At 44.4% G+C, this 144,179-nt stretch overlaps 9 protein-coding genes across 9 annotated transcripts in view; 5 read left to right on the forward strand and 4 right to left on the reverse strand.

Moving 5' to 3' along the window:
• The window catches only part of LOC311314998 (arf-GAP with coiled-coil, ANK repeat and PH domain-containing protein 3-like), a 58,388-nt gene extending 49,421 nt beyond the window's left edge, over nucleotides 1–8,967 (reverse strand). The window contains exon 1 of the mRNA XM_084445564.1: nucleotides 8,821–8,967. Within this exon, the coding sequence (XP_084301690.1) occupies nucleotides 8,821–8,867 (47 nt within the window). The 5' untranslated portion in view covers nucleotides 8,868–8,967. The remainder of the gene's footprint in view (nucleotides 1–8,820) is intronic.
• Nucleotides 8,968–20,428: 11,461 nt separating this feature from the next.
• Nucleotides 20,429–21,382, forward strand: LOC311315467 (lysophosphatidic acid receptor 6; the record flags this gene model as incomplete). The annotated part of the gene is made up of 1 exon (XM_084446137.1): nucleotides 20,429–21,382. The coding sequence occupies one exon, from the start codon at nucleotides 20,429–20,431 to the stop codon at nucleotides 21,380–21,382; it is 954 nt and encodes a 317-aa protein (XP_084302263.1).
• Nucleotides 21,383–22,786: 1,404 nt separating this feature from the next.
• On the reverse strand, nucleotides 22,787–29,637 carry ints11 (integrator complex subunit 11; the record flags this gene model as incomplete). Its single annotated transcript, XM_084445563.1, has 17 exons — nucleotides 29,501–29,637; nucleotides 29,186–29,283; nucleotides 28,933–29,006; nucleotides 28,564–28,792; nucleotides 28,349–28,447; nucleotides 28,227–28,261; nucleotides 27,990–28,128; nucleotides 27,832–27,896; nucleotides 27,526–27,715; nucleotides 27,337–27,420; nucleotides 27,137–27,226; nucleotides 26,504–26,666; nucleotides 26,234–26,344; nucleotides 26,084–26,145; nucleotides 25,805–25,947; nucleotides 24,903–25,032; nucleotides 22,787–22,852 (listed from the first exon to the last, which is right to left on the reverse strand). Exons 1-17 carry the CDS (start codon nucleotides 29,526–29,528, stop codon nucleotides 22,787–22,789), a joined length of 1,806 nt encoding a protein of 601 aa, XP_084301689.1. The 5' UTR covers nucleotides 29,529–29,637.
• A 10,119-nt stretch (nucleotides 29,638–39,756) lies between these two features.
• cptp (ceramide-1-phosphate transfer protein) lies at nucleotides 39,757–41,228 on the forward strand (the record flags this gene model as incomplete). The annotated part of the gene is made up of 2 exons (XM_084446004.1): nucleotides 39,757–39,890; nucleotides 40,193–41,228. The coding sequence occupies 2 exons, from the start codon at nucleotides 39,757–39,759 to the stop codon at nucleotides 40,713–40,715; spliced, it is 657 nt and encodes a 218-aa protein (XP_084302130.1). The 3' UTR covers nucleotides 40,716–41,228.
• An 837-nt stretch (nucleotides 41,229–42,065) lies between these two features.
• On the forward strand, nucleotides 42,066–42,848 carry ubxn10 (UBX domain protein 10; the record flags this gene model as incomplete). Its single annotated transcript, XM_084446138.1, has 1 exon — nucleotides 42,066–42,848. One exon carries the CDS (start codon nucleotides 42,066–42,068, stop codon nucleotides 42,846–42,848), a length of 783 nt encoding a protein of 260 aa, XP_084302264.1.
• A 1,008-nt stretch (nucleotides 42,849–43,856) lies between these two features.
• On the reverse strand, nucleotides 43,857–55,970 carry ddx19a (DEAD-box helicase 19a; the record flags this gene model as incomplete). Its single annotated transcript, XM_084446139.1, has 8 exons — nucleotides 55,837–55,970; nucleotides 46,773–46,865; nucleotides 46,338–46,440; nucleotides 45,959–46,073; nucleotides 45,586–45,763; nucleotides 45,116–45,353; nucleotides 44,856–45,018; nucleotides 43,857–44,056 (listed from the first exon to the last, which is right to left on the reverse strand). Exons 2-8 carry the CDS (start codon nucleotides 46,832–46,834, stop codon nucleotides 43,857–43,859), a joined length of 1,059 nt encoding a protein of 352 aa, XP_084302265.1. The 5' UTR covers nucleotides 46,835–46,865; nucleotides 55,837–55,970.
• A 4,300-nt stretch (nucleotides 55,971–60,270) lies between these two features.
• On the forward strand, nucleotides 60,271–90,213 carry vwa5b1 (von Willebrand factor A domain containing 5B1; the record flags this gene model as incomplete). The annotated part of the gene is made up of 21 exons (XM_084446257.1): nucleotides 60,271–60,409; nucleotides 60,677–60,838; nucleotides 61,022–61,241; nucleotides 61,451–61,605; nucleotides 61,813–61,944; nucleotides 62,898–63,022; nucleotides 67,543–67,719; nucleotides 68,995–69,105; nucleotides 69,250–69,452; nucleotides 73,245–73,359; nucleotides 73,746–73,931; nucleotides 77,343–77,544; nucleotides 77,682–77,881; nucleotides 82,537–82,750; nucleotides 83,302–83,595; nucleotides 83,740–83,877; nucleotides 84,447–84,581; nucleotides 84,906–84,977; nucleotides 85,380–85,449; nucleotides 88,873–88,996; nucleotides 89,524–90,213. 21 exons carry the CDS (start codon nucleotides 60,271–60,273, stop codon nucleotides 90,211–90,213), a joined length of 3,864 nt encoding a protein of 1,287 aa, XP_084302383.1.
• Nucleotides 90,214–105,792: 15,579 nt separating this feature from the next.
• Nucleotides 105,793–107,324, reverse strand: mul1 (mitochondrial E3 ubiquitin protein ligase 1). The gene is made up of 4 exons (XM_084445309.1): nucleotides 107,196–107,324; nucleotides 106,986–107,073; nucleotides 106,758–106,878; nucleotides 105,793–106,623 (listed from the first exon to the last, which is right to left on the reverse strand). Exons 1-4 carry the CDS (start codon nucleotides 107,313–107,315, stop codon nucleotides 105,894–105,896), a joined length of 1,059 nt encoding a protein of 352 aa, XP_084301435.1. The 5' UTR covers nucleotides 107,316–107,324; the 3' UTR covers nucleotides 105,793–105,893.
• A 9,730-nt stretch (nucleotides 107,325–117,054) lies between these two features.
• On the forward strand, nucleotides 117,055–118,300 carry fam43b (family with sequence similarity 43 member B; the record flags this gene model as incomplete). Its single annotated transcript, XM_084446140.1, has 1 exon — nucleotides 117,055–118,300. The coding sequence occupies exon 1, from the start codon at nucleotides 117,233–117,235 to the stop codon at nucleotides 118,298–118,300; it is 1,068 nt and encodes a 355-aa protein (XP_084302266.1). The 5' UTR covers nucleotides 117,055–117,232.
• Between the last annotated feature and the right edge of the window lie 25,879 nt (nucleotides 118,301–144,179).

A 144,179-nucleotide genomic window follows, 5' to 3' on the forward strand; every position in this document is an offset into this window, starting at 1 on the left:
AGTAGGCTGCAGGAAATTTGAAATGTTTCCAATTCTCTTTTTGCGAAGCATGGTTGGCGAAATACAGGGTGGGATACTGCACATGTAGCCCATACGCTTCGGCACGCCCATGGTGGGATTAGAACCCGGGTGTCCTGCTCGGGAGGCGGACGCGCTGACAGTTGCGCCAATAGGGGCGTCCCTCTTGGAGGGACTGTCAGCGCTCCTTTGAGGGGTGAGTTTCACCAGCTACTCCACATCTCACTTGGTTACACACAGTCATCATGTGGAACCATAATGAAATAATGTGGCGAAGCACATGTGATGTACTGTGTCCATGGAGAACACAGCACAGAACATGGAGTACACAGCACAGAACATGGAGTACACAGCACAGAACATGGAGTACACAGCACAGAACATGGAGTACACAGCACAGAACATGGAGTACACAGCACAGAACATGGAGTACACAGCACAGAACATGGAGTACACAGCACAGAACATGGAGTACACAGCACAGAACACTGTCAGAGAGTGACAGGACAACACAGGATGGTGTTCTGTCCTACCCATTAGACTTATATTTATATATATTATTATATAAATATAAACTATGCATAGTTTAGTAGTGCCCAACGCTACACTCTCCTAAATCACCAAGCGTGATTAGTAAGTGGTTAATCCACTACGGGCATTAGTCAAAAAGATCGCCCATTTGAACGGTGCGGCCAGCCATGACTGGAGTCACGTTGCAGCGCAGGCTTATCTCCCTCTGGGCAGGGTCTGGCTGGGATGCTGGGGTCATCACAGATATTCACTACTAATCCTGATGCACATCACTCCAGAAACCGGTCCTCTCCATTAGCAAAATAGGTTTGCTTCTGTGCTGCTCACTGCACAGCCCCCTCCCTTTGTCATCATACTAAGATGCTGATCATTTTAGATGTGTATCATGTCATTTTTAATATTATATGGTTACATACTGTAGTAACGGTACTGTCTCTGAAGGACATGTTGCTGTGCGGCACCTCAACTCTCCCATGGAGAAGCACATGACCGGGTCCGTCTCTCAGGGTGAAATTGGAGCCCTTCTGATACAGATCAAGGGAAAAGTGGATTTTCTCCTCCGACAATATGGGAAATCTGATATCTACCACGAATTGAGATCAGATGTTGGGAAGGGGGGGGCGGTCAGATTAACAAAATCCAATCTGGTAGGAAAAACAAATGCTGAGTCATAGTTAATGTTTGGAAGCACACTGTAAGAAAAAACGACCAAGGGAGCAAACTAACTGAGCCTAAACAGAGCAAGGGGGGAAAAATGGCTCTTTTCCATGATTCATACATGTGATCCACGCTACTCTGAATCGGTCCGGCTCTATTGCCGTCTCCAGTTCCTTCCTGTCTGCCTGTCCAGACATTAGTCATCATTGCTGTCAGTGAGGGTGGGCTGCGGTGTGGGGGGATTACTAATCACTGTCCATCTCATCCATGGTTTGGGGTTGTGGGTGCGACCGTAGCCGCTGGTTCAAAGACTTAAGACACAGCATGCGCCGCCCGGCCCGTGGCAACACCGGAAGGTCGATTTGAGAGAGAGACACGGAGGAAGAGAGAAGGAGAGCGCCGGTCAAGACGGTCGGGCAAATTCGATTTTCCCTGCACTTAATAAACTGTTCACACTCTCTCCGGTTGTGCGGCGGGTCTCAGAGGGAGCCGTCGACACAGCGGGTCCGGGTTTGCGCCGGAGCTAATCCTCCCCTCTTTGTCACCTCTCAGGGCGTCCTATAAAAGCCGATAAGCGTCCCTGTTCAGAATGCAGCGCCACCGCCGCCTTTTGTGTCCCGGTGTGTGAAACGTCTTGCTATTCGCCAGAATGAAACAAGGGGGGTGGCCAAGACTCATGCGGTGCCCCTTACAACGACGCACAAAAGCAAGATGACATCATTGCTGTGTCTCCAGCCACTCATGCAGCCTTCAGTAACTGAAACTCACCCTTGAATTAGCTGTTTACAAAAGATATTTCACCAATACCTCATAGTGCAGGAATAAGCATGAAGCAGCCAACTGTTTTATGACATCCCCTGATTCACTGCTTTGGGGCAGAATCAAATATAACTTAGTTTATGCACACAAAAAAGGTCCAAGGCAACTCTTATTATTAAAAAGCCTTTAATATATGGCTACATGTTTCGGCCACATAGTTCTACAGTACAGTTGGCCTTCTTCAGGGTGTAACTTAGTTTATATGTGGAGGTGCAGTATCAGCATCTCGAATCCCCCCACAAGGCTAGTGCTGTCTCCCGCAGAGAACGGCCCTGTGTGGGCATACCTGCTCCTCTGCACATCCTTCAAACAGTCCAGTAAGCAAACTGAGCGGGATCTTCTACATGGCCTGATAGAGCGGGATCTTCTACATGGCCTGATAGAGCGGGATCTTCTACATGGTCTGATAGAGCGGAATCTTCTACATGGCCTGATAGAGCGGGATCTTCTACATGGCCTGATAGAGCGGGATCTTCTACATGGCCTGATAGAGCGGGATCTTCTACATGGCCTGATAGAGCGGGATCTTCTACATGGCCTGATAGAGAGAGAGGGAGCGCCCTGGTGAGCAGTGAGCTGAGAACGGGCAGCTCTTCATCTCAGATCAACTGTGGAGGATGAAAGACTTTCCTTTTGCCAGAGATGACAACAGTGCTGCTGTATGCTGAGGCAGGGACCTACTGTACACTATATCTGTAGATAGATTTGAGATTCACACCCCCGCCCAGACACACACAAGCACAACCCCCCCCCCCCCACCCCCCTCCTAGGGTGACATTAGCAGGATGTTGTATTTGTGACACGTACTGGGATTAAACAGAGAGGGATGTAGCATAATCCCTGATCAGGACACATTTTCAAACTGCTGACTTAATCCCAATCACTTTCATTACCTTGAGTTATCTTGAGTGCACAGACTCTGTGGCACTCTTAAACAGGGTGGTGGATATGCCATAGGCCAGCCCTCTTCATTAAATGAAGGCATGGAGAATGATGAAAGTTAAAATAGCTGAAATGAATTTTGCAGGGGTGGGAGGGTACCCAACCCAAACCAGGGATGGGATCTCGCCTGATGGCGAGTTTACATAAGCAGTGACACAAAACAGACAAGACCACATGTTCTTAGCCATTAGACAAACATACTCCAGGAGCTTGCTCTATCGCCTTGTTGAGAGGGGTCAGAGAAGAATTTTTACAGCTCACTTTTCTGGCCCCCGAGTGATACTGTTTTTTTTGCTTCCCTCTGGAATATGTAGGGGTGGGACGTATGCCCACCTCCCTTGTTCTCTGTAAAGCCCATTGTGTTGCCTCTGGGTATGAAATGCGTTATACAAATAAAGCTTTGATTGATTGATTGATTGACATAATCTCTGGCATGTTCCATGTCTCAGACCATCAGGCACTGAAAATATTTTTTAGGCTTCCAATTCAACAAGTTGTCTGTGTCAGACACTGTGGCTGTTACTGTAGTACCAATTGCAGTCTTTACGCCAGCTCGATGTCAAAACTTCTACCTCAGTTAGAATAATGGGTTCCCCCCCCAGCCCTCTTGCCAAAGTCACAGGGTTGGCGGAACAGAAGGGCGTCCGACACAGATTCAAGCTGGAAGGAGGTCAGTATGAAATAGAGCAGAAGCAACCTGACCTCACAGTACAAGGCCCTTCCAGCTCGGAGCAGCTGGAGCTGCAGATCTTCAAGGAGGACGTCCAGAAAACAAAAAGTAAGGCCTGATCAGACCACCTGCATGTTACTGCCGAGACCAAATCCTGGGAAGGCCAACTTCAACATGAGGGACCCAGTTTACATAAGGAGAGACCTCAATTGCTCTCCAAAAAGAATACTGTAGTGAGTTCCGACAATACTGTACTGTTCGATATCTATCTCATCAGAGAGACAACTCATCGCTTCCAGGCTAGCCTAGGGGACCTTTACTGGGCAACTAGTGTATTACACATGAGGTAGTCTAATCTGCACTTTGGTCAGCCAGTAGAAGTGCCAGAGGAATATTCTACATCCTCTAATGACACACATGTATGCCAATTCCCCATGAAGATATAGGCTAATGTCGGCCAAAGAAAAAAATCCAGATCACAATCCACATGAAATTGTACTGAAATCCTATTCACACAGGATACGTTTTATACAGGGAGGTCCTGCAATGTAATTCCTGCGGATCATTCGCATGGAAGAAGAATCCCTGCTATTTTCACCCCAAGTTACTGACCGTGTCCTGGATGTGAATGCACATGGATTAGAGTGGAACTGGATTCGGAGTTCATGTTTACAGAGTCAAACTCAAGCCTTGATTGTTCAGACAGAATTTACCCTAGCAGATGGAATTTACCCTCACAGCTAGCAGGTAGCACATCAGAATCAGATTTATTTATTTATCTATTACTAGGAATTTTCTGGTCAGTTGGTGCATACTGTAACACTGATGGATGGATAAGTTGTGTACAGTATTGTAGTTTTAAATTACTGAAATGTGTCTATTTGCACAGGACTAGTATTATCAGAGAAGCCTAAAGTTTGCCAAAAAAACTGTACATCTTTCCATCCAGAGTTATTACTCTGCTGTTCTGTAAAAATTATCCGACATGGTACATTAAAATTACAGATGTTGTGATTTGTGCACATAATTACAAAACCTTATCTGTCCAGTAAAACTAAACCTGCTTGTGCAAATAAGGATTGAGTCCACAAATGGACACTAAAGCCTGTGATTATTCCTGTGATTTTGCTATTATCGTCTTCTCCACATTGAATGCAAACTAACCAAGGAAATCATCCTCTTAATTCCTCTTTTGGCCAGCCAAGTCAGTGAACTCTATTTTATGGTATTACATGATGCACATGGTTGATATTTTATAGCATATAGTTACGCAATGCTTAAACTAAACTAAAAAATCATTCATTGGGATCAGTTGAATGTACCATTTGTGTGGGAGAGTGTATCCTGAGGGCAAAGCTATCTGTCACAGAGCAGGAGGTTGTGCCACATACCCAGCATTCCTGTGTAGCAGGCATGTCCTGGAATCTGACACGCTTCCCATCGTAGCCATCTGACTCTGGGTCATGCATCCAGTCACGGTCTCACCGACAGGGACGCACAAGCGCTGGGGGAGGTCAGGGGTCATATGACCTTGGACTGCCTGGTGGAGGTCTGTCCTCCATCAGGCCTCCTAAGCGTGGGTCATGGTGCGAAGGCAGCCTCACATCCCTCCCGGCGGACATGGAGGAGGGAGGATCCGGACTGCTCTCTGCCTCCAGCCACTCTGCCTCAATGAAGAGTCTGTATCTATGGGGGAGCATGATGCTCTCCAGCCACGACAATGCTCCATTGACAAATCCTACTGTAGGACTGAAGAAGATCCACTCCAGCAGATCATCACTGTCTAGGGCTGGAGGTTTCGTCAGCTAGCAGGTGGCAAACAGATTATTCTCTCCAGCCACTCGTCTCATCTTAATAAATACCCTGTCCACACAGACAGGCAGCATTCATTACTGTGTTATAAAGGGAAAACTATAGAGAAGCTCACAGGAAAACGAGTCAGTCAGAGGGTTGTAGACCATTCGGTAACGCTTTCTATGAAGGTCATGTTTCTAAAGCATCATAAGCACATCCATAACACGTTATAATGCACTTATCAGGCTTTATAAATATAGATTTATAAATCTTTATAAATGTGAATAGTCATGCATGACACCTTATGACAATATTTATAAATTATAGGCTAGCCTAACTTTTATAATGAGTTTTATGAAGCCTTATAAGTGCAATATAATGTGTTATGAATGTGATGATGCTTTATAAACATGACCTTCATAGAAAGTATTACCAATGATTCTAATGGACAATAAACATTATATTAGCCTATTACTTAGTATTACATTTCATTATTTGGTTACTCACGGATTATAGGCATTGCAGTAACTCAGTTCACTATAATTTCACAAATCCCTATGACTTAATCTGCTGAAGCCTTTCACAAAACATGCTTTACCAGCATGTGAGTGTGACCTCAAATTAACATGTCGACGGGGAGACAACAGCACAAACGTAGCATGCTGCCAATGTTGTGCTGCAGCAAACACAAACACACACATTCCTGTGGCTGTGTGACCATTATGGACCTTTTCCTCGAACCAGATGTGGAGTGCTGCACCACCATGGTTGAAATCTCACATCTGTCTACCGCCATGCCAGTATCCATAGAGACAAAACAGAGGGTACACAGTTATAGAGAGTGGGTTCTCGGCCATTTGGGCTATGAGGTGGTCATTCAATGCAGCACACCATATCATTTGCAACCATCTAGGATTCCAGATTCTAAGACACTCGGTAGCAAACCCGAGGACAACTTTCACCGTATTGTTTACAGTTAAATACGCATTGAAGGATTAGATCAATCTAACCAAATGAGTAGATCTTGCATTGCCTGTGCTTTACCTAGGCAATTCCTCTATGCAATCTATGCATTGCCTATGTGTGTTGTATCAGACTGAAGAGGCAACAGCGAACCCAATGTGCCTTGTCAGCTGGTACCGAGCAGTGTATCGTGCCATGTGCGAGTGCAGCCGTGCAGAAAGCGATGGCCTGCATGTTTACACATGCGTAGGAAGTGTGGTGACACTCGAATGATATCAAATGTGAAAAGGCCTCAGTCGTTCCCTCTGTTCTGGGCTCGCTTCCAGTCATCCACCTCTCCTCCAGGGCGGGTTGTTACGCAATACCTCTACCGCTTTGAGCTCCACAAAAGGAGCCGTTTGAACATGGACTCAGTACCCTCTGTTGCAGGCTTCAGCGGGTGGAAGAATATGCTTTTACGCGCTCTCTCTTTTTTGGTGTCTGGTTCTGGTCATTTCAGGTTACTTCCATTTATCTTCATTGGATAATAGCATTTTGATTCAGTTTCCAACATTAACGGTTCCCTGAAGTACACACAAAATAGCTTCCTCTGAATGGCTGCTCAGTGCACGTTTGATCTTCTTTAGCTGTTGAGACAGCTCTTGCCAACTATTGCATGTGAGGACTGAGGAGTCCCCCCCCCCCGTCCCCCCCTCTCTCCATTCACAGAAAGAGACGACGGTTTATCTCTTTTCGTTCCACTCAGAGCAGAGTGGGGCTCTGGTGCGTCGAGGGACAGGAACGCGGGGGTCGTAGAGACGGGGGTCGAGGGTCATCATCCAGGCCACACGGCCCCTTCAGCTCCACTCTGGTCGCTATAGTCTTGCTCTTTAGCACATAAACACGGGAGAGAATGTTTTTTTTTGTAAAGCACTTCCTGAGACCTGCCTCCCTTCCACAGATGGCAGCCATTAAGGTGCTGTTGCCAAGTCTGGAAGTCTTTGATTTGGAGCAGAGATTCTATCTGTGGGAGCTTTGCGGCCGTGCGCTCACATACATGTAAAAGGAACCGGCCAGTCATGCAGGCAGGCAGGGGCTGAGTCACAGCACAGTGCCTGACAGGCCCTGGGTTCCACACAGGCAGCGTCAGAGAGAGGGAGAGAGGGGAAGGAGAGCCAGAGCTGGGCCTGGGGAAGGGATGTGGCTGAAGAGGAATGCCTGTGTTATTTATCTGACCTCTGGTGATGTGTGTGTGTGTGTGTGTGTGTGTGTGTGTGTGTGTGTGTGTGTGTGTGTGTGTGTGTGTGTGTGTGTGTGTGTGTGTGTGTGCACCGTAGCCAGAGCACAAGGCTGTGATACTCCCGTTACCTCTCTGATCTACTGAATGGTGGTTAGTGATGATGTGTTGATGCTTCCTTTGGGAGTGTGAAGCTCTCTGAGGAGATCAGTTCATGAAAAAGATCTGACTCTGAAGGTACAGACAGTAGAGTTCCTTGGAGCCAGTTAGTTGTAACATCCCTTTACTCAGGGAGGGAGTGTTTGGTCATAAGACCATTTGATCATGTTTTCCCAGATGGTCACCTACAATCGATATCTGCTTGATAGTGAAGTTCAAGAGGGTTGTGCTTAGGCCAAGGTTGCCTGTGTACAGTAGATAGTCTGGACTTTTCTCCAAGCCTCTGCCACTAAATAGCCTAAATAGCCTACTAGCTCTACAAACTCTGCAGTAAGTGGTAGGATACATACACCGATAGTTCCTAAGAGAGATTATTTTATGAAGATGTTACTGTAGCGCTAGCACATACAGTAGTAGGCTACTTGCCTACAGTGTGAGTACAGTGTGATTCACACACACAATAAGCTCAGGATCATGCATGCATCACGAAGGCTTGAAAAAGCCGCCTGTGCTACAGCAACCGCCTGCCATGGATGTGAAATCAATCTGAAAACAAAACGAGGTTGGCATAGCCTACCTCGTGTGAAAACGAATATGCTACCAATGTATTGTCATATTTCAGCTTTTTCAATGGAGCCGGATTCATTCCGCAAAAAGGACCGTCAAACGGTTATTCACTTGTTAATACACACCACTGTGCCAATTCCCCCACCGTTGCCCCGTGATAAGCAGAATTGGGATAGATAGTTAGTCTACTGTACTGTGTGTGACGGGAACATAATAGGAGCGCCTTTTCAATTCAAAAGCGGTGGATTCCACATAGCCTAGGCTATAGCCTATAACAGAAGGGATTCGTGGGAAATGCCAAATTTAACGCTATCAGGCTACACCTCTAGCCCACCGTAGCCTACGTGATCAAAAAAAAAAAAACTTTGATCTAATTACTCCTTCAACACATTGTTGATAAACACTCTCATTTATCTCTCTTTGCTGGGGCGTTCAACAAGCAAATCAGCAGTTAACATTTCCAACTGTAGTAACAGCCTCTTACCTGAACCTGGGCGAATCTTTAACACATTCTTCAAAATCCACCGTCATCTTTGGCTAGTTAAGTCTTCAAGCTTAATGTATAACTTTCATTTCCCGAAATGAATGGCAGAAGAATAGTGTGAATGTATTCCGATGTGCCGCGGTCTTCTCCCCGCGCAGTCACTGTAGCCCAGGCTGGAACAGTGTGTCTCTGAACCAGAGACCAGACCAGACCCGACCCTACCGCTCGCACGCGGGTTGTCATGCTGTGGCGCGCGCGCAACAGCATGGTGGGCATGGCATTTTGTGCTGGACCGATCAATGCAATAGCAGGCTACACAGCAATAGTCGTTGATAAAAAGTTGTTCATGACACGTAAACAGTCAACTTTGTTTTAAGTTACTTTGATTTTTTTCTCATTGTATCTCGTAGGCCTATTTGCACTGTCCTGGCTTTGCACTAGCTGTTCCGTCTTGTCCTTGCACCCTGTCGTCTCCATCAGTGTTATGCACCAATTGACCAAAGCAAATCCCTAGCCTGTGTAAAAACTACCTGGCCAATAAAACTGATAGCCTAGTGTTCACAGCAACGTTCTTGATCAACGTTTGCCAGCCTGCAGATGAAGTAGTAGGCTACTGTAAATTATTACCCTATTTTCCCCAGTGCGAATCGGAGGTCATGAGGCCCAGAATAAATCCATAGTTTTTCACAAAAAAACATATTTCTGACGGATTTGGCATCTTAATTTGTTAACTGATGCAGATGCAACATCTGTGATGGCTCAGGTTCAAGAAGGAGTTGAGAAAATGTCCAAACTGTCAAACAGATTGCTTGTGAACAGAAATCTGGGATGCTAACATGGAATTTAATCTGCTCTCCTCCCACTCCTATCCATTCACCTCTTCTTTCCTCTCCATGTTTATCTAATCTAAATACAAGTAGCCTAGCATAATGCCTTAATCAACTTGAAGAAACTTAACACAAACACAAAGATTTTCATTGGCAATTTGCATGGAACTAGCCTACCTGCTGTTCAATGAACAACATTTTAAATTGGGTATTTTTTCAAGTGCATCCATGTCCTTGGTATGATTCCCAAAATAGAGGATATTATTAATTCACAGGAAATGGGAACGCCTGGGGGATAGAGTGCCAGGGATTTCACTGGAGGCGTTTATAGAAGTCTATTGTTCCTTCCTACCGCTGCGTGGTTTAAGAGGCTGTGGCTCTGAATAGGGATGATCTCACCCTCTCAGCTGTGGGCGAGATTTCTTGAGTGCGCTGCTGCTGGTCAAGTCACGGCTAACAGCGCTGTCGTGGACAGAGGGGCATGAAGTCATAAGCACTGAATGGTTCGCCTTTTTGTCTGGTTGCTATGAAGAAGCACTGTACATCCATATCACGTTATAAACCACCGAATTGGCATAATCAATTTGGTGTCAACAACACATTTCCATTGTTCCTATTCTGGAGTAGGCTAGGCATAATTCATTGTTTAAACTCACTCCGCAGGCTATAATACCGCCCCCAAAAATGCAGTTTCCCCCAGGGATCAATAAAGTAAGTAGGCCCTACAGTCTCGTGTGTCAAGACCAAACCCACAAAGGGGAAAGTGAGGGTGGAAGCAATACTTATGAGCAATGCAGTGACACCGGATACACAAGGATTACAGATCTCAATGTGTGAAAGTAAAGTAAATCAAATCAAACTTTATTTGTATAGCGCAAAGTACTGTATCATAGGAGTGTCGTTAATAAAGCTTCGCAAAATATAAACCATTCAATATTGAAATTTGGATATTGGATCTTTAAACCTACAGAGCCACCAGCTGTTCAACTTATATGTCATCACTTCACATAGCCTACATGTGCGTCTCATAAAATTATAATATTGTGGAAAAAGTCCATTATTTTCCGTAATTTAATTCAAACAGTGAAACTTTCATTTATTATAAATCCATTACACAAAGTGAAATATTTCAAGCCTTTTTTTGTTTTAATTTGTAATGACTGTACAGTATGTTCAGTATGTTAATTTATAAACTCAATAGGCTACTTAGTGGGGGCTCCTTTTGCACAAATTAGGCTACGGCATCAACGTGGGGCATGGCAAGGAGGCAATCAGCCTTTAAATATTTCACTACATGTGTAATCTATAATATATTAAAGTTTCACTTTTGAATAATTAACTTTCCACAATATTCTAATTTTCTGAGATGCACCTGTATCATGTAAAGTTGACCTCCCTTACTATTAATGTGTTGATGTGAAATACTATGTGCAATGCTATCAGTAGGTATTTTGATTTTGATTCATTTACAAAGATGTTCTGTTTATGTCACGGGCCCATAATGCCATGCTATTTAGCTATAGCCGCCTTAGGACAGGAATACTGCTCCCTGGGAGCAGGTGTTATGGAGTTTGTTAGTCTCTACCTGTAGCATCTTCCCCACCTCCCAACAGTTCACTTATACAGGATAAAGGCCCTACATTGCATTAGGGGCTAAAATTAGACCCTCAGAAATCGAGACATATGCTGCAGTCTATCGCCTCTCCCTCCTCTTCCCTTCATCTAAGATCAAAGCTCCTGTGAGAACAGTTGAGTCAGCAGACTGAGCTGAACTATCTCGGGGACTTGAGGAAACTTGTGAGCAAGAGTGGAATAAAAAATGTAATTCTTGTTCTGGCAGCAAATAACAGTATAGTATGTATAATCCTTATTTTCATTTTCACTTGTTCTCATTCACAACATTCTCTGAGCCATGCAGGTATAAAGGCATGTATAATGTTGGCCTTCACCATCAAAGGGGCATCAAATGAGTATATGGTCATACAGAAGTATTAATATTATATGAGATTATAGATGAGAGTCTCCCTCTCTCCTCCTCCCTCATGGTCTCCCTCTCTCCTCCTCCTGGTCTCCCTCTCTCCTCCCCCCGGTCTCCCTCTCTCCTCCCCCCGGTCTACCTCTCTCCTCCTCCCGGTCTCCCTCTCTCCTCCTCCTGGTCTCCCTCTCCTCTCCTCCTGGTCTCCCTCTCTCCTCCTCCTGGTCTCCCTCTCTCCTCCCCCCGGTCTCCCTCTCTCCTCCTCCTGGTCTTCCTCTCTCCTCCCCCCGGTCTACCTCTCTCCTCCTCCTGGTCTACCTGTGAGTAAAAGGAAAGGGAGGTGACCAAGAACCCGATGGTCACTCTCACAGAGCTCCAGCATTCCCTTGTGGAGATGGGAGAACCTTCCAGAAGGACAACCATCTCTGCAGTACTCCACCAATCAGGTCTTTATGGTAGAGTGAGCAGACGGAAGCCTCTCCTCAGTGAAAGGCACATGAGAGCCCGCTTGGAGTTTGCCAAAGGGCACTTAAAGGACTCTCAGACCATGAGAAACAAGATTCTCTGGTCTGCTGAAACCAAGATTGAACTCTTTGGCCTGAATGCCAAGTGTCACGTCTGGAGGAAACCAGGCACTGCTCATCACCTGGCCAGTACCATCCCTACAATGAAGCATGGTAGTGGCAGCATCATGATGTGGGGATGTTTTTCAGCAGCAGGAACTGAGAAACTAGTCAGGATAGAGGGAAAGATGAAAGGACCAAAGTACAGAGAGATCCTTGATGAAAACCTGCTCCAGAGCGCTCAGGACCTCAGACTGAGGCAAAGATTTGCCTTCCAACAGGACGACTCTAAGCATACAGCCAAGACAACGAAGGAGTGGCTTCGGGACAAGTCTGTGAATGTCCTTGAGTGGCTCAGCCAGAGCGGCTCAGCCAGAGCCCAGACTTGAACCCGATTTAACATCTCTGGAAAAACCTGAAAAAAGACCTGAAAATATGCAATGACGCTCCCCACATAACCTGACAGAACTTGAGAGGATCTGCAGAGAAGAATGGGAGAAATACCCCAGATACTGTATAGGTGTGCCAAGCTTGTAGCATCATACCCAAGAAGACTTGAGGCTGTAATCATTGCCAAATGTGCATCAACAACCCAGATAGCAAGCGGATGTGTAATGATTCTGGGCCATATGGGCCGGAACTAAGCCACAAGGGCCAGATCTGGTCTGTATATGGCCCAGATCCACTTGCTATCTGGGAAAGTACTGAGTAAAGGGTCTGAATAAGTATGTACGTGTGATGTTTCAGTCTTTTTATTTTTAAAACATTTCTAAAAAACTTTGTCATTATGGGGTATTCTGTGTAAAAAAAATATTTTAATTAATTTTGGAATAAGGCTGTAACATAACAAAATGGAAACAAAGTGGAAAAAAATGAAGAGGTGTGTGTGTGAGTACTTTCTGGAGACAATGTACCCATCATCATTCCTTATTGCTCTCAAAAGGCTACACTGAATGGTTTTTGACCCATGATGCTTTCCCAAGGATCTGCTAGAGGCACTTACCGTTAGCAAACATGCTCGTAGCAATGATCAACTAGCCTACTCTGTTCTTTGGGCAGCTGAGAGTCTTCGCTAGTTGCTCCCAGGCGTGGCCACATGTCCACAGTATCAGCTTTACAGTAGCAACTCAACTAAGAGCCAAGACATGATGTTACTATCATCAGGGAGTGACTAAACCATTAGGCTGGATGATTTTACTCCAGATAGGTTATAAAGATTTGCCTCTGGGTTCTTTGTGAGAATCAGTTTTTATATTGTAAGATGCTCATTAAGTTACATTAGGCACATCGTATTCACACAGCATACAAATGGCATGCATATTGTATAGCACAATTACAATTCATCGCTGCTATATTATATAGATATTTCCACTCTGTACAATAATATGAACTATTCAATTTCAACAAGTTAATGTAACATTGAGGAAAGTATTAACAGGTATTGTAAGAGTCATTAAAAGTTCTGACCTTGGCTCCATTGTATGTTAATCATGTTAGAGTAAGCCTAATTGCTTAAGGAGCCTGAAGCTGACAGCCAAAGACCTTTGGTTCGGACAAGGTCTCTGTACACAGAAAAACTGTTTCAAAGCCAATAGCAGCCTAAGTGCCGTCACTGTCAATTAAGTTTAGAGGCAAGAAGACAGTATCCTTCTTCTTCACTGTTTGTGTGTCCAGAGTCAATGCATAAACAGCTGACATGAACAGCACTTACAAAGCAAAGTAATGCCAACTATCAAAAACGACAACTGTCCTTGTCCTGAACAACTAAAATGTATTATTTAATATACAAAATGATGGAAAGATGTATTCTCTCCCAGCAGCCATACATTAGCCTGGTACCGCTGCTTGCACCGCTACTACCACAGTCAGAGATGTTGATTAGAGTTGACCTCAGCGATGATATAAAGCTGCTAACCATTTAGTTAGCACTTGGCGCCCCCCAGTGGTGAATAAGGTATCCAGAGCTGCAACCCCGTTTCACTGATGGAAACCATTAAAACTAGAAATGATGCTCAGAGAGCACAGACCTCCGCCCGTGAATGCATTTTGTGGCTCTGTGGGTGCGAGCAAAGATGGTTGGTATTGCTGATTGTTTTTCTGAATACTTCTTGTAGTTGTTATTGTTCTACCCACTTTTCTCCTCTGAAACTATGTAAGCTCAATAGCCTAAACTAGTTTAAGAGGAGATAGGAGCCAAAAGGGTTATCACCATATAATTGTTTTTGACTCAACTCAATGGGACTCTATGGGATACAATGGCCTTAAACAGTGATAAATGGCGGGAGCCTTGCCCACATATTGCATGAGAACTGTCAAAGAATTGTAGTTTCACCACCTCCCCCAACCTTTCACATAGCTGTGCTAATCTCATTTATGACAGGATGACCTCCAGGAGGTCAACACACCTAGATGTTGTCTGCTCCAGAATAACCATCCTTTGTCCCATTGTCCCTGCAAGAATTACCGCCTTTTCTCATGTCACGTGTCTATATTCTCGACCACTGTTGATGATGCCTGCCATTTAATATGACGTGTACAATGGGTTAGCCAATCACATCCTGGAAGCGCCATACCTGTGTATTGCTTGAATATAAGGCCGTGCAAGACCAGACTGCGGCACTTCACTTGGATAAACCACTCATGTGCGTTGTCCTGAAGTCCTTGCGCTCGTATGTTTTCTCAACAAACCAAACTTAACCTTTTTGAGCGAATCTTGGCAAATCCTTTTTGACTAGATCAGTTAAAAATCTTCTACAGAACTAAACTCAATCGGTCTTTGAGAGATGCTCTTTCAGTCATAGCAATTATAGTAGTTTTTATATTCTTTTTATATTTTATAGTACTAGCCATAGTTGTATTAGTAATTTTAGTAGTAGTACTGTAGTAGTATTGGAGAGGAGAGACCCTATCATCACAAGCATCGATGCAGACTAAAGGACTCAGGCAAAGGAAGAATGGCATTCTGTGTTAGAATTAAGCAACATAGAGCTGTAAGGAAATTTCTAGTTCACTAGTTTAGAAAAAATGCTTACATTTAGACCAAACAATTATGATGGGCCCGCATGTCAACTCTATAGATAAATCTAAACTACTGTAGAAAAGTAGCCGCGAGACCATCCTGATCTCGCAAGCTCACATTCTGTTTCCCACTGCAGATCAGTCTTGCCTTCCCCCTATGTAGACCGATTTCAGGGAGTGGGAGTGCTTGACAGACACTCCTTCAGCCAATCAGCGGTACAAATCGCTTGCCAAATCCAGTCAGAAGAACGGTGAAAATGTATTTTCTGTCGAGAAACTCCGCTAGTGCATTCTCTTGTTCTTGTCTAATTGTTATTATTCACTGTATTTCTGCATCTGCAATAACTGCACTTATTGGTGTGTCCATTTTACTAACATTAACATTGCCACTTGTTGCTTCAGGAGACTCCTTTAAATTACAGGACCCGAGGGGTCTTTATTTGGCCACCTGTGACATACACATTGCACTCAGTGAGTGGCGACAAGGCAAGCAGCACACACATTTTGGGGAATCGCCGGTGGAAATTGTTCCCTGCATTTCTCCCATCCAAGCTGTCCTCCAGGGGCAGCCAGGAGCTGCCAACAGCCTGTCATCAACTATTTGGGGAACCAGTCGGGGGCTGGATCCCCACTAGGGGGCAGAACAGCAGTTAGGATGCAGTCCCTGATTGGCCCGGCTGCTAATGCGACCTCTGGAAATCGTTTTAGATAGGGAGAAGTCCAGATCTGCGGATAGAAACAGAATGTGAGCTCTTGAGATCAGGATGGTCTCATGAGGTTAGTATAAAAGGCCACTTACTAGGGATGTGCCGAGACGTCATTATCTGTATCTGTTCAATCAACACAATTATCTGTATTCGTATTTGTATTCGGTTAGAAACTGGAAGTGGGCGTGGTTTATACCGTTGCGTTAAATCGTATTTTCTACTAACGTAATATTCATTGGAAATGCAATTTTTGAGCATTCAAAGCATCAAATTGATTTAATATTGCCATATAATTAGTTCTGAAATATATTTCCACATTCGAGTCCGCCCACTAAAAGTTTGTTGATTCTAAATTCTCAATGGAGTGCAAAAAGTTGACAATTCTGTCTGATATCAAGATAACTCAACTGGGATGTGATGGAAAACAACTGTCAAATACATCAGTAGATGGCACTGTGCTACCAATTCAGAAGCAAGCTGTTACATGACTAGCAACGTTCACTCTGAGTTAAGACAACATGAAGTGATCAGAATGGATCAAGTGTGCTGCTAAATGTGCACACAAACACTGTTTTAAAACTTAGCAGCTGTAATACGAAAATGCAGGCAGCAGTACCACATATGTAGTAAACTTCCACAAGCCACATTTAATCTCAGACTGAGTGTAGCCTATTTTTTTTAAGTTATTGTCTAGTTGATAATAACGTTACGTCATGGCTTAAGCCATGTTTTTTCCCCATAACGTTACTGCAAAGGATATAAAGTCTGCCTGTGGAACTCGGTTTCAAATCCATACCTACCAATATGTAATGACCAGCTAACATTAGCTGAATTAAGAAACTTGCTGCTTGACCTTCCAACTTTATCTGACAACAGGTGAGTGAAAATGTGTCCTCTCTTACCGCCTCGCTGCATTGCCAGTGGTCTCATCAGATTAGCGCCGTCTCCTGTGATTCACTCATCAACAATAGGCTAATGCAGCTGATGCCGCTTTTTCCCCTCCGAATAATAACGAATAACCTCGGATTGAAAAAAAAAATGTTTCCAAGGCATTATCTGTGCCTTTCCGAATAACTGTAATAACTAGAAAGTACATTTCCTGGAGAAAATGTGAGGTGGGCTAGCTGCTGCAGCTGTAAGTAACAGTTACTGCTAGTACTACTACGGACCGGGCAATCTCCATGCACCCACCGGCGAAGACCATGCGTCTCTAGCCCACTCAGGGGCTGAATTGTGGGGTCCGTGGCGTGGACAGTGGCGTGGTGGCAAGACTTCGCCCCCTCAGGTCAGAGCTGGTCGGGGACAGTGTACTCCTCTCCGGGCCACCTATCTGACTCCACCAGTAGAGGCCGTGTGTCTCTAGCCCACTCAGGGGCTGAGTTGTGGGGCCCATGGCGTGGATAGTGGTGTGCAGGTTAGGTTACGCCCTCTTGGGTCACAGCTAGTCGGGGACAGTACAGTGACCTCCGGGCAATTTCCATGAATCCACCATTGAAGACTGTGTGTCTCTAGCCCACTCAACTGAAAAGTGGGTTCTGTGGCATGAATAGTGGCGTGGTTGAAAGGCTCCGCCCCTTTTGGTCATAGCCAGTCAGTACTCTTCTCCGGGCTACCCACCGGCCCCCACCAGTGAAGATCATGTGTCTCTATTCCACTTTGGCTGAGTTCTGTGCTACCACATTAGTTATAAAAGGGTGCCTGTACCTTTAAGAGAGGCTGCACTATGAATGAGTGGTCGATTCGAGCTGGTTTCAAACAGAGACAATAGATTTACTCTGATGATACGTTTTGCAAAGCGGTCTCTGAAAACAGGAAGTGTTTCCGATCATTCAGAGTACTGAAACTCAGTCGTGCAGAATCTTTTATAGGATGGTATAGAGGAAGTGAGTGATATTACAGACCAAATGGTCTTTCTAAACAGAGAGATTCTCTGGGAACGGATGAAAAGGAAGTTTCACAGAGGTTGTAAAACAATAGAAACTCAGAGAACATCAATCAAGTAGGAAAACAGAAAGAAACAAATTGGGGTAACACATTGGTGAGACTTGAATTTCATTAACAGCACATGCACACAAATTCAAAAAAGCAACAGCTGCCACCACTCTAATCCCAACTGACACTCTGATCCTAGACATGGTCCGCTTCAGACAGCTCTATCACGAAAACTATAAATGTTACAGCATATTGACACCATAGGAATCCTGAGAACTTGCTGAACATTTATTTGTATAATATGTCCGTATAGCTTAAACACTGTAGGCATGGCGACAAGTTAGAAAAAGGGTAAAAATGCAAAATTAGCAGCTCAAAAATTAGTGCGGCACCATATGTTTCAATGGGGAGTGCAGTTGCCGAACAAATCGTCATACCTCAAAAATGGTAAGTCACACAGCTTAGATACTTACATTGTACGAATCAGCACAGTTGTGTGAACATTTCAATATATAATATGTGTATGAGCTGTTAAAACTGTAGGCATGGCGACAAGTTATAAAAAAGGTAAAAATGCAAAATTAGCAGCTCAAATGTTAGAGTGCGGCACCATACGTTTAAATGGGGAGCGCAGTTGCCAAACAAATTGTCATACCGTGAAAACTATAAGTCAAACAGCTTAGATACTTACATTGTATGAATCAGCACAGTTGTGTGAATGTTTTGATGTATACTATGTGTGTGAGCTTTCAAAACTGTAGGAGTGCCAGCAGTTTACAATAATGATACTGAACATTCCACCAGCAGTTTCAATGGCACAAAAATTACTATTAAAAGTTAAATTACTAAAAAACTATTAAAACTATTAAAAAAAATCTGAAAACATCCAGGAAAGAGCTAAAGACGATGAACATTTGAAAGTTTGAATCAAGTTTCTAGCACAAAGTATGAAGAAGTAGTTAAGGGCCAAAAAACTGTGGAGAACTATAATAAGTAAGAAAGAAATAGTGGGAATATTACAAGTTGGGCTAGCTTCTACAAGCTAGCCCACCTAATAATCTGTATTCGGGCACACTCCTACCACTTACACAGTCAACAACTGTAGGGCCTGCATGTTGACGACTTCATGGGTTGGGGGACGACAGGTTCACTGTGTAGCCTACTAATTTGTCTATGCATCTAAACAAATTAGCATTTACAAGAAGATAAAGGATAAGAAAATGAGCCAGAGTAGGTGAAGTATAATCTCACTGAAGTAAACCAAGGCTAGTCTGCATGGAAAATGTCTGCTTGACATGCACATACCGAGCCCCGAAACAGCACATGCCCTTCTACTCATTTCCTGTAGATGTACAGTACAACACCTACTCACATACCTAGCGATACACAAAGAGATTAGTTACAGTTTCCAAACCCATGTTGATAGGAAATGGTGTCAGGGTATGGGTATTTGATGAGGGATCGTATAGAGTAACACCAAGTTATAATCATTTTTTACTTTTTGCTGAGTCCTTCTGGAACTTTGTAAGTAACTTTCTGATATTGTTCAATGTCACATGATTGGAGTATTAACATGTAGCCTACATAGTCTAATGTTGTTAATCCAGGGTATAGTTTCCTCTGGTTTTTGGAAAGGTACATTATTTTATTGTGTGTGTACAGCATGTGAATGAGACAGAGAAAAATATGAGATGAGACAGAGAGGGTCTACAGCTCAATTTAGACATCTTTCACCAGTTCCTCCAGACCTGGTCCCTGAAAGTGACACTCAGACCAAAACCATGGTTCTCCAAAAGAGATCGAAATCTCAGAACCCAACGCAAATTCATATTAGTGTACATGAGTGCGAAATCTGGAATCACCATAGAAGTGAGAAAACATACTGCTCAAAAATGCACAGACGAGGAGAAATTGACCAAAAGGAGACAAGTGTCTGTGAGATTAATGTTTGTTTGAAGTAGTCTCAGCATTCTGGCAAGCCATACCAGCAGTGTGAAAACAGAGGCAAGCTTCAGATACATGAGTAGATCCATTTGGACTTTTCAGTTCAGCTGTGCTTGATCACGTGTCATTATCTAGTATGACAGTAGACTGATATTTCTCTCAAAAGGTCCTATAGGATTCCAGTTGAAACATCCAATTAAAAATCCTGTAAGATTTGGAACCAGTCATATTGGACTCCTGACAGATTTTTTTTCTTATTGTATTTATATCCTATGGGAATTTATCTAATTGGATTGGTTCCAAAATCGTACAGGATTTTTAATTGGATTTTTCTTTTGGAATCCTATCTGACTTTGAGTCATGCAACACAAAAATCGCAGGTCATTGGTGATATGGACACTCGAGAATCTTTAAGTACTAACGATCTCTGCTGCTGCCAAAATGCACAAACCAATATTATAGACACCTCACCCCTGTCTCATATTTCAATCCAAAACAAAAAACGAATGAACATAATGATACCCTGACAGCATGAGTGCAGTATTGAACTATTTTTTGCAAATGTTCTTTTGTTATAGGTTTGATCAGCAACTCATAGAGATCCTCTTGATTATTGAAATACGCTCATTTTTATATCCTAAAATGATAACAGCTGCTGGTAACTGCAGTGCCCCATCAGAAGACTACCAGTACTACCTCTATCCAACAGTGTACAGTCTGGTGCTGGCTCTGGGCCTGCCGGGGAACCTAGGGGCCCTCTATGTCTTCATCTTCAAGATCACCCCACGCACCTCCTCCAACGTGTACATCATCAACCTGGCCCTGGCCGACACCGCCATTCTCTGCACCCTTCCTCTCCGCATCCACTACCACCTGCACGGCAACGATTGGGCATTTGGCGACGTGGCCTGCCGCATCACGGGGACCTTGTTCCACGCCAACATCTACATGAGCATCTTGTTCATGTCCTGCATCTGTGTGGAACGCTACATAGCCACCGTCTACCCACACACCTACCTGAGGCTTCGTGACTCCTGCTGTACCGTCCTGGTGAGCGTGACGGCCTGGGTGGTCTCAGGGGCGGCCATGTTGTGCTTCATGCTGGCGGGACCGTTGAGCAGCAAACCTGAGCTAAAGCGGCGCAGCTGCTTTGAGAACTTCACAGAGCAGGAATTGGACAGGCGAGTGGCCCGGTACAGCATCCTGGCCCTGATCTGCTCCGTGCTGTCCTCTGCGGTCATCCTGGTGTGCTACCCGTTCGTGGCCAAGCGCATCGCCCTCATCCGGACCAACACGGCCCGCGGGGCGCTACGGATCATCTACACCATCTTCGCCATCACCCTGCTCTGCTTCCTGCCCTTTCACCTGATCCATTTCCTGCACCTGTTGTACCGCCTGGGGGTCATCCAGCACTGCCCCAGCGCCAACGTCATATACCATGGCAGGCGAGTGACCATGGCCCTGGTGAGCCTCAACTCCTGCCTGGACCCCCTGCTGTACTATGTCATCACAAGCCACTGCAAATGGGACTTTAGTAAGGTGAAAGACATACTGGTTCGAAGGACCAGGGGGGTTTACACCATCAATGTTAGCTAGGTGGGGGAGGAGGAGGGGTCTGTACAGCAGCTAAGCTACAGTATTGAAGAGGCTACTGTATGGGGGGTGGACTGTGGGGTGGCTGGGTCTACAAATACAGCGCCTATGAAAGGTAGTCAAAGGTGTTCACCCCCATGGACTTTTCCCCCCATTTCATTGTTACAACATGGAATAAAAACGTGATTTAATTAAATTTTTTGTCACTGAAACACAAAGTACTGTAATTTAAAAGAAAAATGACATTTTAATTCATTTCAATCGTTAATTAATTAATCAGAAAAAAAAACAGTAAGGGACAGGGGCTTTGAGAAGATTAATCTTCCAGCAAGACAATGAATGACCCAACACATGCAGCCAAATCCACACTCCAGTGGTTTACATACAAAAACATTGATATTCTGGAGTGGCCCAGTCAAAGCCCAGACCTCAACCCAACTGAGAATCAGTGGCAAGCAATTGCTGTTCACTAACAGCACCCATCCAACTTGATGGAGCTTGAGCAATTTTGCAAAGAAGGTGTGACAACTGCTGCATCCAAATGTGCAAATCTGACTGATTTACCCAAACACTCACAGCTGTAATTGCTGGCAAATGTGCTTTTACCAAGTATTAATTGGGGGAGGGGGGGTCCACTTCACTTTGTACTCGGTACTTTGTTTGTTTATTAGTGACAAAAATGTTAATAAAATCTATTTGGATTCCATGTTGTAATACAATCAAATGTGAAAGTCCAAGGGACGTGAGGTCAGGCTTTTAATGGCTCCTAGAGCAGGACTAAGAGGCCTGGGGAGGCAGCCTTCAGTTCTTATGCCCCCAGCCTTCAGAACACCCTGCCAGAGGACCTGAGAATGTCTGAGACGTGGTCATTTTTAAGAGAGATCTTAAAATATACCTTTTCAATATTGCTTTTATCACATAGCTTTACTTGTGTTAATATCTTAAAGTGTTCTTGATTTGTATTCTGTTTTTATACTTTTTATTCTATTTTATATCTTTTTTACTCTTTTACATTTGTTTCTTTTAAATCTGTTCTCACTGTGCTTACATGATTATGTTTTTATCTCTTTATCTAAAGCACTGTGTGCTACATTGATTTGTATGAATGGTTCTATCGAAATAAAATTACATTTGACATTCTTTTTACACTATCTTCTGTAAATTTTTTATTGTTCTGATACTACGTACTATTGCTACTGTATAGAAATTTCTGGATAAGTAAATATTGCATTTTGTGCAGAGACACACATCATCCACCAGTTCTGCTATGCTTGCAAATCATCTATCTTTTATGTTTACTGTCATAATCACGTCAACAGTGACAATAAAAAAGCTGGCCTCTTTCTCAAATCAACTTTATACAAACTAAACTTGACAATAAACCAAACTTACAAACAGATATTTGATTCAGCACAGTCCTGTTGGAATGCCTTTCTTTAACAGAGTGGAAAGGAAGCTCCCCAAATCTTCATCCTATAAAGAGACATTTAGAAGAGGTTTAGAATTTAGAGGAGAGTAGGCTATTCAAATGAGCCAAAAAGGATCTGATAAGTTCAGAATTACAATCATGTGACAATCGTGACATTGACGCCGGGTTCACACCAGAAGCGTCAGCGCAGCCCGTTTCCTTTCGGTGCCCATGTTAACCAACGTGACTGTTCACACCGGCAGCGTGTGAACGCAAGAAAATTTGAAAACGTCGGACAGGGGAAAAGGGCAGGGGAAAAGGGCATTTTTCCCCCCAAATAAAACCTATTTCTACAAGGCGTCCAGTTTGTATATAATGTAGACACAAACATACATTTGTCCATTTATCAAGTAGGTAGCAATTAAGAATAGGCTTTCAAACTGTGATTTCCAACTCTATCTTTTTTCTGTTAAGTAAAGATTTGATTTCAGTAGCCAAAATCTGTAATTGTATACTAGCCTACATATTCGTTGTTTAGGATTCCCACTTGCTTTGACAACGTAGCCTGTAAGCTTTCGATGACAATAAAGCACCTTTGAATTTAAATGAGAGAGAGGAGCTGGGGGTGGGGGCGGGGTTGGGGCGACCAAACACATGATAGTGAGACAGAAACTAACCCCAACTACACTAGTTACATTTTTGAAGATGATCGACGACATCAAGTTAATCCTCGAAGTGGAAAAATACAGGGAGTTGTATGATCCCCAGCACATGCTCTACAAAGACACCAACAAAAAAATGAAGCTTTGGAATGTCATTGCGAAGGCCATTGGAGAGCCAGGTATATTCTATTCCTATCCACTGTCAACAAGTCGCAACACAAGTTCAGTTCAAAATCTCTGACGAGCGTGGAGAAATGCGCTTCTGGTGTGAACAACAACGCTCGTGTGTGGGCGTGAATGCTTTGCACTTGCGCTGCACTTCGGAAAGCCTGTGTGAACATAGATTAAATCCCCAAACGCACTGGAAGAGTTTCAAGCTTCATTTGACTCGCCTCATTCGACGCTCCTATGGCGCACTGCAGGCGTCAGCTTTGATAGGGAGCTGATTTAATTTAGACTGATTAGTCCCCATTTGACGCTCCAAAATGTAAACAAGTTCGGAGTAGAAGCGTCAAGGCAGTTTGACTCGCCTCAAAATGCTTTTGGTGCGTGATCGGCCATTTAACAATTGGTGTACTTCAAAACGCTAGCGTCAGACTCTTCCAGTGCGTCTGGGGCTTAAGCCAAACCACAAGTCTCTCCATGGTGCGCTACACTCCCACAGAGCACAGCAGTGGTCCAAGAACACCACATTTCCCCTCTCCTCCCCCAGGCCAGCACACCCCCTCTCTCCTCCCTCTCCTCCCCCAGGCCAGCACACCCCTCTCTCCTCCCCCAGGCCAGCACACCCCCCTCCCTCCCCTCCCCCAGGCCAGCACACCCCCTCCCTCTCCTCCCCCAGACCAGCACCCCCCCTCCCTCTCCTCCCCCAGACAAGCACCCCCCCCCTCTCCTCCCCCAGACCAGAACCCCCCCCTCTCTCCTCCCCCAGGCCAGCACACCCCCTCCCTCTCCTCCCTCTCCTAACCCAGGCCAGCACACCCCCCTCTCTCCTCCCCCAAGACCAGCACACCCCTCTCTCCTCCTTCTCCTCCCCCAGGCCAGCACACCCCCTCCCTCTCCTCCCTCTCCTCCATCTCCTCCCCCAGGCCAGCACACCCCCCTCCCTCTCCTCCCCCAGGCCAGCACACCCCCCTCTCTCCTCCCCCAAGACCAGCACACCCCTCTCTCCTCCTTCTCCTCCCCCAGGCCAGCACACCCCCTCCCTCTCCTCCCCCAGGCCAGCACACCCCCCTCCCTCCTCCCTCTCCTCCCCAAGGCCAGCACACCCCTCTCTCCTCCCTCTCCTCCCCCAGGCCAGCACAACCCCTCCCTCTCCTCCCCCAGGCCAGCACACCCCCTCCCTCTCCTCCCCCAGGCCAGCACACCCCTCTCTCCTCCCTCTCCTCCCCCAGGCCAGCACAACCCCTCCCTCTCCTCCCCCAGGCCAGCACACCCCCCTCCCTGTCCTCACCTGGTAGCTCCAGGACAGCAGCAGCACCTTGGTGTTGGGGTCCTCAGGTGAGGACGACACCTTAATGACGATGGACTCCACCATCACTGTGCCGTCCGGTAAGTGCTGGACTGTGTAACCTTTCAGAACACTGGGAAAAAAGACAGAAAACAGAAGAGGAATATTATATAAATAATACTGTGTGTGTGTGTGAGTGCATATATATATATATATATATATATATATATATATATATATATATTTATATTACAGATTCCATAGTGGAAGCATTGAATTTATGTTTAATGCATCAAGTTCAAAGTCCTCTGCTATTCTCATCATGAATGAAGGAAATAAATAGCAAATAAGAGTAGGCTAAAGCACAGCTGCATCGATTATATTAAGATCAAATCAATAAACATCAGATCATAGACATGGGCAAAATGTTTGGTCTGATAAACTTGGAAATAGCAAATGACCTGGACGACCACAGAGACCAGACATTGGCATAATGGTTGTTTATAAGTTTCATCATCACTGTAAGTTTTAAGGCTGCCTACAATCATGACGCCGTTCTATAACCGTACCTGGTCTAGGCGCTCTCGCATAGGCTATGGTTTTGTTATTTCTCGTAGGCCATCATTCCAAGCATGTGAAGACGCAATAGTGTAGGCTATATGCATTAGAGTGGGGTCTGCACGAAAATACAACGCATAAAATCACATAAAACCCCCGCATATTCCATTGCATAATCAAGGATTTTTGCCTGCATAATCAAGGATTTTTGCCCGCGTTTTTCTGGAGGGACTGGTATTAGTACAGTAGATACCTCATAGACAGTAGAGGACAGTGTAGAATTACAGTATTTCTCTATCGTACTCCTATGGGGTGCATGTCTGTCTTGTCCGACCGGGTCCTCTCACCTCCTGAGGTGGGTGTAGATCCTGTGGAGGGTGTCGCTGTCGCTGTGGGGGTCCTGCAGCTGCACGCGGCAGGTGAATCGGAGCTGGTGCTCGTTGAGGCCCAGCTCTTTCAGAGCCTGCTCTGGAGAGACCAGCCGAAGACTCTGCGCTCAGAGGTAGCGACGACGCATTATTAGTCGTTTCGTTCATCGGTTACTCATCCAGCTGAGCCCCGTGAAACAGTGTAAGATATCACATGGTACTATTCTGTATGCGCGTCAAGTGTAATGCGGAACCTACGTTTTCCTTGATGATCAAGGTCCCGTGCATGGTGCGTGGCTTCTTTGGGTCAGGTAAGGTCCCTGGGAAAAGTTATACAGTATGGATCACAAAAACATACACACTAACAGGGAGAAGAGAGATAGAGAGAAGAGAGACAAGCAAACATACCTCCGAGAGCCATCTCCCTTTTGAGCAGGTTGAGCGAGATGTCCACTGGCACGCAGGGGTTAGTCGTCACTGTGGTCGTCTCTCCATTGGCTGGCATGTAGCAGTTGATACCTGTCGGGCACACGTGGATGACCATGACTCCTGACAAAACCCTCACGTGTGTGACACTGGCGGTCTGCATTGTTCTTTGGGAGTGGGGGGGTGGGGGGGGGGGCGGCGCCCGCAGGTAAGGTTTCAGTCAGACAGAAGGAGGATTCTGGTTGAACTCACTGAACTCCTGCTCGATCTTGCCCTTCAGGAACTCCATCTTGGCCGCCTCCCCATGCACCAGGAGCACGTTGCGCGGCTCGGCCATGCGGATCAGCTGCATGATGCCCTTGGCGTCCGCGTGGGCGCTGAAGGACATGTACTCCACCTGCAGCTTCACATCCAACTGTAGGGGCAGAGAGAGAGAGAGAGAGAGAGAGAGAGAGAGAGAGAGAACAGAGAGAGAGAGAGAACAGAGAGTCAGCAGGTGCACTTCATACATGTGCCAGCAGCTCTATCGCTCTGGGGCGGCTGTGGCTCAGGAGGTAGAGCGGGTTGTCCGATGATCGTAGGGTTGGCGGTTCGAATCCCGCCTCCTCCTCCTGTCCACGTCGGAATGTCCTTGGGCAAGACACTGAACCCCAGATTGCTCCCAATGAGCAGGTTAGCACCTTGCATGGCAGCTGCTGTCATTGGTGTGTATGTGTGTATGAATGGGTGAACGAGACGCCACTGTAAAGCGCTTTGGATAAAAGTGCAGTCCATTTTACCATGGTAATGTCACAATCATACAGGCTGCATTAGATCAACTGCGCTTCCTCACCCATGAGGTCTGCTACACGAAATACAGTGACATGACATCTCTTTTCACTTTACCGTTGCTCTTCCCTCTATCTCCAGTTTCCTTTGACCATTCAGGATTTTGTGACCAATCGTGCCTTGTACACAATACCCAGGCATGATCACCTGGAAAGAAAAAAAAAAAAAAATTTTTCTAAACAAACCAAATGTGTCGTCCATGCACTAATCCAACTTCAGAATTGGCGTAGATTCTAAGTAACTATGTATTCACTCACCATGTTCTTATCATTGCTGGCCCATTTCTTGAAGATTTGTAGGGACAGACCAGCATGCAGCATGCCAGGGGTGGCAAACACCACCTAAAAGAACACACTTTTATGTTCAGTTAACACAGTGCATTATGTTATTATTATTATGTGTAAACAATATCATGATCTAGCATGTAACAGGATGACTCTTCGCACCATTGGTCCAGGGTTGTCAATGTAGGAGTGATTGAAGGCCTTGATGTGCTTGAACTCAAACATGTTTCTCTGTACAAAGGTTTTGCGAATCTTCTGGTTGGTCCACGTGATGAAGAGTTTGTAGTAGTGATTGGCTTTCTCTGTGAGCCCCGTGGAGAAGTAGATGGGGGCCTTCAGGTTCATCCTCTCCCTACATGGAATGAGGGGGCAGTTTTTTAGTTCCGGCATTCTCTGATCAACAAGCTAGCTACTTGATCCCATGGTCTAACATGTTTGTCACATCTTTTATGAGTGTCCGAACCGTACCAGAATGTTTCCAATAGGATACACAGTTCCTGGGCTCTTCCGAGTGCAAAGACAGGAATGAGGACCTGACAACAGAACATTTCCCCATCAGTACATGATAGGAGGAGAAGGGAGACAGAAGGAGGAGAAAGCTGGATCTCTGTGCTGACGGCCCTCACCTTTCCTCCTCGTTCTACGGTCTCGTGCACCTTCTTCAGGAAGTCCCTCTCTCGGCATCTCTTGGAGTCGCGGATGGTGGTGGCGTAGGTGGACTCTGAGATCAGCATGTCTGGGCGACACTTGTCTATCCACGCAGCCCTGGGAGGAAATAGAACACAAAAGGAATAAGATGTCGTTCACAGGTTTTAGGTGTGTCGATCATACAATAAGTACAGCACAAAATGAAATCCACTCACCCCAAATGTCTGTCGGGTGTCATGTTATAATCGCCCTACAAATGATATAATTGGGTCATTATTCCTACTATATCGATCGACATTCTTAGATCAGTACTAAGCCCAGAATTCATAATACTCACTGTGTAGACCACCGACTCTGCCCCAACTTTGATCTGCACCATTGCAGCCCCAAGAACATGGCCTGCATAATAAGCCTTGATCTCCAGTTCATCGTCCACCTATGAAACAAACAGAATAATACATAGTTTTATGTCAAGAAATACACTCTTTCACGTCAAGGAAAGCCAGAAGGTGTGACGATTCTGTTTGAATCAAAGGTACTGTGATGCTCCACCTGGACAGTTTGATGAAGGTTCAGAGGCACCACTTTCTTCATGCAATCCTTGATCATCTGAGATGTGAAGAAGTTTGTCTCCCCCTTCTTGTCCACGGTAATCTTTCTGAAGTCCTCAAGCAGAATGGGGCAGATGGCCTTGGTGGGATGGGTCATGTAGATGGGCCCGTCATAGCCCACCATCTCACTCATATACGGCAGAGCGCCACAGTGGTCCAGGTGGAAATGGCTGAGGAGGATCAATGCATTAGTCTGACTCGTCAAAAGTATGATGACAAAACACTTTCACTGGTGTACTCAATTGCATTAGATCGTATTGTATGAGTAAGTGGCATGGAAAGACTTTGTAGCAAATATGAAACTGCAAACCTGATGATCACACAGTCCAGGAATTCTGTCAGGCGTCCGTTTTGGGTTATGTAGGAGAAGTCTGGAAAACGTCTCTAAGACGGCATATAGGCAGACATTGAACTTAAATCATATATAAAATAAGTGTTATAACAGACATGGTAGATGCAGATGGGACTAGGTGCAGTTAGCCGACTATTGATATTTACAGTTAAGAGACCCTGCAACTATTACCAATCTATGTGTTGTTACAGAGAATAGCCTTGTTACTCACATCATCATTGAATCCCATGTGCATCCCACAATCAAGCATAATATTTTTGCCTCCAACGGAAACCAGGATGCAGCTTCGCCCAACATCTTGTCCAGCACCTAACGTTACAGGGAAGGAGGGTGCACACGTATGCTCAACTGTTCCATTCATTCATTCTACATTTATCTACAAATGCGGTGCTTGACCATGGTAAGATTTTGGCAATTCATTTGGTAAGAAATTATGTAGCTGGAACCAATACCAATACACGGCTAACTAGCTAGCTCTATGTTGCGTTATGGCTGTCTAACGTTAGCAAGATAGCTATTTACTTACCCAGTGGTGTCACTTTTATTTCAGGCATCCTGAGTCAAAACGGCTAAACCAGCTGCTGGTTAGCTGAAACGTTAATTGAGGGCCAGCTTGGTTATCCTAGCGGCCAGGTTGACATGAACACAACACTTTCTGTAAACAATAGTTTGTGAGTTGTGAGTGCACCACGCATGTAAAACTCTTCTTCTCTTCTCTCAGCACAGTGCAGAAGCAGACAGCGCCCCCTATCAGCCAAACCAGAAACGGCAACATACTCGTGTCACGAGTCACGCGTGCGTAGTGAGCTCAGAGCATGGCTCAGAGCCGTCTGTAGTTGCGAGATTTCACAATACTTCCGCGTTTGATCCGTTAACACGAGTAACAATATGTTGAATAGTGTCATTGTTATTACCAGGAATATCGCTACATCCGTATAGCAAGTTAGCAAGCGTATGAATTATAGCAGCTGTTCATTTGTTTGATTTTCATCTTACTTCCGGTTAGTGATGGCGAAATTATGCTTTCGCTGTGCCCCAATACCAAGCCCCCAGGAATCGAAATCTAAAGTGAAGGCCTATTGAACCGCGCCATCTTGGCTAGATTTGTAGTCACTTGGCTATTTCCGGTTACTTTTGACTTGCGCAGTTGAGCTTCTCTGGCCGACGCGCGTCCACGAAAAAGTTCACATTTCTCTGAAATGTAGACGCGCGTTCTCGGCTCTCCCCGCTTTGATTTAGCAATGAAAACCGGCTTGCATATTAACCTGTTTTTGTCAAATATATCAATTGGAGAAATTATTTTTTGATCCTGGCATCTTAGTTTTAACAAGTTAAATATAATTGAACATGTTTTGTTTGCTAGTAGATGGTATTCATTCCGTTCGCGATAACGTTATTGCAGCCAGGCTAAATTCCTCCAGGGAGCCAGTGACAGGCGAGTTGAAGAGCTTCACTCCCCGCCAGCAGGAGCTCTGGCCGCGGCTACCGCATCTCGGAAAACCCGCTGAGTTCCTGGCTGCTATTTCACACTCGCCCTTGATCAATCCCAATACCGATCCATGGTAATAATGAATCAATCGTTCAGATCAGATCGGCAGTGCTGCATGCATGTTACAACATCATTGTTAGCTTTATTAACATAACCATAGCCTACATTTATCTCTCTAACGTTAGGCTATCCATCTTACACCAGTCGGCCATTCGATAGCTGGAAGCGGTCAACGCCAACGTTGACTGAAAACACCCAAACTCAGTGTATCGTTTCATCTTCATGCTACACATCAACTCCTTTACATTGTATGTGAATAAATTCCTGTTATTCTAAAAAATATCCCATTTCTGTCCATTCCTGGAAAAGGCTAATAATTGCTGTCAAATGATCACTCCAGTTTATCACCGTATCCCACTACCATTTCAACTATGCACAGGAGGTTGTCTTGTGGTCATTTTCATTAAAAAATGTGAACTTTTTCGTGGACGCGCGTCGGCCAGAGAAGCTCAACTGCGCAAGTCAAAAGTAACCGGAAGGCCAGAAAAGCACAACTGCGCAAGTCAAAAGTAACCGGAAATAGTCAAATGACTACAAATTTTGCCAAGATGGCGCGGTTCAATAGGGCTTCATTGTTGATAGCGGCCAGTGAATGGAGTGGCTGTATCCAGTTTATATAATACATCCATGCCCAATACCCACCCTTGCACCAAAGTGCGCACTCTTGCTGTGAGAGATGGAAACAACGAATGACGTCACCAAGGGTGTCCCAAAACTCAGTTTTGTACCAGCCTCGTAAAATGCGCACTTTCACACGCCTGAGGAGTCACAGTCCAGCAGACGGGACTCCTTGCCTTCACAATGGAACTAGCGAAATAACTATCATTGGTCTGGCGTTGGTTAAGGTGCATTCACACGGCAGATTTTGTCAACGCGTTTGCGCATTGCTTTTCATTGTCTATATTCTGAAGGGCAATGCGGTGCCCCTCGCATTTTTAGCAGCTTGGTATATCTGCCGTGTGAACGTAGCCTGAGGCACATTGTATCGCAAACATCATTACTCGAAGCCTCATTAAATGCTTTGTACGCTACTGACACCTGCTGGCAACGATAATTTAGAGCAGCCAATATCACGGCGCGCTGAAACATTACTGATCTAACTGATTTTGATTGACAACTTCACCGCTGATTGACAATTTTGCTACCGGTACACCTGTATGCCTAGCCAAATTGTGCTGCATATAAACCAAGGGAAGGGGGGAAGTGTGTCTTGTTATTTATCTGGACCCTGGGTCTGCAATAAAGTTTAATTGAATTGAGGAACAATGGAGTCCTAGCTGTAATTGAGAACAAACCACCTTCCCTTACTTACTCTTGGAATAATCCTCGTCTGCCTGGATCTATGCTGGTGTGTTAAAACAACTCTTATTTTGCTGGGGCAGTGGCTATAATTTACCAACGGAATTGCGAGCCACTACTGTACAAAAGGCTCTGGACTTATTCTGTTTTATTAAGTTTATTTCTCCTTCCTATGTTCAGAGACTCTTATTTTGGTAATTGAAGGACGCATGTCAATGACATCATCATCACAGAGTCCCGCGTAATGTTACCTCAGTCTGGCGCGCTCCGTGAGTGGAGTAGTCTCGAAAAGTGTTGAGCTCTCATGTTGTTGAAGCTAACTTTTCACCCTGTGTTCAATGTGTGCGTCTATGGAGATATAACCACACTAATTGTAACCTGAGTAGCTTCAATATACTGGCCCCTGGCCACCCGCACGCGGAGCCTGTGTCTCGTCTCATCCTTTCTGCATCTACTACACCTCTCCTGCTATGGACATTCTGGCCATGAAGTAGTGCTCTGGCCGGCACTCAAGATTGTGTGTGATGACAAAACTGAACAGCCCTATACAGTCCTACTAAACATTCTACCTAACCACTAACCCTCACCCACATTGATGGTCCTTCGAGCCGGATCTACATCACACTCAATCTAAATCAAGATGGATGTTCAAGCTTATGGTGCACGCCGGCGACGCCCCCCTCCTCGTTATGAAGACTATGAAGTTGACCCCCGTGGCCTTGGAGCTCACTGGCACGGACACGAAAGAGAACAGATGATTCACCAGAAAGGAGCGGCCGAGAAGACCACCCCCACCTCTCATTATTCAACTCCACTACGCCCTGGGCTGGACTGGGATGCTGCCCTCCACGAAAGTGACCCATGCTTCGCACCGGAACAGATGCTGCATGAACCAGAGGAACAGCTAGCCCGCCAGCTACATCAAGACAGAGGAGATGAGAGGTCACGTGAACATCTTACCCCCGGTTATGGCCTGCGCCATGAAACCCAAGCCACAGCCTTCAGAGCAGAACTGGAGGAGATCCAGCGTGAACGGCGCCTGCTTCAGCAGTCTCACCAGCGTATGTCAGCCTACATGGAAGAACTCAAATCAGTCCACACAGACGTGCGACAGCTGGTCAGTACTGCACACAGCCTCCAACAGCTACAAGAGGCTCCTAACAACCACCTGGACCCAGTGAACACCGAAGAAGATGATGACTGGCCTCCCCCACCCCCGCCGCTGGTCATCGAGGACGCAACCAGCGTCCCACCTGAGATCGAACGCCTAGATAGACTTATGAGTGAACTGCAAGTTCTGAAAGATGAGACTTTAGCCAACCAGAACCGGTTAGCGCCAGACCAGCCGCGGCCAGCAGCCCCAGCCCAGAGATCAATTGGGGCTAGACACGCTATCTATGCTCCTGCTGCCTCCCCTCTACAGCCTCCTACCTGGCCCGGTCTGGCTCCAGCACAACACAGGTTCACCTCAACGCCGTATGAAGTGCCTGTTAACCCACCTGTGCAACAACCGCCACCTCCTCAGCGTCCCCTATACATGCCAAGGCAGACGTCCATGTACTCCAGGCCCTCTTATCAGAGCACCATCGTGGACACAGCATACCGTGGCCCTCGTCCAACAATTCCCAACCTCTCACATCGAGACCCTGGTGAGTTTGCTCATCTCAAGATCGCCTTAGAGAACTTGTTACCCCCTAACAGCTCAGAACTGTTTAAGTACCAAGTACTCACGGACCACCTTAAGTTGGAAGAGGCCAAACTGATAGCTGATGCTTACCTTCACTCCCAGACCCCCTTCACCGACACCATGATGGCGCTGAATGAAAAGTTCGGCCAGCCCCACCAGCTAGCGCTAAGGCGAATAGCCACAGTAATGGACTCACCTGCCATCAAAGGTGGAGATGTGGCTGCCTTTGAGAGATTCTCCCTCCAAATCCAGTCACTCGTGGGCATGTTAAAGACACTCGGCGCTGATGGAGAAATGGAGCTGCAGTGCGGTTCTCATGTGGTTCGTCTGCTCGGTAAGTTACCCCCCGAGCAACGAGCGGATTTCCGCAGATGCATGATCAGCCGGTCAGGTAATACCCATACCCTCCACGACCTGGCTGAATGGCTGAAGTATGAGTCGTGGTGCCAAGATGTCGATGGTCAGCTATCCTCGACCCCAATGACCAAAGACAACCAACACAGCCCGTGGCTGCACAAGAAATCAGGGAAACGTCCTGTCACCGTGCTGCATGGATCACAGAACACATCTAAAGAGACGAAACCTCCCAGCAGCTCTCCCACTCAAGGTAAGCCTCTACCTTATTGTGCCTTCTGTGATAACCGTGAACACCACCTGAGCCAGTGTACAGCCATAAGTAAACTCAACAGAGAGCAGCTGACCGAGTGGATAAAAACCAACAAAAGATGCTGGCGCTGCGCCCGCTCACACCAAGCAGCACAGTGCAACCTGAAGAAGCCCTGCAGGCTGTGCGGTGGTCGCCACTTACAAGTTTTGCATGATGTCAACACGGGGCAGCAGAAAGGAACACAGGCTGTGGTGTCTCCGGATGGAGGTGAGGCATCGACAAGGGTGTTATACCTCGACCGACCAACAGAGGGCAGCAGAATCCTTCTGAAAGTCATTCCAGTGTCCCTGTACCATGGCAACTGCACCATCGATACATATGCAGTGCTAGACGACGGGTCAGAAAGGACGATGCTGTTACCAACCGCCGCCCGGAGACTAGGCCTCCAAGGCACACCAGAAACATTGCCTCTACGTACTATCAGGCAGGAGGTGCAAACCCTGCAAGGCAACTGTGTTTCCTTCCTCCTCTCACCAAAGGTTGGGTCAAAGACGCGTTATCGCATCACCAATGCCTTCACAGCTGATCACATCGACCTCGCTGATCATACATACCCGACAGAGTCCCTGCAGAAGAAGTATAAGCACCTGTCAGGGGTACCTCTCCAGTCATTCAAGAAGGTCAAGCCACTGCTGCTCATAGGCAGTGACCACCCACACCTCATCACTCCCATTGAGCCCGTGCGTCTGGGACCCCCCAGTGGCCCTGCTGCTATCCACACCCGGTTGGGCTGGACTCTACAGGGCCCCTCCAGCGTCGTCTGCCGACTGAACAGTTCACAACAGCAGTGCCTGTTCACCTCTGTCCCGCCTCAGGAGAGCGAGCTTATGAGGCATGTTGAGAAACTCTGGCAGACTGATGTTATACCACTCAGAAGCAGTAAAGTAGTGACACGCTCTCAGCAAGACCACCTAGCTGTCAGCTATCTGGAAGACAAAACCACCCGTGTCGAGGTTGATGGCATAATGCGCTATGCCACCCCATTGCTGCGCCGCAGAGACATGCCCCGCCTCCAGGCTGCCCCCGAGGCTGTCATGCCTAGCCTGAGGGGAGTAGAGAGAAGACTCCAGAGAGACCCTGACAAGGCCAAGGTGTACCGGGCGGAGATGGAGAAGTTGATCCAGGGCGGGTCAGTTGTCAAGCTTGACCCATCAGAGCTTAACCGAGGGGATGAGGCATGGTACATTCCCCACCACCTAGTTAGCCATAATGACAAACACCGCCTTGTGTTCAACTGCTCCCTCCAATATCGAGGGCACAACCTGAACGACTACCTCCTGCCTGGACCGACCCTGGGGGCATCGCTGCTTGGAGTCCTCCTCAGATTCCGAGAACATGCCGTAGCCATAAGCGGAGACATAAAGAGCATGTTCCACCAGGTCCGCCTGCTACCCGAAGATCGCCCTCTCCTGCGCTTTGTGTGGCGTGACCTGTGCCAAGATGAGCCGGCAACAGTATACGAGTGGCAGGTGCTCCCCTTTGGCACTACGTGTAGCCCATGCTGTGCCACGTTCGCCTTACAACGCCACGCAAGAGACAACAGCCAGCCAGGGGACGGGGTGAGGAACTCCATTGAGAGATGCTTTTATGTGGATAATTGCCTCCAGAGTCTTCCCTCCACCACCACAGCACGGGACCTAGTGGACAAGCTAAGAGCCCTCCTGTCCTCCGCTGGTTTTGTGCTGCGCCAGTGGGCCAGCAACGAACCTAGTGTCATTAGCCACCTCCCTGAAGACGCTCGGTCCAACAGCGCTGAACTCTGGCTCGCACAGGACAATTCGGACACTCCGGAGACCACACTAGGCCTAAGCTGGCACTTCTCCACGGACATGCTGAGGTACAAACACCGTCCAGTCCAGTATGGTGAGCCTACCATGCGCAATATCTACAAGGTTCTCGCCAGTCAATATGACCCCTTAGGCTTCATCTTGCCGTACACTACAAGAGCCAAGATGCTGGTGAGAAGCTTGTGGGAAAAGCATAGAGGCTGGGATGACACCCAGCTGCCTCCAGACCTTGTCCGGCAGTGGAGAGACTGGGAAGAAGAGCTGTCCTTCCTCCCTCAAGTAAGCCTCACTCGTCCCTACTCACCAAAGAACATTGCTGCCTCAGTGAGGGAAAGAGAGCTGCACATATTCTGTGATGCATCGGAGCAGGCCTATGGGGCAGTGGCGTATCTCAGAACAGTCGACGATGACGGCACGGCGCACCTGGCCTTTGTGTTGGCCCGCTCCAGGGTAGCCCCAAGGCGTTTGCACTCAATGCCCCGGCTGGAGCTGTGCGGTGCACTCACAGGAGCCCAGCTCTCCAAACTCCTTAGTGATGAGCTCACCCTGGAGATTAAGAAGACAGTAATGTGGACTGATTCTACTACAGTGTTGACCTGGCTGCGTTCGGAATCCTGCCGTTTCAAGGTCTTCGTGGGCACCCGCGTGGCAGAGATTCAAGAACTGACCGACCAGCACACATGGCGATATGTTGACTCGGCACAAAACCCAGCCGACGACATCACTCGTGGCAAAGCTCTGCAGGACCTGGTCCGACCCAACAGATGGAGCCAAGGGCCCCCCTTTCTGCTGAAGGATTCTAACCAGTGGCCTTCCGATCCTACCAGTGCAGTGAAGGACACCCCAGAGGCTACGGAGCTGCGCAAATCCACTTTCTGTGGCGTGAGTTCTGTGGCTGCCGATCAGTCAGATTCAGACCTGCACCAGTACAGCACATGGAAGGAGCTGCTACAAGCCACTGTCCGGGAGTTACACGGGGCGGCTACAGAGGAGAACTGCGCTAAGGCAGAGGATTATCGCCAAGCTGAGAGACTTCTCCTTAGTAGAGCTCAGCGGGACAGTTTCCCCGAAGAACTCCGCCTCCTTAAAGCAGGGAAACTCGTTCAGCGCAGCAGCCGCCTCCTGAACCTGTCCCCAGAGCTGGATGACACTGAACTCATCAGGGTCGGTGGTCGTCTCCGCCGATCTGAAGACCTGGCCTACACTAGCCTACACCCTGTGGTCCTGGATCCCTCACATCCAGTGACCCGCCTCCTCGTACAGGACTTTGACAGCCGTCTGAAGCACCCTGGACCCGAACGTGTATTCGCTGAAATCCGACGCACGTACTGGGTTCTGCGAGGAAGAGAGGCAGTCCGTCGCTTCCAAAGAAACTGCACAGAGTGCCGCCGTTGGAAAGCGAGGCCAACCGTACCCCAAATGGCCGACTTACCTGTAGCCCGCCTCCGGCTCTTCAAGCCTGTTTTCCACTCCACAGGCATCGACTGCTTTGGGCCGTTTGAGGTCAGACTGGGTCGTCGCACAGAAAAGAGGTGGGGAATAATATTCAAATGCCTCACTGTCAGGGCTGTACACCTGGATGTCCTGACCTCAATTGACACCGACTCCTTCCTGATGGCCCTGCGTAGGTTTATTGCTAGGAGGGGAACACCTGCTGAGCTCTATTCAGACCAGGGCACCAACTTTAAAGGTGGCGAGAGGGAGCTGGGTGAGGCCTTTGCGGCGATGTCCGCTGACCTTCAGCAGCTCCTTGCCCCACAGAAAATCCAGTTCCACTTCAATCCTCCTGCTGCTCCTCACTTTGGGGGCGTGTGGGAGCGGGAGATAAGATCAGTGAAGACTGCACTGTACACCACAGTCGGTGCACAGCCCCAGCAAGAAGAGGTCCTCCGCACCGTCCTCATTGAAGTTGAGGGGATGCTGAACTCTAAACCGCTGGGCTATGTTCCATCCGATGTCAGCGATCCAGACCCCGTGACACCCAACTGCCTGCTGATGGGGCGGCCTGACGGCTCCCTGCCTCAGGTGGTCTATCCCAAGGAGGAGCTCCTCAGTCGCCGGCGGTGGAAGCATGCACAAGTGCTCGCGGACCACTTCTGGGCCCGTTTCATCCGACTGTATCTACCTGGGATGCAGACGCGGTCAAAGTGGCAGTCATCACCAGCCGACGTCACAGAGGGATCTGTGGCAATGATCGTCGACCCCCAGCTGCCGAGGGCCTTGTGGCCTACTGGGCACATTGTCAAGGTTCACCCCAGTCCTGATGGTCGCGTCAGGTCAGCAGACGTGAAGGTCAAGGACAGAACGTACACCCGGCCGGTCGCCCGGTTGGTTATCCTGCCGGCCCTTCCGGTTGGAGACGACAGTTAGCCCCGTTGACTGATGTTTAGAGTAGTCGCCTTTTGAGTTGAGCAAATGTACTGTGGACATTCGGGGGCGGCTGTACAAAAGGCTCTGGACTTATTCTGTTTTATTAAGTTTATTTCTCCTTCCTATGTTCAGAGACTCTTATTTTGGTAATTGAAGGACGCATGTCAATGACATCATCATCACAGAGTCCCGCGTAATGTTACCTCAGTCTGGCGCGCTCCGTGAGTGGAGTAGTCTCGAAAAGTGTTGAGCTCTCATGTTGTTGAAGCTAACTTTTCACCCTGTGTTCAATGTGTGCGTCTATGGAGATATAACCACACTAATTGTAACCTGAGTAGCTTCAATATACTGGCCCCTGGCCACCCGCACGCGGAGCCTGTGTCTCGTCTCATCCTTTCTGCATCTACTACACCTCTCCTGCTATGGACATTCTGGCCATGAAGTAGTGCTCTGGCCGGCACTCAAGATTGTGTGTGATGACAAAACTGAACAGCCCTATACAGTCCTACTAAACATTCTACCTAACCACTAACCCTCACCCACAACTACACTAAACAATAAGGATGGTTGTGATTTCACTGTATGATATACTCATAACCCATAGTAATAATTATCATTAGGCTATATTTGTTGTAATTATTTCTGACTAAAGTAGATGACAATGACATGTTATAATGTGGGCCTATTGGTCAACACGTGAAAACTGGTAAATAATACATTTATTTGAGTGACCATGTCAACTAATCAGAACAGGAAGAATGAAATAAAGAGGGACAACATTGTGAGGGGTGCACTTGGGCAGTAGGCTAAATGTGCTTTTGTAACGGGGGACTGCGAGCTTCTGTAACTGGGCAGTGACAGTGAATGTGCTTCAGTAGGCACATGACAGTGAAACTGGGGATTGAGTGATTGTGTAACTGGACAGTGACTTTGAGTGATTGTGTAACTGGACAGTGACTTTCAGTAGGCCTATGGGCAGGGAAAGGGAATGTGCTTTTGTGACTGGGAAGGGAACTTCTATTGATTCCTCTAAAACATATCCTATTCCTCCAACAAACGTATGCAAAACAATCCTGGGCTGAGTTTCCCAGAGGCATCGTGAACGCCATAGCTTACGATGAACGTAGCGCTACGATGCCTCTGGGAAACTCAGCCCTGAACACTTCTACTACACTTCCAACTCGACGCAACAACCAACCGACTTCTACAATATTCAAAGTAAGGCGGATTTCGCTTCCATATATGGACCACTCGACTCGAATCACGAACCAAACCGATCACGTGACCGAGGTCTCGTTTGTCATCGGTCACGTGATCTAAAAAAGAGTCTCGATACGGGGGTTTCATCAGGACCTGCCCTACGTGCCTGACAAGCGCCTCGGCACTTCGATCTCATACGTAACATCACCACTTCCGGGTAGACATGGCAAATTCTGTTTCACTGGAGGAGCAGAAATTCAGTTTACGGGAGGTTCTTGACACGTTTAAGGCATGCCTTTCTGAAAACAAAGAGGTCTTCACTGAACACTATGTTGCTGGTTGGCGTGGTCTTGTGAGGTTAGTTGTCTTAATTCCGTTTAGCAAGCTAACACAGCAGATGCTCATGTGCTCTGTGACTTGTGTTTGGGTTTATCCCCTTAATGGATTATGCTGATACTGACCGCGCTTTTAGAGTCCAAGACTTTTGTCCATCGTTTCACTGGATGTTGTTGAACCGTTACAGCTAGCAACTGTATTAGTGAGCTCTTTGAAGATGAATGCCATACATAATGAAGGGAACGTCATGTATTAAAATTAACCACTAAGTGGACCAATGCGTGTTATGTGGAATTGAATTATCTTTCCTATTTTATCCATAGATTCATGAACAGCTTGGGAAGCGTCTTCACCTTCATCTCCAAAGACGCCGTCAACAAAATCCAAATCCTGGTCAACCTCCTCAATGGCGAGAATGGGGCACACTATGTCACTATCCAGTCTATGGTGAAATATGAGCTGGAGAATGAACTGGTGGATCTGACCAAGAAAGGCAGCTTCCCTGAATCTGGCTCCCGTACCTTACTGAGGCTTCATCGTGCCCTGCGCTGGTTGGAGCTCTTCCTGGAAAGGCTGCGTACCAGCACAGACGACAGCAAGACCTCTGTCATGTGCTCTGAAGCCTACAACGAGTCTCTATCCCAGCATCACGCCTGGATCATCCGCAAAGCTGCGGGCATGGCGTTCCTCGCCCTTCCTGGGCGTCCCACCTTCTTCGAGGTGATGAATGTTGGCACCCCAGAACAAGTGGTGGCCATGCTGGGGGATGCCATACCTCTCATCTCTGAGGTGTATCAGGTGACAGAGGACCTCTACGCCCAGCATAGCCTACTGGACTTGCCTTAGACAGGCTTAGAGGGAGGAAACAGTACTGTATTTGCTGTGGTCCAACCTGGCCCCGTGAACTGACAAGCTGCTGCTGCTCCTTGTACTACATTTTGTATTTCTGTATCATATAGCATGCACAAATATATTAGGAATTACATTAGTCTTCTACAAGTAGACTACTACTACTACAGGTAGTAGTAGTAGTAGTACTAGTAGTAGTACAACATAGTATTTTTTATTTAGTCTCATTGAGATACTAAAACTAATTTACAAAAGAGACCTGCAAACCTACTGTAGTTAGTCAGACCAGTCAATATGTCATGACCGAGTCAATTAATTATTTCCAACACTGCTTTTTCAGTACACATTTTCTGCATACAATGACTACTTACTTGGTACATACTCTCCTTATGATACATTTAACTTAATGCCTCTGCGTACTGTAGTATAGTGAAAGGGAACAGTATTAATCTTATTGTAATTCCATTTGAATGTATTTATAGATTGTCTTGCACTGAAATATATTGTATAATCTCAACCATTAAATGGTCTGATAACCTGACCATTGTTTGAAATGTGAATGATTTATTAATTTAGGATTTATGTTGGTATGACCTGGGTCAATAAACTGAACGTCGAGACCTGAAGTTGTTGTGCTATATCTGCTAAATAGGAATATTCTGAGAATCTGATTATGAATTATGTATAGATGCCAGGTATAAACTTAATTTGCTTCAAATGCGTGCATTTGTGGCAGACAGAGCAAGCTGATATTGTCCACCTTTTATAGAAGAAATTAATTATATATAAAAGTAATAATGTAAATACTGAGGGACTTTCTACACCAGGGGGCTCTGCTGTTGTAGGCTCAGCTCGAGGCGAGCAGGGGTTGTCAAGGTAACGTGGCTGTGTTGTTAACTTCACTGAAGCTGAAATACTTCCCGCTGGAGCCTAGAAACTGCACGAAGTGATACATGAACAAAAATGCAAGGTATGCGACATTGTACACTTGCAGGATTTGTTATTTCAGAGACCGATGTCTTGACCTGTTTTCCACACTCAATCAACAAGGCGTGAGGAGGCGGAAGCTATAGTTAGATATCTAGTAGTCGCAGTGCAACAATATGGTGCCCAAGTCTCAGAAATTGAGCTCTGAGGTCTCAAGAAGACCGCAAACACTGCACTTGATCATATCTATATAGTAAATATACTGTGTGTCTGGCGAGTACTATGACGAAATGTCATATATCAAACCGTTCTCTTTCTCTTGCCAACAGATTCAGGGGAATGATATGACATCCATCAATTAGCACTAGTACAATTCAACATTCAGAATTATAAGTGTAACGTCAAACCCTTAAGAGAACAATGCATTTGACCAGGCCAAAATCCTCCAAAGGGCGTAACCGACCCACCCTGAGCCACAACCCACACACGGATGCCTTTCAAAACCCACCTGTAACCCCAAAGCCCCCCGCCGGTGAGTACGACAGGTCAGACCGTGTCCTCCGCTCTCGCTCTTTCCTCTGGCAGACCAATCGGCTAAGCACGACAGACAAAGTGGCGGAGCTCCTGCAGAATGTCCCTGATGCGCCCTCACCGTCTCTGAACAAGTACAAGGTCCTTCCCTCCATTGAAAAGAAATCATTAGATGACGTATCAGTGAGCGGAGGTGTCATGGGGCCGAAGACCTCTAAGCTTAGTCTGTCTGACAACCTCATTCTTCAGGCCAGACCCCAAGAGCACCACCTCTCGTCTGTGAGGACCCAAACCGCCACCCGTAGCAACCCCGAGATGGGGAGAGTGGTAGAAGTGCAACTTAGGGTCTGGCCCAAGCCTCCAGACCCAGGGACCATGACCATTCATACAGAAAGCCCTTCAGTTATCCCTCAAGGCAGCTTGCTCCTTGCCATCCGTGCCCCATGTGGGAGGAGGTTTGAGCAACACTTCCTCCCGACAGACTCCCTGCTGTCGGTAATAGCCAATGCAGAGGCCAGGTATGGGACGAGGTACGAGCATGGGTTTATTGAGACCGTGGATGTCCCCAGAAGGACCTTCACAGACCTGAACCTGACTTTGGCCCAGTGTAGCATAGTGAACAGGTCTGTGCTGTGCATCTCTCAAAAAGACAGCTCAATGGACTCACCCTGAATACAGATGGATAAGAAAGAAATGACTGAATGTATATATTTTTTTCATAAAATTGTCATATCAATAAAGACCCTTTTTCCACACACACAAAAAATCTCAGGAATGCATGTTCTGCTTTTTGTGCCCTCAGATGTATCATAGGCCTACTCGATAATTGAGTGTATATATATATATATATATATATTCCCTGGGTCTGGAGGCTTGGGCCAGACCCTAAGTTGCACTTCTACCACTATATATATATATATATATATATATCTATATTCCTGCTCAGGTGAACCCATTATTGAACACATTCTCTTGGTTGTCTAGCCTAAATTTTCAATCTGAATCTGGCTACACATCAAACTGGTGCATAGGTGCTAATATTTATATTTTCTTATTGCATGGGAACATCGCACAGAAATTGGCTTTATACCCTATGTATTTGATTCCACATTTTGTCAGTGGTCTTCCAACATGGCACTGGGTATGGTTGTTAGGTGATGTGCAACGCGACTGCAATTAAGCTAAAGGAGAAGATTGACAAATTGGGACTCAAACCTTTCATTTTGACCTTCACAAACAGTTAGTAATACAACTTCACTTAACTAAAACAACCAACCTCTTAAATTCATACATTCATAAAATATAACATTTTAGTTATATAAATGTTCAAAACCAAACCAAGAAGTAGGCTATTCACTGGCAATGTCAAAGGGATGCCAGTCTAAGAACTAGACTGATCATTAAATTATGTACATGGAAGTGTAAATTATGTTGCCAACAGCTTAACAGCAACTGTTTATCTCTGCACATGTCATCAAACTGCATAAATAGATGCACTGAATGATGAGTGTTGGCTTTGGGGCCTCTTCAGTTGTGGACTTCCTCCAGTTTTAAAAGGTCATCAGGGTCATCGGGGTCAAGTTTCTGTATTTTCTTGCCTATGATGAAATCAATCCAGTGATTACAATTGCATGCAAAAAGATAAGAAGGTTTAGTGAGAATAGTGAGAATATATTGTAGCTACATACCGAAGTGGTCTTCGATCTCATTAAGTCTGGCCATGCTGAGCTGGCTCTCCACCAGATTGATCGCCAGCCCCTTCTTGCCAAATCGGCCCGTGCGGCCAATTCGGTGAAGGTAGGTCTCGTTGTCAGTGTTCCCATATTTGTCCAGCGGGAGGTCAAAGTTGATCACAATGGAGACTTGCTCAACATCAATACCTGCATTATCAACACAATAAAGGAAAAGCCTTTAATGTCATGCAAGGCATTACCTGTTTGCTGGCCTGGCAATGGTTTGAAAGACCACTGGGAGAGCTAATGCCACTGCTTTCAAAATACATCATTTAGAAATCCTGAAATTTAAACACAAACACAGAGAACCGGCATGTTTCCCAGTCCTTGAAATGGCTTTAATTAGAATAATGACCATACCAACCTAACTGGCTCGACCATAATTTATTCTGCAAATTATTTTATGTGAGCCGATTTCATTTTCCCGTTACAGGTGTTGTCAACACGGGTTGTGTTGATACACAGGCATTCTCTTGCATGCTCGTTGCCATAAAGGCTGCATAGTTTTAAGATTCAAAAACTCACTAAATTATTTTTACTCACTGAGAGAAAGACATTTGTCATGTTGATACAAGCTATTAAATCTAGTGATTGTTGCTGTATAGGTTACAAATTATTTAATTTGAAATTTGTTTATGCATGTAGCCGACTTAAATGCGGTATTAACACAACTAATGTAAATTTGCCGTTGAACATTTTGAGAGAATGGTGGCTTTTAGGGAAGGGAATTTTAGTTACAAATGTCATAGTCTATGTTAGCAATATAAAATATGACCAGATGACCAGTGTCACATTTACCTTAATCCCGAGCCCTGTCATGCAAATACTTGTTACATGAGTAAGAAACAAATAGCTTTTAAAAGTGTGGTAAAACATTATCTTCAAACGTCAGGAACGAACTCATTCGTCTTTCTAATGTTTACGATGTCGGTAATGTTGTTATTACCTCTGGCGCATACGTTAGTGGTCACCAAGACTTTCTCCTTGCCCTCTCTGAAGCGTTCGATGATGGCTACTCTCTGCTCCACAGTCAACTCCCCACTCAGCAGCCCCACCTGGTGGCCCTCGTTGCACAGATCAGCCGCCAGCCAGGCAGCAGTCACGCGAGTCTGGAAACATCAGTTAGGCCCTCAACATCAACTCAACACTAACAGGCTAAACACAGTACTGCATGTCTTCTACACTAGGATGTGACAGAGGACTCACGTGGCAGAAGATCATAGCCTGTGCGATTGTAATGGTTCCATACACATTACAGATCGCATTGAACTTGTCTTGATTCCCTTTGCAGACCACGTAGTACTGCTTGATAGTGTCCAGGGTCTCCTCCTCACGCTTCAACTTGATGATGTTAGGGTCCCGCACAACCCTCTCAGCAAAGTTCCACACAGAGTCCTCGAACGTGGCGGAGAACAGCAGCATCTGGCATTCCTTTGGCAGCAACCTGAGGAGTGGGAACATGGAGAACACGTCAGGAACTTGCTGTCTTCATGTTCGTCTGCAGACTTATCGGGTTTAATGGCAACAGGGAGAGCTAGAACTAAAAACGTTCACTTACAAGAGTCCTACTGCATGTGTCTACCAACAACATGTTATGTGTAAGAACATAGAAATAACTGATAACCTAAATCAGTTTCCATAAAGATAGGTATATATGAATCACAAGGACGATTCACCTTTGGACGCGAATGCTCTGGTCCTGGAAGCCCTGAGTGGCAATCATGACATCAGCCTCGTCCAGGACGAAGATCCCGATCTTCTTGGGGTCGATGTACCTGTGCCTGGAGCACCAGTCCAGGACGGTACCAGGTGTCCCGATGACTATCTGCTCCTGGACCTTGGTCCCACGCTCCACTGTGGAACAGACATACAGTAGCCACACGTAGGAGGACCTTGTGTTACTGATGTAACTAACGCATCTAATATGAATCTTTGTAGCATACAAAATCAAGCATAGATTTTGCAATAAGACTGCTGTATTTTGGGACCATGGCTATAATCCAACTAAAATGTAATAGCATTACATTCAAAATAATTTATCACACTTACATCTATTGCCGCGAATGGCATATGCCAATTTGACTTCTGGTAGGAATTTCCCCATCTGCTCGATCACTTTGCCAGTCTGCACAGCTAGCTCGTACGTTGGGCAGATGCAAAGGCACTTAAGGGGCAAAAGTAAGCAAGTTCAGGAAATGAGAGGCTTTATTGAATAAACTGTACAGTTGCATGGCAGACATATAGACAGATTAGAGCAAGTATACTTTAACACTACCTGTGTTCCAGACATATTTTAATAAACAGCAGACCTATAGCCTATCCCCTGAAGGCAATTCGAACTCAGTTGACTTCTTTTACAGCACTCTAACGGGTAACCAAACTCCTAATAGTCAAGTCTGACAACAAGTGTGAAGATTAATTTACTCACCTGGGGCCATTTGCAAGCTGAGTCTACATGGCTGAGCATGGCCAGTGCAAAGGCAGCCGTTTTGCCTGTGCCAGACTGTGACTGGGCGATCAGGTTCTGAGGTCTGGAACCAGAGGGAACATATACTGTACACACTGAAGAGAGAACACACTGAAGAGAGAACAATAGGGGACTATGGTCTCGACAAGTAACCAAGGCAGATTGTGATGTTGAAACCATATTGACCATTCATGTGTTTGTACTATAGTGTTGAACACTAAAAGACGGTCTCCCAGGCATACATCAAGCCTTGCCTTGAAGTTCTATACTCCAGCCTTCAGAGGTGACTCCCCTTTAAAGATGGGGGTTAGGTTCAGTCAAATCTCAGAGTAACCTTTAGCAATATCTGGGACACCAGCCCTGGGAGCACTGAGCTGAAAAAACATGAGTACTCACGGCTCTGCCATCATCATTGGCAAAGCATTCTCTTGAATCCTAGAAGGTCTGTTGAAGCCCATAGCATAGATTCCTTGGAGCAGCTCAGGTTTCCTGATACAGAATGAGACAATGAGTCATTTTATAGAACAATAAAGAAATACTGCCATGTGACATGCAGTAGGCTATCCAATTCTGCAGCAAACTAGCATTGTCACTACACCCACAACATTTGGATAGCTTAAAGGGGTAGTTCAGAATTTTGGACTTGGAGACTCATTTATGACTTATACCCATAATGTTGTTGATTGATGGAGAACATTTTCAGCTTATTCCCTGCCATCTCTCGTTCCAGCATTAGTGGAATGCTAATGCTGGTGCAATCAAACCGAAATGGCTAGCATTAAAGAAAACTTCATCCAAACAAGTAATAGCTAGATAAACTAAACTCCTCATTAAACTCAGACATATCACTTTCAAATGTGGCCATTGTAACTTGTTTTTGTGTTGATAGTAAGAGAATAGTCCAGTCTTCTGTTCCTTGTTGTGTCGACAGTGCCAGCTAGTTACGTATCACTCCGCCTCCCTATTTACGACTATGTTCAAAATTTGGAACTACCCCTTTAAGGGAGTGTAGTGGTAGTGCTCTGTTGTTTCAGTTCGACCCAAGTTAAGGGCTTGTCCAGAGCGGGATTCGAAACCACTCTTCTAGGAGCTCTCCCGCTTGTGAGTCGGACACGCTAACCGTTGCGCCAATAGAGACGTCCCTCTCAGAGGGACTGTTGGCGCTCCTTTCAAGAGTGAGTTGAACCAACCACTCGCTACCACTACCTGGGACTCACGAGGACACTGTCACTCAGTTAAACACTCATCCCTCTAAACTCACTCCACACCACTGGGCATTTGGGTCACGGCACCAAATGTAGCGGCAGTACTCTGGCTCTGCGTTGTGTTGTTTTGGTTCGACCCATGTTAAGGACTTGTCCAGGGCGGGATTCTAAACCACGCTTCTATGAGCTCTCCCGTTTGCGACCGGCTGTGGCTCAGGAGGTAGAGTGGGTCGTCCAATGATCGTAGGGTTGGCGGTTCGAATCCCAGCTCCTCCTCTCCACATGTCGAAGTGTCCTAAGGCAAGACACCGAACCCCAAATTTCTCCCAACGAACAGGCTAGCACCTTGCATGGCAGTTGCCACCATTGGTTTGTGAATGGGTGTGTGAATGTGTAAAGCACTTTGGATAAAAGTGCTATATAATGCCAGGCTCACACAAGATATTTAAAATCCCAGCCGATTTCGAAATCAGGTTGCATCACGCACATAAGGAGAATCTTAACAGATGTTCTTCTTGCGAATCTCAAACAAGCACACGCTACAAGATTTGAAAATAATGGCTCATCACACACTGTAGGAGCTGAATTTGTTTGTTTGTGTTTAATGTTTTGTCCAGTGTCGCCCCCTACAGGTGAAGATGCCTGCCACTGATAAATTGGGGTGCACTGCGCATGATGGGAAAAGGCGGGTGTGGCGATACCGTCATTGACCTCAGCCACAGCCCGGAGCCCATTCAGAGAATCTAATTTGTTTGTTTAATTTACTTTTGTAAATAAATCCCAATTTAACTGTAAGCAACAGTTTGGACTTGGATTTCTTTTTGGGATTAGGATGGCTGCGAGTCAGACAAGTACACCTGCCTCCATGGAAATGGAAAAACAATATAGAGTGATTTTTGCCATTACAATAGTCAATGACGCCGCTTTGGACTACAATGGATTAACTTTGGAATAGAGAATTGTCTTGGAATGAACAAGCGCGCTTATTGAGACAAGGAAACGCGCAACGCAAAGAACAAGGAAACTTCTTAAGTGGTATGTTGTTCTTCAAAAAACAAACCTTTTTGAAATTATTGGATATGTTCTTTGAGTACTACTGAAACGAATTCCAAGTTAAGTTTGAGCTCACCTTTGCTGTTCATTATTATTCAATTTTTCTTTGACGCGACCAAATGCTGCCAAACAATTGAGAGTGGTGAGCGGCCTAGTGAGGCAGCTTAAAGGAACGGTGTTTGGTAATTCTATACTGATTGAACAAGGACGAATTCCATTCTTGGGTGTTTATGCGACATTTGCTTGGTGGAAAACATGGAAGGAAATAAGGACAATCAAACGAAAGAGGTTGATTTGCATGAGGAAAAAATACCTGATGATCAAACTGAGGAGGTCAAAGAGCCTAACGCTCAAAGTAATATAAAAGTTGTTGAAAAACGACAAGTGAAACTAACAGAAAAGGCATTGCTTTCGAAAATAAGGGATTTGGAGCAAGCACGAAAATCTAAACTAAACAAAGCTGCCAGCTTAAAAAGCACAATTCAAGGGTTGATTGAATCCAGTGATGATTCTGAAATAGAGGGTAACTTCAACAAATATGAATTATTAATTTTCGATGCAAAGAAGGCGCATAATGCCCTGCTTGAGTTGTTACCTACTGAAGAAGGGGAAAAACATGAGATCTGGTTCAAAGCAAAACTACTGGGTGTCAATGAATTTTCCCACAACGTCAAAGAAATATTAAGAAATAAGTGTGCACGGGATGGCACTACTGGAAAGGGTGAAGATGACGATGAAATAAAACCATCTGACAGTGCATCAAATGTCACAATTAAAAGTCGCTCCAGTTTAAGGTCAATAAGATCAAAGGCCTCAATTGAGGCTACGTGTGTACAAGCTGAAGCCAAGAGGGCCGCGCTCCTGGCGCACGCAGAAGCTCTAAAAAGAAAGCAGGTATTGGAGGAACAGGCGGAAAGGTTGCGCAGACAAATGGAGCAAATTAACCTTGAGGGTGAAATTAAAGCTGCAGATGCCGAACTAGAGGTTTTACGAGCGTTCTCTGATGGAGATGGAATGAGCTCATATTTGAAAAGGCACAGATCAAGACAAACAAATGTAATATCTGAGCCACAGGAGTCAATGTCATCAAAGGTTGTGGGCCCTGGTGCAAAGCCCAAAAAATGCACACCACCAGTGGACACCAGAGCCAGGCCCGACACAAATGTTGCAAGCATAAATGACAACTCCCCACTACAGATTCTACAAAAGCAAAATGAAATATCTGGATTGCTCATAGAACAACAAAAGGCAAGCCAACTTCCACCAAGAGAAATACCTGTCTTTGAAGGCGATCCTTTAAAATTCAAGATTTTCATGCAAGCTTTCAAACACTGTGTTGAAGAGAAATGCACAACCAAAGGGGATTGCATGTACTTTCTGGAAAGGTACACCAGGGGGCGTCCAAGAGACCTGGTGCAAAGTTGCTTACATATGGATGCAGAAAGAGGCTTTGAAGCGGCCAAATCCCTCCTACAAGAGCATTTTGGCAATGAAACCATGATCACTGCAGCATATATGGAAAAGTTCAGCCAATGGCCTGCTGTTAAGGCGGAGAATGTTACCTTGCTCCAGGATTATGCTTTATTCCTGCGTGGATGCAACAATGCAATGGCTGATTTGCCAGACATGAAAGAACTTGATATGTCTGCTAATCTTAAAGTTGTGATTTCAAAACTTCCTTTCAAATTGAGGGAACGATTCAGAACTGTGGCGTGTGGCATTCGTGAAAACCAAAAACGCAAACCAAACTTCAGTGATGTTGTTCAATTTGTGGAACGTCAATACAAGCTCTTGTCTGATCCCATTTTTGGGGATATCCTTGCCACTGAAAGAGGAGCACCTATCAAAAGAGATGTGCCCAGTTGGAGAGATGTGCCCAGAAAGGATGCACATGTAACAAACCCAAAGCCAAAAAAAGAGAACTTTGCCACTAATGTCTGTGCTGTTAACAAACCACACTACAAGGAGACAAAGCAAACCAGACTGAGTGAGACAATGAGCAACAGTAATTGTTTATTTTGTTCACAAGGTCACCATCTTAAGGAATGTGAACAGTTCACCAAAACCCAACACCGTGAAAAGGTCAACTTCTTAAAGGAAAAGGGAGTGTGTTTTGGATGTCTCAGAACTGGGCATTTAAGCAAGAATTGCGAAAAGCGCATGATCTGTGACAAATGCAACATGAATCATCCAACGGCTTTACACATTCACTTCAAGACCAAGGTGGACAAGGCAGTGAATACCAGTGAACCTGGATTAACTGTAAACAGCGTGCTCGTGTCAGCTCAAGCCTTTGGAAGCCAAACAGGGGCCGGTAGCCATGGAATGCTCCCGATTCTTCCAGTTCAGGTCAAAGCAAGAAAGGGCAACAAAGTGATTCAGACCTATGCATTTTTGGACAGTGGGTCGACTTCTACCTTCTGCTCTGAAGCACTGATGCGACGGCTGAACCTGACTGGGAAAAGATCAAAGATTTGCTTGTTAACAATGAGCCCAAAGACATCAGTGTCAACACACATTGTGAGTGAACTTGAGATATCTAGCCTTAAGGGAGAAAGGTACTACGCACTTCCCAATGTTTACACCCAAAAAACCATACCAGTGACTACAGCGAGCATCATCAAGTCTGAAACCCTCAAGAAGTGGTCCTACCTTGATCACGTTGACGTCCCTGAAATCCAGGCTGAAGTAGAGTTGTTAATAGGTACAAATGCTTCAAAATTGCTGGAGCCATGGGAAGTGGTGAACAGTCAAGGTGAGGGACCCTTTGCCATTAAAACCCTATTGGGGTGGGTCGTGAGTGGCATAAGTGAGGATGGAAAAGGTGATGTTAATAATGATGGCTATCATGTTGCCAATATGAACAGAATATCTGTTGAGTCACTGGAGCTGCTATTGGAGAAGCAGTATGAACATGATTTCAGCGAAAAGGCTGCTGAGGACAAGGAAGAAATGTCAAGAGAAGAGATGAAATTCATTGACATTATGGAGCAGTCTGTGAAGTTACAAGAAGGACATTACAGTCTAAAGCTGCCATTTAGGAACCAAAAGGTAAAAATGCCTAACAACCGTTGTGTTGCTCAACAGCGCCTCACAGGAATAAGAAAAAAAATGGAAAGAGATGAAAAGTTTCATCAAGAGTACACAGCATTTCTGGAGGATGTCATTAAAAGGGGCTTTGCTGAGATTGTCCCTGAGGATGAAAGGCGTGATGGTGAAGACAATGTGTTCTACATTCCACATCATGGGGTTTACCACCCACGCAAAGGCAAGTTGAGGGTCGTTTTTGACTGTGGAGCTAAATTCAAAGGAACGTCCCTGAATGATGAGCTTATTCAGGGTCCAAACCTCACAAGTTCCTTAATAGGAGTGCTCCTGAGATTCAGACAAGAACCCGTTGCATTTATGTCTGATATTAAGTCCATGTTTTATCAAGTCCAAGTAGCCAAAGAACACAGAGACTTTCTCCGTTTCTTATGGTGGACCGATGGAGATTTGACTAAAGAAGCTGTTGAATACAGGATGACTGTGCACCTATTTGGAGCAGTGTCGTCTCCCAGCTGTGCATCCTATGCTTTAAGAAGGACTGCGGATGACCACCAGGACATCTTCGTGGAGGAAGTGATTGACACTGTGCACAGGAATTTCTATGTGGATGACTGCTTGAAAAGTTCACCTTCTGTGGAAAAAGCAGTACAGACTGTGAAAGACCTTACTGACCTTTGCCAGAAAGGAGGATTTCATCTCACCCAGTGGGTCAGCAACCGCCGTGAGGTCCTCCAAACCATTCCTGAGCAAGAACACTCAAAAAATGTGAGTGCACTCAATCTGGACAGAGACCATCTCCCAATGGAGAGAGCCTTGGGCCTCCAATGGTGTATGGAAAGTGACACCTTCAACTTCCGCATGGACTGTAAGGAAAGGAGGCCAACAAGACGAGGGATTCTATCAGTCGTCAGCTCAGTGTATGATCCCTTGGGATACATTGCAGCAGTAACGCTTCCAGCCAAGAACATCTTACAAGAGCTGTGCAGACAAAATTGTAGATGGGATGAAGAAATTCCGCAAAATTTACAGCAAAAATGGATCAATTGGTTGACTGACCTGAAAGGGCTTTCAAAATTTTACGTGAGCAGGTGCTTGAAGCCGCCTGACTTTGGACCACCTGTCCACGCCCAGTTGCACCACTTTGCCGATGCCTCGGAGGTAGGCTACGGCACAGTGACATACCTAAGGATACAGAATGAAGTGGAGGATGTGCACGTTTCTTTCCTTCTTGGAAAATCCAGAGTCATACCACTAAAACCTGTAACCATTCCTCGTTTAGAGCTTACCGCTGCCGTCTTGGCTGTTTGGGTGGACAAAATGGTAAAGGCGGAGCTACAGCTTCAGCTTGAAGAGTCCTGTTTTTGGACAGACAGCAGCACAGTCCTGAAGTACATCAACAACGAGAACAAGAGGTTCAAAACATTTGTGGCCAACAGAATAGCTGCAATAAGGAAAATGACAGACCCAGCCCAATGGAGGTACATCCACACCTCACAAAATCCTGCAGATGACGCGTCCAGAGGATTGACCGTTCACAAGCTTCTGAACAACAAGACATGGTTAAGAGGTCCAGAATTCTTGTGGGAAACAAAGGGGACATGGATGCACTGCGAGATTGAATCCACGCTGGACGAAGACGATCCAGAGGTCAAAAAGGAGATCTCTGCGCATGCAATCAGTGTACAGAACAGCAGCGCAACAAGTCAGCTCATCATGTACTACTCTGATTGGAAAAGACTGAAAACTGCAGTAGCATGGATGTTGAGATTAAGAAAGACTCTGTTGGAATTGAGTCAAAAAAGGAAACAACTGATGTTGGCTGCCCCTGCAGATCTCAATCAGATCAACCAAGAGATGGTGAAAGCCAGAGGCCCAAAGGGACAAGTGCTGTCAAGTGATGACCTGTCAAGGGCAGAAAGTGCTATTATACAGTTCTGCCAAAAGGAAAGATTTAACAGTGAAATGTGTGCACTGCTGTCTGGAAAACCTGTGAAGAGAAGTAGTGCGATCTACAAGCTGGACCCTATTCTGGAGAAAGGATTTCTGAGAGTGGGTGGAAGGCTATCCAGGACTGCTATGCCAGAAGAGAGCAAACGCCCAATCATCCTAGCAAAGGATCAACACATCTCCATGTTAATTCTGAGACACATTCATGAACAGCTGAGGCATGGCGGGAGAAACTCCATCCTTTCCAAGCTGAGAGAAAAGTATTGGATCACCCACGCCAATTCAGCTGCAAGAAAGATCCTATCAAAGTGCGTGTTTTGCAGGCGTCACAAAGGAAAGCTGTGTGATCAAAAGATGGCTGACCTACCAAAAGAAAGAACAACTCCTGACTTACCTCCATTTACCCATGTCGGGGTAGATTACTTTGGGCCTATTGAGATAAAGCAGGGACGGTCCTATGTGAAGCGTTACGGAGTCATCTTTTCATGTATGACAAGTAGAGCAGTTCATTTAGAAGTGGCTCACTCCTTGGACACAAGCTCTTGTATCAGTGCCATCCGTCGGTTCATGTGCCGTAGAGGACCAGTGTCTACCTTCCGCTCTGACAATGGCACAAACTTCAAAGGAGCAGAAAAGGAGCTGAAAACCGCTATTGCAGAACTGAACAATGGGAAGATTGAGAAATCATTTATGCATGAAGACATTAAGTGGAGTTTCAACCCACCAGCAGCCTCACACCACGGCGGTGCTTGGGAAAGCATGATCAGGCTGGTCAGAAAGGTGCTAGTATCCGTTCTACAGCAGCAAGTCTTGACAGATGAAGCATTGGTCACTGTCTTATGTGAAGCTGAAGCAATATTGAACGATCGACCCATCACAAAGCTCTCAGAGGATCCGAACGACCTAGAACCCTTGACTCCAAATCATCTTCTCACACTGAAAAGGAAGCCGATTTTGCCCCCAGGTCTGTTTGATCAAAAGGACCAGTATGCAAAAAGAAGATGGAAACAGGCACAGTATATTGCAGATTTATTCTGGAAAAGATGGTCAAAAGAATATCTGGCAGGATTACAAGAACGACAGAAGTGGAATGACACAAAGCGTAATCTTGCAATAGGAGACATTGTTTTAATCGCGGATGCGACTGCCCCACGAAACTCCTGGCTGATCGGAAAAGTGATCAAGACTTTCCCTGACAGATCAGATGTGGTCAGATCTGTTCAAATCCAGACAAAAACAAATGTCATTGAAAGGCCAGTGACCAAGTTGTGCTGCATCCTAGAGGCAGATGAATGAAGCAAAGGCCCAAGGGAAGTACTGTATCAACTTTATCATTTCTAGACAGTAATTGATTGAGTAATTGATTTATGTTTCATAGCTCCTATTGTAGTTAAATTATGAAATTGGTTCTTAAAGAACAATTTAGGGGCCGGTGTGTAGGAGCTGAATTTGTTTGTTTGTGTTTAATGTTTTGTCCAGTGTCGCCCCCTACAGGTGAAGATGCCTGCCACTGATAAATTGGGGTGCACTGCGCATGATGGGAAAAGGCGGGTGTGGCGATACCGTCATTGACCTCAGCCACAGCCCGGAGCCCATTCAGAGAATCTAATTTGTTTGTTTAATTTACTTTTGTAAATAAATCCCAATTTAACTGTAAGCAACAGTTTGGACTTGGATTTCTTTTTGGGATTAGGATGGCTGCGAGTCAGACAAGTACACCTGCCTCCATGGAAATGGAAAAACAATATAGAGTGATTTTTGCCATTACACACACTATAGGACATTATTGTGCCAGAGGGAGTAACAAGCCACTGCCTCGCCTGTAAAGTGCTAATTAAATATCAAACATGTTTGATATTATCGGGGCCGCCCCGATGGGTCTGCGAGCCGATCGGGAGGTATAAGATTGGATCTGTAAACCCCTCACATTACAAGATAATCTGGGATGAACATCAGTACCGACCAGACCAGATTTCTCCTCTGAATGTTGGGAGGGGTGAATCTGTGATAAATCGTCTCAAAACTTCTGAAGAGTGAACCTAATAAGTGCAGTTCATGCATTTGTGCCCAATAGGGACATCCTTCTTGGAGGGACTGTTGGAGCTCCTTTAAGGAGCGAGTTTAACCAACCACTCTCTACCACCACCTGGGACTCACACAGACACTCAGCGGTTCAAAATATTTCTGATTGACCAGTGCCCACTTACAGTCTCAGCTCTTCAAAGGTCTTGACAGAATACAGGGGAGAGTTTGGGTCCCTCTGCAGAACCTCCACTTGGTTGGTGTTTTCCACAAGACTGTTGCGTATCAGCTTGTTCAACAGGGACTGCTCTGCTCTGTCACCTTGCAAAACAAGGATGAAAAGGGACACGTGACTGGCTAGCTGAGGAGAGGTTTGTAGTAGGTCTTACACACATCCCTGATTGGGTGCAGAGGCCAAACTGTAGAAAACGTTCAATTCATGAAAAAGGGGCTCGCCACTGAAGTATAAATGCTCCCGGTACTTTATTTAAACAAACAACGTTTCGATCACTTGGATCTTCTTCAGGGTCTAGACAGGTCAGGCACTGTCTGCACGTGTGTGCGCGCGCACACACACACACACACACACACACACACATATAATTGGCCAATCAGCCCCCCTTGGTGACAGCTGAGTGGACCTGGTAGCTGCTAGTAGAGTATCACCTTTTTCCCCCTCTCTCCCAGCGTTGCCTTTTGGTTGGTCAGGCACACGCATTTGAATGTCCACTTTTTTTTCTGTACCTGGTTAGATAATGTATAGAATTAAAAACACACATCAAAGTCATTAGTCAGTCAGTCCTAATTTCTCAAATGGGTAAGTAACGTTAGTGATGACTTTACCATTAGTTTCCCTTCTATATGCAGCACCTCTAACCCTTATCTGCATAGGTCTGAACTGATGGAGAGAAAAAACCGGGTTATTCGTGTTAAAGTTAGAGGCATAAAATGCAAAATCATTTCTAAACACGCGTGAAAGTCTAGTACCAACTAAATCAAAGTTAATGCAACTGCAAGATTGACACAAGCATGAGATCAAAACTGAGGTGTGACAGGAGCTAGCCCTGAAGTAAGTCTCAGCCCACGATGGTGTTGATGGGGTGAGTTGCAGTTAGCTTGCTAGCTACTAACGTTTGCTAAGCTAACAAGCTGGCCACCAAGCTAGCTCTTTGATGCCATGCTGGTCAATCGACACCAACTGACCAGGGTCCCACACTACTAAACTCTACAACTTACGGGCCCAGACGTAGGTTCTTGTAAATCGACTGCCAATGCCCAAGAATCCGAAGCCATTGTTAACGAGTGTTCTCTTTGAGTTATTTTAGTTCTTGTTAGACGGAACCGGTAACAGAACTTGTGACTGGTGTCGGTCGACCGTCGGAACTAATGCGCGCACACGTGTCAGCTGTTATCAGTGCCACTGATTGTAGGCTGTAACGGAAGTGGGATGAGTCCACTGAAACATTTATTGGTTGCCTGCGACAGGAGTGACTTTTATGTCCCAAAATACAGCATTTTAAATATTGTTTTCAGATTGTACTATTGCGGCCTATTCATCTAGGTCTGCTGGGTGTGAAATCAATGAGCCAATGAGCACTAGCTTCTGTAGCCTACACGACATATTGGGCTAAAGAAGAGGTGCTGTGTCCTGATCTTACCCTGAAGGCAGCTGTGTCCATCGGGCATGATGAGTGAAAATTGATGTTCACAGACACATTTCTCTCTCGCACACGTATGTACACAGGCAAAAGCAAAGATTCTGAAATTGTTGTAGGCATATTAGGCTACCCTGCACTCCAAATAACATGTTACCGTACAGAGAGAGAGAGAGAGCCACTGAGAGGGAGAGAGACAGGTTTTTCATTGGCAGCAGCCGCTTAATTCAATTGCGAAGCGGATGCAGCGCTTCAGCCAACCAATACCTCCCACACCACCTCTTCCCTCCCCCCATCCAAATTTCTTTAAAGACGCCAGCCGACTCAGGTCTATATTGATTGTCATGCTAACCTGAAAACTGATGGATCAGACTAGTGAGTGGTCACAAAATATAGACTGAAGACAGCCAAACTCCCACATTAGAATCAAAACATTGAGGGCGTTCCAGATGGTAGGCTACTCTAGAGAGAAAGAGAGAGAGAGATGCTAAAGGAGACGGTTGCCAGATGTAGGGGGAGACATGCTTTATGTCCCCCCCCTTCTCAGCTGATGTTGTATTTAATTTAGTCTGGTCCCCTAGCTATAAAAAAGAATACGTGAATGGTGTCCCTCGTCATCGATTGCAAGGAGGGAGAGAGTGGGTGGTGCTGATGCTGAATTCAGGGGGGAGGAGGGGAAGGGGGGGGGGGGTGCTAATCTGTTGCACAGGACCGCTTCTCTATCAGCGAGCCTCTCCAACTCCAGCCACGGGGAGGAGAGCGACTGAGAGAGAGACTTTAAAAAAAAATATTTTTTATATAAACACATGTTGCTGTGCTGACTGATTTGCCACAGATGTTGCTGCCTATGTCCTCTTCCTTCTTTCCTGGTTCTCTATGAGCCATAGCCATTTCATTCAGAGTTTCTGCCACCTGTGGCAGCTGGCATTTTCTCCACGGTCTACGCCACAGACAGGCTGCAGAAAATAGAGAAGAGGAGTAGAAGGGGGGAGGAAAGGAGATTTTTCATTTAAAAAGTGGGCTTCACTATCTATCCCTTGGTTGACACAAATGACAGGTAAGAGGATGCTGATGTTGTGATGTCAGATGTGTTGTTTTGCTTCTATTCTATGTGTCTGTATGGTATGCATGTTTTGATTAGTGTTGATATGATTCATATTTGTGTTGTTTAATTTTTTCACTTCCCCCATTCAAAATAATGTTGAAATTAGGGATTTATGATTGTTACAGCATGTAATGTAACCCAGAAATTTGAGCATTTCTGGTTCAACAGGTGGTTAACCTTTGTCTGCTTTCTTGTATGCTGCTTCTGGTTAATGATGGCCAGCATCCTCTATGGGTGGATTAGCAGCTCTGTGTGCCTGAGGGTGATTCATACGACAAGCACAGGGGCACCCCGAGGTCTGTCACTTTTTACACCCATTATCACAATTCGTGACCTGTCAGACAAGGGAAAAATACTCCTGTTCAAAGCAAGAACTGGCCCTGTATTGATTAAGTGCATTGCACCAAATCAATTATTGGATTTACACAAATTGTAAATTATATGTTTTTAATGTATATTGTCATTCATTCATTCATTCATTCATTCATTCATTCATTTGTGTAATGATGTTATTTCCATTGCCAAGATGTTTGCAGTCCAACTATTCTTGGTTCTTTTTTCATTCCTTTATAGTCAGGATGCCTGGATGTCATAAATCTATGCCTCACTGTGCTTGGAGAGATCTGCACCCTGGAGCTGCAAACATAATGATCTTTGTCTCTGCTTCTAGTTGTTAGGGCCACAGGACACTTGGTGGCAGTGTTGACACAGAGAGCAGAGCACGCTAACACCGTGGCTGCTAACACCATGGCTGCATCTCTCTGACCTTTTCCTTTCCATGTAATAACAATGTGCTGGCTAGAACCCATTCACTAATAAGAGACGGAACACTGTCTATGAAATATGAGTGTTCTGAAGACGGTCGACATGCCATTTCACTCAGAACATCTGTTGTCTGATGTCTGGTTTCATCGTCTCTAGAAAGAACATCAAGAGATTCTCATGCTGATTGTAATTCAGTTCATGAAGAGAAACTCTTTTATCTCATAAAGTAGTCTATCATTTTTTGTCCTCGTTGTTTAAAGGGTGGTATTTAGGGTCTTTGAGTTTCTCTCACTCTTTGATTTGGAGAGACACAGCTAGATCAGCAGGCAAGTCAGTGGGTCTGTCTCTTTAGAAATTGCCTCCCTCAGAGCACTCATAAACTCAATATTGTGGATAAGGCTGTCCTGCAGTGTGTGAGAGAGAGAGAGAGAGAGAGAGAGAGAGAAGTGTGTGTGTGTGTGTGTGTGTGTGTGTGTGTGTGTGTGCGTTTGAGAGAGAGAGGGAGAGAGAGGGAATAAAGGCTGTGGTGTATGACATGACATTTACATAAACATTCAGGCCATAAGAAAAGACCGATTTCTATTGCTCCATCTCACACAATTGTCCATTAAATATCCTACAAGTGTATATTTTATGCTTCAGAGTATTACCTGTCAGTGTTGGTCCATTTGTTATTTTCTATCATGGCAGGTTCTAAATCAAACTCACCACTCATTTGTCATAATGCTTTTTCCTTGCCATCCCCAGTTTCCAATGCATTTATGCTAGAGATTAATCTATGCCACCCGGTAATGTTTTGGTCTTCAATCCCCTTTATGATTTGCATGGAGAAACAGTCGGATATTTTGATTATCATCGATGTAACATGTTGATGCATTGAGCAGACAGCTGGAGTTGTACTGCTTCAAAGGCTATGAGACTCTTCCCTTTGTCTTTGATCTCATGTCTGGAGAACAAGGCAGTGGACCTTGATATCAGAGGCTCCTATCAAGGTCTGTTTGGGTGCTTGGTTTTCTTAGTTTTAGTCTCTGAAGAGTTTTTTTTCCCCCTCTTCATATCAGTTGCTACCGAAACGGAAGCCTAAAACCAGCACCATGCCCGGCCTGATCAACAAGGAGGGACGGCATGCCCTTCCTCTCAGTGTCTCCGACATCACTTCCTGTGTCAGGGGATACACCCTGGCCATGACCGCCTCGATGACCTATAACAACATTGAGGATCATCCTATCGAGGGTGAGATCGACTTCTCATTATTAAGGTTTACATTGGACTATACAGCCTTATTAAAAAGTACAGGCGGGTAATTACTATGAAAGGTCTGGGGCAAATACTGGAGGATGTTCATTTGCAATTCTTCATTTCTGTTCCCAGTCTCTTCTCCCAGTCCACTCTGACATTACAACTCCTAGCATTGTCCCAGACAACCCATCCCTATCAGCGCAACTGAGTTTGTTTGGCTTGCGTGCTAGCTTCTGGTTCATGTTGCCTTTCTCCACACAGGCATCTTCATTTATCCTCTGGAAGAATGCTGTACTGTTGTGGGATTCGAAGCGATGATATCCAGCCAAATCATAACAGTGCAAATCAAAGACAAAGCTAAAATCGATGACTGTTACTTTGATTGCTGCAGTGCGGTGAATGGGGCCCCTCATAGTGGAAGTGGTAAGACATCTCATGCTAACTCCAACGGTTGTTAAGAGCTAACGTCATTATCAAGTGGTCACGGGCTTTGGTGCAATCATCCTCACGCCCACAAAGCCTAGCCAGTAAGGATAGTGTTGCTATGCATGGAGAAGCGCAAAGCGTGACCGTGTAGATGTTAAAGCTCAGCTGTTGTGGTTCCAGGTCACATCCTGCTGGACGAGGACTTGGAGAGGACAGTGTTGGTAGTGAACCTAGGCATCATCCCTCCCATGGAGACGGTCAACGTTCTGGTCAGCACGTCCTCTGAGCTGCCCACCCTCCCCAACGGGGGCATCCGTGTCACCTCACCACCTGTGTGCACCCCCCGGGTACAGAGGACCATCAACGAGGAGCAGGGTCTCTCCCCGAACTTCCCCAGAGCGTAAGAGCGCTGTTGGCTGGTGTCTCAAATCACAAACCCATTGTATCACTTTGGGTATCATGAACTTTGCGCAGTACTTAAGTCAGCGACCGTCTGCCTGTCCTTATCAGACTTTCTCATAGTGAGCAGCATCAAATAAAGTCCAAAATAAAATGTAATTACTCATGTATTACTGCTCATGTATTAATAATGCTCATATTGTGTCACAGGAGGGACAGAGCTAACTGCTCCCTGGGTTCCCTGGACCAGACCCCCAGCAGCACCCAGCTGTGTCTGGCCTCCCTGCTGGAGGAGGAGGCCATCAACTCCATCGACTACGAGTTCAACTTCCTGCTGGAGATCAGGGCTCCCTATCTCCTCGCAGGTCAGAGTCGTAACAGTAGCAAGATATCAAAGCAGAAGGTAACGTTGTGTAACTACAACACGAACATGTCTGTTTTTTTATGCCGTCTGTCTACGCTACGACTATTTCTATCGCAGTCTCTTTCCCCCCCCAGTCCTGCTCCGACTGTTGATTCACACAGGTGCCGCCACTGCCTGTTTTAGATGCTTTGGGGGTGTGTTTGTGCAGGTGTGGAGAGCACCTCTCACGCCATCCGGGCTGACGCAGACCCCCTGGCCCGATCGGCCACCAGCGTGGTCATCACCCTGGCCGACAAGTACACCTACGACTGCCCCGTGGAGATCCTCATCTATCCCAGTGGTGGGTGTCAGTCTCAGCATGGCACAGCACTCCCGTTCTCCTGTTATCCATGATTGCATATCCGGAATGAACCAGTTCTCTGCTCTCTGTTGGATCAACAGCGTGTTCATTTGCAGCTCTGTTAGATGGAGAGCTAATCAGATCGTTATACAGGTGAATCATCAGCCCCTCTCTGTGCGGATCTCCTGAGTGAAGGATTTCTTGTCTGCAGGCTCAGCCCCCCTCCCACTCCTCCACACATCTCATGGTTGTCTTGACCTCTGCGTGGGCCAGTTGTCTCCTGGAGGCAGGGACGAGACCGCACATTGCTTATCCAATAGGCGATCAGGTGGCTTTGCCCGCCAACAGCCATGGGGCAGATGCTTTGCAATTCACTTCAGCTCATTGTGTCTATCCATCCATCCATCCATCCATCCATCCATCCATCCATCCATCCATCCATCCATCCATCCATCCATCCATCCATCCAATTCAATTCAATTCAATTCAATTCAATATTCTTTATTGGCATGAATTCAATTCAATTAAATATTCTTTATTGGCATGAATGTCAGGTGAACAATATTGCTAAAGCGTCAAGAATACAATTCAATAATCCATCCATCCATCCATCCATCCATCCATCCATCCATTCATCCATCCATCACATAATGTAATGATTCTACAATGTGTTCTAATGTATTCAATTAAGAGGCCGTTTCCCACAGTGCTGCTCCGTAATGTCTTACTTGCTCTGGAATCAAAGAGTCCCCTGTCCCAGATCTAATTCTGCATCAGAAATCGGATAATTTTGCACTTTCAGCTGGCAACTGCACTTTCCTCCAGGGCGGCCAATAGCAGGCTTTGTGCATCGTCTCCATTATCAGGGTAATTGCTGCTGCTGCTGCCGCCGATGTTGTCACGGTGATGGGACATGGGCCTAATGCCCCTTGTCTCCTGTCTGCCGTCTGCAGAGCCTCATCTGCCTCGTGTGTTGATTGAGGACGGGGACATGACACTGGAGGAGTATGACCAGCACCTCCAGGGCAGGAGCGATTACATCAAGGCCACCAAGAAGGACTCCAGCAACGAGAAGATAGTGAGTGGATTGAGTGTCTGTCGCTGTAACAAACGCGACGAGGGAGACACGGTTGTACTTAACTGTACAAATCTACAGAAAGGAGTTGCTGAGACAATTAATTTGAATTAGACAGACATTGTAAAAGGGCAAGATGGTTAACATTTCATAATACCAGGCGACAGAACCTTATTAAATAATATTGCCAGGTGTGTTTTGGATATAGGTGAAAAGGAAAAAGAGCTTGCTCATCTACTTTGCAGACCAGGTGCAAGACAAACCAGAGTGAGAATGAGAAAAGGAGTAGAGTCCTTACACTGGAGCATATGAAAAATAGACTGTTCCCAATAGTTTATTAAATAACACTTCGATCTATTCGATCTTCATCAGAATGAGGTAGCGGGTAGACACTCATTATAAAGGACACATTCGCCAATCAGAAGCTGGCTACACAGGTAAATCAGGTGTGGTCACTTAACAATCAGCAGACAATCAGTGCAGCGTGCAAAGGTCTTGCCGCATCAATAAACTAAGACTGGATACAAAAAGTTGCAGGACTATATACAATAATGAAGAACAAAATATATACAATAATTAATTCAAGACAGTGTGGAAATAGATCTTCAAGCTAAAAATACCCAATGATGTCAAACCCCAAACTTATATTATCATATTAATCAATATCAAAGGGGTATGAAACTCTTGAAAAAGCTATATACAGTAGTACAATACAATGCAATACAATATAAGCGAAATAACAATCACAAAGGTCATCACATATATAGCAGCCCAATAGCCTATATATACAAAATTAAAGTAGGCTATGACCAAAAACAAAGGAAGAGGGATAAGGAAAAGGAAAAGGCAGTATGGGCCATAAAGCTACCCATCCTGAATAACGAGAAGTAAGCTGCATAGGCCACTCATGTAAGAGGGAAGAAAAATAGCAAAATAGTTTATTCCTGAAAAGGGCCACAGAAACGGTCTAATATCAAAAGCTTCATTAAGGCCCTTTGTAACAGTAGCCTACTGTATCTAAGGTGGAAATCCAAAAAGCTTCCCTCTTAAGAAGTAATGTATTTATGTCACCTCCTCTAGGGGGCAGTTTGACCTGTTCGATACCTATATATTGATGTATGACGAGATACTGTGTTGAGCGTGAGTAAAAGCAGCCACAGGGCTCCTAAAATCCTTAGTTCTTATCGCTCCTGTGTTCTGAAATTGCCGTTTTTAAAGGTTGTAATGTTTTACCTACTTAAGCCAGCCCACACACACACCTAATCATATAAATAATACTGGATGAAGTACAGCTGATTATACCCTTGATTTTGAACCGTTTGCCAGTGACAGAATGGTTAAAGGTAGTGCATTTATATGTAAAATTACATTGGGCACATCTGCCACATTTATAATTACCATCGGGGATATTGGTGAGAAAGTGGTTGGCTGTCATAGGTGTGACCTGACCAAAAGGTTCCTCAAGTTGGGAGGTCTTCTGTAGGATGTGCCAGTGTTATCTCACAATTTATTCAAACTGGCGGCCGAGTGGGGAGTATTGGATGAAACAGTTGATACGCTGTTCATCAGTTCTCTTCTCCCTAGTAGCCCGACACTCTAGCTGGGAGCTCTCCTGAAATCTATCAGAGGCTGGTTGGATCCATTTGTCAGGATAGCCACACTCACGGAGACAAAACTCCAGATCTTTAGAATGTACCTTAAAAGAATCATCTGTACTGCAGATTCTACGTATACGCTTGAACTGGCCAATGGGTAAGCCCTTTTTGAGGGGTGTAGGGTGATAGATATCAGCATGAAGTAGAGAGTTGCGATCAGTAGGTTTCCTATACAAATCTGTCCTGTGTTTTGGATATAGCACATGAAATGCAGCAGTGCTCCCTGACCCTCAGCATGTTAATGTGGCAGCCTTGTGTCATGAATAGAAACCTGAAGAGATGAATTCCAAAATGCTCGATCCACCATTAATACTCTTGTAGAATGTTTTGAATCACCCAAGCCAACTTATGCAATTTGACAATATAATTATACGGATCCTGAAGAGGAAATCAGTTTTTATTAGGCTATGAATATCTTGAGGGACAAAAAGTAGTGAACCAACATTTTTATATGGCGTTTTGGAATGAAACACTTCATGTTTTTACTTGTGTAATCATGCACAAGTCACACAATGTGTTGCTACAAGTTAGTCCCCTCTGTGACAACATACTGTACCAGTTTAACTATTATTAATTCAATAATGCAGTATGATGCCTGTTCTATATCTGTGTGCACTGACAAGCACAGTGAGACATGTGATAACATGTCAACAAACCCTTTTCTGAATGTATGTTTTCTAAGTGGTTGTCAGATAGCCTAGGCCTACTTCATGGTTCGATAGAAGGCACTATTCCTAAACGACTTACTAGCTTGACTGATTATAACGAGAGAGAAAAAAAGAGAGAGAGGGAGAGAGAGAAAGCACTTAGACCTAAAAGTATGTGAGATAAAAAGGGGTTTCTATGGAAACCACTAAAGGGTCTCAGAATTGGTCTTGGAATCTACCAGAACATGTATGTGGAAGTGAGGTGCCTCAGATCATTTAGGTCTCTTTTCTTCTATGTCATTAGGTATAAACTCTTTATATTAAATATTTAATACAGACATTACAGCGTTACACATTAAACTAAACTATTATAATACTGTTTGGTATTGGCAAAATGATGAACAAAAGAAGAAAAAACCTTTAAAGAACAACGTTTTGTCAAAAAGTAGGTCAATCCCTGTTGATACCCTAATTCGAGATGTTAGTTGTTGTTTTTTTGGTGTGAACAGTGCTCAAACCTGACTATGTCTTCCCATTTACTTGCAATTCAGTGATGAAAACTACTGTGGATCATATACACCTGAACATAAGAGAGAGTTAATCAATTAATTAATGAAATGGTATCCCTTTAATTTCCAGGTCCCTTACAACATATTAACTATTTTTAACAACACATGAACGTTTTCCTAACAATATATGAACTATTTTATAATTTACTAGTAAAATTGACTGAGTCTCTGTTCTACAGTTCTACAATAGTTCATATGTAATTACATGTTGTGTGCCCTTGAAAATAGCAGTAGAAAAGAGAGTGGCTAGGTCTGGTAACATGTAATTACATGTGAACTATTGTAGAACTGTAGAAAAGAGACTGGCTTTAATTTAAAGGTCCGGTAACATGTCATTACGTATGTACTATTGTAGAACTGTAGAAAAGACACTAGCTTTAATTTACAAGTGGTAACATGTAATTATATATGAACTATTGTAGAGTAGAACTGTAGAACAGAGACTCACTCCGTTTTACTAGTAAATTATAAAATAGTTCACACGTTGTTATGAAATAGTTCATAAGTTGTTACAAAATAATTCATATGTTATTACAAAATAGTTAATATGTTGTTAGGGACCCGTAAATTAAAAGGTTTCCAATGAAACAATTGTTTCATTAAAGCAATACATTGCGATATTTGGACCTTTACAAACATGTCTGGTGCTAATTCTCCAATTAGATTTACTAAAAGTAAGCTGAATCGTCCAAACAGTCTACTCAGAAAGATAATACATTGATTACCTCGCGCCCCCAGGACGCAGCATTCAGTCGAAGTGCGCATGTGCAACGTTGTGCTTAAACAACACAGTAGTAGCTAACTATTCCGGCGTCTATGGATATCATGCGTTTTTTAGCTCAATGATATCATGGCGGGGGTGAGAAAACCGAAGCGAAACATCACGGAGGAAGCCAGAAAAAGAAAAAGACAATCTGATAACGTTACGACAGTACGACAGTGCACTTACTCGCAGAGCCTGTGGAGGCGCAGTTCCGAGAAAACCGGAGAAAACACTATGTATTGCTTTAAGGCGAGATACTAAGGCTAAGGAAAATAGCATTTTTTAAGAGAAAGTGTAATACAACAAATATGCATCTTGATGTGAAGATTAAACTGGTAAAAATTAATGAGGATGTATTTAAAGGGAAAAAAATATCCTATTCACCTGCAATGTCTACTGTCCGATTTTAGTAGTAGACTTTCAAAATCCTCTTCATGCATATCAGCTGTAAGATTGCCTTCTGCCATGGTCATAAGTGGGTCTTGTCTGTGCTCGTCCACAAGGTGTTGTGGTTTTCTTGCCGGAGCATGGGTGCCGCCCCACTTTTTAGGTGTGGGCGGGCACAGAAAAACGTGGAACTAGAAATTGTAGTTCTGAGCAGGAAGGACCAAAGCTCTACAATTGATGTCAAATTAGTCATTTGAGATCATTTGTAGAGTTTTTGTTTTTTTGAAAGTGAGAAAAATAGCCCCAAGAAACACTGAGGGAAGGGAAACCACATTAATTGTAACATACTGCACATCTTGGAATGATACAAGGCTTAATGCTAATTGGTGACGAGCCCTTTTAATGAAAAAATAATATAACAATAATAAACAACGTGAATGGGCTTCTTCTATGGATGATGTGTTGTTGGTTACTTCCCCATGACTGTTCTGTCCGTGTGTAGGTGGATATCATCCATAGACGTCTCCACAAGGACATTCTCCACAACCCTGTTGTCATGCTTAACTTCTGCCCTGACCTCAAGTCCATGGCCTCTGACCTGAGGAAGGTGCATGGAGAGTTCATCTTCCTCATCGATCGCAGCGGGAGCATGAGTGGAATCAATATCACCCGTGTGAAGGTATTGGAACAGAAACCATCCTTGTGTAGAAAATGTACTTGTTGTGAAGGCAGTATTTTAAATACACCATCTGCGTAACTTTCTGAAAATTGATGGTATACTTAGGATATATTGTAGTCAATCAGTAGATTCAGTCAATCAAGTAGAGTACAGTCGAGTACTCTCAAGTAATCAAGTAGAATACAGAATTTATACAAGTAACCAGTTCACATAAGTCATTCAAGTGCTATTAGGCTGCTATACTTTGAAGGTGCTATATAGATAACATTTCTACTGTATGTATACAAATCATAAAAAAAAAATACATCCACTGAGCTTTTAGAAAGGTGCGGAATTGCTTTTCCCCTCCAAGGTTATTGATTATGAATTTATAATATATCAAAAATTGAAATAAATGTTGTGCTTATCTCTGTGTGATGTGTCTGAAATTGGCGTGAGGCAATAGTATTATGACGTCGGTACCATGTGGTACTGTATCTCTGTCGGGAGTGATCAGGGGTCATTAGAGCGCACCCCTCCCAGTATTAGTCCACATAAAAATTGTATCTATTGCAACTTTAAACGGAACCATGGGACAGTCTGAGTGAATTTGTAATGTTTTGATGCAGCTTCCTCTGTAACAGACTATTGACTAACCCTGGCCTATGACGCACACCTCAGCGATTGGCAGTGACTCAGCCAGACTCTGATTGGAGAAGTGTCTCCTCAGAGACTTCCCAGTCTGGGATGAATGGCCCAGGTTACCTTCACGATGACGCAGTCACTCCCAGGTCTCTTTGGTCCTTTCCCACATGTCCCTGAAAATACCACACAGCAATATATTACAGGCTGTAAAATCAAGGGTAGAGCAGAAAATATGAATATCATGGCTTTAGTAGCATTGATCTTATGTGTCTACTGTATATTATCCCCCCACACTTTATTTTAACTCTTTACTCTTTCACAGAGAGGGAAAGTAGACAAAGTAGAGAATATAAAAATACATTTTTATAGTGAGAAGAAGAAGGATGTGGATATATTGTGACATGAAGTGCTGTTTGAAGAAAGAAAAACAGCATTCCAACAGCAAAGCTTTGAAAGGAAACCTTGAATAGAGCTCTTACTAGTGCATAGTAACAGCTGGTTATACTGCAGAGGCAACATGTTTTCCCTTAAAGGTCAAGCAGAACACTTGCAGGTAAATGAGCTGTTTTAATTTGTGGCTTCTCTCTCAGTCTTTAACCAGCTCTCCCACTCGTTGACCTTGGGATGACTACACGATGTATCCTTTCACAGGATGCCATGGTGGTGATTCTGAAGAGCCTTGTGCCTGGCTGCCTATTCAACATCATTGGCTTTGGCTCCACGTTCAAAAGCCTCTTTGCTGCTAGTCAAAGCTACAATGAGGTAAAAAGCAGAGGCAGACATCCTCTTCCATTGCAACAACTTTAAAATGCATGTTAATGTTGAGAGCATTTGAGCATATTACTGTATATTACTTTAACATCGATACAGTAGTTGATTACCCCCCCCCTCTCTCTCTCTTCTCAGGAGAGCTTGGACATGGCTTGTGAGTACATCAGGAAGATCAGAGCGGACATGGGTGGTACCAACATCCTGGAACCGCTGAACTGGATCCTGAGACAGCCCATGCACAGGGGGCATCCTCGCCTGCTCTTCCTCCTCACCGACGGGGCTGTCAGCAACACAGGCAAGGTTATTGAACTGGTACGGAGCCATGCTCGCTACACCAGGTAAGCACACCAGTAACCTATCCCTAGCCTAGCCTTGCATGACTTCATTTGAGGGTCGTAGGTAGATGGAAGACTCAGCATGCAATCTAAGTAGCCCGCACTATGGTGTGATATGGTTTAGTATGGGACTTTGACAACATCATTACAGTGTTATACCCCTCAAATCTAATCGTATAAAAAGTGTAATTTGACACCTCACAATATCCTTGGGCACTGCGATATACAGTAGACTCTAATTCTAGACACTAATTGATATGGATATCTTGTCTGCAGTATTTGCTTTACTCTTTCTGATTTAGAGCGAGATTGAACAGCGACTGTCGTGGAAATATTTAGGAACAGAAAAAAGAAGTCGCCTTGCTTCTCAGTTGCATAATACTGAGAGTAATCTTACCACTGCAGAGGAGGAACATTTTACAAGCAGGACACAAAGTCTATGAAAAGTTCCATGAAAAAGTAATGATCAGAGAAAACTGTGTTTTATACTGGAACTTGGATACACCCAACATTCATCTATCCAATGGAAGCACAGTCTCTGCATTCTCTTTCAGCATTTTATTTCAGGTATCCTCCCCTGCATTTTATTTTCCTGCAAAGGTGTTATCAAGTCTTGTTAAAACCCTCTTGAGACTTCACCAGACCCGACTTATCTAGCCCAGACTTCTCCAAAGGGAAAATGAGAATTCTCCCACGCAACAACAACAGCAGCAGCAGCACAACGGTGGCACGGTGGATGATAACACACATAATGTAGAATCAGAATCAGAATTTGTTTTATTGCCATTGTAGTTTTTCAACATACTAGGAATTTGCTTTCGGGCATGGTGCATAACATGGAGACAACATTGGACAGCGTGCAGGGACGAGAGAGGACAGTGCAAGGAGCAGTACAAAAATACTACTACTATACTGCAAAATAAGATAAGATAAAAAATATATATATATAAAGAAAGTGTAGTGCAGTCAGTGTATATATGTGAGTGTGTAAAGTGTGATATGTTAGTGTGGTGTGTCCAATGGGCCTTGTCATTCGTTTATTACTGCCCAATCAGTGGCGACGGATTTAAATCTGATTGGACCGACAGCTGCTGTCAGCCTAAACAGATTAAATCCAGACGACCTGAAACAACCTAGGAAATGTTCCACTGAAGACGATTGTGATTGGTTTAAAGAAATACAGTGTCACCCGCCCCACCCTATCCCCGAATGGTAATGAGTCCAGCCAGCCAGACCTTTCTCCAGCACTGGAACAGTGTAAATGAGGTGTGGAGATAGGTCTGGCTATGTTACACATAATGTGATACTTCCTGTTTCTGCTTATTATGCAAACATCAAACACTTGCCATAAAAACATGTAATCAAGTCCTGGGGAATGGAGAGGGCTTAAGTGCAACACCTTGTTATTTAGAATCAGAATCGAAATCTGTTTATTGTTGTCGTTTTTCAACATATTAGGAATTTGCTTTCGGACGTGGTGCATAACATTGAGACAAGATTGGACAGGGTGCAGGGTCAAGACAAGACAGTGCAAAGACAGGACAGTGCAAAGGGCGAGTACAAAATGCTAGTACAAAAAAACAAGAAAGGGATAGGATACTGTAAGAGAGAAGAGCAGTATACAAAGGTAGTGCAGTCAGTGTTTACAGTGAGTATGCAGAGTGTAATGTGTAAGTGAGTGTGTGTATGGGAATACTGTATGAGTGTGCGGTTCGTCCTACACATACGTACATACAATCAGGTCATGTGCAAATGTGTGCATGTTAATACAGTATGTATGTGTGTGACATTATATGTGAGTGCGGTGCGTCCTATAGAGTACATTCAGGTCATGTGCAAGTGACTATAGACAGTGTCTCATAACGGTGTTGGCGTCCGTGGTGGGGGTCAGAGGGGGACACAAGCCTTGTTGAAGAGGCTGGTGGCCGTGGGGAAGAAGCTGCCTCTGTGGCGTGTGGTCGTGGTCCTGATGGATCGCAGTCTCCTGCCTGAGGGGAGGGGCACGAAGAGATTATGGCCGGGGTGGGAGGGGTCTGCCGCAATCTTCCTGGCCCGCTTCAGGGTCCTGGAGTTGTGCAGAACCAGGAGGGAGGACAGGTTACAGCCGATCACCTTCTCGGCGGATTGGACGACGTGCTGCAGTTTGGCTCTGTCCTTCCAGGTGGTTTTGGCCACACCAGGACAGCGGCTGGTCGATCTCCCGCCTGCAGGTGGACTCTTCTCCCTCAGAGATGAGTCTGATGAGGAGCAAACGCCCCAAGGCACTTGCTGAACCGTGGATTAACGACTCTATCCGTGCGCTCAGACGCTCATGCAGGCGCGCTGAGAGAAAGTGGAAGAAGGACAAGTTGCATGTTTTAATTGGGATTCTACAGGCCTGTCTAATGCAGTATCAGAGAGCTTTGAAGGCTGCAGAGTACATTTCAAATCTTATCTCAAAGAACATTGGTAAACCCAAGGTTCTGTTTAATACCCTGGACTCTCTTGTCAACCCTCGGGTTACTGCTTCTGTTGTACCTTCGCCTGCTCTCTGCAATGTTTTACTCAATTTCTTTGTTGATAAAATCTCATCTCTTCGCTCTGTACGCTCTAGTGCTGCCCTTGATCCCTCTATGCCGCCTACATGCCCAGCTGTTTTGGACGAGTTTAAGCCCATATCCCTGCCCTCACTGTCTGATGCTGTTCGGGAGTTGCGGCCAACAAACCGCCCCTCTGACAGTGTTCCCTCTCGCCTCCTAAAAGAGGCTTTTGACTCAGTTGGCTCGTTCTTTCTGGTTTCAGTGCATGCCTGTTTTAGTTCAGGAGTCTTTCCAGCTCCTTTTAAACATGCCATAGTGCATGCAGACACTAATCAAAAAGCCAAGTTTGGACCCCACTGTTCTTTCAAACTTCAGGCCCATCTCCAAACTGCCCTTTCTGTCCACGGTACTGGAGAAAGTAGTTTCTATTCAGCTGCAATCTTTTCTAGAGAAAAATGATGTCTTTGTCTAAGTAAAGGGAAAATTCATGTTTAGCCTTGTTTTAAGGTTACTTATGATCATATACAATGGTCCAGATCAAAAAGTTGACAAAACTAGCACTTTTGAGAAAGTCTGATAATTGCTCGACCACCGTTTTGGTCATACAATGGACTTGTAGTCTTCCCCCTTTTAAATTATTGCATTAGGTACCTGTACTCAAAGCCCTGCCAATCTGCCCAGATGTCACTATGGACCACAATGGACCAGCACGCTGTGCTCACAAATCACTATTCACAGTCAGAGAGCACCCAACCTACACCCATTAATCTTTCTGTTCCAGGGGCCCACACCACACATGACGATTCTAAAGGTCGTCTCTCTCCTCTGTTAGCCTTCATCAGATATGCAGAAGGCTGTGGAGATCGTCATCTAATTCCTCTGTGAAAAGTGTGACCTAATGAAATAACTAGGTCCGTAAATAACAAGGGCCATATTTAGCCATGATTGATCCACACCGTCAACTGCAGACCTCCCTAAAGTACCTCAGAGAAGCCCCAGGCATGTCTTAGCTTTCAGGAATTAAACATAATTTCCTGTTTGGCTTCGTCTTCTTGCTATGCGCAACAAATTGCATTACTGATGAAAATGATACTGTACTGGGGCTGTTGTGTAAAACAACACCAGGCTCCAGACAGAGCATCTCAAGAGCTAGTTATCTTTGTGAGGGAGGGCATATCTCTGGGAGATGAGCTGTCTCTCTCGTTTTAGGCTCAGATATCTAGAGATTTGTCCATGCCCGTCCTGAGACTGTGTTACATGCTGCTTGTTGTGGCAGGTGCTTTACTTTCGGCATCGGTCAGAGTGCCTGCAGGAGACTGGTGCTAGGACTGGCCTCTGTCTCCAAAGGAACAGCAGAGTTCTTGGCAGAGGGAGAGAGACTGCAGCCCAAGGTACTCATTTGCAATGACATTTATCCCCCTGTGTGACAACCAGCTATTCTGACTGTCATTGCAAGGTCATTATGCAACTGATGCAAATTGCTGAGAGCTTGCTATCATTACCAATTATTAATTTACCAATACCAATTACCAATTGCATTTTCTCAGGCAAAACATACATTAAGACCCATCTGCTTGACACAACATACTGTGCTTCATAATTCATGGCAGTATTACCTTTCTTAGAAGCCATAGCTTACATGATGCTCATGTTCCTCATGAGGGAAACTAAACAGTGAAAACTACATGTACAAGTTTCACAATTAAGCTTCATAATGTCTAGTATGCCACATATACTGTCTGTCTACCGTTTCAACTTGGTCTGTCTATTCCTCCAGATGATCAAGTCCCTGAAGAGGACCATGTCTCCTGTGTTCAGTGACATCACCATCGACTGGTTGTTCCCAGAGACCAAGGGGGTGTTGCTGTCCCCAGTAAGCAGCACCTTCCTGTTTCCTGGGGATCGTTTGATTGGCTACAGTGTGGTCTGTGACACCACTCGCTACCACTCCAATCCCAAGTCTGTGAGTATACCCTAGTATCTATTTGAATGTCTGTTTACCACTAGTCCAGTCTTTTGAGCTTCTTGAGTTCTCCTTTTCAGAAGGGCAGGTGAAGACCTGTGTTGATTTGTATTTTATTAGGGGCCGTGGCTCAGTCGTACAGCGGGTCGTCCAATGATCGTACGGTCGGCTCGAATCCCGCCTCCTCCTGTCCATATGTTGAAGTTGGGCCTTGGATACTGAACCCCAAATTGCTTCCTATATGAGCAGGCTAGCACCTTGCATGGCAGCTGCAGCCATTGGTGTGTGAATGGGTGAATGAGAGGCCATTGTAAAGCGCTTTGGATAAAAGCGCTATATAATTGCAGTCCATTTACCATTAACCATTACCATTTACCAATGTTCATGAAAAAAAGACAACATTTCCATGACATAGTAGATGTAGTGTGACATTTTTTCAGAATTTAATCTCAAAAACGGATCATCATTTTTGACAGTGTTTTGAAGTCTGTCCTCATTTTGTCCCCTCAAACTACTGCTGTTCATACAGGACAAAATACACTACCCACAATCCTATGGTGCAACAGTAATGTCTCCACCAATCAGAGACGTTGTTGTTGGCAACAACAGACCCTAGGACTACAACTGGCTAAATTGACTCTGATTGAGAGGACACCTGTGCCACTGATTGTTTGATTGGTTTCCACCTGTCTTGTTAGTCTGTGTATATGTTACGGTCAATGTGAGAAAACGGGGAATGTGAGCTTTTCCCGGTTATTGCGCACATTCCCCGACCTCGCGGGGAATGTAGGAGAAACATGTTCGTTTCTCACATCTCCCGGGTAATGTGCACATTCTCCGACCTTGCGGGAGATGTGAGAAATTGGTTAGTATTTCTCACATCTCCCGCAAGGTAGGGGATTGTGCACATTAACCGGGAAATGCTAGCAATTCCCGACCTTGCGGTAAATCTAGGAAAGCGCAACCGTATGCAAAACCTCTGCGCAGCCGGGTGGTGGGAGAGGGCTTATGTGACGCCTCAGAGGGCGTGCACCATAAGAGGCACCCACGGTAGTTGGGCTAACGTTACTGGCGCACACCTGTGAGAGATTTTTCGTCTTTCTTTCGGCTAGCTAACGTGTAGGGTTCCTTTGGAGGTTCCCACCTTCCTGTTGTTGCAATTTTCATTTTGCGTTTGTTAACTTGATCACCAGTGTAGGCCTATCCTCCTAATACTACTCACACTGTGTGCAGCATAGGCTATATTACTGTTCAAGGTAGACCACAGACTTATTAACTGTAGGGGAGGACCGGGACGAATGAAACACTTTTTGGTTTGATCAGATTTACACAGAAATTAATAAAGATGGAGATTACATTTTTTGATGATGACAAACAACTTGTACATGTCCTTTACTAACCTATTAGTTGTAAGTTTCGTTCTGTGGTGTAACAGTTCAATTCAAGACGGCCGAGAACAGAAGATGTGCATTGTTTCTCTTGTCCCTGCCGTGCGGGGCGAGTGAAACAGAGGAGTGGGACGAGTTAAACAGTGAGATTGTTTTGCTTATTGTGTTGCGTAGCCTCGCGGCTTGTAGGCTAATTATCTTAACTTTCAACACATGTATAATTAGACCCAATTTAATGTTTCCATTAATGCAATTGATGCTATGTATTCGAAAACCATGGGCAAAATGTCAAGCGCCTCGTTCTAAGCGCACGAGCCCTCTCCCACCACCCGGCTGCGCAGAGGTTTTGCATACGGTTGGACTTTGCTAGATTTACCGCAAGGTCGGGAATTGCTAGCATTTCCCGGTTAATGTGCACAATCCCCGACCTTGCGGGAGATGTGAGAAATACTAACCAATTTCTCACATCTCCCGCAAGGTCGGAGAATGTGCACATTACCCGGGAGATGTGAGAAACGAACATGTTTCTCCTACATTCCCCGCGAGGTCGGGGAATGTGCGCAATAACCGGGAAAAGCTCACATTCCCCGTTTTCTCACATTGACCGTAACATATATATAGCCTACATGTAGCTCCCCAGTCTAGTGCTTTGTCTATTCATTATTTGTCGCTGCAGTTTCCTGTGCTATCTTGTAAGCTTTGTCTTGTTCTTCACTTGTTGAGTGTGTACCTTGGTTTTATTGTTTAGTCTTTGGTTTAGTTTTTTACCCCTCATGGTGCCTTTAACATTTTGTGGATACTTGTTAGGCTTCCCCTTGGTGTAACTTTGTGACTTCATGCCCAGGGTGATGGAGAATAAAAATGTCCCCTCATGAACGCCTACTCATTGTGCTGTGACATGAATTTTAAGTTTTAAATTATGGTCCAGGCAGCTCTGCTGACAAGACTCATGTATTTGTCATTTGTCTCCTTCCTCCTTCTACAACCTGCACACTTCCCCATAGTTTAATTTACAGTAGCTTAACTGTTGGCCTTTAAGCACAGTTTATCCTTAGGGGAGTAGCCCAGTATAGATTTACTTTGTTGTATTTTTAATATGTTCGTTTATCACTCTCTAGTAGTTAAGAAATGCTTAGCTTCAAGCCAGATCAGGCCAGCTTGTTCCTAATTTGTAGCAGCTGCTGTTACTATTCATCTTGTTTCCATCTCCATCTCACCAGTCTGCTAGTCAGTCCCACCTGTGTTCAATCCCATCAATTCAGTCAATCAGTTAATCTATGCTCAGTCCAGAGTCCCACAACTCATTCCCATTCTGTCCTCATCCCATCCCCCTCAAACTATTGCTCTCATATGGAAGAAAAGACTACCCACAATCCTATAGTGCAATAGCGCAAGCTCCGCTTGCACCCCGCCTAGGGCTACATCTGGCCAAATTGATGGATTGGTACAGACGCAGTTACTCTGCAATTGGGAAGATTAGTCAAAAAAACATTTCAAACCCAAGCCAGTTTGTCACTCATGAAGATGATGGATACATGTATAAAGGCCACATGCCTCATGTATGGTTTGTTTGAGAATGCTCTTTTGTAGAACTTAAGAAGTTTTATTAGATCAAGCGAAAACCAAACTACTAGCTTCTCACTTGGCTCAACAAGAACATGACCTTCCCTTGGTGTCTATGATTGTGAGTTCAAGCCCTGGATGATGCAGAATAAACATGCTAATGCATATTCAGGCGTTGTACAGTTTGGATTTCAGACACATGATTTTAAAGATATTTTTTAATTTAAGAAGTTTTAAATAATTAGAGTCTGGGCAGAGACCCTCATGTATTTGTCATTTGTCGTCTCCTTCCTCTTCTCCTCAAAACACCCGGCCCGATCCAGTGCTGCGCAGCAGCTGTAATAATTCCATTTAAATTATTGAATATCGCCTCGAGGAGGCATAAATTACTGTGTCAAGAGAAAGAGTGCACTCTAAAGTGCCGTTAGGTTTATGCGTTTTTCAATTGCGATCTCAACAGGATAAGCGGAGGCGCTACAGTATGATGCGGTCCAATGAGTCGACCAGCTCCGTGTTCTACCACTCCCAAGAGGAGGACCCTGGGAGGACCGGCTCTGATGGTCTGGGGGCACAGAGGGACACATACCCTGGACCTCTGCTTGACGCCTACCAGGACTCCATGTCAGAGAGCAGCCCAGTTGCCACAGAAACAGACACCATGGGTAAGAAGTAAGACGAACCAGGAGTTCTGAGAAATAGTGTGGGTCTCCACCATTTCAGATTCTGGCTAGATCTTGTTATTAATGCTTACATAAATTCATTAATTAATGCAGTCTATTGAATATATGCAAAACCATAGGAATGGACAGTAAAAACTCAGCTAGGAGACGTGCCTACAGCACCAACCAGATAGTGGACTACAATCCTGGGAAGAAGGTCTACACCCCCAGCGACCCCAGCTCTGTGGTGGGGAAGAATCCTCTGAGGAGGGCCTACGTCCAGGAGCTGATTGGCCAGACCAACCCAGAGCATGGAGCCCAGTGGAAGAACGACTATGAGGTGAATAGCTCTAGAACAGAATACATAGTCTGGAATTCCTAATTAGTCTCTCAAAATGAGCATGCTGCATAGTGATGGGGAGCCATTTCACATTGCACTTAGCCCAGGGTTAAACACATTCTTAGAACCTTGCTAGCCCGGGGCAGCAAAGAAAGCTTCCACACTGACACCATCCTGGCACATTCTAAAGTGGGCTAACCCTGCCTTTGGCCTAGGGCTTTCTGGCCCTACTCCCGGAGCAGGGTAAGCCCAGAGTTTGCTTTAAGTGAACAATGGACTTTGCATCACTTTTTTGTTGTCCAATCACATGACTTCTTCGTCACGTCATTACAGTAGTCAACTTCAAGTCAAAGTCAACTTTATTTATATAGCACTGTTCGTACAAATAAATGTAACACAGTGCTTTACAGCATAATCGAAAAACAAGTGCCCAGATAGTCTCTCCCTTTAAACTTCATCACCAATGATCAACACAATGTGATGTCATCTGTTTTGTCCTTGCTCTGTTGTCCTGTTTAACTGAAGGAAATTCTGTAACATCCATGCATTTATAGCAATGCAGTCTACCAAGGTGTCGACTGAGTTGTATTCATCAGGTGTCACAGAAATATAGAGCTGGGTGTCATCTGCATAGCTATGGTTGCTAATATTGTGCTTCCTAATGACGTCACGTAGGGTTAGCATAATACAGACTGAAAAGTAAGAGCCCTAGAATTGATCCTTGTGGGACCCCACATGCCATTGACATGTTTTTTGATGTGATCACCAAGGGCGACAAAAAATCTGGCCAATTAGGTAAGTCCTGTACCAATCAAGGACTTCCAAGAATCAAGTCTTCCAATAAGTAAATATTGTAGTAAACCTTTAGCTGAGTAAAGGGTAACATAGGCTACTGGATTATTGTAAAGCGCTGCCACCAACTGGTTGTCGGTTTGGTCCGGTGTCAAACCCTGGAGAACCACGACCAAGTACAAAAGGGCTAATCTTTATTATGGACCATTATAGTTTAGAGTTTATTAATTTAGCACATCTTACAACGGTGCAAGGAGGAAACGAAGCCCAATGGGCTTGTACATGAGTTCCACCCCTATCAATAGGAGTGCAAATTATAAGTAAAGTAATGGCTAACAAATAGACTTTGTAAATGAAAAGAAAGATAAGGTACAACAGATAATGAAAGGCTAATGCTTACACACTGGACCAAAGTAAATAATCTTTTAATTGCTTTTTAAAAACAAAATAAGAAGATAGAGATTTTAAAGGTAAACTTAAATCACTCCAGAGCTTAGGTCCTCTATAGGAGATATTGAATTGGTGACTTGATGTTCGGGTGGGAGGTATGTAGAGATTGTTGTTGCTATGCCTGTGGTGTGAATGGACGTCTGATGTGAAAATAAAGAAATTACAGAACGTGCTGGGGAGATCTTGCTTCCTGTTAATAAACCTGTGCAAAAATATTTTTTCTTCTGAAGGGGTTTTACCAGGGCAAGCCGGCTGAGGGAACATTTAATGATGGCTAAAGTGTCCTCAGTTAAAAATAGTCTTAAAAACTTGGTTGGAATAGGATTGAGAGGGCATGTAGATGACCCAAGTTGTGACACCAGTTTGCTCAGCATCTCTGTGTTAACCAGTGCAAACAAGCTCATACCACTGCTCTGTGGAGGAGGGGAAGGAGGGTCAGCAAGCAAAACATTTGCCCTTGCCTGGATGATATTCATCCTAATGTCAGTTATCTTATCTCTAAAATATGCTACAACAAATATTAACCGCGTGTTCCAACAGAAATTTAACCCAGGGCTAGAAGAACTTCAGTGTGGATCCTATAGCCCTGGGTTTAATTTAACCCTGGGTTAACAATGTGTGTGTGAAAAGGGGCTAAATTAACCCAGGGTTAACTCTTATAGATAGCCCTAGGCAAAGAATATGCGGTGTGCAAAGCCCTTTTGAAAGGTCCTTTGAGGTTTACTTTCAGCAAGCTGCACACACATTTTCAGCACACAATGTACCATTTCTAGTTAAAATGCCAAGAGTACTGAGCTAACAAGTAATCTGAAACTGCATTTTTTGCAACTCTCCTCTAATTCCAGCAGACATTTGAAGAATGTCAATAGATAGATAGATAGATAGATAGATAGATAGATAGATAGATAGATAGATAGATAGATAGACTCACTCACTCACTCACTCACTCACTCACTCACTCACTCACTCACTCACTCACTCACTCACTCACTCACTCACTCACTCACTCCTCTTTATCCCCTATGGGACATGCACTGTAAGGCTCTCTCCATTGCATGTGGTCCTTAGTAGCATGTTGCGCCTCTCCCCATGACAGGTTCATCTTTTCCAGCTCCTGTGTCACAGTTCTGCGCCAGGTGGTTTTGGGTCTCCCAAGTTCTCTTTTGCCTGGTGGTGTCCATCCTTAGGAGACTCTTGTAATCCCATCCTGCTCCACTCTCAACACATGGCCCAGCCATCTCAAACGACTGTATGTAATTTCCTTGGTGATGCTCCAGCTACCTTTTCTTGTACAGCTGATGGTTGGAGATTTTGTTTGGCCAAAAGGTCTACCATATTCCTCTGGGACATCCGTTGTGAAAAACGTCCACTCTCCTCATGTCTGTTTTTTAAGAAGACCGGGAGCCGGTCTGGGTCGCTGAAGCTGCCCAGATTGCCGAACACTGTTTGCTTGGCATGGATTTCCTCTGCTGAGCTGGGGCAAAACTGGACAAGCAAGGACCATTACATTTCAAGATAGGCTGTCCATCTCCTCCATCGAAGAATCTTTATTGAAGAATCTCCCTCAAGGTCATCACGGCTGCACCTGTCAATAATAGTGAAGAAGAATGGTGAGGGCCTGGAACCAGCCGCAGCATCTCTGGAATCTCTGCATGAGTTCTCCCACAGTTTTGCTACTATTCCCAATGGCTTGGGTCGCACACACTTGATTCAGCACTCAATCAAAACAAGGGGATCCACAACCCATCTTATCAGCGGCCTGGACAACTTCTGTATTTCCACCGAGCTGAAGCTGATCAGATGATCAAAGAGGTGCTGTCTGCTTCGCTCATGGGTCATGGCTCCCAAGAAGGCAAGGTCTCCCTATCTCTGGAGGCTTTGTGTTGACTTCAGACTGCAGTGAAAGACTTCTACTGGCCTGAACAGAGTAAAAAAGCCACAGCAACTTTCCCTTATTCTGCTCCTAAACATGGAATGAGCTGCAAAAAGACATGAAATTACAAGAGCTATTCTTCATAAATGTCTTTAAAGTGCTGATAAAAGCAATGGAAAACAAAAATGAGAGGCTGCAAATGCTTTGACCTGTAAATGCAATTGCAAAATTGCAAAGTTTTCAAATACAAATTGATGTTGCTTTCTTACTTTGTGCATCCTTTAATGCAAATTTCTTTTAATCCAGGCTCTTGGTCATCAGATCTTCATCAAGCCAAAATCATGTTTAATTGCGATTAAACCTGGTTGAATAAAAGTTAAATCCTTTTTTAAAACTTTAACATTGAACGTGAGTAGTAAACAGAAAGTTTACTTTGTGTCACATTTTCATTTTACATAACTTTTCCATATTTTTGGTGTGTCGTGGGCCAAGCTGTTAGAGAACACCACATCATTCATAAGACATTGCATTAGACAAGTTTTCATGAGAAGTGAGAAGTTTGTTCATACAAAGTTGATCTCTGGTAGGCTACCACATTAATTAACTTAGATATGCGCCCCCACACACATTATAAGCCCAAATCACTTTCAGTTATGCAGGCAGGAAAAGTGTTTTGTCACTCACAAAAAAAAACAATGTCAGTGTTCAGATTGCAGTGGTGGAGGAGAAATAATGGGGTGAGAAAAAAACAATTGACCCTTGTCTGGCTTGGATAGTAATCAAGAATACAAAATAGAGATGTGCTCTAAGCTGTAATGAGGACCATGATCACGTCATGAATGACTGGATTCTGGCAGCACATGCGTAATCAAGCAAGGCTTACCTGTCCGTGCTGGACTTAAAATACACTCTCCGTTTGACACTCTGACTACAATGTAATATAGAGTCCAATACATTGGGCAAAGCAGGACGTTTGTCTTAGACCCTGATAAAGACTTATTATTGGCCAAAACAGGTTCTCTTTTTTAATTATATGATTCAGCCACATTAATAAAGGCTTTTAATTCTACCTCCTTGTGGACACATTTTTGGAGTACCTATGAGCACCTGAAATTTGTTTTACCTCTCGTTGATAGAGAGCAACCATTCAATTCTTCTTTTTTCTACTGCAGCATACTGTATTTATAGGGTTAATACAACTTAAATCCCAACTTGAAGGTAATACTCTAGATAGACTACAGTGTATTCCATACTATGTGCAACTCGAACTTACCCTAATGAACATTCTTGACATATTCATGGTTCTTTTGGATCAATGGAAAATATGCATGGATAACTTACACCACCATCACGCCGATGATTGTTATTAGCACTTGAGTGAGCAACATGACTCAGTGATCACACCAGCAATTAGTGTTTGTGTGCACAGTGATCAAGATTATGTTAATTACTTTAAGCTTGGGCTGACATATCATGTTTTTTTCCATCATCGTTCTCTGTGGCATTTTGTCTTTTTTTTTCTTTGTCCGTATCCCTGCAGCCACAGCTGGTGAGCCTGTGTGCCACCTCATCCAGGGGGCACGCTGCCAGCTGCCACAGGCCCTTCCCCCAACAAGAGGGGGCTCCCCAGGAGGCAGTCTCAGAGCCAGACCACACCAGCCTGCAGGCTGCAGCCCAGAGCCACCCTGGGGCCATGGAGGGAGGCTCCAGGTCCTCCACCGACAGCCCCTCTGTCGGCAGCGCAGGAGACGCAGGTGTGTCCATATGGACCAGGGGAAATCAGGAGACATTCCAGGCCTTGGTTACTGCTAAGAAGCAGGTTTAGAAAAATAATAAAAACTTTGGTTGTCAAAGCACAGGTAAAGATTTCACAGCTATTTTCTTAAGTGCACTTGTCAATCGAATTGGAACACTTCAGAATGATACTTCAAGATTATAATAATGCCTACAGGCTATAAATTCGTCAGTGGGTCTGAATATGGTCACGCAGTTGGACTAACATCAAGGGCTATTGGAAAAAGGCAAATACAGTAGGCATAATTATCCAATTTTGGTAATTCGCCTGAGCAAATTATATGGAGGTCAGTGGAGATACTGCATGTCCAGTGAAGGGGTGGAATAGCTGAATAAAGCTCATCCTCAGATGATCTTTGCCTCCTGACATTCCCCCAAAACACCTATTGCCTTAGCCTTTGGCAGCAGCCCCGTGTATTTGCACAACCATTATGCCTAATAGCAGCCTAATATCAACCAAATTATTACCCCAGACACACAGTCTAACTGTCCCTTGTTGCTGGGATACCAGTGGGCTACTCCCATCAGCTGTGTGAGGTTGAGACTTCCCAGGACCCGCACACCCCAGACCTGGACCCCGCCAGCCAGGGGAGGGGCAACTGCAAGGCGGTGGTGTCCGGCCTCCTGTGCGGGAAGCCGGTGAAGTGGGAGGTGGAGTTTGACATCGAGCCATACCTGAAGGGCCGGGAGCGGGAGGAGAAGGTCCACGAGGAGCTCTGGAACGAGACCTTCCACCACCTGGCCGGATGCGCCATCATCCAGGACTTTGAGCACATGGCCGAGAGGGAGTGTGAGATTGAGCACGGTGAGCTGTGTCCGTCTTCTCAAGGCATCAGTGTCTCAGAAAACATTATTAGAGTTGATATTCAATCTCATGATCCATGAAATTGCAGTGTCATAAACCATGACTTTTCTTTTTTAAGTGTAAGACCTTGTTGTTGTTACACAGGTTCAGGCAGGAGGTATCAGCTGTATGCCATTCATACCAGCAAGGCCTGCAATATATTGAGCAAATATACCATCTTTATTCCTATTGATCTGGACACAAATGAGTATTTGCCGACATTTATTGAGTACATGAACCCAGGTGAGTTCCATACTATTTATTATTTCATATCTGGGAGTGATGTTTTGCTCTGTAACCTAATTACATGTCCTGAAAAATATGCTAATTACTGCATTTGTTTGGTTGGTCAAAATTTCACATCACGATTATAGTGACCAAAATTATCACGGTTATTAGTATTATTGGGTTATTGTTATTGTCATTTCACAAAGTTTTATATTGAAAACGGCACTGAGCACTTTCTGTTTGCATAAACATTGACTGAAAACAGGAAGAGGTCCCGCACACTGTAGTAGCTTGCACAATAGAACTTTCATGGATTGGACGTTTGGATCGATCAAGATCTTCCTCAGGTCGACGATAAACATTAAAATGCATGCATAAACATTAAAATAATGTGTCTGGGAAGCTTTTGCTAGCTTCGGTTGATGCTGGACAGTATTTACAGTGAGTTTTTCAAAGCATAGTAATCAAACACAGTTTAGTGATGATTTTATTGCAATAAATGTAATCAAATGTTCTCGTGGTTTATCATTATACTGGTTATTGTTACACCCCTAGTTTGTTGTAATGCCCCTGGGCTTTTTCAGGTGAGGGTCTGAAGAGGAGCTCTCGCTCCAGCTCTCGCTCCGGGAGCAGGAGGAACCGAGGCTACTCCGTGGGTCTGGGCCGCTCTCAGTCTGGCGCCATGTCAGAGGACGCAGAGGACGCCCCGCCGCCCAACAGTAAGACTGCCCCCCCTCCCTGCCTGTCCACACCGCAAGTGACCTCGCACGCGCGTTCCTCATATTCGCCGTGCTCTGTGTTTGACCTTGTGTTTGCGTTCACAATGAGGAGTATGCCGACTACTGTGTTTAGACCACATGAACAACGCTGTCATCGATGCAGTAGCCTACAGTGTCTGCTGCGTGTAAACAGGCCTTTGTAAAGAGGTTGACCAAGGTGTGTGTGTGTGTGTGTGTGTGTGTGTGTGTGTGTGTGTGTGTGCGTGCGTGCGTGCGTGTGTGTGTGTGTGTGCGCGCGCGTGTGTGGGGTGGGGTTGTTTTCAGATACTGAGGATGGCTTCTCTCCATGCAGCCCCCCCTCGTCCGCTGGCGGGGACAGATGCAGCTTCACAGAGGGTGAGTTTCAGACGGCACATACTGCACTAACGCGCCGTGCGGCTCGGCTGTCCGTGGATAAACCCTGGCTCTCATCATTGTGCTGGCTGCCTACATCACACGGGCCGTGTGATATTGACTTTAGCCCTGCCAGCCAAGAGAGAAGCATGGCCAGTTCTGTTGTCTGCAGGGATATAGTCTAGAATCAAACCGTGCAAACAATAACACACACACACACACACACACACACACACACACTGAAAATGGGTTGGCTTTGAGGGACAGCAGCTAGATTGTATGTGTCCTCTGCTGTCACTAATAGGATTCAGCGCTTGTCTTTTATCTGTGCACTGCATACTGATGTCATATTGAGGCCAGTTTAATGGAAAGCTAACGTGCCACAGCTGTCTCCTTCTTCTTCAGCCAATCAAAGGAGCCCGTCGGTGGTCTCCGACCAATCACAGAAATCGATGGAGAGCCTCTTTTCTGCCAGGTGGGTGCTGGAGACGCAACTGGAGCTGTAGTGCCGTCAGTTGGCAAACAACTGGCAAGAGCCCAGTATTATCTGGGTCTCCTCTGTTCACACAGTCACATCCGTTGTGTGATTCCAACATACTATTCACCAGCACCATCAGTCATTTTCAATACTTGCTGCTAATACTGAGGCCTGGTTTACACTAGCGCGGAGGTCCATGGCTACGTTTTTGAACGAGGGAAACGGTCCGTAATTGCACGCGAAATTGCAAACGCATATGACACCACCATTAAAGAGCATATCAAACATGTGATTTACGAGTTTGAGCTACAGCAACCAAGGGTATATTTTTTCATGGCTAGTAGCATAGTCTACTCTATAATATTCTGCTGCTGTCGAAAACTCCAATGCAGCTGTCGAGCCATCCAACCAACGCCAACAGTCACCAACACATACATTTCCATCCCCAACAAATACATTTCCATCCCCGTTTGTGTTCCATGTCTGGAGCGTGTTGCACACGTGAACACCAAAAAGGGATTTCCAGGCATGCATATGGTTAACATAATAATCTTCTTTATATTAATTTGTCGTTCTGCAGATATAGAAAACAGCACACACACACACACACACACACACACACACACACACACACACACACACACATCACTTGTGCAGCAGTCACGTAGCTGGGATCAGACTGTCTGGGTCTACTGACGCACCTGTGCGCTCAAGCACCCCACCCAAAGCCTCTTAAGCTACCCCCAAAGTGCCGGTGCAAGCCCCACTCAACCCTTATTTCCTGATGAAATATTATTGTTGCTATTGCACAAGAATATCAGTGTCAGAATTAATAAAACATTGAACTTAATCAAAATACAATAATAAGAAGAAGAATGGGGGGGGGGGGTCCCATGTCCATTAATATGATAAACTTAACTGTTGTCCCACATGCACATTCCTTGCTTTTAAAATAATCTTTTTTTTTTACGAATCCAAAAAGATAGCCTACTTTTATTTAAATCTCTAATTGTTCAATCTCAATCAGCGCTACTATGATAACAATATTATAGCCTAACTGTTCACCTTATACAGTAGCTCACATTATAGCTCACCTGTTCACCACCTATTTATCCATTCATGTTGTAAGAGACGAATGGCTGTAAACTCCTTGAACTCAGTCAGGTATATTGCCACTAATTTAAACAGTTCCCTTTGCCTCCCAACCACCATCTCATCTACTTCGTGTTGCTGCATTTTTCACATGTGAACAAACCAATTCCTAGGCTATTGTTCAATGATTACACATTAATATTGCTGACATAAACCCATTCAATAGCCTACCTCTTGTCATATTATGGGAGCTATAACTTAAGGGAATGGATGAAGGACATAAAGTAAACTGATTATAAGTACTATACTGTATATTGGAACATTTGGACTGAATTAGATTATTATTGAATAGAGAATATTATTCAAAAAGAAAAGTGCTCGGATGTTCAGACAGGTGTGATGAAGGAGCTGTTTGGTCGGGAACACAAACTGAGCTGGGGAGCCCACCCATGCGTATAGCGGCATATCTCAATAAAGGCTTTTTAACTTTTTGCCAGTTACTTTTTTTGAAGAGAGAATATTATTATTTGTAGTGTCTACTCTTGTTTGGGTTAAGATTTGAAATGTCTACTTTTTGAGGGGAACGTGTAGGCTAAACTTTTAATACAGTTTGTTATATCCTAGTACACTATTATCCACTTGCTGTTCTTTGCGTGACTCCTGTTATTCTTATTTCAAAATGTATATTAACTATAGTATCCACAAGATAGGTTACTATATAACTCAAACTCATAAATTACCTGTTTGATTGGTTTAATGTGAAGTGAACACAGCGTTATAGTGTAGCCCTATTCCTATTGTACTTACAAAAGCCTCTGGATCTGCCTATTACACTGTAGAACGCAGCTCCGGATTTCGACCTCCGAAACGTAGCTCCGGCCGTATCGATCTGCCTCTGGGTTCGAGCTTCGCTTTGGCCGTGGTAGTGAAATTGCTAGGCGAAAAACGCCGAAAAACGTAGTAGTGTAATCGAGGTCTAAATACTCCATACTGTATACCCAGGGTGTAGTGCTGATAAAGAAGTGGGTATACTGTAGCAGAAATGTTAAAGTTTTTACATTAGTGATGTTTAAAGAAGTGGGTGTGGGTGCATGGATAAAGAAGTGGGTCTACTGTGGGTCCATGGATAAAGAAGTGGGTCTACCCCATATACCTCTGTATATCCTCCACTACACCACTGCATATACCTGTATATATCATATGAAGAGACTGGAGGGCAACTGGTTACACTTTTTTATCTACCCTTCCATCCACCCACCCATGTTTTGAGATAGTGTAGCTGCAGCTTAACAACAAAGCTGTATTGACCTTTATTGAGCTTTATTTGTATAGCGCATTTCATACACAGAGGCAACACAATGCGCTTTACAGAGAACAAGGGAGGTGGGCATAGGTCCCACCCCTGCATATTCCCCCTCTCAACAAGGCGATCGAGCAAGCTCCTAGAGTATGTTTGTTTAACGGCTAAGAACATTTATAAAGCAAAAAATTACATTAAATTACATGTTCATAGTAAGAGAGGCTAAAAACATCATAGGAGAGACATGGTGTATGTCTGTGTGTGTGTGAATGTGCCTGGGCCCAGATAGAGGCACGGGTTGGGGTAGGGTAATCTGTTTAGATTCACTTTCATCAATTCACCTCAGTCTCCGATCTCAATGGGACTATTATCTCCAATCTGCTTTTGTCAGGCCCCCATCGGTGTGATGCTCACTGTGGAGTAAATGGATGTTTTTGCTCTCTTGAAAACACTTGGCTGCACACCAGTGTCCTTGTGATCTTCCACTTGTCAGGGATGTAATTGCCGTAAACTGAAGATTTTGGAATGTGTTTTTTTTTCACAATGTGTACATAAATTATAATGGAAAATGAACAAGAGATAATTACAAAAAGAAGGTGATTGTTTTATCATGAAAAGCACAAGAATGTGTCACGAACTGAATCAGATCTCCTTTTGTCTGTTATGTTCCTCTCTCTGTCTCTCTCCCTCTCTTCCTCTCTCTCTCTCTCCCTCTTTCTCTCTCTCTCTCTTCCTCTCTCCCCCTCCCCTCTCTCACTCTCCCCCTCCCTCTCTATCTCCCCCTCTCTCTCCCCCTCTCTCTCTCGCTCTCTCTCCCTCTCTCTCCCTCCCCCTCTCTCTCCCCCTCTCTCTCTCCCTCTCCCTCTCTCCCTCTCTCTCTCCCTCTCCCCCTCTCCCCCCCCTCTCTCTCTCTCTCTCTCTCTCCCTTTCCCTCTCTCTCTCTCTCTCTCTCTCTCTCTCTCCCTCTCTCTCTCTCTCTCTCTCTCCCCCTCTCTCTCCCTCCCTCTCTCCCCCTCTCTCTCTGTCAGACTGAGCCTCACCAGGACCCGGCTGCTGACTCGGGCTGCCAGGGGCTTCATGTGTCGAACGCACAGCAAGACCAGCGACTCCGTGGGAGAGAGCGACAACGAGAACAAAGACTACATTCCCCTGGTGGGCTGAGTATCTCTCCACAGCGGCCCTCCCAGTTAATGAAGCTAATGAAGATGTGACAGCTCTCTCATCTGTAGTGTTACTTTAACCTACCTCATCAAACGTTGGCATTAAGTCACAAAATTAGTTTTTCTAGTCAAACACTCCATAAAGAATGATGTATGCTATTGTTAGTTTTTCAGGTCCTCACTAACTATAACTAGTAAGTAAATAAGTAAAACTGTATTTATATAGCACTTTTCACAGGACAGAGTCACAAAGTGCTTCACAGGTCAAAAAAGACAGTCAGAAACTACACAAAAAAGATAGTAGAATACAAAGAAAATCACAACATAGGCAACAGTCAGTTACGGCTGTCCTAAAGCCTGCTTGAACAGGTGGGTCTTAAGCAGTCCCTTAAAAATGTCCACAGAGGGAGAGATTCTTAAATCCTGGGGGAGCGCATTCCAGAGATTGGACTAGCATCTACTAGCAACTAGCATCTAATTGCATCTAATAATTATGCTAACATTCTCCCTGTCATACAGGTGTCCTTACAGCTGGCCTGCGGGGCGTTTGCCCTGGACATCGCCCTGTGTGACACCATCAGCGTTCCCATGGACAAGCTGAAGTGGACGTCCCCTTTCACCAGCCACAGGGTGAGCCTAGGCCACCTGTCCCACTCCACCTGCCGCCGTGTGGACGGCCCAGAGGAAGGCCGCCGGTCCACCTCTCCGTTCGAGCCGGACGCCGCCAGCCTCCCCCAGCATCCTCAGCAGCAGCTGGGGGACCTGGCGGTCAACAGCCCCAGCCCCTCTCACCTCCACCTGGCCAGGAGCCCCAGGACCGAGGGGGGGCCATCCTTCCTGGCCAGCCCGTCCGCCTCCGCCGAACCACCGCTCTCCCCCTACTCCCTGACGGACAGCGGCCGGGGGTCCGAGTCGGACGGCCAGGAGACGCCCCCGGGCGGCCCCCAGAGCCGGCCCCTGGACCAGGAGAGCATGGTGTGGGCCACGGCCGTGGCCCTGGCCTGGCTGGAGCACACCTCGGCCAGCTACTTCATCGAGTGGGAGCTGATCGCGGCCAAAGCCAGCATGTGGCTCAGCGCCCAGAGCATCCCAGAAGGCCGGGACCTCGCCTCCGTGAAGGCCACCGCCAACCAGCTGTTCATCATCCTCAGACACTGGGACGAAAACCTGCAGCTCAACATGCTCTGCTACAACCCCAACAGCGTCTGACTGTCCCAGACATACAGGACACTCACTAACCAGCCACACTATGCTAACTGACACTCTTTATTCTACTGTTCTATGCCTTTCTGGAGTCTGTCGTGTTGGTGCAGTTGTGAACGTTGCGTAACTGGGCTTTGTTCTGTTATGTGTGATAACTTCTGAACATATCACAAGCTTCACAGAGAGTTTAGATACAGTAGCAGACATGATGTCAACTTATGGGCTTAGGAGCAAGATTTTATTATACAGTGTGCAGTGTGGGAAATCAATAGAGATAGTGTTAGAGACAGACAATACTATGGAAAGTTGATATCGATCATCTTTATTTGAGAAAGAAAAAAAAAGTGTTATTTTCATCATATTGATGTCTGAATATGAGAGAATCTGACCATCAAAGAATATCAAGACAGTTCATTAGGCTATCTGCATGTTATTGTGTTGTAGTCATCTGCCTGACAATTTTCTATTTCCATCTAACTTAGAGAAAATCGAGTAGCATATGAGAAGTATATGAAACTGTTCCCAGACGTTTAAAGAGAGAGATCACTCCTTGCTGTTTGTACTCCTCAGCCATAAGTGCCTAATAACGGTTAAACTCTAACAGAGGTTGGACAGAAAACATAGATGACAAAATGTTTTGCTTCTTTCTAGATTTCCCATTGATCAAAATACTGTTTGATATTAATATAGTTTCCATAGCAATGCTTGTAATCATGCACAGCCTGTATCAAGTAATGTCTGTGGCTTTATCAACTTGAGTATTTACTTGAATGTTTCTATTTGAATGGAAGAAATTAATGTAATCGTTCTGCTGTTCCTTCATATCTACCTTTGAAGCGTGTTTGCAGTGTTTCTTATCTGCCAGACTCATACTCATAGACTTGTTGCTTTACTCAGGTATTGTTTTACTCAGGCTGGATTTCATCCATCCTTCTGCATGGAGTAATATGTTTATGTTCAGTTTTAACAGTATGTTCCCGCACTTGGAACGTATATTGCTGCAACTCTGAGAAGAGACTTAGATGTCATACTTAAGCTGTGAACGGCAAGCTATTAGTACTGTAACCGTGACGACTATCTTTAATTGTGAGAAGTTGTGTGAGGTCAGTTCTATCTCTCAGTTTGCTGTGTACTGTAATTTGAAAAATATTTTTTTGACTGTTTGAGGCTGTTAAAAGCTTATTGTGTCAGTTTACCTGTCAATGCTATGACCAGCTGTGCAACTGCATGTAATAAAAAAAACTTTCCACTGAAGAATCCCAATTTGTATTGTGATCAACGTACTTTCTTAAAGTTCATATGTTTTAGAATGGTTGCTATTCAAAAGCAATACTTTTAACAGCCAGTAGATGTTGCACCACACTTAGGAAGTCATATTAGGAAAATACTGAGTGTACTGTAATCTTTAGAGGAGAGATCCACTGTGTCAGTGTTCCTTTTTATATTGAGGATGAGGATGGAGCATAAAGAGATATGTACAGTATTGTTTGTACAGTATCCCACAGCATCACCCATTAGTGCTGTTGGGATGACGTCAGTGGTGTCAGGTAGGTCAGAACCACATTGTTTTGCTGTTCATTAACAACGAAGAGCAGTGTCTCCTTCAAATCCAAAAGGTAATTAGGATGAAAGGCTGTGGTAAAACTAGCCACTTAAAACCCTATGAAGGACATACAGTACTAAGTGTGTGTGTGTGTGTGTGTGTGTGTGTGTGCCAGCAAGAGAGAGAGGGAAAGAGAGAGATGAATGCAGGCATGTAGGGTGATTCAGATATCTTGACCCGTTCTATGCGGACCCAGTGCTTTGAAGTGCAATCCTAATAAGATAAGAAGACGCCTCTTCAATCCCTCCCTCAGTAACCCTTCCATGCTTCTGATGGACTGAGGGTTGAAAGGATCTTTCTCCACCAGTGCTGCAGCCCTGTGTTGTCAACAAGGTCAGCTTTTGCTCCAGAGATTGTGGTTGACTCCCCCTCACTAATTTTCCCACCCCCTTATTCTCAGGAGGATCTTGTGAGACTGGACTTTTGATGTTTGAATTGTTGCTAGGCTACTGCTTCTATATTCAGAAAGCATAGGCTACATGTATATGGGAAGCACTACAGTTGCCACATTTATATAGTATAAAGATTTGAAAATATGCAGAAATGTCTGTTTAATCTGAGCCCTTGTCAACATGAAGCAACTGATTCACACTACACTGTACTGTAGGTGCTTGGACTCATAGCGTAGCCTGTCAGTTTAAATGAAAATCTATAATACATCCTTGGCGATGGATAATTTTTAAGACACTGAAATTATGCCCTACAGTAAAAGGCCTCACTAATAGTAGGTTTAGTATATAGTATAGTGATCTCCTTCATACAACTTTGTCTGTGAGATAACGAGACATAAGACAAGATAAGAGACACAGAGAGGCAGCTTTCATCTTCTATGCCTCCGGCCTCTGGAACACCTTGCCAGAGAACCAAAGAAGGACTGAAACTGTGGAAATTTCTAAGCAAGATCTTAAGACATACCTATTCAATCTCGCCTATAATCACTAGCCAGGATCAGGAGGCATGGAGAGGCAGCCTCCAGCCTGCTAGTGAATCCTTTGTGTACCTCCTTGGTGTATATCCTTTTGTGCATTGTGTGTATATCAAGATGTGCGTTGCTTAGCGACTGGCCTTGATTGGTCGATGAGGAACGAGATGATGCTGTATGTGTATTAGTGTACATGATAGTGTATATCCTGAGTGTGTATTTCTGATGGTGCACAGTGTGTTTACTAAGACGTGCGTTGTCTAGGGACTGGCCGATGAAGAACTTGATACTACTGCATGATTTTGATGCTGTGTGTATCCCTACTGTATTGTGCATTGTTTATATTAAAATGTATGTTGCTTATGTGGCTCTGCATTCTACTAACCCTGTCTGCTTCTCTCCTCCCTAGTGTCTCTCCCTCTTATATTCTAACCAGGTCCTGTGGATGCCCCTCTGTCTCCTGCAGGCCACCCTGAGTCTGGTAGAAATCCCCCTAATCGCTGTAGAGGGCTACTAACCCTGTCTTCCTCTCTCCTCCCTAGTGTCTTCGTCTCTTGTACTACACCCAGGTCACGGAAAGTCCTCCTCTCCCACCTTTTCCTGGTCAAGGTCCTCCTAAGGTCCCCATGGCTCCTGGAGAGGCCCCCTGCCATCCTCGTGTCCAGCTCCATCCCACTACAGTGTCGCCAGCTGTCCCTATCAAGTCACCCACCCCCCTCTCCCTTTCTTGGCTCTTTGCTTTTTGTTTCCCCACTTCTGCTTAGCGGCTTTACCTAGTTTACTGTACAGTCTTCAGGAGGCTGTCTGATAAGTGCTTACTGTGCCTTATAATGAAATATACTTAAATATCCTTTTATGGACTTGAGGGATAGCTAACACGTAATGGCCTACAGTACCATATCGGTAACATCTCTGTTATTATTTATCTACTCTACTGATAGTCATGTCTCTTATTATGTAGAATTTAGCCCATGTTTGGTGCTCTGTAAAATGTTCCTAACTAATGGATTTAAACATTTTCCAGGAGCTTTCTTGATCGTTTCGTTGAGAGAGGTCAGGGAATACTTTTTACAGCTTATCTATTTTGGCCCCTGGGTGAACTGATTTTTACTTCCCTCTGGAAAATTAGTTGTAGGATCTACAGCATCCATCCCCCCTTTGCTCTCTGTAAAGTTCATTGCGTTGCCTCTGTGTACGATATGCATTATACAAGCCGTCAATTGACAAACATTTTCCAGGAGCTTGCTCGATCGTCTCGTTGAGAGAGGTCAGGGCAGAATTTTTACAGCTCACTTTTCTGGCCCCCAGGTGAAACTGTTTTATTACTTCCCTCTGGAATATGTAGGGGTGGGACCTATGCCCACCCTGCCATTGCTCTCTGTAAAGTGCATTGTGTTGCCTCTGCGTATGAAATGCGCTATACAAATAAAGTTTGATTTGATTTGATTTGATTTGATTTGATTTGATTTGATTTGATTTGATTTGATTTGATTTGATTTGATTTGATTTGATTTGATTTGATTTGATTTGACTTGAACAGTATATTTTACTCTCACGTCTCAAACAGTTTTTAACAAGATATCCATGACAACTGCAGAAGTTTATAAAGAGTCATTCATCTTATGATGTACCACTTGGAAAAGGCAGCTAGTTACTTTCATCTAATCTTTTACTTTTATGAAGTCCTATGTCGTTTGCATCAAACATCTGATATTATATTTACGAGCACCGCTTGACCCCTGGTGTGTTGTCACATGGCTGCCGGTGCGCGTCCTGCTCCCTCACATCTGGTGGTGACAGACCGCCTGCTGAGCCGGGGCCCAGGCCACGTGGTCCTGGTAATTGGACCGCTCAGTGCTTCCTCTCAACCACTTAGTTAGAATTGAAAATCTCCCGGGAAAGCCTCGAATTGGGGTTGCCATGGTTGTAGTATAGCGATGACAGTGCTGGGCACTTTGATCGTAGCCTAATTAAAACAGCCACCCTAGACAAAGGTAGAAACTTTAACCGCGTCTGCTCACACGCCTGCTTCTCTGAAGATGGTAAGAAACAAAAAGAGCATCGTCCCCAAACAGCTCTCTGCATGGCAACCATGGTCTTTAAGCAGACACTCTGTGTGACTGTCTGATTGGATGATACGTATGATTGATCGCTCCTCTTCCCTCCTCAGACAGCCAGTGAACAGGGCACCTTGGCGCGGGTGACCCAGTGACATCAGACCATCAAAGACCCCAAGTGTAAACTCTATAATCGGCATTTGGTCTGTGTGTGTGTTTGTGTGTGTGTGTGTTCAAAATATGGATAGGCAAATAAACATGGCCTGTTATTATATTGTCCCTTTTCTTGTGTGAGACAGGACTTTATTTCATCACCTACTATTGATAATAGTAGTAAATACATACCACAGAAATAGCTGTAAATGGCAACTGTGTAGCGTCTTATTCAGTTTGTTCTGATACAATATGCCCCCTAGTTTGTGAATACAATAAGTACTTTCACTTGATACAGAATGTCAACACCCAAATATGTTTACTCGGTTCAACCTCGCCTTGCTGTTATCAATGCAGGGAAGACCAGGGAGATGATGGACTGGACTTCTATCATGGACTTCAGAAGGAACGAGGCTCGGCTGACTCCCGTTTCAATCCAGGGGGCTGATAGAATTGAAAATCCCCCGGGACAGCCTTGAATTGGGGTTGCCATGGTTGTAGTATAGCAATGACAGCGCTGGGCACTTTGATCGTAGCCTAATTAAAACAGCCACCCTAGACAAAGGTAGAAACTTTAACCCCCTAACGGTTCAAAACGGACTGTCCGCAGCGTTTGCCTTTGATTCCCAATGCACCAAAGACAAGCCCTGAAGGCCAGGAAGGGAGCCAGGACAGTCTCTCAGGAGAGTCTCTCTGGTCCCTTTATTGCTGACAGAAAACAAGAAATCAAGTTTGTTTGTGATTATTACTTGAGGAACAGGAATTGAGGTGATGCATCATTTGCTCCAGCTCGCTGCTGTGTAACGGGGGTTGGATGTAGCTGTACAGCTCAGGTCTGCTCACACGCCTGCTTCTCTGAAGATGGTAAGAAACAAAAAGAGCATCGTCCCCAAACAGCTCTCTGCATGGCAACCATGGTCTTTAAGCAGACACTCTGTGTGACTGTCTGAATGGGTGATACGTCTGATTGATCGCTCCTCTTCCCTCCTCAGACAGCCAGTGAACAGGGCACCTTGGCGCGGGTGACCCAGTGACATCAGACCATCAAAGACCCCAAGTGTAAACTCTATAATCGGCATTTGGTCTGTGTGTGTGTTTGTGTGTGTGTGTGTTCAAAATATGGATAGGCAAATAAACATGGCCTGTTATTATATTGTCCCTTTTCTTGTGTGAGACAGGACTTTATTTCATCTCCTACTATTGATAATAGTAGTAAATACATACCACAGAAATAGCTGTAAATGGCAACTGTGTAGCGTCTTATTCAGTTTGTTCTGATACAATATGCCCCCTAGTTTGTGAATACAATAAGTACTTTCACTTGATACAGAATGTCAACACCCAAATATGTTTACTCGGTTCAACCTCGCCTTGCTGTTATCAGTGCAGGGAAGACCAGGGAGATGATGGACTGGACTTCTATCATGGACTTCAGAAGGAACGAGGCTCGGCTGACTTCCGTTTCAATCTAGGAGGCTGATTTTGATGGGGTCCAGTCATACAAGCACCTGGACAACAGGCAGGAGTGGGAAGGAAACACTGAGGACATATACAAGAGGGGACAGAGTTGAAGGCTCAGATCTTTTGATTTATCTAGAACATTGCTGAACATGCTCTACCAGTCTGTTGTAGCGAGTGCCATCGTTATGGGGTTGTGTTCTGGGGCAGCAGCATCAAAGCAGTGGACGCCAGCAGGATGGACAAGCTGATCAGAAGGCTGGGCACTGTCCCGGGGGTCAGCCTGGACTCAGTGAAAGTGGTGGCAGAGAGACAAATGCTGGCCAAACTGCTGGCAATCATGGACAATGATGTCTCCCACCCTCTGCACATGTCTGACATTCTGGTCAGGCAGAGGAGCACCTTCAGTCACTGGATCCTGGTCCTGGTCCTGGTCCTGGTCCTGGTCCTGATCCTGGTCCTGGTCCTGGTCCTGGTCCTGGTCCTGGTCCTGGTCCTGGTCCTGGTCCTTGTCCTGGTCCTGGTCCTGGTCCTGGTCCTGATCCTGATCCTGGTCCTGGTCCTGGTCCTGGTCCTTATCCTGATCCTGATCCTGGTCCTGGTCCTGGTCCTGGTCCTGATCCTGATCCTGATCCTGGTCCTGGTCCTGGTCCTGGTCCTGATCCTGGTCCTGGTCCTGATCTTGATCTTGATCTTGATCTTGATCTTGATCCTGGTCCTGGTCCTGGTCCTGATCTTGATCCTGGTCCTGGTCCTGGTCCTGGTCCTGGTCCTGGTCCTGATCTTGATCTTGATCTTGATCCTGGTCCTGGTCCTGGTCCTGATCTTGATCCTGGTCCTGATCTTGATCCTGGTCCTGGTCCTGGTCCTGGTCCTGGTCCTGGTCCTGGTCCTGATCCTGGTCCTGGTCCTGGTCCTGATCCTGATCCTGGTCCTGGTCCTGATCTTGATCCTGGTCCTGGTCCTGGTCCTGGTCCTGGTCCTGGTCCTGATCCTGATCCTGGTCCTGATCCTGATCCTGATCCTGGTCCTGGTCCTGGTCCTGATCCTGGTCCTGATCCTGATCCTGGTCCTGGTCCTGATCCTGATCCTGATCCTGGTCCTGGTCCTGGTCCTTATCCTGATCCTGGTCCTGGTCCTGGTCCTGATCCTGGTCCTGGTCCTGATCCTGATCCTGGTTCTGGTCCTGGTCCTGATCCTGATCCTGATCCTGGTCCTGGTCCTGGTCCTGGTCCTGGTCCTGGTCCTGGTCCTGATCTTGATCTTGATCTTGATCCTGGTCCTGGTCCTGATCTTGATCCTGGTCCTGGTCCTGGTCCTGGTCCTGGTCCTGGTCCTGGTCCTGGTCCTGATCCTGATCCTGGTCCTGATCCTGATCCTGGTCCTTTTCCTGGTCCTGGTCCTGGTCCTGGTCCTGATCCTGGTCCTGGTCCTGGTCCTGGTCCTGGTCCTGGTCCTGGTCCTGGTCCTGGTCCTGATCCTGATCCTGGTCCTGGTCCTGGTCCTGATCCTGATCCTGGTCCTGGTCCTGGTCCTGGTCCTGGTCCTGGTCCTGGTCCTGATCCTGATCCTGATCCTGATCCTGGTCCTGGTCCTGATCCTGATCCTGGTCCTGGTCCTGGTCCTGGTCCTGCCACGGTGCTTGACAGAGCACTTCAGTGGAGATTTTTCTTATCAGTCGCTATCAGACTGTTCGATGTCACCTGATGAAGCCGTAAGGCGAAACGTGTCGTTCGATTTCAATAAAATCTACCTTTTTTTCATCGTTGTGTGCGGCGAAACTATTTTCTATTTTTGATGTTCGATGTCAATGTCAATGTCATTATATTTATATATCACCACTCATACAAATCAACGTAGCACATAATGCTTTCCATAAAAAGAGATGGATAAAAACATAAATCATGTAAACTCAGTGAGAACAGATTTAAAAGATAGTGTAAAATAGAATAAAAACTATAAAACAGAGAATACAAATTAAGAATGCATCCCGTGACTGTCTGGGCACTATGGACCAGCTCGTCATCAGCTTGGAGGGTGCTAAGGCTCTTTGGACAGGACATGTCCTATCCAATCCAATCCAACTTTATTTATAGAGCACATTTAAAACAACAAGAGTTGACCAAAGTGCTTTCCATTTCAATCAATACAAAAGTACACAGTAGACAACACAATAGGACAATAGGACATGTACATTTACAAACAAAGCATACTGTACTTACTTACTTTACTTACCTGATTGATACTTGAATCTTGCATACCTTATACTGTAGGTACAGTATGTTTGCTCAATCTAGAATACTGAGGAATCTATACACTTATTTATATGTACTCTTGTTTATTTGTATTTCTTATTTTCCTATTTTGTTTCTCTTGTAAATGTGTATTTAGTCTTGATTGTGCTTCTTGGATGACATTTGTTTAATGATTCTGTAACAATGCATAATCCACCTGCCTGGAATCAATTAAAGTACTTAAAAACCTGCCTACCTTCTTTGTAAATACACTGCACCATCGTGTAAATACAAGCTTCTACTTCAACACTTTGTAAGTATTTTAAAGTATATATAGATTCACATATCAAAGGCACAGACAGACAAAAAAAACACGTGGAGGTGTGAACCAAACAACCGAATCAAGGGAGCGTTCGACTGTAGCTGCTCTGAATTAATCATGGCTTTCACTAAGGATTCCACTGGGCTGGGTGAGGTGTTGTAGAGGAGGATCAGGTATCTACAGGCGTAGATTCGTGACCGTGGTGATGCAGCTTGGCTACTGACAGCCCTACAGTCACAGAAACAAACCCTGAGGCTCATTAACATTTCCGTGTCATTCAGTGATAATCCCTTTGAGAACATGTCGGACGCCCACATCAAAGTGATATAGGCTACAGCCTTCTGGGAGAGCCTCCTCTCAACTTGTCTAAATCGGTATCGTTGTTTTATGGACAGACCAGTCTGCTAACTATGACATCAAATTCTCCACTAAGCATTGAAATCTTTATATTGCTATTATAAATCAAGAGGGATTAGTGAGTGAATGAGCCTTATTTGAGAGTGTGGGTGAACCTAAACTGCTCCAAGCAGGCTCTAGGCATCGGACATACATTGAATTGACCCTTGTAGCATAACATACTGTATTGTCTGTAAGTTTTCAGCTCAGAAAGATACTCCAGACCCTCTGTGTAGAACCCGTCAGTGTTCAACAAGCCTAGAACCAGCCTGATCTCTCAGACTGGTTCTGAGCTCACATTCTGTTCCACTGTACAGAACATCAGCACAGTGGTCAGTTTGGTGGACCAGGTTAGTGTTAAACAGCCTCTGGGCACAAATGTAAAAGATCTGCTGACAGTTTGTTATCAGTAATGTATCTTTCTCAGGGCAGTCTGGAGGCTTGAGGCTATGCATAATAGGTTTAAAATAGCCCACTGCATGTACATAGAAGATTCACATAACACACACACACACGCACACACACACACACACACACACACACGCACACACACACACACACACACACACACACACACACACACACAGCACAGCACAGCTATATAAAAATAAATCATGTCTCAACTGCACTAGAGAGAGGAAGCAGGGGGCTCATATACAGTTGCCAAGGCAACAGTCCTGGCAGTCCATGTGTTATGTTTTCCCAGCTCACGGTTGTCATATCAAGAGTGCCACCGTGTGATATCACAGCTTCCTCACAGACTCGCTGCGAGTCAAACTAGACGTTCTTATCACACATCTATCTGATTTGATAGTTACAGAAAGATCAGACCGGCTGGTCTTGATTAAAACTACACAAACACCTTTCGATTTCTGTACTGTATTCTTTAGTGGTGATCAAAACATACAAATAATAATAATTATGATGATACATTCCCCAGAAAGCTGAAGCTAAGTTTGATACAGTAAAAGAAGCATCCAAAAAAGCTGGAAGCAAAAGCCATGAAAGTAGCTACTGTGCTGATAAAGAACTGAAATGAATGTGTTGTGTACAGACAAATGATTGTATAGAGTAGGTTCACTCTCTGATGTTGAGGTCCAATTAAGGAGGCTTCTGGTAAATAGCGGGCTATTCCATTATTCAACAGCCTCCTTTCAAAGCGTTTACTTCCAGCATGAAGTGGGCACAGTGTTTCTCTCCATTGGTCAAGCTCCAGAACACAAAAACCTCTAGCCGTGTTCCTTCATTATGAATGTTTGGATGCTCATGCAATCTCAGTGCACCCACCCACCTACTTACCCAGCTACCTACCCAGCTAACTACCCAGCTACCTACCCAGCTATCTACCCAGCTACCTACCCAGCTACCTACCCAGCTAACTACCCAGCTACCTACCCAGCTAACTACCCAGCTAACTACCCAGCTACCTACCCAGCTAACTACCCAGCTATCTACCCAGCTAACTACCCAGCTACCTACCCAGCTAACTACTCAGCTACCTACCCAGCTACCTACCCAGCTAACTACCCAGCTATCTACCCAGCTAACTACCCAGCTAACTACCCAGCTATCTATCCAGCTACCTACCCAGCTAACTACCCAGCTAACTACCCAGCTACCTACCCAGCTAACTACCCAGCTATCTACCCAGCTACCTACCCAGCTATCTACTCAGCTACCCAGCTACCTACCCACCCATCTATCCACCCACCTACCCAGCTACCTACCCAGCTAACTACCCAGCTACCTACCCAGCTACCTACCTACTTTCCTACTTACCTACTTACTTACCTACCTACCTACCTACCTACCTACCTACCTACCTACCTACCTACCTACCTACCTACCTACCTACCTACCTACCTACCTACCTACCTTACCTATCCAATCAACCTACCTACCTACCTACCTACCTACCTACCTACCCTAACCTAACCTAACCTAACCTAACCTAACCTACCCACCCACCTACCTACCCACCTACCTACCTACCTACCTACCTACCTACCTACCTACCTACCTACCTACCTACCTACCTACCTACCTACCTACAGAGTTTAGAGAAGTGAGAAGGTTGTACTTATTACTGTAAGTGTTTTGGCACCTTCTCTATCCAGGTGAGGATAGTCACAAAGAATGATAATCATGAAGGAGGCTGTCATCTTGTTCTGGGGTCAACTGATTGAACAACAACTCTACCAACATTCATTATACAGTATAGAATAGGATGTTATTGATATTATGTTCTGAAGGTACCATAGCATATTTTTCTCATACCTATTCCACTCATCCACCTGCTCATATGTAAGAGGAGATTATGCTTCTCTGTATTTGAACCGTGAGTAGATCTATGAATTCAATTGATTTCTATTTTTACATGAAAAAGATTCTGATCAAGATTGTATTCATTAAAATATTGCCCCCATTATGTCAACAGAAATATACAAATAAATGAGGGACATAAATCATGCTTGAATGCCATGGATGAATGTAAGGCTAAAAATGTTAGTGTAAAGCAGCCATTACAGTAGATGATAATCAGGATAGCATTGCTGGCCATTTCCCATTGTAGACTCATAAATAAGAACGCAGGGGGACCTCTGTCTGAGTGTCCAGATTGCACGGTGATCTCATGTCCTTTTCTCTACCCTTCACTCCTCCCCATGAAAGCTAATTGGCTATACTGGTGTGTAATAATTCTCTCTGTCAACCAGGGTTAGGATACCTCTGTTACTTTGGAAATACACACTGACATGTTCTCTGGAAATACAGTATATATATATATAAAAAACTATACTATATGATGCAGTTATAAATACATGTAACCATATAGGCTACATAGCCTATAACATGACCACCGGTGTATTTGACTTCTATAGATACTGCAGAAAATCAAACGATACCTTTGATGCAAAATTAATGACACTGCCTTATAAGCACAAGGAAGGCTCTGGGCAGGGCTCCTGTAACTTTCCAGTTCTTCACTGGTGGTTTCCAGGGTAACAGCTAAAGTTTAAGGCGATTCGTGTGTTCCGGAGTCTTTGATCCCCTGGAAAGAGATGCGAGGAGCTACAGCATGGAAACACAACAGAATGGTGTGCTCGTTCCTGAAGCTGAGGACATCCAGCACGTAAGAAGAATGGGAATAGGATAATCAAGGGAGAAATAGAATATGTTGTGGCATGGTATAAAAAATTCATGTGATAAAGACTATACACACTGAAGCTATATAAGGCAACAATCCCACCAACGTCACATTGCATAGTAAGACTGTGTTATTAGTCGCTCAAAATATTTCATATGATGGCCTCTGCGGCTAAAAATCAGTGATAGGATTTGCTAAGATGGTGAACGCAGTGGAGAGAGAGAGAGAGAGAGAGAGAGAGAGAGAGAGAGAGAGAGAGAGAGAGGTGGCAGGGAGAGTAGCCTACTAATATTTGCAAGTCTCCAACAGGGAGCTGGGAGAATCAAGGAGGATGCCCGTGTTATCCTGAGGATGTGGCTTTTCAGGTCATGAAAAGATTACCTAGAAAGGCAGCAATGCCACTTCCTGCCTGACTAGCTGCTTATTTGCCGAGCACAGCTGCAGGCTGCAAATGAAAGGACTCTCTCCTCTAATATCAACACCTGCAGTGTGGCTCCATGCTGTACTGTGGGCTCCTGGAGAGCAGATCAGAGAGACTGGACACCCAGGACTAACTGTGTAGTAGACTAAGGGGTAAGTGTAGGGACAAACATGTGGAAGGGCAAATAAAGCCATAGTGATTGAGCAGAAAAAGGCACCAACACATTTTTACATTTTATTGATCGAATTCTACATAACAGATACTGTATAGCCCTGTTCAGTGGAAAGAGGTGCAACATATACAATACTCTTGAGGTCTGTCATACAAAGTTGCAAACATTACATTGACTACTATCAGTTTGTTTTTTTTGTCACAGAGGCACTGCTGCCTATTTCATGCAAGGGCAGAAACTGTAGATATTCACAAAATAGCCCTGAAACAAACATGACAATCAAACTGTGCACTGGACAGAACTGACTGTATTGCCCCAATTCAATGGATAAAGGCAAATAGAGAATTGTGAATCAGCTCAGTAAACTTGTATTGGCAGTATTAAGTACATTGATACAGTGTTATGGGATATTGACACAAAACTGTCAACTGTCCTTTGAGTAAAATGGACATTGTACAGTAAGAAACCCAGTGCTGTTTGCCTTCATTCACATATAATCAAACAGAGGCTTGATTGAATATTTGAACTGGTATCTTCAGAGATATTTGGCACAGATGTGATCATATTTCTCATGATAATATTGTACTAGAAAGTGGTTTAACTGTTACAATCACCAAAATAGGAATGAGTCAACCCACATTATTTAGCTGTCTAATATAAAAATAAGCTTTTCACTTAATAGCAGGCAGTTTGTAGCAACAACATAGGTACAATTAGCAACACCAAAAAATTCAGTGTTAAAAAAGGTAGTCCTTCATTGGTCATTCTATAAAAACAAGTTGTTCTTTCATCACTGCAAAAACAGTATCCAAAAGTTATTTAAGTATGGGAATAACATGAACACTGCCTTAACCATCAATTGTGCACAACATTATTGAGACTTTTGCAAGACAAAGAACAGTAAGAAAGTGCTCAGGCAAGATGTAAGAAGTGTTAGGGATCACATTTTATCTCAACTTTATCTCATGAAATTTGCCTTTGCATTGAGGATCATTTCTATATCAGTAATCAATATATAACAATTAATGAAACCCTATCTATTGCACATTCTTGACAAGAAAAAGTATTTTCACCAAACTTCTGTTTGAGAGCCATAGCAGCAGCAAATAACTTGGATAATCACTGATTACAGTCCCCCTATTCAGAAATCTCAAAGTGCTTTTTTGTCGAGTGAGTGTAGTGTTAAGTGAGTAGTGATTATCCAGCCATCTTTGAGCAATCTCAGACACCATCTGGTGCCTTTTCTGCTGCGTTTTTCAGCTCATCTTCTGTGCTGTCATCTTCAATGACAACTGCAAAAAAAGGAAAAACAGAAACACTGAAAATGGATGCTTACTAGAAAGAGATTAGGCATGAAACTTGAGTCATACTAGGATTTCATATTATCATGTTATGTATGAAATTAACTGATTGGTTCATTAAATCTGTAAACAAACACACACGCATAGGCCTACATGGACGCACACACAGGTGCGTGTGAACACACACACACTTGCATAGTTCTCCTAGTTGTCTCTCACCTCGTTTACTTCTCCCAATCTGCCCCAGTTTGGGGGGTCTTTTATTTTGACCAGTGCCAAAGAAGTTGTTGGTATCCTGCAGGCGACAGGTGATGGAGATCTGCCCTTCGTCCTCCTCACCTTCATAGTGAGGCATGTTTTCCTCTTTGAAAGGCATCACCTCTGACATGTCTCCCCCAAAACAATGATCAATAATCGACTAAGAAAAAACGTGGGCGTTAACGATGATAGATAAACCATTTAAATGTTACCAAACTGGTAACACAAAGAGATGAAAAGATAAAACGTTCCTTAAGGTTTTCGCTTAGACTCACTCCAAGTTTAACGCGCTCCTCGTGTCAGTGGGGCATAGCCTACATTTGCCGACAAAAATGATCAAATATATTTAGGCTACGATTAAAGTTACACGGAAAGGTTGAAGAAGAGACGCTGTCGGAGAGCGATGCAGAACACTGTCCCCGGGAGCCAAGCGGCAAAGATACGTCACCGAGGTAGAATTTTACTGGCATCCACGATCGCTCAACCCCACGGCTCAACCCGGACTCACTGTCCTCTGGTGCTTGTTCTCCGGCTGAATGCGAATGCCCTTATAACTCCACAATAAATTCACTATAGTGTGTTAGGCTAATTAATAACGAATATATATCAAAATATTACAAACAAGCATTTTCTTTCAGGGAAATAAAACACCCTCCACCCTATGTTATTTGTAGAAAACGTGAAAAAATTACTCGTCATAAACATTTTTTGTCATACACAAATATTGATTTTCATCTTGCACCTCACATTATGACTGCAATACTAGTGTTCCGGGGCTTCATCTTTCAACAAAGGCAATATCTCCCTCTCTTGACAGCTGTAGATACATCCATGTCTGTGTGTGTAAACTGCTTATATGAAGTGAACGTGAACATTAACAAGCAAAGGTCACTCCCTAATATACAATTCAACTATTTTAAGTGCTTAACAACAGGATTAGCAAATTATTGCTTTATTTGCCTGCTTTTTATTCTTGCAATATAATCTTTTGGAAATAATAATAATTTTTGGAAATGTAAAACATTCCATTTCTGTGATGATCGCCAACTGCTTTGGGAATGACAGTGATTTAGCATACCATACCATGATTTTAGCATACCATTACAAGTTGTCCACAAAACAGATTAATGTCTCACAGCCAGCTGAGTTCAACCATACATTTTTTTCTTCACACAAAACATTTACACGCAATACATTTATCATTATGTTATCCAATCACAAGTCCCAATTGCACTGGTGTCCATTTAGCTGTTATAAAGTGGCACCACCCTCTGTATAGTTGCCCTGCAGATCGGGCACTTCTTTGGCTCCGGCAAGGCCTTGTAGCACTGGGCACAGGCACACACGTGCCCACACTCCAGGAACACACAGGCGCGTTCGCGACTCAGGCACACTGTGCAGGTGCTGGGGGAGAACGTGCCTTCCTCCACGTTAAGCTCCCGCATACGAGCTCTCTGCTGCTCCTTGAACTCCTCCACGACGCTCCTCTCCTGCCTCCTCTGCCGGCGGTACGCGTACTGCTTCCACAGGATGAAGAGCAGAGTTGTGCAAGCGGCCACCCCGAACACCACGGTCAGCGCCCTCCACACCCTCACGCTGCCCTGCTGCTTCTTCAGCAGGGCCTCGTAGTCCAGCCGACTCAGGAAGTAGCGGAAGCCCTGTTTGGGGGGCTGGAGCTTCACCAGGTTGTTGTCCAGCACCAGCTCCCCCACCCCCGTCAGGCTGTCGCCCAGGCGCAGCATCTCCTCGGTCTCGTGGATGCCCTTGGGCCGCTCTCCGCTGATGAAGTGCCCGATGACGTTGGTGAGGGACTGCACGGTCGGGTGGAAGTTCTCGTAGGTGGTCTCCAGGTCCAGCTCTGCCGAGTCCAGAGGGCGTACCACCCGCACGGTGGCTGCCAAGGCCTCGTCAGAGGATGCCAGGTCAAAGGGCACGGTGTTGGTGCGCTGGTGGATCACCTTTTCTGTGTCATTCCTGTAGTGAACAAAGACACGACTTGTAGTGTTATAACAATAACTTATTTTTAAGTCTGGTATGACAATTTAGTTTTAAAGAAACAGGCACAGACATGTAGACGCAGTCTATGTGGTCATCAGTATCACACCTACCAGATATGGGTGGTGCGATTCCAAACCATTTTCTTCTCCTTCAGGGTCAACCTCTCTATGACACCTTTGCAGTTGTCCACAAACTGGCTGTTCAGTGTTTCTTTGACCGATTTCACCACACCTACCATATGGATCACACCAGGCAACATGACAAACAACTGACTGAAACCATCCAAAAACAAAGGCATGAGCAGTAATAATAATGATCATACTCAACTAATAACACACCTTCAATCACAGCATACGGGACACATTTGCCAGGTGCTTCAGACAAGATGTTTTTCAGATCTTGATCAATAGTCACTTTTTTGGCTTCCTGTAATACAAAAAAATATTTTTTTGAAACTTTAAAATACTTGACAATTGCACTTGTGAGCCAAACATGTATAGCCTACTTTCTGTCAGATTCAAAGACAGTTTGTCAGGCTAATAAACTACCTTTAATCTGGCCACTGTGGTTGCCCTCCTCTTGTAGACTGAGTAGAAGACTGCCGTCAGGGCTGAGCTGGTGGCCAGTAGCAGGACTTGCCCCATAGCAGGCTTCCCACTCGGATCCATCCTGGGATCTCCCGCTTGATCCGAAATAGATAAATAGATCACTCAGTTTGTCAGGGAGCAGGTGTCTGATATGGACTGGAAGTCAAGTGACAGGTGCGGTTGTAAACACACCCGCTTGGGTAGGCTACTTGAGTACATACTGGCAATGGTGTAATATAAAAAACGGGGGAAAAGAATGGTGTAATCAATATAACACTCAAAACCAGAGTGGCAGAGAGGCTACACGTAGAACACACTAGTTACTGCAGCTGTAGAATGACTTCTGCAGTTTTGGGCTAAGGCTGTCATTTGAGAGTGACCTGGTGCGCAAGTGCAAACATGGAGGGAAGCTATCATATAAACTAGCACAGAGTAGCAAGTAGCAACTGATGTCAATCTGGTTGTTTATTAGGTCGTGTGCGAAATAAGCTACAACGTTAGTACGGTTGCTACCAAGGTAACGTAACGTTATGTTGTTGTTGTTGTTGACGACAAGGTTGAAACTGCCTGGCTAGTTTCGCTCGTTAGCTAGCAAAGTCTCTGACAACTCTCCAGAGCATCGAGTCACTTTCGTTTCAAGAGAGATGGAGACTCGATGAACAAATTATTCCCCTACCTTTGTATGCCAAATATGTAATAAATGCCGTAGTGCTAATAGAGCCTCAAATTAACTCACCCTCATCCAAAAAGTCCTAGCAGTGTAACAGTAACCTACTTCCGGTATTTCAGCATGGTATTTGTTTGAATTTCAAAATAAAAGTCCCCCAAATACGTGTTATTTTCTTTGCCAGCCAGGTGGCAGCATATAATCATTTAATATGGGAAGGCTGAAATAACATTTCTGACAAACATCAATGCGGGGTCTCTTTGAACCAGGTATGTGTCATCCTCAATAAATGAATAGCCTTTTTTTTTTTTAAGAACTTGCCATAGGTAGGCCTATATCAGGTGTAAAGAATAGAAGAGGAGCCAGGTGCCCGCAGGGAGAAAGTGCATCAAATTCTTTCTCCAGTGAAGGAAAATTCCATCTCTGTCAAGAACAATGTGTTAACATTCTCACAGGGATGTGTAGATAGGACAAATTAATGAATACATTAAATCAATCACATGAATACAAATCCTACTTAGCAAACAGATCACATCATATAATAATCTCTCCCCTCAAAAAATATCTCCTTTCATTAATCATTGCGTGGACGTGTCAGTCGTTCGTTCTGTGGATGTTTCAATGAGAATGCAACTTGGTAGAGTTGTGATTCACTGAACAAGAAAGGGATTTAGAAAGAATTGAGAGAGAACTCAAAATGTTCCATCAAATGGAAGGCAACATAATCATTTCAGCTTGTCCTTGTACACTCTCATATACAACCCCGATGCAATAGACAAGTGCAAATGTACAGGGCTTTTAAATGATTTAGTGATGGTGTCTGTTAATTTAAAGTGAAGAGTGATCCGTGAAGGGAATGCTTCAGAACCATTCAATTGAGCCCTCTCAGTCTAGACCCATAAATCTACTGAGGAGTACGCCTCGCTTTCTGACATCCCTTACCCCTGTTTATAGTCAATGACTAGAGGGGGATTAGCATAATATCACCATGCTTTGTAGGCAACTGTTGTTTCATTTCTACACTGAGCCGATTTGATATGTAACTGTTTTTCACATTTTGTGTGATTGGATGAGCTGGCAAAGCATCTAGGACCTGGTCTCCAAAAAAAGTATTGTGGTCAAATGACTGATGCAATTAAATCAGTCATTATAGAATGTGAATTGATCTGGATGCATCCATGTAGGCGATTCCAGAGACCATTAGCGAGCTGTGCAGCACTGCTGCAATTTAATTGTGTCTTCTTGATAAAATTGATTGCGCTCAAAAACATGAAAGAATAAAACTAAAAATGCAGCAACACAAAGTAGATGAGATGGTGGTTGGGAAGCAAAGGGAACTGTTTAACTGTTAATTAATGGCAATATACCTAGCTGAGTTCATGGAGTTTACAACCAATTATCTCTTACTTACTAAATAAATAAATAGGCCTAAATAAATAAGGTGAACAGTTAGGCTATAATATTGTTCACAGCAGCGCTGATTGAGAACAATGATCTATTTCTAATAAAAGTAGGCCATCTTTTTGGATTTGTCACAAAAAATATTATTTTAAAAGCAAGGAATGCGCACCAGACATGGAACACAAACGGGATGGAAATGTAGGCCTATTTGTTGGTACTGTTGCCGTTGGTTGGATGGCTAGACAGCTGCATTTTAAACTCATAACCATTATAGACTATGCTACTAGCCATGAAAAACATACCCTTGTTTGCTGTAGCTCAAACTCGTAGATGACCCGTATGATATGCTCTTTAATGGGGTGATATGCGTTTACAATTTCGCGTGTAATCGCGGATCGTTTTCCCCATTCAAAAACGTAGCCATGGACCTCCGCGCTAGTGTAAACCAGGCCTGAGCGCTTTGTTTCAACATTAGTCACCCTGTTGTGGTGACAGAGAGATGGTGCTATCTAGACGGAGCACTGACTCATCCCCTCTCTCCCAACTCTGCTGTTCTGAGTGCACATTCAAGGATGTAGCCTACCGACATAAATAGCCCTGGCAGATGGAGGGAGTGGCTTTGAGGGAGGAGTGCAGGAGGAGATACCAGATGCGCCCGGTCCGTCAAGGCTGCGTAGCAGATCTATGGCCTGGAGGATTAATCCAGATGTACCTCAACACCTATAGCATACCTTTACAACACTATCTCCACACACAGAGCTACCACAGCACAGATGCACACAAACACTCCAAATATAATCACCCAATCTACTCTATTTTGATAAGAGGAATATAGAAATCAAAGCATACAGCAAATGATGGTAAGTGTATGAGGAGATTAAAGTAGTAGCCAAGTAATGCAACTCACTCCCCTATGTGCTAATCGAGCGGAATGTAGAAATTTAAAATCCAGCGCGAGCCAGTATATCCATGTAATGGCGGTGGTCGGGGCACTTAGAATGCAGTTTCTAAAAATCTATTTTCTGCCGTGAAACGGTTGTTTTCATCAATCTGTCTTGATGAATCGCTAGTTGTGCTTACATAGAGCATAGGCCTGTTGTGGTATTTCACATGCCTCTGTAAAATGATCTTTAGAAACGTCTTTAGACACGAAATAGCTTCCTCACTTGCTCCAGCACGCATGCGCACAGCGTGCTGGAGCAACGATTGCGCGCTCTGCGCATTAGTGCTGGAGCAAGTGAGGAAGGTATTTCGTTTCGAAAGACGTTTCTAAAGATCATGGCATGTGAAAACCACAACAGGCCTATGCTTTATGTAAGCACAACTAGCGATTCATCAAGACAGATTGATGAAAACAACCGTTTCGCGGCAGAAAATAGATTTTTAGAAACTGCATTCTAAGTGCCCCGACCACCGCCATTACATGGATATACTGGCTCGCGCTGGATTTTAAATTTCTTCTACATGCCTCCGAACTACACCAAAGTGATCTCGGTGAGTCAAACGTCTTATAATATGTCGTAAATAAGGTCCAGGTTGTCAAAAACGAGCATTGTCCTTTAACAAGAGTTTATTGTGACCCCCCCCCCCCCACACACACACACACACTTTTTTCTGCACTTTGAGCTCCATTTTAAGACATAGGCTAATGATTAGGAACCATCTTGTAGCTTTAAGATATTAAAATCAGATCGAGGCTGCGGTCGTCAAAGACCAACACTGTTTGACAGACACAGGAACAGCTATTTCCCCACGGCCATCGGCCTTATCAACAAGGCTCCCCTCTGATTCTCTCCCCCGCCCCCTGCAATTTTTGCACTAAACTGACTACTGCACCGACTCTTTTGTAGTCCAATTGCACTGCTAGTTTTTGCAGTGTTTGTATCTTGCACTGTCCTGTCCTTGCACTTGTCCATTATTGTAAAGCACCACGATGTCGCAAAAAAATCCTGTATAGTACAAATGGCAGTAAACAAATTCTGATTCTGACTCTGAGTGACACTACTGGTGCCATGGATTAACAAAAGCACACAGAATGAATAATGAACCCATTGTGTTAGGTGGGTTTTCATTTCCAGTTACGAATGTTTGTGTAGTTCATAGGCACAGTAGCATGCAGAACATTACATAATGCTGATGCAAATAATGTGAAATCATTTCAACAGGGCTAAGCTATTAATCTCCAGATGTCAGAAGAAGGGTCTGAATGAAACTCTCTTTTTTGCAGAGAAGAAATGTTTCAGTCAATGTGGAAGACTTATATTAAACGTTAAGTTGGGAAACAAAACAACACTTATTTTAAATAGCACTGCCTATAAGTTGACTCAATGTTTGAACCATCAGAGTTTTGGTTTATGAAAGGTTACAATCGTTAAATGCATCTCATGCACTGGATATGCTGTATGAGTTTTCCCTATTTTTGTAAAATGTTATTATTCTATAAATGTGTGCTCTTATCTTTGCTATTCCATTCCTTTGCTCAATACCCCCACAGATCGCACTAATAAATCACTCCTACGGCATTGTGTACAGTGCTAGTGACATGTACTGTAGGAGAACTTGACCTCCGGGTCCCTTCTGGGTATATCTATTTCATGATTAAGGGGGGAGGGGCTGTAAAGCCATTGTCCTACCTGCAGCTATCCCCCTGCTCATTAGCGTGCCTGTTTTTGGCCGTGTATTGGGCTGGGCCTGTCGGGAATATACAATACAATAAATGAGGTCTTGTTGATTTCCATCTCTGCTTACCTTTTTTGCAGACAAAATAAATTATATACTTCTAGAGTTAACATAGGTTAGGATACCCCCTTTCCTAGAAGCCCTCAACTTCTTTGTAGAAATGTCCTTTATTCTACAAGGCCATAGTCAGCTGTGGCAGGGATCTGATGGAGGGTGTGCACAGCGACTCTGTCATTTCTCCATCTCATTCTTTGTGAGCCCGGCCAGCCTGTTTTCCTGCTTGGCTGCCTGTCTGGCTGGCTGCCTCTCTGCTGCTGCCCCCGTGTACAACTATAAATCGCATCTGAGACAGGTCCTCGCCGCCCGCTGCCCTTCTCATTGATTACAGTGCATTGGATAAGTGTAGCGTGATGAAGAGAGCGAGCCCAATTCAATTAGCCTGCCTCGCTAGACAGAAATATGTAGTCATACACTGCTCTGGATAAGGAGAAGGCCAGTCGAACAAAGTCAAGAATGAGGTTCATTTTTTGGGGAGGCCGCTCAGATAAGAGTAATTGGATTGCTGCGATATCGTTCTGCACCCTGGGCTGCGCATGGGAGAGTTGATAACAAACGGCTAGGGTTTTTAGGGTGCCAGAGAGAGTTGGTGCTGGGACTGGGTCTGCAAGATCCAGAGATGTGCCCAACAGACTGTAAACAAACCCAGACTGCAGCTAATACAACTGTGTAGCCAACTCAAGGAGCAAGCAACGAGGAGGCTAAAGTAGAGTATTGAGTAGTGAAACTCACTCCCCTAGTATAAAGGATGCGCTAACGACCCTACCGAGCTGGATAGCTCTCTTGGCATAGTTAGCACATCCGACTTGTGAGCGCAAGGATACAGGTTCGCGTCCCGCCCTGGACAATCCCTTAAAGGAGTAGTAAAGGGAAATTATGTTTAGCCCTGTTTTAAGGTTACTTATGATCATATACAATGGCTCAGATAAAAAGAAAAGTTGACAAAACTAGCACTTTTGAGAAAGTCTCATAATTGCTCTACCACCGTTTTGGTCATGCCATTGTGGGTGGGCACTGTGAAAAATCATTCAAAAAACATGTAAAAGGTGCTCTGTTCGATTTACTGCACTTTTTGTAAAAAATAAATAAATAAAAAATCCAATATATACAATACATAGGTCCAGGGGAGTCATAACTATCTGTACAGAAAATATAGCCAACGGTGTAGTGCCTGTGGAGCAAATGCAGAATTTCTTTTTATTATGAGCGAAGCCGGCCCAGCGCTGAGCCCCACCCCCTGAACGGAACCGTATATAAGAGAGGGGCAGCGTCATCTTGATTGACGTTTGAGACATGTCCGTTGCTGAATATGGCTGAGAGAATTTATATTCCGGGAGCAACCACCACGGTCTTCGGCTAAAATAGAGTCAGACAAAAGAAGATCACGTACACAAATAAATATTGGACTGGCTTTTACTATCTGGAGAGAGGTTGGAGTTACTTTAGGCATCAAAAGCGACTCGGATCTCGCTTTTCTTCTCCTCGACGCGTAAGTAGCTAAATTCAGATTCATAAGCAACGTTAGCCAACCTAGTCCCCCTAAAATGTTAGCTACCATGTATTTCTGTATTATACCGACTAACATGGTGTAGGCATACACTAACATACATGGATACAGTTCCAGCAAGCTAGATACCAAACGTTTGCTCTCAATCAGGCAAGTGGTCAGTCTGAATGTAATTGGCTGATTTAGCAATGTGTTTGTGTAACGTTAGCCATGTATTTAGCTGATAAATCAGGAACAATGGGTAATTGATCGATGACTGACCTGTTTTTGAACCGTAGTTGCAATGCTGGGCCCATTGCAGTCATGATAGAAAGCCTGTTTCAAGCTGTTTTCCTTTTTACAGCTACAGAGAGGGCCCTTCCTTTTTCAACTGACTAGCGAAAATGCCCACTAGTTCATCTGGAAAGGATTTTTGAAATATTTAGCATAGAACTATTTAGTCGCAGCACATACGTGTGTAAACTTCGGCTTGAACTTTGCTGTAGTTCCTCCTCACTATATTCAGGCTTGAAACGATAAGCGCTGCCGTCAAAGTCTAATTCCTCACGATCAAATACTCTTCAAGATCAGGCATTTTGATAAGCGTTTTCTGAACTGTAGCCTAGGGCTTCCTTGTCTGTGAGCGAAAGAGTTGCGTGAGCAGTGAGCAAACTAGCTAGCCTAGCTAACATAAACAATAATAATAGCTACCGTAAGTAGTTCCGCTTCCTGAATCCCCTCTGCGGATTGATCTACACATCTACAACGGTCGCGTCAATACAAGTCAATGGATTTCATAAAATGATCAATAAAACCCTACAGTATTCATACTTTGCTGAGAATTTGATGTCAGAACACCAACCGACACCAATTACCCCCTCTGTGAGCTTCTTGTCTTTGAAATCGAGAGTTTAAAATGTTTTTGAATGATTTTTCACAGTGCCCACCCACATCCATTGTATGACCTAAACGGTGGTAGAGCAATTATCAGACTTTCTCAAAAGTGCTAGTTTTGTCAACGTTTTGATCTGAACAATTGAACATGATCATAAGTAACCTTAAAACAGGGCTAAACATGCTTTTCCCTTTACTACTCCTTTAACATGGGTCAAAGGAACGAATGACACAGAAAAACACAAAGGAGCGAAATGAAGTCCAACACCTACACACTCCTCATCTCCATAACAATTTGGTTATTAGAAAAGCAGTGACGTAGTCTCAGGTTTTCTCAATCAACATCAGTTCCGATCGAACAGTTTAATGACGCACATACATGTCACCACATTACGCAGGATTAATGATGATGGTGTCTGTTTTTCTCTCCAAAGGGACAGTATTCTCCCAACAAATTAGGCCTACTAGGTGCACAGCGGAAATGGGACTGTATTTTGTCCCAGTTATAGTCCATCTCCATCAAAGATGAATCAAACCATGCATCATGATTAATACCGATACCACTGAAAGCAGGGTAATGAGAGGACATGGCATTTTGTAGGGTAATCATCCTTTCTGTGTTTTCACAATGTTCAGGTAAGCAAGGACTATTACATAGCAGCAATGCACACTTACATAAGTATAAACTACAGTCCATACTATATCATCTGTATATTTGCACCATAATATTAACTAATTTCACCATCCTCGACAATCTAGTGATAAGTCCCCACATCAACACAAGAAAAGAATATATCCTATTTACAGAGGGAACACAGTCCAGAAAACAAAGGAAGTGGTCATAGGTGTGGACAGGAAATGTAACATACTGTAGCTTTCAGTCAATGTCCAGACATGTCCTTATTTCATTCAGTGCCCCTCCCATACAGTGATAGCCTGGATGGCAGATAAGTCAATAGCAGACAGGGGCATCCATCGCTGCAAAGGCCAGGCTGTCATGGCCGACTCCAGCCTTGCACGTCCTGTGTTAATCATCCGAGGCAAGAGAGGAGCATCCTCTAATCACACATGATTTATGGAGCACCTGTCCATTTAAATAAGACCCCTCAGTCATGAAGGCCATTCTCTGAGGGACCCCAGTCTTGTTCCTGATACTGGCCATCACTGGGACAGACCGCAGCACTGCCCCGGTACCCCGGTACCTACACCCGACTGTTTCCATGGTAAAGTCTCCTGAGCTCCAAGTGTGAATCTTAATGGACCCAGCTCTGCACGCCCGCCTGTCATTAGGTGAGGTTTTGGAGTTCATCCCCCCAAAAAAAAGATTTTAAAATGGGTCCGATCGCTTCTGGCCAGAGAGGGTTTTCTAGTAAAAAGGCTCTTTTTGTTTAACGTGTCCTCGGTCATAGACTGGTATGACTTGACTTTAAAAGGGCCAGAGTGGGTAGAGGTCTTGCTAAGAACAATGCTCAGACCAGAAGAATGATTGGGGCAGACAAATAATGGTATAATTTATTACTTTTGATTGATAATCAACCAACCAACCAATCAATCAATCAATCAATCAACCAACAAATCAATCAATCAATCAATCAATCAATCAATCAAAAGTAATAAATTATATCATTATTTGACCACACTATCACTTCATACATAAAGTCTTCTATCTCTTCTTTCAGCACAGTGATCTCATTTCCGGCACGGCATTAGGCTAGAACTTTTGTTCAGTATTGCCAGTTGCCACGGTGACATTCTCTCCATTTGAGTCATTCTCTCAGCAAAGGACTTTTTCCCCACGCAACAGACCCTGCCTGCTCCCTGGCACTCAAAGGCAGATAGAAATTATGCTCACAATGATTCACTGACGCAGATGGTCCACTGGAATAGCTCTCCTTAGATGCACCTTCTGTCGGTCATATTGGTCAGTCATGCCAGATACGGCAGACATCTGAGGTATAATAATGGCAGCTGCTCACGTCTTCTAACTCACACAAAATAGGATTAGCTGCTATCTGAATGTGGTAGACAGATAGATCAAATAGGCCTATCCGGTAGCATGGATCTCATACCTGTATTGTCAATGAACTGTACTGTGTACCTTGGGAATCCATGCTATTTATACAGTAGGTGAAAATCTAATCTCCTGAGCACACATAATAGCTGAGCTTATAGCTGCCAGACATGCATGTTTTATGAATATATATTTATGTTACTTAAAACATGGAAACCTTACTGGGTTAGTGGTTAATACCTTCTGTTAAGTTTATGGTGAGGATATTGTTGTCATGTTGTATGAGGATATTGTTGTCATGTTGTATGAGGATATTGTTGTCATGTTGTATTTCAACGTCACTGCTACTCCAAAACAAATAAGATCACAGTTCCACTCCCTAGGCCCAAAATTCCCACGGAGAAAAACAGGTCCCACGGAGCAGGGCGACTTCCGAATGAACCTACTCTGCCCCCTGGGTTAAGAACAGTATAAAGATAAATCTTACCACAAACATGGCAGCCGGACAAATGAAGACTTGGTGTTGAGCCATTTGTAAAGAAAACAGGGGGGAAAGGGAAGGGGGGGTGGGGGGCTGAGTCTCTTGCACTGATCAGCGCTGCGTGATGCAAAAGTAGGAGGAGGAGGAGAGGAAGGAGGAGCGAGCGGTAGAACAGACCGGCTGAGGCTCGCAGCTCTCAGTTTGTCCTCGGTGCTTGGCAGAGCTGCTGCACTCACTCTGTTTCTCTCTCTCTCTCTCTCTGTCTATCTTTCTCTCTCTCTCAACAACCCACGCACACAGCCGGGGACCGCCAGCCCGCGACATGCTGCCCTGGAAGAGGAGTAAGTTTGTGCTGGCGGAGGACGAGGCCAAGCCGAAGCCGAAGAGCCTGGGAGCCGGACTCACCTACCACTCCATCTTCTCTGCCCTGCTGCGCTCCTGCCCCGACCTGCTGCCCGACTGCCCCTTCGACTGGCTGGGCAACGTCTTCCAGACCAAACGGCAGAAGGTGGAGCTCAACAGGGAGGAGCCCACCTACAACGTGCGCTACCTGGGGAGCGTGGTCACCATCGCGGCCAAGGGGGTGGGCTGCACGCAGGAGGCGGTGGCCAAGATCTGGACCAGGAGCGACTACGGCGAGCAGTGCGCCAAGATGCGGCTGGCAGTGGGACCGCAGGGCATCAGGATGAGCGCCGACAAGCACGGCAAGAACAAACCCACGCACCTGTACTCCCTGAACCGGATCACCTACTGCGCGGCCGATCCCTGCCGGCCCAAGATCCTGGCCTGGGTCTACCGGCACCAGGTGAAGAACAAGGCGGTGGTGCTGCGTTGCCACGCGGCCCTGGTCACCCGGTCGGAGAAGGCCCGGGCCATCGCCCGCAGCTTCTACCAGACGTCCGCCTCCGCCTTCAGCGAATTCAAGCGGCTGAAACGCCAGAGCGACTTCCGGCACTGCCGGCAGCAGCTGCTAGGCGAGGACGCGGTCCCGGTCATGCCCCGGAGGAGGCTGCTCAACGGACAGTGCCACTACCGGCCGCCTGCCGACAACCCCGGAGCTACGCCCCACCTCTGCTCCATCACAGAGGAGGAGGAGGAGGACGAGGAGGAGGAGGAGGACAGGGAGGAGGAGAGGGGGGAGGAGGAAGAGGAGGGGAAAGAGGACAGGTGCGAAGAAAGGCAAGAAAGCAAAAAAAGGAGGGAGGACAGGGAAGAAAAGGGGGAGGAGGAGGAAGGCAGGGAAGAAAGAAATCAGAAGACTTTTACCGACTCGGTTCGATTATGTAAGATGGACTTAGGGGAGTTAATAAGCGGACTAACGGAGTGCCAGATCAACATCATCAGCGACAGCAACAACAACACAATGACATTTATCAGCACACTGGTGTGACCTGCGAGAACAGGGGGGATATTCTGCAACACAAAAACCCATCACTCTCCTCCCCTCGCTGGTTTCTTCACAGGCTCCCTCCAGTATTGTGCAAGTGTTTTCCAGAAACTTCTCCCTCGCCTTTGATGGGTCTGGGACGAAGAGCCAATTCATCCAGATGGCTCAGATACTTGTTTTGCAAGATGCTTGTGACAATGGGATGAGGAGGATGGGATGAGGAGGATGAATGTTTACAAAGAGGGCTGGGGGTGGTGTTCAGATAGCACAATGAAGAGGAGATATATCAGAAACTATTGAGAGAACGCTGATGCTGGGCTCACTGTGGTATGGAGGTCTATTGCACCTCAAACCGACAATGTGTTTTATCCTCCTCGGTGTCCTTTTATTTTTGTGAGTTTGCCAAATAATGTGTCTGTTGACAGGGATGTTTTCGATTGACTATATATTTTCCCAGCAAGGTTGTTTGTAAACAGATGTGTAATTTTGATATGACAATCCTGTAATATTGCAAGCTTGTACTACTGTCGATATTCTTAATTTTCCACAGTTTACCAGAGTGCATTCAACACTGAGGAGGAATTTTAACCAGTTTTACTACAGTATTAACCATGGCCAACTAATGAATTAGGCTGTAATTTAGGAATAAAGCCATTGTGTGGACTTGTTTATTGCCTGTTTGTTACAGCCCTGCTTCATCATTTATGCATGACAAGTGAGCGGTGACATTTAATGCTGAGCTTTTATCTTTTTAAATGTGACACCTTTGATGGCTCGACTATTACAGCTCCACACTGTGATACATGTTTTATCAGGGGCAAAGACACAAGACAGAGTGTCATGGGCTAGTATGGTTGTATTTGATTGTGTACGCAACAAGCAAAACCAAGCATTCTTTTCAGATGTGCTACTGTTATAAGGTTTAAAGCTCAATGTTTTTGACTGCCATGCTTCTTTCCCATAAGACTAGCAAACATATAAATGGATAATTCCACACAGTTTGATTGAAAACATATTTTGAATACTCTTTTAGCTGGTTTCTTACTGATGTAATCTGTATTCAATGATGCATTATGATTATGGTCGAGATGAGACAATTTATTTTAAAATAGTGTTGAATAAAATACCCTTAATTCTAAGTGGCTTTGATTTTGTTTATTACAGTATATAGTACGTGTGAATAACCATTTTAAGCTCGTAGTTTATCTTTTCAAATCTAACCCCTTTGAAATGTGCATGTAAGAAGTACCTGGCCTTGAACCAAGAAGACCCCGTACACAAAATAAATGGTTCCAAACCAAAATATTGAGAAACAGAGAAATTAAATACTGTAATTGAGAGATCAACACAGAAAAGGTGTCCAGCAGAGAAGAAGAACTGTATTCTATTAAATGTATAAATAGGCCATGTCCGCTCAGTGAGATGTTGATCTGATGGACAAATCTCTGGGCCCATATTGGTTACTCAGCTCTTTACTGCGAGTCAGGCAATTAATCAGTAGATTGAATTGTCCGGGAAATGAACATAAAACACCTGCCTCGGCAAGAAGGTTGTCAGCCAGTAACAAAACCAACTGATCTGAAACGGGTACCAGGAATTTGTCACAGCCATCCACCATTTTACTGCTATATGCAAATTAGACTAAATCAAGCATTACATATTTTACTGTGTTCTGGGTCTGATGTTCCAATAAAAGGTTTATTGAATGACAATCACAGCTGTAAACATTTAGGATTCATTCATGTTCTGTAATACTTTCTCAGTCACATCACTATATCAATTTTAGTTTCTACAACAATTTAATTCTGGATTTTAACTTTTATTACCAAGAAAAACATGTTTCTAATAATTTCCACATAATTTCTATTTACTTAGAAGAATAGCAGAAAACAGAGATTTTTTTTTATTTTTCGTTATAAATAAATTACACACTTATCTGTGAGAGGCACTTATGAGAGTGTGTCATGTAACATACTTATACCATATACCATATGCTAACATGGGCCGTGAGTAGAGGAGAGCCATACTGTGTTTGGAAAAACATGAGCATCTCTGCAAAACACGGGAGAGGAAGCAGATGGCGACATGCTAGGTGCATGCTACGCTACATCATGGACATCTTCCAGATTACCACGCCTCTCTCCCTGTTCCAAAAACTCTTTGGTGCAGGATCATCCACCAGAGACTCACACCCTTAATGAACATGAGATCTAACCAGAGACACGTCACAAACAGTGGCCTGTCATGCATTTAGTCCCAGGGAAAGCAGAGCAGGGAGTCTGTGAGGACACAGAGCTCTGTCTCTGTTGACCACACAGCTGTTCGTAGTTCTCCTCCTCCCGGACCTCTCTGTTGTAAACACTCAGAGCTGAGGGGCGCCGTCGTCACTGCTAGGGGGAGCAGGTTTCTCAGCCACTCCACATTCTCCATTTGATCTTTGGAGAACGTGTTAATCAACTCCCCAGGACGGCAGAGAGAGGGAGCAAGGTATGCCAGGGGGCAGGACATCAACGAGCCATCGCTCAGGAGAGAGAGAGAGAGAGAGAGAGAGAGAGAGAGAGAGAGAGAGAGAGCATGTGTGAAATCTGAAACCACCAAAGCTATCAAACAACCTTCCTATCCTTTCTTATCTCTGAAATTCTAAATGATAGGACCTGAGGGAGGGGGGGGCATTGCACACACTGTGAGCGGCGACACGGCACACACACATACTGTACATGCCATTTTGGGGGTTGCTGGTGGAAATTGTTCCCTGAATTTCTCCCATCCAAGCTGTCCTCCTCTAGGCACACCGGACAACCATCGTTCATGCTGCCCGGGGACCAAATCCAAGTGCTCAGTCCAGGTCTTGGTCAGGGACCAAACTGTTCTTAGGCATGTTTTTCAAATTGTGCTCTTTGGGAGGAACCCCTTGCGAACACGGGGAGAACATACAATGTCCGCACAGAAAGGCCTGGAGAACTTCTTGCTGTGAGGTGACAGGACTAGGTACTACACCACCGTGCCGCACGTGAGTAGTGTTGGGGTTCAGTGTTTTGCTCAAGGACCCTTCGGCACAACGCTGGGAGCTGAGATCGAACTGGGGGCCTTGCGATCCCCAGCCGGCTGCTCTACCTCCCGAGCTACGTGTCGCCCCACCCCTTGCATATTGTATTACATTTCTATGTAAATAAATAAATAAATAAATAAATACGTACGTATGTACATACATACACACATACTGTACATACATACATACATACATACAATTAAACAAATACTTGCACACAAAAATTGGATGCCCTGTGTTTTGCCATTCAGCAATATTGTCAAAACTAAAATGAGGAGGAAGAAGAAGCTGTCCTCTCAGGATCCTGAAAGCTAAATTAAACTCTTCAGTCAAAAGCATCATTATTCAGCACTTTGATGAGTAGCATTGTAAACCATTGTTCTGTGGAAGCAGCTTACCCATGAGACCTTGGCTCACTGACACAGACAACAAATAAATATATTCTGTGTTGAATATTGTATGAACCTTCAAGAGGAATACCTCTTCCAAGGCTGAAGCTAGCTGAGAGCTCGATGTGCTATGCTGACAAATACACTCCTCACCTCCCTTGCTCTGCGGTATGAGCTGTACAGACCAGCTTTAGAATCCAAACCTTTAGCCTTGAATGCTGGTTAACAGCATCTTTACAGCTAAGTAATTCATGGGAGCCAGGGGTATGTGACTGCCATGACACTTTGATAGTGTTATCTCTTAACACATACAGTAATACTGCAGTGTGGAAGAATTTAAGACCGTGAAACAAACTACAGACTGCAGTCACAACTGAGGTTTCAGTGCAAAACCTCAAACATTTACAACATTTCGGAAAGACGTTTTCATCACTTCCTCATTGTATATATGGGGTAATACCGGGTTACAAAGATGCATCACAGATGACCTGAGCATCCCAGGACAGACAATGGTGTTTGCTAACCGTCTGGTGTCCAGGGCAAAGTAGAACCAAACACAGGACTGAATAATAAAATCCTGAGACTGGGACTGACGATGCAGCATTCACTTACAAAGTTCCATATCATACATGGTACATGGTACATACTGTATACAGAAGAACAACGACAATAGAATACCAGATGTACAGTAGTCTGAGAGGTACACAAGTGAGTGGAAAAATCACTGCATGTGACAGTCTAAAGCATGTTGGACCTTATGTTCTATATGTGCTAGGTAATCATATTTAAGAAAGTGAATAATATACTTTCATTTTTGGTCTCTCTTCTTAAAAAGCGAGGAAAGCAATGCAGCCAAATTTACTGATAATGTAGAATTTCACAGCCTGTGTTTTTTCTTTTTCATAATTACTCACTAGTTGATTTAGTGGAGTGGATTTTATTAAACGTTCTTCTTAGAGACTTAGCCGGGAGCCAGGTCCACCCTTCAGGATGTTTTTTGCTACCTTTTTTTCACTATAATTTCCTGTTAGCCCAGACCTTGGGCCATCACAAGTTGATAACGAACACTCCCACCTCGGGGCAGTTTGGTCTCAGGGGCCCCAAAAAAAAAACTTTTTGGGAAACATTTCTGGCGAAATGATGTAAATGCAAATATTAAACTGCAACTGCATAAATAGTCAAACAAGTATGACATTTTGCATGGGGTATCCTGAAACGTAGGGGAAACTATCAAAATAAGATTCTTAAAGGCTTGTTGCCTTTCTATTTTCAAATATCACCCTCAATATACCCCAAAAGACTAAAGAAATGTCTGTCCACTTGACAAATTCTCATCAAAAGTGATTATTTTCAAGCACTTTATTGTACATGTCACTGACTCACTTGGTCTGAGTTTCAATTTAAGCCCAAGATGACCTTTCTATCTAGAAGATTACACTTGCTGTGGCCAAAGGTCTTCACTGTAGGCCTACCTCAAAACGGAGAAAACAGAACTTCCAAATGGGAGTAAGCATATTTCTTGCATCTAACAATGTTAATTTGTGCTGCTATGCTATCTGAAGTGAATAACATGAAAAGTGAATACTATAGTAAGAAACCAAATGCGTTTCCATGATATTTAAACTATATTTGGTGTATATTATGCAGATAGTTTGTTATTCTGGTCATTCTGATCCAGATTAAATGTTTTGAAATACTGGGCCCAGTACATAGAGGACTGCTAGACTAGTCACTAGTACATAGAGGACTGCTAGACTAGTCACTATACATAGAGCACTGGTAGACTAGTCACTAGTACATAGAGGACTGGTAGACTAGTCACTAGTACATAGAAGACTGATAGACTAGTCACTAGTACATAGAGGACTGGTAGACTAGTCACTAGTACATAGAAGACTGATAGACTAGTCACTAGTACATAGAAGACTGATAGACTAGTCACTATAGACAGTCATCCTCTGTAATGACGGTTGCTATGTCAGGGTGCGCTAGTAATCAGTGTAGCCAGATCATGTATCCCAGGCAACCGCTGCCACACTGACAAAACAATAGAGGAGACATCTATGAAATGGATGAAACTCAGGGTCTGAGACATATTCTGCTGGAATCTGTGGAATCACCAGTAATTATGAAGCCAGTCGATGTCACTATCTGACTGCCCATGCTTAAGGAGAGTTTGAAAAGGCCATGTGGAATATGACTAGTTAATCCACCGTGTTGACATTAAAGAATGTTGCAGCATAATCGTTTTACTTTATGATAGGCTGTGTAGTTATGATGTGTTTTTGTAGGGATACATAAACACTTAAGCACTCACACATAACCACTATACTCACTCCGCAGGGTTGGGCCTGGGTATGGGAACTGGACACGCAGCAACCCAGAACCCTCTCTGTCGGAGATAACATACTCGTCCGTTCATTTTCTAATGAGTAAAAAAGAAAAAGAGAGAAAGTAAAAAGAAAAAAGGGAATATGATTAGTGGCCAGACTACAGCATAGATAAGCAGCAAAGAGATGTGCTGTGTTTTATGTTTGAGTTGTGTTTTAGTTTCTCCTTTTGGCTGCATTGAACGTGTATCTGTAGATTAGTGTTTATCTGCATAATACACACTAAATATTGTTTGAATACCATTCAAAAGCATTTCCTACTATAGTATTCACGTTTCATGTTATTCACTTCAGATAGCATGTCAGTACATATTAACGTAACTTGTGATGGTCCAAGGTCTGGGCTAACAGGATATAATAGTGAAAAAAAGGTAGCAAAAAACATCCTGAGGGGTGGACCTGGCTCCCGGCCTAACTCATTCACTGTCCCCAGATTCCCAATACTCCCGGCAGAGCCAGTGCAGTGCTACTGGTTGTCCTTCCAAAGTGTTCTTTTACGTCTTTGATGACGCACATGCACCTCTTGTCCTGCTTGTGGAATCGTTTCGTGGCTTCAACGTTAGGAGTAGGAGCATCAGATGGCTTCTGGTACTGTAGAAATAGTGGAACCTGGTTGTAAATTAAATTAAGCTCTTGCACCTGCTGTGGCACGCATTACATTGACACGTTGACAAAAACGCTGCATTATGGTAGAGCATCTGCTTCACAATACAGGCAATCAAAGGAAACATTTTAGTTTTCAAATTCTCAAGGCAATAAACTGATCATGTAGAGTGGTGATGGCCACCTATACTATAGAGGTCTGGCTATTTCTCTGTTCAGTCTCTGCTGTGTCATAGCCCTAACCTCATCCCCCTGACCTCATCCCACTAACCTTGGCTTCCCCTTCCAGCTCTCCTATCTCAGATTTAAACAGCAGGCTAGTATAATAAAGATGCACCCTTCCAGATTATAATAATATCTTTGATTAAACCACTACCCTCAGCCGACAGAACAGGATATAATCCCATAACCCCATATTCCCATATAACCCCATATTAAAGGCCATGGATATTAAGTTCTTACATAATGCATGGAAATAACTGTGAACAAAATTAGCTGCACAAGCTATTTGCAATAATACAGTATATTCAGACACTGTGCTATTGAAACGTCAGTGAGTGATCTGTGCACCGAATTGCCTAAAGTTTTGTTGTTATTGTTGTTGTTGTTGTTTAAAAGATGATCCGTGAGCTCCAGTATCTGTCCTATTTGATGCTGCTGGTCCTTATCTGAGAGCACTGGTCTTCCTCTATAGAAATGGATTTTAGCGTGTGAATTTACAGATTTGGACCGTATATTCTTCAGGAACTACCGTATAGACTCATCCGCTGATTCAGCAGTTCCATGATTTTATTATTCAGCAATATTTTCAAGGACCAAAGCAAAAGCCACCGTATATTAAAAAAGCCATTTTTAAAAGTTTTGGAGGGAAAAAATGCCTTTTAAGTCCAAGAAAACAACCTTTTATACCAGATCTCCTTTGAGGCCTGGAGCCTTCTCTTATACTGCAGAGGCAATCAGTCCAACATATACACTTGCTCCCAAGTCCCCATTACCCAGGGAACAATGAAATGAGGAACCAGAGAGCAATCACTTAGCTAGACTAAGGCACACACACACACACACACACACACACATGCACACACACACGCACAAAAATACAAAGAGAAAGAGAGAGGGAAAGAGAAAGAGAGAATAAGAAAGAAAAATAAAGAGCAACACACTCCCAGGATTGAAAAGGTCCTGTGTGTTTCAGAGTGACGCTTTTCCTTCGTTTGATGAATGAATGATGAACTGGTGACAGGTGGATAAAGGGGCAGTGCTGTGCATCAGGTGGACTTGGCACATTCCAGGGTTTTGTGTGTGTGTGTGTGTGTGTGTGGACCAAGGCCATGGTTGAATCAGTGCCCATAGTGAATGAGCACCTAAAGACAAAGCAAGTGTACTGTAAGTGGACTGTACAGCAAACCATTTATAGTCAGGATGATGGATATGATATGAGTACTTTTTTTTTTTTAAATGCAAGAACGACACAACACAAATGTTTTTTCTTCATCTTTTGCTCTGCCTCACTTTTGGCTCACATTCATTCTTGTGTTCTAGACAATCCTTTTGGTGGCTTTAAGATCATTTTAATTTTCCACCATGGCAGTTTTATCGTGCTGATGCTGACCTGAGGTAATGTGTTCCGCCTGGTTTGCCTCTTTCATTAGGAATTAGTGTGCGTGACGAATCCCTCTCATTCTCTCTGACATGGATCACATTCATGTGGGATCAGCAGCAGATCCTTATCAAACCTGACAATATGCGCCCTCTGCGAACGTTAAGAGAAGTGCCATAGAGTCATTCTTGAATAAAATATAAGAGATAAAAGATGCATGATGGTGCCCTGTGTAAAGGTTTATCTAAGGCCAGATGCCCCCACCTAAAAGCTAACTTTGTAAGCATAATGCCTAACAAAACTGCACCATCAATGGGCTGTGTACATCATTCAATCATTCCTTCTATGGGGCGTCAAATGTAAACTGTTGCTCAGAGAGCCCAGAACTTCACGCATGAATTAAAATCGAACTCCTCACTCCTCAGTATAAACATTACTGAGGGTAGTGGTGTTTGTGACAGGTGGCCATGTGTGAATGCAAATCAGAGGACCTGGGTGTGATGCCAGTGTGGGCAAGTTGCAGGAGGAAGCAATACTGACGAGTGATGCATTGACTCCTGTTAGATCAGCATGTGTAGTTGCTGAATGTGTAAGTGGATAAAATAATCAGACAGTGATTGATAGATAAGAGAGCAGCATGATCTCTCTCTCCATCTGTCTTTCTCCCTAGGATATCAGAGTGCATTTAGTAGGGGTAGGGTACAATAAAACCTCAATAATAGATAGATCTTGACACTTTTCTTAAAGGAGTAGTAAAGGGAAAATGCATGTTTATCCCTGTTTTAAGGTTACTTATAATCATATACAATGGTTCAGATCAAAACATTGACAAAACTAGCACTTTTGAGAATATGATAATTGCTCTACCACCGTTTTGGTCATACAATGGATGTGGGTGGGCATCTTGAAAAATCTTTCAAAAACATGTTAAACTCTCGATTCCAAAGACAAGAAACTCACCGAGGTGTTAGTTGGCGTTCTGACATATAATTTGCCATAAAGTAAGATTCTAGTTCATCTGGAAAGGCTTTTTTAAATATTTAGCATTGAACTATTTAGTCGCAGCACATACGTGTGTAAACTTCCGCAAACTAGGTAGCCTAGCAACATAAACAATAGCTACCGTAAGTAGTTCAACTTCCTGAACCCCCTCTGCGGATTGATCTACACATCTACAATGGTCGCGTCAATACAAGTCAATGGATTTCATAAAATTATCAATAAAACCCTACAGGATTCATACTTTGCAGCGAATTTGATGTCAGAACACCAACGAACACCAATTACCCCCTCGGTGAGCTTCTTGTCTTTGAAATTGAGTTTAACATGTTTTTGAAAGATTTTTGAAGGTGCCCATCCACATCCATTCTATGACCAAAACGGTGGTAGAGCAATTATCAGACTTTCTCAAAAGTGCTAGTTTTGTCAACGTTTTGATCTGAACCATTGTATATGATCATAAGTAACCTTAAAACAGGGCTAAACATGCATTTTCCCTTTACTACTCCTTTAATTCTGATTCCCAATGTTAAATCTTAATCTACTGTAAATCTAAATGTTTAATCTAAATCTTGATTCTAAATGTAAATGATTAAATCTAAACCTTAAATTTAAATCTAGGAAACTTTAGCTATATGTAAATTTGTTACACCCCTGGGCAGTATCAATAAACCAACACAGAGGGCTGCACGGTATTGGAAAAAACGGACAGGGTAATGTTTATTTTTAAATAGTACTGTATAGTGCAATATGAAAAAATATACGAATTTTCCCTACCCTGAATAATGAAGAATTATTGGTGGATCACTGTGCATGCAGAGCAAACATGTCACTCACTAGCAACAAACTCTGCGTATCCAAGAACTCTTAAATCTGAGTAAATTGTCAGACTTCTCTTGTAGATTAGACATGAAAAATTAGAACTGTGCAAATTTTCCTTTTGTATCAAGCAGCAAAAGAATTTGTAGCATGTGTTAATTTGCCTTACTACATCACACATCCTAAAAAATAAATGAAACAAATTGCACGTCCTGCAATGTGACTATTGTACATGTGCACATCGTGACAACAATTCTGAAATGATATATTGAGCAGCCGAGAAGCTAGTTCATCAGAGACAGTAAGAGCAGCAGTTACACTAAATGGCAACTGTGGGAGGCCTACGGGAGACAATCCACCAGTGAACACTTCCTGTTTATGTGGCATTGCCGTTGAGTGGCGGCCAAGTTAAATTGTGCTTACTGAGCCTAAGAACACATGCGTATTAAGAAGAATGTCAAAGGAATGATGCGTTAAGCAATTAGACCTCTCCAGGTGACCGACCTGCACCCAACGGTGAAGACCGTGTGTCTCACACTCAGGGGCTGTTGTGGGGTCCACGGAGTGGATAGTGGTGTGGTGGTGAGACTCCACCCCCTCAGATCAGAGTCGGTTGGGGACAGTGTACCCCTCTCCAGACCATCCACCTGCACCCATAGGTAAAGACCGCGTGTCTCTAGTCTACTCAGGGGCTGAGTTGTGGAGTCCATGGCATGGATAGTGGCGTGGTGGTGAGACTTTGCATCCTTGGGTCAGAGCCGGTTGGGGGCAGGTCAGTGACCCCCGTCCTGGCGAAGACCACATGTCTCTAGCCTACTCAGGGGCCCAGTAGTTATGGAGGTGTTGATATGGAAGTTGAGGTGAGAAGCGCTCCTACTTAGTCTTAAAAAGGATGCCTCTCGCTTTCTCCAATGAACTAGCTACTGTAGTTCAACCTTCTCATGCGCAGTCTATATCACCCAGGGGCATAACACATTTGCATATTAGCTAGATATTTGCTTGCGCTATTTCTAGATTTAGATTTAACATTTAGATTCAGCATAATGAAGAATTATTATTCAAATAATTACTAAATACAAAACATTAACCTAAAAAACATTAACCTAAAAAAGTTATTTTACACAAATTTCACCCTAAATGTGTAAAAAAATTAAATTTCAGACATTTGTTAATGTCTGTTAATGGTAAACCTGTTAAAATTGAGCTGTTACAGTTAACATTTGCCACCCCATATCATTCACACAATTAACTATTCATTAATTCATTCAGTTGGTTTGGCTGCCCTTTTGAACAAGAGGCTGATGATCCTCTGAGTATTCATTTTCCCCACTGTCTCCCTCACTGCGTGATGATCCTGAGAGCGTGAGAGGAAGTGGAAAGGAATACTGATGGGGCCCCCGAACGCCTCTGCAATTGGCAGCACGGAAAGCTACCGTCCTGTAAACAACTATTACAGTCATCATCGCTTCTGACAGCAGGAGGGACACAGTCACCACTGAAGGAAGCTGAGTTTTAGAAAGGAAATAAATGTACATTATCCAGGCTTTATCTCTAATGTCATGCTTCATAAAGCAATCCTACTGATGGATATAGTCTAGAATTGTGTAGTAGCCTAGTCAGTGGTCTGCCAAAAGGATACAAAGTGATCTGGATGTAAATTAATTGGGTGATAAGCAAATAATGAATACTAGGGAGCAGTTGCATTAGTTGTTATCAGACAAATAACTCAGCTCTAAGAGACTGTCATCTGACTAGGCTGCTCTGCTGCATGTGGTGGAGTTATTATTGAGACATAAAAATGAATGGACCTGCCTCTCCGTGAGGAGACTGTCAAAGACGACCCTCAGAAGTGACAAGCTTGCGTCACTTAAGTAAACTCTTGAGGAGAAATGCAGAGGAAAATTTTTAATCTTGTCTGCAGGTATACGTGCCTGGTGAGGAATAATGAACGTCACATCCACCATTTTGCTCTGTAGATGATTAATGAGGCTCTCCAGCTGATTACAGAGTTTTATATCATCTTCTTATTCAGAAGCACTCTTACTCACCTTTCAGTCATTGTTGTGAAAAATGAACATTGTGGCAATTTTTCATGATGAACGGAAGCCAGACTAGTCTGTTTAGTCACTTTTTTAACAGGTAAGATAATAAGACAGATGGGAATTTTGAGCAGCCAGATTGCAGAAAGCTGTCCCTACCACAGTTGCTCTTGCTTATGCATTGGCTAAGTTAGTATTTTAAAATTATCTTTGAAAAGAAGATTATATGTAAGAGAGTGAGTCCAAGAGAGGGGGATAGAGAGAGAGAGAGAGAGAGATAGACAGAGAGAGAGAGAGAGAGAGAGAGAGAGAGGTGGAAAAGGAAAATACTGTTTTGAATACTGTCATGTGAATTGATCCTTTTTCCGAAGTGTATAAATTCTACAAACAAAAGTTCTCAGTTTTGATTCTGACACATTTTGTACTTAGGCAACATGCAAGGTGGTATAATTACAGCAAAGCAATTTTGTACCCTCAAGGACTTCATAGCACATATTTACAGCATCGAACGCCCTCCATTTTCTTCTACGTTCTCCTACTGATGCTTTACTTTCTACGGTACCAGAGTAACCAGGAAATGTAGTAGAAATGGATGGCGTTCGATGCTGTGGATGTGTGCTATTTAAGAACTGGCCCTGTAGACCGTACATTACATGTGACTGTAGACCGTACATAACATGTGACAAATAAAGGAATCTTGAATCTTGTTACCACTTGTTGCTTCGGGAGGCTCCATTAGCCTACTATTAGCCAACAGCCTGTATTTCACATCATCAACTATGGGACCCAATCAGGGGCTGTGTCCCAGAACGCAGTCCCTGATTGGCCCGGTTACATTGTAATTTCTGGAAATCGATGTGGATGTGCAGAAGTCTAGACTGATCCATGGAAAGCAGAATGTGAGCTCACATGATCAGGATGGCGAGGCCAGGCTAAGTGATTTCCCCTATAGCATATCATTATCATTTTCCCTCAAGCATTCTGGGTCTGTTGTGTTAGTCACTGCCCTGTTTTGTGAAAGTGAAATCAGTGCAACAAGGACGTGCATTGTGCATATGACACTGCCAGTTCCTATTCGCGCATGCTTTGAATTGCGCTTTACAGGTTCATTATTTGCCAAGTTGAATTCTCGACGAGGCAGACCATTAAGTTAACAAAATAAAAGGACATTAATCGTGTAAATAAATACATAAATAAATAAATAAATAAAAACGCCTCAAAAAGCTATTGCCGATTGGACTCAATCGGCAATAGCCAATCGTCAATTGCCAATATAGCCTATTCATCCAATCCCCCAAGCCCATTGTGGCCATAGTTCTAAATGGTCACATTGGCATTCATGTTAGCTAACTAGCTAGACAGCTACTTCAATTTGAATGCAACAGAGGACCTCTGCAGTCATCAAGATTCTTTCAAGCACACGCAGTGGTTCCCCGCTCTCTTTTCAACGAGTATTGCACTGGTATGTATAAAACCCACTCGTGCCCCTCAGGGATCTGGTCCCCTCTTTCTGAGCAGAAAGAACTGTTTTTTGTGCTGCCATCCGTTTCTTTGATCTCCCTCTGTCAGTCTACAGACATGAGCAGCCATGGAACTGGGTCATATCAGCCCTCTCAAAGGCTCTCACTAAACACCTTGACCAAAGGGATTTCAGACTAATTTACCACAGCTAATGATATCAAAGAGAACACTGGGACACTTATATAACCAAGTCCAATATTCTAGTGTGGTTGTGGGTTTCCATACATTCTACTGTGCTATGAACGTGCGTGTGTGTGTGGGGGGGGGGTGTGTCTGTGTGTGTGCCTGTGTGTGTGCCTGTGTGTGTGTGTGTGTGTGTGTGTGTGTGTGTGTGTGTGTGTGTGTGCGTATACTCTATGCATTCTCGAATATGTGTATTTTATGTATCCTGGCTTTTGGTGTATCTGTATATCTGTCAGAGAAATATAACAATCATTACTCTGTGAACCAATCTACATAACAGCCATCTTTTTCCTAACTGATAACCTTACAGACAGCAGTGTAGTTGATGCACCAGATGCCTGAAGCTACTGAAAGTCTAGAAACTTCTCATTCCTTGAGTCCTATGCTTGGACTTTATGCTGTTTATCTCCTCCAATCTCACAAAATTCTTCTTCACCAGGCTTGTTGTTGTTAGGAACAGTTGAGGTGTCATTTCAGAACATGATGTAGGCCACGTCAAAGTACTGTTTGCAGTGAGGCGTGTGAGGAGCAGAAAGGGCCTGTCTGCTGGTAGCTGCATGTGGGCGGAGCTAGACTGTGCACTGCCCCCCCCCCCCCCCCCAAACCCCAACCCAGTCCTCCAGAGAGAGCTGCTCAAGCTGACTCACCACAAACAAAACAATAAATATTACGTAACACCCAGCTCGGAGGATGTCATTCAAAATGTGTTCAGAACATACAGTAGCCTTCTGTTTGATTAAGAGAGTGATAGAGGGGAGCATGGAACAGAATCCTTCCCCGAACCCTCCAACCAGGAAATGTGAAAGTGTTCAATTGAAATCACCAATGGAAGTAACATTGTTCCAGTGACCCCAATCTGCAGCCACAAATGGATCATTCTGATATATTTTTTATATTTTTTTCTGTCACTTTCTTGCTTCTAGGAGTGTTGGGGTGATGCCTAGAGAAAACAATCACCTCAAATCACTTTGGGGAGGGGATGCGTAGTGAAATGTATAACTGCTCTGCACGTCAGCACTCCCACACCGTCTTCATTACCGCTCCACAGTTTTCCTGAAAAGGAGAAAAAAAACAATTGAAATATCATTATAAACCACGGTGCTCTTTAGGGCACATCTCTCACATGTGCTGATTTCTGTGGATGTTGCTCAGTTTTTAGCTCTCTGTTTATAGACTCCCCGTCCACGTGAGCTGGCTTTCAGATTCACTTCGAATAATTCTGCTATTTTGGTTGCTAGTGAATTATCTCTATTACCAGAAATTATACAGAAGGAGTACATAAAATGTATTATTATGTATATTTAATACTTTTATGGCTGATGTCCTTCACATGCTCTGTGATCTCCAACCATTTATGCTTATTGTTGCAGCCAACCAGATGCTGTTGCCCCATACATGGCATCTCCTGCTCTGAGAGTGTGTGGACGGATTGTTCTCTTACCTCAGTTAGAGGTCAGACTGTTCCCCGAGGACACCTCAGCAAACGACAGCCCCTCCACCTGATAGGCCATAAAATATGTAAATAGAGAACCAAGGCAGCTGTATATATCAAGCCATGAAACTGCCTGAGCTATACCGTTCAGAGGGACACAAATCTCCTCTAAAGGAAAAAACCTTGAAGGAGCTCTATTAGTCCCCAATAATAGATTGGAGGAGGGGGTACTGTAAATGTTGACACATCAACTAGCTCCAGGCAAATGTATCATTGTAAACAAGTTTGCAATGTTACATTAAATCCCAATCATCGTGAAAGATGATAGCTTTATCTTCCATAATTACTGTCATTCTCAGTTCTTGATTCCATATTAATGTTGACACTTTAATTGACTGCTGAGTCTGGGATGCTAGGATATGACTGGATGATGTTGTCAGAATGACATGCCTGTATTGAACATGCGTGACGAACATGACATATGAGTTGAAACATTTCTGGTGTCTCCCTAAAAGTATTCATTGAACAGATCATCATCGGTCTGACATCTAAGATTAGATCTCATGTTATTCCCAATTATTCTGACGCTATGTCCGACCACCCCAAACAAATTGAATTCAGAGGATTTACAACCCGCCTGATTGCAATGGCCTTGGTGTAATGACAACCTTTTAGAATGAGATTGGCTAGTGGAGGGGCATTACCGCAGGGCCCTAACCTCTGCTCCCCCCCCCTCCCACCCCAAGCTTTAATAGTGCTGCAGATATTCCCAGGAGGAGTAAACACCAGCTTTGCTGCTCATATTTCCACTGCTTGGCTGCTCTAAACAGACCTGTCTATCAAGTGCAGCAAAGTCCCTTGGAGAGTCAAAACCAAACTCAGACCCACTTCAGCCCAGCCACCCATGTGGTAAGACCGGCCTCAGCAGCAGCTCAAATCAGGGACTCAGAGTCATTACCGGCTGAGCTAATATCTCAGAGCTCAGAACAATGTGTCTGTCAGGGTAGGGCCAGGGTTCCAGGCCCTCAGAGCTAAGACCCTTTATGCTGTGTTTATGTCCATAGTCTCGGCCAATACAATAGCAGTTAGAATCCTAATACGTCTTCAGCTGGTGAATGGCTTTTTGGTTTTAGCTACAGTACAAGCAAAGACAACATAAGAAGCCTCAAGTGCTTTGGTTGATGTGGATTATTTAATATAAAATGTGATTTATCAAATTTATATTTAAAATATGCATTGAAATGTTTTTTATTGAACCTATTATATATTTTTTTAATTAACATTCTGAAAAAGCCTCTGGTACCCCCTGCAGTAATCCAACGTACCCCTAGGACTACATGTACCCCCATTTGAGAACCACTGATTTACAGTATACAGTAGGTCACAAATAATTGATGATGAATGGATTGCACTGAGAGATTAAGCAAACAAAATTGATGCAAACAAAATCACAGAGCTTGGATGAAACTAGATATCCTTGAAGGTGTAACAGGAGGACTTGTCTCATGGGCCACGTCCAGGGAGGGGGGTCAGTTGGTCTCATGGGCCATGTCCAGGGAGGGGGGTCAGTTGGTCTCATGGGGCGAAGGAGGACCATGTGCAGCTTTATTTAATCATACAACCCTCATTGACTCACATGAATAGTCCAGCATTTGCCAGCCTACTGCATTATTCAGTGTGTGGCCTCAGATGACATGGCTGTGACTGGCCAACAATATAAATAGGTCAATCATGGCAGTGTTGAGAACGAGGTCAGAAGCTGCCGTGAATTCAGACCCCTTACGCGGATGGGATTGTCATTCTACTCCATTTGTTAGCTTACTGGTGAGCTGCACCGCTTTCATCCAGTCAGTGAACAGAATGAACTTTTTGACCAGTGAAAGGATGTGGGCCAGTGCTCCAGTTATGAGGTCCCTTGGGAGCCCTAGTTTTGGTCTATTCAGATCGTGACATTTCCCTTAGAGAGACTGTTTCTCTTTGTTGCCTTTTGAACAGTACACTTGCGTGTTTACTCCATGGTGACGCAGTCCACTAGCTTGTAGGCTGTGGATAAACGTTAGCCCATTGAAACTACATACATACTTGACTTGTGCAATTACTGTTTTAATAAAAGACTAGTTCTGATAACCGTTGGAGCACTGTGGACACCAACTAAATATTGCACATCTGCTATCACTCCAGTTTAGCTGACTACCTAGGGCTGACTAACTGACTACCCAGGGCCCCAGTAGGGAGTCTCGGGGAGGGGGGGGGTCTTGTGACTAGGTGGAAAACTCAGGGGGGGGGCACAGAGGGGGCCCACAGAGATTGTGAATATATAGGGACCAGAATTTTGTGGAACGCCCCTGGTTCTGATACCCGTTGGAGCAATCAGTAATTGGCCATTTAGTCCATTATATGACCGTCTCCCCCCCAGAACACAGCGGACATGTTGTGTTTAGCAAGTCCTGTCTGAATGCTAGCTTGGTTTGGCTATTGTTTGCATACTAGCTAGCTACTACTATTGGGTGGACAATAGAATGCACTAATGTGGGGCAAAGCTGAGCACCGGCAAAACAATTAGCAAAACAATTAGTTCGGGAGGTAGAGCGGCCGTCTGGAGATCACAAGGTCCCCAGTTCGATCCCAGCTTCTGAAATGTACCCCAAAATCAACCTTGTACAGTTGCCACACAGAAAGAAGGTCTGGCCTTTCTGTATGGAGTTTGCATGTTCTCCCTGTGTTTGCAAGGGTTTCCGCTATAAAGAACCCAATACGAAAAACATGCAGCAGTTCGCTAACGCTGTCCGTCCCTGGCGAAGACGGACAGGAGCACTTGGTTGGCCCCCGGGCGCGTCACATACACGCTGCCTACTGTCTGCTCCTGACTGCCCTTGGGGGAAGGACGTCGGGATGGGTTAAGAGCAGAGAGAAGTTTCATTGGTGGATGTTCCAGCCATTTTGTGTGTGTTTTGCCGCCTACACCATGTGATGCCTGTCCGGGACCCCTGCGGACACCCGTGCCAAATAAGAATACTGTCAGGCCAATGGTGTCCAGGGAAAGTCTGGATAGAGGGAGGGACAGACAGGCCGGCCGAGGCTAGCTCTTTTATATATTAGATGATCTGACAGACAGTACCATTACAACTGGAATTGTCTCTGCCTCCCTGCTTGCTGTGCACATCTATTGGGCTTATGGTTGAGTGCCAAAGGGAACCACAGCTTCAGAGTTTGGAGAGAAGCTGTTCAAAGGTCAATTCATGCTGGGCTGTCAATGCAGAGAGTAAAGAGTCCAAACTGAACTGAGCAGCATCATGGAATAGAAAAGACATAACAGAGACAGAAGAGGAGAGGTATTCCCAGTAGAGATCCATTGCTTGTCTCCGACTCGCAAAATGGCTTCATCTCCTTTTCTCTGCCGGCATGTATACCAGCAATATCTCCAACGGTTTCATTCCGAAAAGTCGCTGAATGACTGATGATTCATGACTGTGAATGTCAAGCAATAGCCCTGTTTGCCATGTTAACTGGGTTTGACAAGCAATTGGATAATTTATTAGACATTTACAAGACTTTGTTGATATATGTTGAAAGATATGTGTCAGTAGTTGTAACTAATTGTAATTTAGGTATATTGAACATCCAGTACTTGCATCCCTGTACCAGAGCAGATATGTAATCATTAGAACGTTTATTACTCTCGTACTGTACCTCACTGGGACTCCCCCTTGATGAAAAACCCTGATAAAAAATATAATGAGATGAATTAACTCATGTGCATTCCCAGTAGAGGTAGACTATTTACTCATGTTCATGATTAAATTCAGAGCTCCAAATGTGAAAGCAACACGCACACCACTGATGTGGAAATGCATTCAGCATCTTCCTGCCCTCTAGGCTTTAATTGAATTGGGTCTAAGAGGTTTCTATTCCAGTGATTAGAATAGGTCACAATGTCATCCTATTCAGAATGATCTTGGAATGTTATATTCAGCCTTGGAATGTTGTGGGAAAGAATAGGAGATATAGCCTAGAAGAGAGGTGACGATCTGTTCTACTGTCCGAATGCAGCAACATTAAAATATGATTCCCAAAGCAGAATTATGAATTCATGAACCTCATGGCTTGTTTTGACAAAGCCGAATAAACAACTTAGAGAGAGAGAGAATGGGTGATCTTCTTCTTGATTGGGTCTCATCCTCTTCTGTGACTAACCAATGTAATTTGCACAACCAATAAATATGTGCATAACAAGAGTACAGCTGGTAGCACACAACAACCCTTTAATTGCATCAAATATTCAAATGGAACTGCAGCATCAACATATTATGCCTCATATTTTTGCCAACCAGCAGTTTCCTTCCCCTTTGGATGTTCACCCCATAGTAATAATTAATCACCTCGTTGCTGAGATTTGTGTTCAGTATTGTTGTGGGTTTGGACTCTATACACTGATCTGATACACTATAACACCTCATAATACTACTAGCATTTGCAAGGAGTTTGAAATACCCATGTGGATGTGTTTTGAATCACATGCCTTATCCTCATGTGACGTACATTTGATAAAAATGTTATTTCACTTCGTCGTGTTCTCATTCTTTTTACACAGCCCACTGTATAGAGGGTTCTGCCTTTGCTGGAAGATGCATTTCCATTTCAATTTAGCAGACGGTAATTTATATACGCAGAAATAGAGCTTGTCTTTAAAGTCTTGCTTAAACTTGGAGATTAAAAATAAAGCCTCCTACAGTATCTGGGAGGTAACTCCTCCCTGTTGGATTCTTCATTTTCTGAAAGAACCAATAGTATATCCTTAAATAAGATTAATTCTCCCTGATTTAGAGTTCAATAAAACAAGCTACAGTATAGTCTACTTTAGTCCACCCTCCTCTTCTCTGTTGTTTGTGTCACCATTGTGTTAATGTTTGACGTTAAAGCAGTTTATACATTTAGTATTTGAGGTGCGTAGACACAGTCACACTACTGAAGGTTATTTTGGCTAACAGTGCCTGGGAACAAAGGAATGAGGGTATTCATAAATGTATGTATATATGTGTAAATATGTCCGTGGGTTACTGTATGGGTATTCGTCGTGTGGTATATGTGTAAATGTGAAATTGAATGTGGGGTTTTGGGGGTAATGGGTTTATGTTGTGTGTTGCACTTTTTTGTACAGTTCAGTAAATATGAATTTCCTGCAAAGGACAATAAAGACTAATCTAATCTAATCTAATTCATCTTCTCCTGTCTCTGAGGTATCTCGGTTTTTGCTAATATGCTCTGATGCCGTAGACAAAGCATTTTCTCATTAGTACTGAGGAGGATGAGATCAGGTGCACTGTAGACATAAACACTTACTGATCCAACATAATATTAAAGCTGTCCTGTGCAAAAATACAAGCGATATTGTGCTATGTCCATTCACTTCTGTGATCTACTAGCTCAAATAGGGCACTGATCCTGCCGTTTAGGGCACCTCTATGGCATTTCACCCGTTGTACAATCTCACAAGACAGCCTCGCCATTAAAAAGCAGCAGCTGGAAAATGAGCAATCTGAATGGAGGAGCCCAAGTGAGACATTACTGTAAGACGTGGGAAAGAGAAATGGTTTGCAATTTTCTTCTACACCCACCCCCACAAAAACACACACACATCCCCTGCCCCCACAGCTCCACATGGACACACACCCAAACTGAACACCCTGTGGAATCTCTGCCTCTAACCCACAAGCTTCAGTTCAACTGACCGACAGAGACACTACATAACTACACCCATAACCACCTGTAAAGACATCTAGCATGTCCAGAATTATGCGATCAAATATGCTTCTTTTACTGTCCATGGACAAATAGAATACTGATACTGTAAGACAGTAGAGAGGTTTGTTTCCTGTGTATGAACACGGCTATGGTAAAAGGCATTTCAAGTATGTCTATTTGTCTATACTGTTACTGTAAAGAGGATTTGGACAAAAATGCTGCACACAATCAGCCAGTTACTTTTTATTATTATTATTATTATTATTTTAATTCTAATTGAAAATTAGTTATCCATTTCTGTCACTTCTTGATGCACATGTCCCCAGTATGGCTGGCTGGCTGGCTGGATGGATGGATGGTGGGTCGGTAGATAGGTGGCAGGCAGGTAGGCAGGTACTGTAGGTAGGTAGGTAGGTAGGTAGGTACTGTAGGTAGGTAGGTAGGTAGGTAGGTACTGTAGGTAGGTAGGTAGGTAGGTAGGTAGATTGGTTGGTTGCCCCGGAGGGAATAGGCCACTTCAGCACCCCAAGACCCGGACCACTCCAAGCCATGGTGCGGCATCTACAGACTTTTCCACGCTCCCCTATCAGCTGACAGGCTGCACGATTAGCTCATCAGAGGCCACTACTGGTGGGGTCCTCTGCCCAAATCCAGGGACGCCATGGACATTATGGGTCCTCCAGTCGTGGCCATCGCTACATCCTGGTCATCCTGGACTATGCTATAACAGTAACATCTGGTCCTCCTGTTCAGTAGGGTGGGTATTATGAAGGAGGTTTTAACCGACCAAGGGTCATGTTTTATGTCCTGTGCTCAAGGAAGTGCTGCGCCTCCTCCGCGTCAAGCAGCTGTGACGTCAGCACGCCACCCCCAGACAGCCGGCCCGGTGGAGCGTGTTAATAAGACGCCGAAACGGACGCTGAAGAAGTTAACAGATGCAGACGTAGCCTACACGTCCACGAGTGGGACTGGTGGCTTTTAGAGATGTAACGGTGTGAAAATTTCACATCACGATTATAGTAACCAAAATCATCAGTTATCAATATTATCGTGGTATTGTTCAAATGTGCTGAATATGCTAAAAAACTACACACTGAAATAATTTCATTTCAAGATTTATGTTGAAAACCATGCGTCTTGGTGTTGCTAACTTTGATTGATGCTGAGCAGTAGGCTAGGCTATTGACAGTGAGGTTTTCAAAGCGCAGAAATCAAACACGGTTTTAGAGAAAATTTAATTGCGATAAATGTAATCAGATTTTATCGTGGTTCACCATTATAGCGGTTATTGTTACATCCCTAGCGGCTATCCTACGTCCTCTTCGCTGTCCGGGAGGCGCCACCGGCGGTGTCCACCGGCTACTCCCGCATTTTGAGCTCGTGTACGGGAGGAGACCGCGAGGGCTGCCGCGCGTGACAAAAGAGACCCGAGACAGCTGTCACCAATCAGCTCATCAGTAGCAACGGACTTCCCTCCGCGAGAGACTGCGAGACCTACCAAGCGGGTGAGAGCTGGTCCTCGTCATATTGAAATTGCTGATTGATTAACCTCTGGTTTTGGTTTGTGCTCCACAGGCAGGCCTGAGACGGCAGTTTCCCCGAGCAGCACAGCTACGAGGAAGAGGAGCTCTCAGCCGAGGAAGACTTCAGAGATTTTTTGTTGGACTAAGTTCCTTTCAAATCTGTCAGACTCGTTTGAATTATGCGCCACACACCAGACTCTAAGTGATTGCCACAGTAGGTAGTTTATTAAACCCCAGGAGGCAATTACACTTTTACTGCAGCCACAGTCAAATGACATCAAAGAAGCACCATCAAAGCTACAATAGATTTTTTAAATAGCAATAGATATCTAAATATAATTTGCAAGAAATGCAAATATACATTATACTGTATAAGCGTGCAACAGAAAGTGACAAGTGTACCACAAGGGGATAGATTCCTCGGGATGCCTAGTTTGTGCAAACAAAAATGTGCAAGATTCAAGATACAAAATTCAAGTTTTGTATCAAACAAAATTATCAAACAAGCGAGTCTCAGTCAGTTGGTAGGTAGTGTCCTTTCCAAAACCCTCAGACCCACCAGGCTGACCAGGTCCATTTGTCCAGACAGTCAGAGGGATGAGTTGAATAGTTTGATGGCAGCTTGAACAAAGGACCTCTGGAAGTGCTCTGTTCAGCAAAATCAGGAAGGACCTCTGGCTGAAGTTGTTCCTCTGTTTGACCAGGAAGTCATGTAGGGGGTGAGTGACATTGTCCATGATGGCCACCACTTTGGTTTGACCACTATACTCACCTCTCTGCAACCACAGTCACTGAGTCCAGGCAGACCCCCGGGACAGAGCCCGCTCTCCTGATCAGCTTGTCCATCCGGTTGGTGTCCGCTGCTTTGATTGCACTAATGTTTTGTTTTGTCCTTGTTATGGCACCTTTGCACTGTATGTAGCAGCCTGTATGTCCAAGACAAATTTCCATCGGGACAAATAAATGAATCTTGAATCTTGATGCTGCGGCCCCAGCACACAGCTACACAGATGACGGCGATCGCCACAACAGACTAACATGTTCAGCATTGCTATACATACAAGGACCTGAGCCTCCTCAGGAAGTAGAGCCGACGTCTTGTATATGACTTCAGTGTTTCCTGCCCAGTCCAGCCTGTTGTCCAGGTGCACTCCTAATGTATGACTGGACCATTTCAACATCAGCCCCTTGGAGGGAGAGATGAGCCAGTGGAGCCTTGTTCCTTCTGAAGTCCACCACCATCTCCCTGGTCTTCGCTATACATTCTGGTGCACACTCTGGGTGCACACTCTGGGTGAACTTTTTTTTTTTTTGCTTCCCTCTGGAAAATGTAGGGGTAGGATGTATGTCCATCCCTCCAATGCTCTCTGTAAAGCGCATTGTGTTGTCTCTTTAAATGCACTCTTCAAATAAAGTTTGGTTTGATTTGACCACTCCAAAGGAGGCAGTGTAGCAAGGCAGGAAAGTTTGATGATTTTGGTGTTGCCTTTGAAATGTACTTCAGTCTCTGTAATGATCTATGGTCTCTCTTTTCCACATTATACAGCGTAATTATAATGGAAAACGGGAACATGGCCAGAGGAGCATTGTTGCTTTATCTTTTGGAGGGTAATTTGTCTGTGGGTGTGTCTGAAATAAAGGTCATGGAGAAGACAGCATTGAAAAGAAAGCAGTGATGGAGAATGGTTGAGGGAGGAGAGGGAGGAAGAGAGAGAGAGAGAGAGAGAGAGAGAGAGGGAGTGATGGAGATTCCTCTGAATAATAGAATAATAGAAAGGGAACGCAAACCATGCTTTGTGACAGTGTGTCTTGGGGGTAATTTCTCCCTGCAAAACAACAGTGGAACAAATGAAAACATTCAAAACTCATAATTATCAATGCTACCATGGAGAGTAAAGAGTATGGAGATGTGTGTATAAAATATCTGCCATAGGGAACCATGTGAGAGAACAATTATCAGTCTCACTATGTTAAGTGATTGTGGATATATGTAGCAGCAGCCTTGCAGCAATACCTGCGACATTTGCAAAATGCAGATTGCTATGAGGTAAGGGATGGCAGAGGAATCAGATGGTGGGAGAAATCAATGTACCATACTAGTTTCAAGCATGCCACAGTAAATTGTATAAATGCAGGAGGATTCTCCTCTTAGTGACCTCTACCTACATGAATAATAGCCATGGTATAACTCATAGAGAACTTGGACACTGCTTGGACAATGACAGAGACTGCAAGCCAACTATGAGACATTCTAAATTGAGACAGCGACACTGATATCTTTTTCATTTGATTCCCGCAGCTTACTCCCCATTCTGCATCTCATATCTGACTTCAGAACATTCGCGGACTGTGTGAGAGATTATCTTGGCATTAGCCCTGCTCTCAAGTGTATTCACTGGGGGCTGAGCTGATCCAGCAGAGTTCCACCAAGTTCATATTTGTCAGCACACTGCATGCCATTTAAAAAACCTTCGCCAGGGCCGCTTTTCGACTGCTTTTCCGATTAAAAAATGGGAGACAGCGAGAAAGTACGGCTTGATTGCCAAGGACCTGGATAAATCAACCTGTCATTGGTTACGCTAGGTTATTCACGGGTCTCCTGACCACTTGTTGGTTATCAGGATCACCATATTTCCCTGCAGTGGGCGTGGCCAGCGCTGTCTCTTTCAGGGCTGTCCTGTGAGTTATTGAGGTGAACTAAAGTGCATTCTTGGTGACTCAGTGAATAGGCCTAAGTCATGTAAAAGTTTCAGAGGATGCAATAGGCTAACTGCTGTGTGTATTATAATATATCTTATCTTATCTTATCTTATCTTATAGTCCTATGTAGATTACCCATTTTGCTCTACAAAAGTGCCCCCCAGGGACCTCTATGGGGAACAGGAGTGTCTCGTGAAATTAAAAAAGGTTTTCTGCTTGAAGGTATTTTGAAATACAAAATGACTGCACTCATAAATATATTGATACAAATTTCATTTTTTCAGACCAGTCAAATACTCAAAAGCAATTGACTGCAATATTGCCTATCTAATGAACTGACCCAAAGCCTGGTGATGTGTATAATGTATTGCAGGTATCCGGAGCCTCAGTAGAGGCAGCCATGAATCACCTTGAGAATAGTGTAACCTGACAGAGGGAAGCAGATTTAAGAGAAGTGTTGGTAGCCCTGCTGAGCACGGCCATTAATCCTAATTAGTGTTCAACACTAATGATGTCATTAGCCTTGTGGTGCAAGAGCATGCTGATGCTGGCGAGAGACTTGTTGTCACCCTTCTCCTTCTCCTGTCTCTTTCACCTCTGAGCAGTCTAATATCTCCACTGGAAACATATCAATTGGCACTGCTGGTTTTTCAATAAAGGATTCTGTGCATGCGGTTGATTCTTTGCCAATAGTTTTCTGACTCTCACTCTACTTTCCCTGATTGCATTTCTTCTGCTCCCCGGAGACCTTTCCCGCCCCACATCAATGCTGCTTCAATGACGAAAGCCCATATTATTTCAATTTAAAATGGATTCTGGGAGTGGGTTGAGTAAATCTGCATGGCAGCTTTTTTGGGGGGTTGTTGTGTGCTCACGAGGACTCTGGCAACTAA

Source organism: Borostomias antarcticus, assembly GCF_949987555.1.
Source record: "Borostomias antarcticus genome assembly, chromosome: 11".
Classification (NCBI taxonomy): domain Eukaryota; kingdom Metazoa; phylum Chordata; class Actinopteri; order Stomiiformes; family Stomiidae; genus Borostomias; species Borostomias antarcticus.

Coding starts and splice junctions, on each gene's coding strand:
- mul1 (XM_084445309.1), bottom strand. CDS start 107,315: ATGGATCCGAGTGGGAAGCCTGCTATGGGGCAAGTCCTGCTACTGGCC. Junction 107,074..107,195: donor CCACAGTGGCCAGATTAAAG/GTAGTTTATTAG, acceptor TTTGTATTACAG/GAAGCCAAAAAAGTGACTAT. Junction 106,624..106,757: donor AATCGCACCACCCATATCTG/GTAGGTGTGATA, acceptor TGTTCACTACAG/GAATGACACAGAAAAGGTGA.